Below are 142,555 nucleotides of genomic sequence, written 5' to 3'. Positions count from 1 at the left end.
AGAGCAATTTTTCCAGTGGTATAATTTAGATTCATGAATCTTGAAAATCTTTACATGTTCTATTGACTTTTCAATTTATTTCTTCAGTGTCTTAAATTTTCATTTTAGGGGTTTTACAACCTCTTGATTTGTTTTTAGGTACTTTACTTTTGTTGGTCTTATGTAAGTTTATCTGTTTGTTTTTTTTTTTGCAGGGTGCCTATACTTTGTAAATAGAAGGGTTATTGTTTTGCTTATTAAAAATCCCAGCTCATCAGTCCTCCCTGTCTGTCACTAGGTTCCTTGAGTTCAGCTGTGGGTGTCTGCCTCTTCCTCCATCAGTCAGGGGTCAAGACTGGGCTGGTTCAACCCACAGAAACAGCTGACCTGAACAGAAGGGAGCTCTTGAACCCCAGACTGGTGGCTGGGAATCCAGCATGGGACTGATTCAGACCCCCTGAATGTGGGTGTCAGTGAAGAGGCCTAGGCAATCTATGGGGCCTTGGGTAGTAGATCAGTATTTATCCCTGGCATACAAATGGACTTTGGGTATCCATCCCACAATGAGAGATGCTCTCTCTGCCTGGACTCTTGGGGAAGGGCCTAGGCCCTGCCCTGGATGAAATGACAGACTATGGACACCCCCATGTAGGGACTCACCCTCCCTGGGGAAAGGAGTGGGAGCTGGGGGAGGGGAATGGGGGGTTTGGTGGGAGGGCATGGGAGGAAGGGAGGGATAGGGAGCTGGGATTGACATATGAAGCAACTTTGTTTCTAATTTAATTTAAAAATAAAAAAGACAAAAAGAATCCCAGCAGCTGCAGCAGAATTCTTTTTTTTAAAAAACCAACAAGCACAAATAAGCCAACTTTAATAGATATTATCTTGTATTTATATAGCGCCTTCTACAAGAACCTTAAACACTTTACAGACACTCTCTCTAATTAATCCCCACAACGACCCTGTGAGGTAGTTACTACTCCCATTTAAAAGAGGGAGACTGAAGCACAGAGAGGTTAAGCGACTTGCCCGAGGTCACACAGTTAAGTTCACTGGAGAGTCAGGACTCCAGCACCTTGCCTCTCAGCTCCCAGCCACATCCCTCACGAAGAGAATCTGTAATGAAAAGCATCTTTACAGAAAGTATCAGGACTATGTGTGAAAGACCCCTACCCAGGACCCCCTAGGAAAAGAAAAGCAAGGCCGTTGCCTAATGAAAGAAACCCAGACCAGGTGCCTCGCCCAGCTGGCAGGATGTCAAACAGGATCTGTGGTCACCAGAGCAGTCATGGGACCCAGATAATAATTGCTGAAGCATGCCAGGGTCTTTTATGTGGCAATACCAGGACACCTAGTCCTTGGCAACTACCCCTGCCCCCAGTTGTGTCTATGATCACCATAGTAGTCATGGGACCTGGATAATAATTGCTGAAGCGTGCCGGGGTCTTTCATGAGGTAATACCAGGAAACTTAGTCCGTGGGAACTACCCCTGCCCCCAAGATGAGCCAATGAAATGCCTGTTACTTATGTAACCATTAAAACTCTATATATATTGTACTCCCTGCAAGCCCGGTATGCTCTGCCCCCGAGTTGCAGTAGCATCCACAGGCGCCTGTGTATGTAATAAATCACCTCTTGCATTTGCAGCCAGTGGTCTGGCCCCGGTTCTTGGGCAGAGGGTTTGGTTCAGTGCCCTGCGCTTTGATGCCGAAGTCTTTCATGTGAAAGTGAGGTCTTCCCACAGCCATCGTGGAAAGAAACCCCTACGCTGATGGCTGAGGCCGTAAGGCCACTATAGCTCATTTCCTTGCTCCTCCTAAGCCATGTGGCTCCTGTCTTAAGTAACCTTCTAAAGGTAAAATTCCTGTGACGGAAGCCACACACCTCAGACGTGGGGCTAACTTACAATATTTACTTTTAGTTACGATAATTCATAGCAACTTCTGTTCTAATATACAAAACTCGGGACAGCTGCCCCAGCAAACATGTACATGATTACACAGCAACTAGCCTTGCTCACAACTTGCATCTGCCCTCGTCATGCTCACAGGCAAAGAACAACCCCCTCAAAATGCGTGCTGGGCGGGTCTCCTTTTTCACCTACTACACCAGACATTCCTAGTCCCCAACCCAAACCCTGTGTGTTTTTAAAGTTTATTGAGTTTCTGATAAAATTCAAGATGTTTACTTAGATCCCTCTGCACTAAGAATAAAAAGTAGAGTTAGAGCCAACAGCCAGTAGTCCTTTCCCTGCATACTGTCCAGAGCAGACCTGAGTAGGGCGTGGCTAACTGCCTCGCACCCATACTAGAATTTGAGGCAATCCGGAACTTAACTAGGCTTTTACCTGTGTATGTTTTAAAGTCAGAGAACTGTGTACGAGCAGACAACACAGCGCTGCACGAGGCAGCCTAGAGGGCTCAGCCATACTTTATGAACCTTTTCTTGGAACACAAAGCCACAAAACAACACAGTTCTGACTTCCAACATGGTTTGGTTTAAGCCCTCAAGCGCTCTCGCAGCTCTGACTCCGCCACACTCCTGGTTGTGTTCTCTGTGCGATGCTGGCAGATCACAAACCCTAGTCAGGGGAAGGCTTTAGAAACTAGAAAATGAGTTTGTCAAAAGGTCCCCTTGTTCTCCCAGCACATTTGTCTACGAAGCTCGATTAGCTAAGGGACCCTGTTACAAATCTGCTTATGGGACAAACAGATAGAAGTCATTTCCTGAGCTCAAAGGTTCAGAAAATAAATGTTAATAATAGCAGCACAAAAACGCTTCTTTTTGCTGTTTGCTTCTCAGGCAACAGTTTGAGTAAAGTAACTTTAGAAAAGTAGGGGCTCATCAACAGGCCACGCCAATGCATGAAGAATGCCATGTGACCAACTACCCAGAGCCTGGCTGCTGTGACGCTGACTAGAGTCTTCAGTTTCTTCCTGCAAGTTACATTCAGCCCCTGCCACGCCACTTGATGCTCGGACGTAACCGAAAATTCCCTGCACTGTGTCACAAGCTTCTGAACACCATTCTAAGGGGGCGAGGAAGGCCAGGAGGGGGAGGGGTCTACTTTACCAAAATGTAACCTTCAAACGGCTCCAGCTGCTCCCTGGCTGCTGGGGTTCTGATGATCTAGCAGTCCTTCCCAAGGCTAAAAGGGGACCCAAAATCAACACAGCTGTGGGCAGGTTGGGGGTTCTGGTCAACGCTGTGCTGGCATCACACTGGGGTTCCCTTTATCATTCTAGCAACAGATTTCTACTTTACTGAAATTAAAGCTTACAAAAGCAAGTGACAAACTATGACAAAGAGCAAACGTTCAGTCATGGGTAGTTCCTCCTGACAGGCTCTACCCATCCATTGCCATCATCTCATGATTACCTCAGTGATTTCAGCTAGAATTTTCAGTTCACCTTAAAAACAAACAACAGGACTACTTCGGCTGACAAACTAGTGAGATATGCTCAGATCTGCTGACAGACTCACCGGCACTCCAGTAATGCTCGGATGCCACCAGTTTAATGAAATAAATAAGGGAAATGATCATTACAAAGCCAGGCTTTCCCCTTGGGGAGCCAAGAAGCCACTGCTGACCAACTGCTCCCTCCGTGTACATACACTGTACATTATCACACGCTTCTCCAGAGAAGCAGAGTATCCTTGACTTCCTGACACTGGCCCCATGTATGCTAGCTCTGTGCGTCAGGAAGGCAACTGCGAGTGTTGGGCCCAAAGGTACTTTCTAGTATGTCTGAAAATACCACTCAGCCGCTCCCATCTGCAATGTAAGCATCCCGTGTGCGCACAGTAGTGCGCTCCATCACCCTAGCACATTCTAAGTCTTCCGCTGCCCTCCCGAGGAACTCAAATCACCATTGGTGCGGTTTACAGAAAATGTGTGTCGGCAGCGGGCGGCTGCTTTACAAGAGGAGCTGCTATCTCTGATTTCACTTCCTTGCGTGGAACTGCACAGACAACATGATTCCTGAGCAAAAAGTTCAACTACTGTGATGGGAAGGGCGTGTTAATCCAGTCTTTGCTTTACTGTATGCAAAGTGTGCCACTGCCCTGAGCGTCCTGCATCTCTCTCTTCATGAACATCAGCTTGATCCTTTCCGAAACAACCAGAGAAGCATGCAGACGCTTCTCTCGTCCACCGTGGCTCCCTTCAGTCCCGAGACTGATAGAAAAGGATGTACCCAGACCCCGAGTTCTTGGAGATATCAGACGTCAACCCGTAGAATTCTTCAATAGCTTGTGCATCTATTTTTTTTCTACAACGCCGTCATCAAACAACAACCAAAAACCATGACTCTTAACTATTGCAATATAATGACCTTGATTGGGACCACTTCCGCAGTGAACCACGACAGCCACATGGTCGTACATCCTGTCTGGGCTGGTTGCATCTCCTGAAGTGTTAAATAGACAAAGTTCTAAAGGAAAAACCACCCGGGAGGAAAGCTTTGTGTATCGATGAAGCTAGTCCATATACTTAAGCCTTTTCAGGTGTAGAGCCAGAATCATAGGTAGTTTCTTCACTTTCATCCGTTTGTGTGCTTCCTGTTTGCTTCGGCACTTTTTACAGTAGTATTTATATTCACTGCACAGAGTTTCTGTGTTACTAAAACCTCTTAAGCAGTGAGTAATTGATGTATTTTGTTCCACGTCAACAGAAAGGTCTAAAAAGTCTTCATCTTTGCTGCTTAGAGTTTCACAAGTAAGACACCTTGTTTCATTAGTTAATGTTCCCTGAAAGATCTCATGGACCCATGTCGGGTCTGGTGTGCTGTTTCATCCTCGGTGTCCATATCCCCATTCCGCAAGCGACCGTTTTGCTTTTCCTGCTTTCTTTCTTCTTGTAGAATATCAGCAATTGTATGAAGCCGATAATTTAAGAATTCATGGGCATCTTGTTGCATGTAGTTGTCAAACGGCTCATTTTCTTTTCGCAACCGTGTGATGAATTTCTTGGCAGGATCACGCCAACTTTCTTCTGGGTGGCGATGCTGTGGCAGAGGTCTGCCAGGCACTTGAGAAGGGTCTCCTTTTTCTGGGCTGGCTCTTGTATGCTAGAACTTTTTCCCGAAATGGACGACAGAAATAAAGTGCTTGAAGAACTGAGTTGCAGTAGCAGCAATTCCCAAAATTGACTAATCCAATCTCTTTCTCTGATGCCGAGACATTAGCGCCAATGGTACAGATGGAGGCGAATTTGGAGAGTGTCATTAGGATTTCCATCTGCCTGGCACCATCTCCCAGACAGTCGCGGCGGGCGGGAGATGCAGGGAGCTGGGCCGCCTGCTCTGCAGCTCGCGGCCACACCCGGAGCCGCCATGAACCCACACTACTAGCCTGCTGGGCCATCGGCAGCAGAATTCTTGCTTTCTATATGAGTCACCCTTACCATTTGCTTGATCTTAGAGAAAATGAATTGAAATTTTCTCTGTTTAGTGTAATACTGGATAAATGATAAAATGTTGAGATATATCCCTCTATTCTTCATCTCCCTATGAATTTTATCAGGAAGGGGTATTGGAAATTATCAAAGAACTATTATTTATCTAAAACAAAACAAGTATATGATTGTATAATTGAGAACAATCATCTGATGAATTACATTTATTTAGTATGCAGGATCATCCATGCATCTCCTAAATAGACCTGAGTTTTTCATGATGAGCTATATTTTTATGTGTTCTTGAAGTCTGTTTGCCAGTATTTTATTGGAAGCTCTTTCATCCTTATTTATCAATAAGACAAAGTTTTATAATCAGGGTAACACTACTTTCCTAAAGAAGACTTGCAAACATCACATCTTTTTCTATTTTATGAAATATTTTGAGTGGTCATCTCATTAGTTCTTTTTTTTTTTTAGTTTTTTTTATTTTAAATAGCTTGTTTTACATGTCAATCCCAGTTCCCTCTCCCTCCCCTCCTCCCGCACTCCCCTTCCACCCTCCCTCCCACCCTATTGCCACATACTTCCACATAGGGGATGTCTAGAGTCTATCATTTTACTCTTGGTAGGGTCAAGGCACTCCCCTAAGAGTCCAGGCTGAGAGAGCATCTCTCTTTGTGCTATAGGCACATGAAGACAGATTGTATACCAGGAATAGACACTGATCCACAGCTCAGAGCCCCATAGGTTGTCCAGGCCTTCTCACTGACACTCACATTTGGGGGGTCCAGATCAGTCCCATTCTGGCCTCCCCACTGTCGGTCTGGGGTCCAAGAGCACTCCCCTGTTCAGATCAGCTGTCTCTGCTGGTTTTGCCAGCCCATTCTTTGCCAATTTGCTCATCATTCCTCTCTCTCTGTCACTGGGTTCCTTGGGTTCAGTTCAGTGCTTAGATGTGTGTTTGCCTCTGCTTCCATCAGTCCCAGGATGAAGGCTCCCGGATAGTTATAGACATCAAGTTCATTATCAGGAATGGGCATTCGAGGTGGTCCTTCCACTATTGTTTAGCTTGCCAATTGATGTTATACCTTTAGATCACTCGAGGTCACTCTCGTGCCTGATCTGTCTTCGATCCTATGATTCCCTCTTCCCCCTATTCTACCCCCACCCCCTGAAAATTTCACATGGTTGTGTTTAATTCAGTGACTCACAGCTGGCCAAGACGAAGAGAACAAGAGTCTGTAAAGTGAACGCTTGCGTACTGTGAACCTCCTGTGGCTCAGCGATTGCTGTGGAAAGTGTGGCAGAAAAAATGTAAGAGTCTGATGTAGCCCCTAACTGTGAGAAGCATTTTCTTCAGGATGCAACAAGGCAACTGCACACCCAAGTTCATAGCAGTCCCGACAGCATGTAGAAAACCTGTGTGAGCCCAAGCCATAGCCACTGACAGGAGAATTCTCCACAGAACCCCCAATAACTCATGGAGTTAAAGCCATTTGCTAGCTTCTGGGAGGGGGGGCAGTTTTCTCTAGGCATGTGCTCCCCGTAAGTAGAAGACCACATATCTTGAGTAGAAGATCATACTCTTCCAAGGATATTTGAACAACACCAAACTGGTTTTGAAGACTTTAAAACATATAACACAAATTTGGATGGGTAGGGAAGTGGGAAAGAATTGGAGCAGAATTGGAAAAAAAGGCAAATAAATACATTAAAACATGTTGTATGAGATAATGAAAGAAATGTTATTTTTTCATTTGAGGTTGTTTTAACTTTTTTCATTTTTTACTTTAAAATAATCATTTTACATACCAATCTCAGTTTCCACTGCCTCCTGTTCTCCCCACCTTCCTTGTACAACCCCACCCCTTCCACTCCTCAGAATGGGTAAGGCTTCCCATAAGGAGTCAATGAAGTTTGGCACATCACTTTGAGACAGGGCCAAGGCCCTCCCCCTTATATCTAGGCTGAGCAAAGTATCCCTCCATAGGGAATGGGCTCCCCAAAACCAGTTCATGATCTAGGGATAAACTCTGGTCCCACTGCCAGTGGTCCCATAAACTGCCCAAGTCACACAACTGTCACCCACATTCATAGGGCCTAGTTTGGTCCTATGCAGGTTCCTCCATTGTCAGTCCAGAATCAGTGAGCACCCACTAGCTCAGGTCAGTTTTTCTGTGGGTATCCCCAGAATGTTCTTGACCCCTTTGCTCATATTATCATTCCTCCTTCTCTTTGATTGTACTCTGGGAGCTCAGTCCAGTGCTTAACTGTAGATTTCTGCATCTTGTATCAGTTACTGGATGAAGGTTCTATAATGACAGCTAAGATAGTCACCAATCTGATTGTGTAGGAAGGGCAGTAAAGGTATCCTCTCCACTACTGCTTAGATTCTTAGCTGGTGTCATCTTTGTGGATTCCGGTCAATTTTCCTACGGCCAGGGTTATTGCTGACCCCATAATGGTTCCCCTATCAAGGCATCTCTTTTCTTGCTCTCCCACTCAGTCCTTCCCCCAACCCAACCTTTGAGATCCCTCATATTTCCTTCCCTCTCTACTTCTCTCCTTCCTGCTACTACCCTACCACCCTCCCCTTCCCCATGCTCCTAATATACTCAGTAGATTTTTTTCTCCTTTTCCTTCCCTGGGGGATCCATGTATGTCTCTCTTATGGTTCTCTTTGTTTAGGCTTCTCTGGGATTGTGATCTGTAGTCTGGTTAACGTTTGTTTTATGTCTAATATCCACTTATGAGTGAGTATATGCTGTGTTTGTCTTTCTGTGTCTGAGTTATCTCACTCAGGATGCTTTTTTCTAGTGTTATGCATTTGCATGCAAATTTCAAGATGTTGTTTTTTTTTTTAGCCACTTGAGTAGTGTTCCCTGGTATAAATGTACCACAATTTCTTTATTCATTCTTTGGTTGAGGGGCATCTAGGTTGCTTCCAGGTTCTGGCTATTACAAATAATGCTGCTATGAAAATAGTTGAACAGATGTCCTTGTGGTATGAATGTGAATCCCCTGGGATGTGCCCAAGAGTGGTATTGCTGGGTCTTGAGGTAGATTGATTCCCAATTTTCTGAGAAACCATCATACTGATTTCCAAAGCAACTGTACAAGTTTGCACTCCCACCAGCAACTGAGGAGTGTTCCCCTTTCTACAATCCTTTCCAGCATATGCTGTCATCAGTATTTTTGATCTTAGTCATTCTGATAGGTGTAAGATGGTATCTCAGAGTTGTTTTGATCTCCATTTCCCTGATGGTTAAAGATGTTGTGCAATTCCTTAAGTGCCTTTTACCCATTTGGGATTCTTCTGTTGAGAATTCTGTTTAGATCTGAATATGTTTTTAATTGGATTATTTGGTATTTTGATGTCAGGTTTCTTGAGTTCTTTGTATATTTTGGAGATCAGCCCTCTGTGAGATGTGGTGTTGGTGAACATTTTCCCCATCCTACAGGATACCATTTTGTCTTGTTGATTATATCCCTTGCCTTATAGGAGCTTTTGTAATGAGAAGGAGGAAATGAGGCCACAGCAAAGACAGATTGGATTAAAGCAACGTTGAAACCTCCTCAGGGCAAACAAAAATACTAGCATTTCTTGGTATCTGAGCAGTATGGATAGAATTATCTGTGTTCCATCCCTCCAGCTGTGCTGGCTATGACAAGCGGGTTCTGTCTGATCCAGTCCATTCTGTGCATACACTTTTTCCTGGTGGATTTCCCATGCTCTTGGGATGTCCCACATGCCAGCTTTCCCCTTGTAACCAAAGCTTATTTTCATAACTTTACATGGTGACTTCTCATTGTCCCCTAGAATACACTCTGACCTGTAACATGTTGTCTGTCCTTAAAGGTCTCTGAAACCATGACACAGCCTTCAAACTCCACCTGAAGAATTTTCTGGGAAATTACCAAGGCTTAAATGTAGCCTGGATCCCCTGGAATCCATCTTTAGCAGTCTCTGTGTGACATATGGTCTGAAGCCATGGGAAAAACTGGGAATTTAGATTTGCTGAGGAAAGCCCTTCTAATTAGTCTCTCTCTTTGGAAAAATCTTGCATTTTACAAATGGGTTGGGTTATATACTTGGGTTATATATTGCCCTTGGGAATCTTTGATAATACAGTCACAGGTTCCTTTTCACTGTAGACTGAGACCTTTACCAGTTACAGATGTTTTCCTATCTTGCTTGTCTATGTCTTTATACTGTAAAACTGCTTTACTCCCATCACCATAGGTGTTTATAATTCTCTGCTTCATTTCTTGCTCTGTCTCATTATAAACACAATCCATGACATTATTGATCACAATCCATGATATAGCCTACACTACAGCCTGACCTGAGGCTTCATCCACTAAACAAAGCGACCATTGCCTATGAATTTACTGTCACAGAAATTCTGTGCACAGTACTGAGTGAGGCCAGAGTCATTGACAGAATATAAAATGAATGACCCACAACCTGTTTTGTTAGGAGCCCTTGCTGCCCTCTGAAAACTCATGAGAGTTGTCTATACTGTTTGCATTGCTTTTGGCACTCTCATATGCCAAAGTCTATGCAAATGGACAGTTAATCTCTGCTGATCACATTTCAGGAATTCTGCATCTCGAAGCTCCAAACCCCTCAACATTCCTCGAAGAAACCTGTTCCAAAAGCCCAACAAACCTTTGTCCATGTTTATTACAACCAAATCCTCACTAATCACAGCCAGTGTTCCCTCTGAATTTTTGCTGTGTTTCCTATGCATAAAAACCTGAGAAAATCAAGTTTAAGGAAAAGATTTTGATATTGGATACCCAATTGAAGTATTTTTTTTCCTGAACAAGACTGTTTCTCACACTCTTGTTTTCCTCATTTTCCTTGAGATCTCCTTGACTTTACCTCATCCACTTTTGAATATCTATAGTTGTGCCCTTCATTCTGCTCTAGTTTAGTTGGCCATATTGGTAAGATTTTGATGATCTTTCTCTGACTTTACAAGGATATATTACATTAGAGCAAACTTCCCAATACACTGACACTACCAATCTTTCCACAGCCCCTTCCACAATGTTACCTGAGGCTTATGTGCAGGGATTGTTTTGAAAATATATCTGTTGTGACTGAGCTCTACAGGTTTGTATTTTGATTCATTGTGTTTTACTAAAATGGCAACATATACATAGGCAACATTATATATACCGAAGAGGTTGTATTTAGGAATATATATTTATATACATATAATTCTTGTATGCTACATTAAATAATGAAAATTTTGCTGGGTGTTGGTGGCACACACATTTAATCCCAGCACTCAGCAGGCAGAGGCAGGCGGATCTCTGTGACTTTAAGGCCAGCCTGGTCTACAAAGCAAGTTCCAGGACAGCCTCCAAAGCTACACAGAGAAACCCTGTCTCGAAAAACAAAAAAAAAAAAGAAGAAAATTTTAGGTAAGAATATTAAAAATAACATGGATTTGAAACATGAGATTATAGTATAATCTAAAAAAGACATAATATTGAAAGGAGGCTTATTGGGATCATGATAAAGGGTGCATTACAACACAGTGGGGAAGTGATGTCAGCAAGAATCGGAAGCAACTGGTCATATTGCTTCAAAGCTAGGAAACAGATTCCTGAGTATTGGTCACTAGTTTACCCTTTCTTTATAAATCTTAACATGCTTGGCCATGGAGTGCAGTTTCCAGAATTAAGACAAACTCTCCCCATAATAGTTAATCTTGTCTGCCAATACCATCATAGACCCACCAGAGTTATGATTTCATGCTCCAGTCAAATTTAAAATCTGGAGTAGTTGTCACCAGTGATATAAGTTGCTTCATAAGGCTGGAATAATAACAAGATTTCCTTCAGATCCCCAAAAATATATTTCCTCAAAGATTGTGAGAAAGAGTTTATACTGGAGCTAAATGTGAGTGATCATGGTTTGAGAACACAGATTATCTCAATTACTATTGTATGATTATGATTGTTATGAATAATTAATATGATGCTTTCATGTAGTTTTTATAGTAACAAAAATTAATCCACTATTAGATGTAAAGGAAAGCATAACCAGCTACAATCCTCAGCCCTAGAAAAGCTAGGTAACAAGGAGGACCCTATGAGGAACACATGGATCTTCCTGGAAAGAGGAAATAGATGAGATCTCCTGAGTAAACTTGGGTTAGGGGGTAGAAGGGAGGAAATGGGTGGATGAGAATATGAGGTATCAGGATGCCTAAGTTGGGGATGGAATGGAGGGGGAGTATAATGAAAGAGATCTTGATAGAAGGGGTTATCATTGCCTGAACTATCCTTCCTCTGTAATCAGATTGGTGACTACCCTAATTGTCATCATAGAGTCTTCATCCAGTAACTGATAGAAGCAGATACAGAGATGTACAACCAAGCACTGGGCAGAGACCTGGGAGTCCAGTTCAATGAGGGGAGGGGGGATCATATGAGAAAGTGGGATCAAGATTATGATTGGGAAACCTGCAGAGACAGTTGACCTGAGTTTGAGGGAGATCACAGACTCTGGACTGACAGGTGGGGGGCTGCATAGGACTGACTTAGGCCCTCAGCATAATGGTGGCAGTTGTGTATTTTGGTCTTTTGTGGAGCCCCTTAGCAGTGAGACCAGGACCTGTTCCCCATGCATGAATTGGCTCTTTGGAACCTATTCACGATGGTGTGATGCCTTGCCCAGCATTGATGCAAGGGGGGGACTTGGACTTGCCTCATCTCGATATGCCATGCTTTGTTGACTCCCATGGGAGGCTTTACCCCTTCTGCATGGAGATGGAGGAAGAGCAAATGGGGCAGAAGGGAGGGGGGATTAGGAGGGGAGAAGTAAGGGGAAACTGTGCTTGGTATTTGAAAAAATAAAAAATTAATCCACAAATAAAGACACTTTCAAAATACATTTGTAAATAAATAATTTTGTTAGTTACAGCAGACCTTGGAATTCTATGCTATGAATAGTTTTTGATGTTATCCTATAATATCTTGATCTTCATTTGGTGGAAGCAAAGATCATTTCGTTCATAGCCAAAGTATTTATTTGGAAGCCACATATAGATCTGAGTTATAACTGGCTGATTAGAAGACTAAGACTACCCAAGGTAAAATTGTCTTTGATGTCTATCATCGTAATTCATAAATACAGAGTATCTAACAAGTTAGTGATGTGTAATAATATGCAGCAGTTTAACCTTCTGTTGTCACTGCTGAGCCCAAAAATATAACATGTTATCCTAAAGACTGATTATTTCCAGTGAGCTTTATCTCTTATGACTTTTAATGAGTTCTTATCATGTCTCATGAGAATGATATAGCATTTGGGGATAAAGATACAACCCAAAAGTGCTGTACTAGAGGCCAAGATGGAGAAGACCTCCACAGCCACCATGACCTTCCCCTTAGTGCTGTGGTAGACAGGGAGGAAAGTGACCCAGACACTGCAGAACACCAGCATGCTGAAGGTCAGGAATTTGGCTTCATTGAAGGTGTCTGGAAGGTTCCTTCCCAAAAATGCCATGGTAAAACTTCCCATGGACAGAGTCCCCAGGTATCCCAGGACACAGTAGAAGGCTGTGACAGAGCCCTTATTGCACAAAATGATGATTTGACCATGTTCAGAGTGTGCATCTGTGTCTACAAATGGAGGAGATATTCCCAGCCATATTCCACAGATGATAATTTGTATAATTGTACAGATGGGGATGATGCATTTGGGTGCCCCTGATTTAAGCAACCATCTAATCTTTCTTCCTGGTGTAGTGATTTTGAAGGCCAGGACCACAGTGATGGTTTTGGCTAAGACAGAAGACACAGCCACTGTGAAGACAACTCCAAATGTGATCTGTTGTAGGATGCAGGTGGCTGTGTTGGGCTGACCAACAAAAAGCAAGGAGCAGAGAAAACAGAATGTGAGGGAGATGAGCAGGATGTAGCTGAGAGTCCTGTTATTGGCCTTCACAACAGGAGTATTTTGGTGCTTCACAAACACCACAAGGACAAGTCCTGTGAGTGTACACAAGCACAGGGCCATTCCTGCCAGTGTTATCCCCAAAGGACTTTCATATGCCAGAAATGTCACAACTTTCTGGATGCAGTGAGTTCGCTCCGTGCTGGCATACTGATCATCTGGACACTTCACACAGTGATCCATATCTGGCAAGAAAAGTAATGTGATATCAACACAACTTCAGTGATTTTCACTAATTGTAACCCCACTCGCCTGAAATTAGTGCACTGGAAAAAGCAATCTCATTATTCTTCTGTTCACAGAAGACAACGAATAATAGGCTGCTGCTTTGAAGATTTTGCCCAGTTAATATTACATGTCTTCTTGTACTAGGTAAGTGGATATTCTTTTCACTTGTCATGAGCTGTCTTTTCTTATCTCCATATGCATATAGCATAACAAAAACAAGTCATGAACAACAACAGTATAAAAAAGTAAATAATAAAGCAAGGCATGGTGGCACACCCCTTCAATTCCAGCAATCAGGAAGCAAAGAATTTCTAGGAGAGATTTCCCGCCTACAGACCATGATTGGATTAAAACGACATGGACTAAAAAACTTGAAAAAGATCCTAAAAGGGAAAAACACTTAAATAGTACAAGAGAATTATTGTCTGAAGCTGAAAAGGAATTACCATGGGTAGAAGAGATATAGGAGAGGCACATATTATTTGTCTGGATTCAAAGCTTACCTACATTCTGGTTTTATTAGCCTCTAGGGAATACCCTTCAGGTATTTTGATGTAGAGAGAAAATATTATATTAGAATGGATTTTTCTAGCATGTAATCAGAATAGGACACTAAAGACCTATATAGAAAATATTTCTAATTTGATTTTAAGAGGAAAATTAAGAATTTGTCAACTGTCCGAAATAGACCCAATAGAAATGTTAATAATTTTAATTAATGAGGAAATTTACTCTTTATGGAAAGATAGTGAATATTGGCAAAGGGTTTGCAGTAACTCTTTGGGAAAGATTAGCAACAATTATCCCAAAAGTTACAGAATAAAATTCATAACAAAAACATTTGGATCCTTCCTTGCATTGTGTGAAACATACCAAACTCTTGAGTCCCTACATTCTACACTGATGCAAATAAACAAGGAAAGGCAGGATATATATAAGTAAAATGGTTCAAAGTCCTTATAAATCTGTGCAAAATGCAGAATTATATGCCATTCTCGTGTTACTAGTGTAATTTACAGAATCTTTCAATATAGTTAATGACTGTCAATATGCAGAGATTTGTCTTACACATTGAAACTACTAAATTTATTCTTGGTGATACAGAATTAACTTGTAATTTTATACAATTGCAGAAAATAATTAGGAATAGGAATCATATATCTCTATATCTATATCTATATCTATCTATCTAAATCTCACATCAGATCTCATTGGGTCGGCAAGTTGTCTAGCACAAAGTAATGATGAAATTGATTGATTATTAATAGGAAGTCCTCTGGAAAGGTTTAAAAAAAGATTTTTCTATCACTTGTCAACAAGCAAAGGAAATTGTAAATAAAGGTCCTACTTGTTTCTTCTGTAACCATGTGCTTTTACCTATAGAAAGTAACCATAAAGGTCTGGATAAAAACGAAGTTTGGCAAATGGATGTTTCATTTTAAATAATTTGGAAAATTAAAATATATACACCATACAAGACACATTTTTGGGATTTCAATGGGCAGGTGATTTGAGCTCTGAAAGGACTGATTCTATAGTTACATACCTGTTAGAAATAATGACTATCCAGATACGGGAAGGAGGGCCTGGGCATGCCCCCAAATGATGTGATGGACTTTGATGGTCCCCCATGGAGGGCCTCACTATCCCAGAGGAGTGACTGGGGATGGGTTGGGGGGATCAGTGGGTGGGAAGCATGGGAGGATGGGAGGGCAAGGGAATTGGGGGATAGCTATGCAAATAAGAGTGCTTCTAAAATAAAATTAAAAAAGAAATAATGGACATCCCAGCATGCCTTCCAGTGACTGGGGACAGCAGCCACAGAGCTTCCCACCCAGGTGGGAGCCAAACACACCAGATCCCAGGTCTTCTCTTCCACCAACGAGACCAGGGGACCAGGTAAAACAGGCCCTGCATCTGGACCTGCATTCCAGGGCCTGGGAACTGCCTGGGAACAGCACAGAGCTTCCCATCCCAGCGGGAGCCAAGCACTCCAGATTCGAGGTCTTCTCTTCCAACAACGAGACCAGGAAACCAGTGGATCCAGTAAACAAAGCCCCCACATCCTGGGGATGGCCACTCTTAGGCATATACCCAAAAGATGTACATTCATACAACAAGGATGTCTGTTGCACTATGTTTATATCAGCATTATTTGTAGTAGCCATAACCTGGAAGCAACCTAGATGCCCCTCAACTGATGAGTGGATAGAGAAAATGTGGTACATTTACACAGTGGAGTACTCAGAGGAAACAAAACAATGGAATCTTGAAATTTGCAGGCAAATGGACGGCACTAGAATAAACCATCCTGAGTTAGGTAACCTAAGAGTGGAATTTCTGGGTCTTGTGGTAGACTGATTCTCCTTTTTTTGAGGAATCTCCATACTGATTTCCAAAGTGGCTCCACAAGTCGGCACTTCCACCAGCAATGGAGGAGTGTTCCCCTTTCTCACATCCTCTCCAGCATAAACTGTCATTGATGTTTTTGAGTTTAGCCATTCTGACAGGAGTGAGATGGTATCTCAGAGTTGTTTTGATTTGTATTTCTCTGATTGCTAGGGATGTTGAGCACTTTCTTACGTGTCTCTCAGTCAGTTTAGACTCCTCTATTGAGAATTCTCTAGTTAGTTCTGTAGCCCACTTTTTATTTGGATCCTTTGGTGCATTGGATACTTGCTTTTTGAGCTCTTTGTAGATTTTGGAGATCAGCCCTCAGTCAGATGTGGAGTTTATGAATATCTTTTCCCATTCTGTGTGCTGTATTTTTGTCTTGTTGACTGTGTCCTTTGCTTTGCAGAAACTTCTCAGTTTCAGAAGGTCCCATTTATTCATTCTTGATCTCAGTGTCTGTGCTACTAGTGTTATGTTCAGGAAGTGGTCTCCTGTATCAATTCTTTCAAGGGTGCCTCCCCACTTTCTCTTCTGAGAGTTTCAGTGTGACTGGTTTTATGTTGAGGTCTTTAATCCATTTGGACTTAGATTTTGTGCATGGTGATAGACATGGATCTATCTACAGTTTTCTAATGCCAGCATCCAGTTATGCCAGCACAATTTGTTGAAGATGCCTCCTTTTTTCCATTGTATAATTTTAGCTTCTTTGTCAAAAACGAAGCATTTATATGTGTGTGGGTTAATATCAGTGTTTTCATTTCAGTCCCATTGGTCTACCTGTCTATTTTTGTGCCAATATCAAGGTGTTTTCCAGACTATAGCTCTATAATAGAGCTTGAAGTCAGGGATGGTGATGCCTCCGGACATTGCCTTGTTGAAAAGGGTTGTTTTGGATATACTCAGTATTAAAAGCTATATACAGCAAACCAACAGCCATTGTTATTATGTTTAGGTATTCTCTTGTTATCCCGGATCTCTCCCACACCTTTATCATGAAGGGGTGTTGGATTTATCAAAGGCGTTTCAGCATCTAGTAAGATGATCATGTGATTTTTGTTTCTCAACTTGTTTATATGGTGGATACATTGATTGATTTTGTACTTTGAATTATTCCTGCATCCCTGGGATGAAACCTATTTGATCATGGTGGATGATTCTTTTGCTGTGTTCTTGGATCCGATTTGCCAGTATTTTAGCATCAATATTCATAAGTGATATTAGTCTGACGTTCTTTTTCTTACTTGTGTCTTTGTGTGGCTTGGGTATCAAGGTTATTGAAGCCTCATAAAATGAGTTTGACAAAGACTCTTCTGCTTCTATTGTATGGGATACTTTGAGAAGAATTGGTATAAGCTGTTTTCTGAATTTATGGTAGAATTCTGCACTGAGGCCATCTGGACCTGGGCTTTTTTTGGCTGGGAGACTTTTGATGACTGTTTCTATGTTCTTAGGGTTTATAGGTCTATTTAAATTGCTTATCTGTTCTTGGTTTTATTTTGGCAGATGATGTCTATCCAGAAAATTGTACATTTCCTTTAAAGTTTCAAATTTTGTGGAGTATAGGTTTTCAAAGTATGACCTGATGATTCTCTGGATTTCCTCAGTGCCAATTTTTGTCCCCCTTTTCATTTCTGATTTTGTTAATTTGCATGTTCATATTCAGCCATTTGGTAAGTTTGAATAAAGGTTTGTCTATCTTGTTGATTTTCTCAAAGAAGCAACTCTTCATTACATTGATTCTTTGTATTGTTTTCCTAGTTTCTACTTCATTGATTTCAGTCCTCAATTTGATTATTTCCTGGTGCCTACTCCTCCTGGGGGAGTTTGCTTCTTTGTGTTCTAGAGCTTTCAGCTGTGCTGTTACTTCTCTATTATAACTATTCTCCAGTTTCTTCATGTGGGCACTTAGTGCTATGAACTTCCCCCGTAGCACTGCTTTCAAAGTGTCCCATAGGTTTGGGTATGTTGTGTCTTCATTCTCATTGAATTCTAGGAAGTCTTAATTTCTTTTTTTATTTCTTCTTTGACCCAGGAATGGTGCAGTTGAGCATTATTCAATTTCCATGAGTTTGTAGGTTTTTTGCAATTTGTTTTGTTGTTTAATTCTAACTTTAAAGCATGGTGGTCTGATAGGATACATGGAGTTATTCCATTGTTTTTGTACCTGTTGTGGTTTGCTATGTTGCCAAGTATGTGGTCATGTTTTGAGAAGGTTCCATGTGGCACTGAGAAGAAGTTATATTCTTTTGTGTTTGGATGGAATGTTCTATAGATGTCTATTAAAACCAATTGGGTCAAAACTTCTATTGGTTCCTTTATTTGTTAAGTTTCTGTCTGGTAGTCCTGTCTAGTGGTGAGAGTGGGGTGTTGAAGTCTCCCACTATAAGTATGTGAGGTTTTACGTACGGTTTGAATTTTAGTAATGCTTCTTTTATGAACATGGATACCTTTGTGTTTGGGGCATAGATGTTTAGAATTGAGACTTCATCCTGATGGATTTCTCCTTTAATGAGTATGAAATGACTTCCTTCACCTCTTTTGATTGATTTCAGTTCAAAGTCTAGTTTTCTAGTTTTTTAGATATTACAATTGTGACCCATGCTTGTTTCTTGGGTCCATTTGATTGGAAAATCTGTTCCCAACCCTTAACTATGAGGTAACATCTGTCTTTGAAGCTGAGGTGTGTTTCTTGTATGCATCAGAAAGATGGCTTCCATCTTTGAATCCATTCTGTTCGTCTGTGTCTTTTTATAGGTGAGTTAAGACCATTAATATCAAGGGATATTAATGATCATTGATTCCTCTTTCTTTTTTGTTTTAGAATGGTTGTTGTCGGTGGAATTGTATGTGGATTTCAGGTTTAAGATAGTGGCCTGGAGCGCACCTCTGCCCTCTGCCCTCTGTCCTGAGTGGGGATGCAAATAGACCAGGTTTCTCTGCAGGCTCCTGGTTGCTTGGTTTTCTGGGGGCCAGTTGCTCTTTGCCTGTATCTTTTTATAGGTGAGTTAAGACAATTGATATTGAGGTATATTAATGACCATTGACTGTTGATTCTTGTTTGCTTTGGATTTGTTTTTGTTGGTTGTATTGTGTTTGAGTTTTTCCTCTATTTCTGACTTTTGGTAAAGTGAGGTTGTCTATTCCTTATGTTCTTGTGAGTGTAGTTAATTTTGTTGGGTTGGAATTTTCCTTCCAGAACTTTCTGTATGGCTGGATTTGTGGATATGTGTTGTGAAAATCTGTTTTTTTTTTCGTGGAATATCTTGTTTTCTCCATGTATAGTGATTGAGAGTTTTCCTGGGTATAGTAGTCTGGGATGGCATCTGTGGTCTCTTAGAGTTTGTAGAACATCTATCCAGGACCTTCTGTCTTTCAGAGTTTCCATGGAGAAGTCAGGTGTAATTCTGATAGGTCTGCCTTTACATGTTACTTGAAGTTTTTCCCCTGTGCTTCTCTTAACATTCTTTCTTTATTCTGTATCTTTGGCATTTTGATTATTATTTAGTTAGGGAACTTTATTTTTGTTTCTTGGTCCAGTCTATTTGGTGTTTGGTAAGCGTATTGCACTTTTATAGGCATGTCATTCTTCAGTTTGGGAAAGTTTTCTTCTATGATTTTGTTGAATATATTTTCTATACCTTTGAGTTGGGTTTCTTCTATACTTATTGTTCTTGGGTTTGGTCTTTTCATGGTGTCCCATATTTCCTGGATATTTTGTGGTAGGGATTTGTTGGACTATAGATTTACTTTGGTCAATGAATCTTTTTCTTTTAGTGTATCCTCAATGCCTGAGATTCTCTCTCCTATCTCTTGTATTCTGTTGGTTATGCTTGCATCAGTAATTGCTGATCATTTTCCCAGATTTTTTGTTTCCAACATTCCCTCAGTTTTTGTTTTCTTTTTTGTCTCTATTTCAGTTTTCAGGTCTTGAACTGTTTGGATTGTTTCTTTCATCTGTTTGATTGTTTTTTTTTCTTGACTTTCCTTGAGTTCTTTAAGATATTTGTTTATTTCCAGCATTTTTGGTCTATTTTTCTTCCATTTCTTTAAGGGATTTTCTTGTATTCTCTTTGAGGGCCCCTATCATTTTCTTGAAGTTGTTTTTACGGTCATTCTCTTGTGTTTCATCTGCTTTGGCATGTTCAGGTCTTGCTGGTGAAGAATCCCTAGTTTCTGGTGGTGTCATATAAGTCTTTCTATTGTTAGATGCACTTAAAGTGTCATCTTCCCATCTCTACTTCCAATGGGTACAGGTGGGGTCTCTCCCTCTCCTCACTATTGGAGGGTGGAGGGACAAGACAGGAATGGTGGCTGATGCTGGCTGCTTTGTACCTCCTCCAGGTCCCTCTCGGTGATTTGATGGCAGGAAGGGTATGGCAGCCGCAGATCAGGGGAATGGAATTGGGAAAGGTGCTGGAGGAATCCCTGGCACTCACTTCTCTGCCATGATATGACTCAGAAATTGGTTCTCTATCAAGAAACTGCTACAAATGGGAGGAGGATGTCTTCATCATACTCAGTGGAACCCAATAAATTGAATTTTTCAGAGGAAATTACTTTTCAGACACCAAAATCTAGCCAGATGCCTTCAGTGTCACCATTAGTTAAAATATCATTGTTTTCTTCAAAATTATCCACACCCAGTGTTTCAAATCCTTTTGGGACCACATTTGGTTCCAGTGTAGTCAATTCAATGGCTGGGATTTTTGATGTAAACACCTGCTATGGGTCTAGATTATGGACTCATGCTTCTGATCAGCAAATACCTAATTTTTCTAATCCATGCCCTTGCACCTCCGTCACTGCTAAGGATAAGACAGTGAGACAGCCCAATGCTATTTACTCATGGATACAGAATAAATGAGAACAGATTAAGATTTTCTTGTCAAAATTGGTGCTGATACTGTACTTTTTAGTAAGAATCTAGAGGCCTCCATCAGGTTATTGTTTCAGATGCCCAAATCCATATTTGGGCTTTAGAAGGTCTGCCTCACTTAGTAGTAGCATCATTTACAGAAGAACTGTTTGCCCTGTCCTTTTATCATCTTATGTTCTGGTACAAACATACTTAAACTTCAACAATTTATTCTCAAAATGTATGTAGCATCACTTAATTCAGCCTCTAGGAATTTTTGCATACAATTATTCAATTTTATGACCTGACACTAAATGTACATCTCTATAGAGTTTTATACTTAGGAAACACCACTTTCCCACTGGGATCAATCTATGATACATATTGTTGCATGAGAGACACATGAATTCCTTACTCTTTATGTGTTTGATTTGAGTATTTTGCCTGAATGTAGGTCTGTGCACCAAACATGTGTGTTGTCCATAGTGTCCAGAATATGGTGTCAGATACCCTGGAACTGTAGTTACAGACAGTTAAATGCCATCATTTGGGTGCTGGAAGTCAAACAAATTCCTCTAAAATGGCAGTCAGTGCTCTTAACTATTATGACATCTCTCCAGCCCCTGAGTTTCTTAAGGCAAATATACTATCTATTAGTATCCATACAGCTCCAAACAAATTAAACATAGATGCATGTATGTCAATTCTACACATAAATTTCTCTTTAACAAGTGGATCTGTGATTCCTTTCAAGACATTAAAAGTATTACCTAAATAAAATACGACTCACAATCATATACAGGTACCAAGCATGGGCTATCTCATGGATAAATTTTGATTTTAATTATCAACTATGAATGCAAAATCTTAAGAACATTGTCTGTTCAGTTCTCTTATGCATGATTTCTACATCAGTCCATGGGTTAAAAACAAGTTAGGAATTTCATCATTAATGCACACACTTGCCTGTTCTGTTGGAAAACTCATTTTCTGGGCAGAGGCTACAATCAAAACAGCAGACAGCCTTGCCTTCCTGAAGAATTTTTCTGAATCCAGGAGGACAACTTTCACTGCATACAGATATTGGAGTCTGAGGAAATTTGAGATGTGAATAAATCTAAGAATTAATCTGGTAACTGAATTTTATGAGAATATTGGGCCATTGGTAAATTTAATTTTATGAACCCACATTCAATTAATTAACAAATGTATAAATACACCCTATAGTAGGATATATTCATCATATACATTTAAATATACATTGAAGCACACATACACGTTTAGGGTCATGTATATACGTGGGAAAGAATGTGCAAATACTTGGCAATAATTACGTTATGAAAAATAACTAAGTTAGTATGTAGAAATTGAGTTTGTAAATGGGCTACTATAGTCATATTTAATTTGAGAGGAAGCTTGAGGCTAAGCCATGTTTTTCTTCTCTTCTGTGTTCTGTAAAGCATGATGTGACATTCCACCTACCTCTCTACCACCTGTGCTCCACTCTATTCTGTCCTCTGACAGTGACAATTGTTGGCCAGGTGGAAAATATGGGGAAAATTTTCCTACTTTCACTTTATATGCAAGCCCTTGTGGGAAATTCCAGAAGTTCAGAATGTCATACTCCACACGAAACTGTTCTGAAGGATTCAAATTTACTGGGTCTCCAATGGGATTTGTGAATCGGATGGTCTTCAGCATGCGATTCAGCTAAGAAAGATGCATGATTTATTATGGGCATACCCATTTTAAAAAGAAAAAAACTGAATTATGCCATGTTCACTGTCCTTCAAAATAAAAAATCATTACTGGTTTATAACAGAAAAAAACAAATGATTACAGTGAATGAACAAAACTATCCTAATAGTATGTGAATAGAGTATTCAGATAAATCTCTTTGTTCCTTATGCATTCAACTGGTTTTCAGAAGTGGTCACCAAAGTTTGTGGTAGTTAGTTTTAATTATGCACCTGCCAACATAAAATCCCCTGTGAGTGCTGCTGAAACCCAGAAAGACAGCTGACTGGACAAGGAGGAGCTCTTGAACCCCAGACTGATGGCTGAGAGGCCAACCGGGGACTGATACAGACTCCGTGAATGTAGTGTCAGTGAGGAGGCCTCAGAAATCTCTGGGGCCTTGGGTAGTAGATGAGTGTTTTCCACGACGTATGAGTGAACTTTGGGAGCCCATTCCACATGGAGAGATGCTCTCTCAGCCTGGGCACATAGGGAAGGGCCTAGGTCTTTCCCTGGATGAAATGACAGACTCTGGAGATACCCCTAAGGAGGGCCTTACCCTCCCTGGGGATTGGCAGGGGGGCTGGAGGAGGGCTGGTGGATGGTTAAGGAAGGAGGGGTGGGAGAGGGAGCTGGGACTGACATGTGAAGCATGCATGCATGCATGTTTCTAATACATAATTTATTTTAATAAAAATTTAAAAAAATCCCCTGGGAGTGTAATCTCAGTGAAAAATTGCCTAGATTAACTTGGCCTCTGAGCTCATCTATGAGAGATTGTGTAACTTGGTTTAGCTGAGGTGCAAAGGCCCATGCTAAGCTTGAGTAGGACCATTTTAAGAACTGTGTCTGGACTGAATATATTGGAATGAACCACTTGAGCAACATCATTCATGGAATACCTTATTATTCTCTGTTTTTACTGTTGATATTGATGTGACAGGCTGCTTCGATACTTGCCATCTTGAGTACTTAGAGATGGTGGACTACAAACTATAATTGTGAGTCACATACTTTCTTTTTCACTTAAGTGGCTTTTGTCCACATATTTTATCAGAGCAAAAGGAAATAAGCCTAGGACAAGGTTTTATAGCAGATACTGTTTCATGAAATGCTTTAAGATTATTTTATTTGGCTGTACTATACACTATTTAGGACCCTGAAGTGTCAGTCTCTCCTTGTTCATCTTTAGAAACTTCATGGGAAGTGTTTAGGGATTTATTGTTGAAAAGGGCAGGACACTGATGGCTGCTTTAATATAAATGTTTGTCATTAGTTCTTATTATGATATTGACATCTAAATTATGATTTCTATTCCCCCCCAACCCCGTCTATATTTTTAGTCAGTAAAACTCTAGAAAACTTCCCTTTGGAAAAAGAATCTGAAGATTCTTTTAGAGTACTTTTAGAGCCATTTAACTGAGTTGCTTTGGTGACTTTCTGCATGATACAAATAAAAGAAAATTACCTTCCAGGGGGGAAATTTCATTCTTCCTCCATTTTTCATTGCTTGCATGTCTACTTGTTGTATAAGCATCTTGTGGAGGGTGTGTGCTACAGCATACACAGCATTATATACATGGTAACTTCCAATACTCATGGCCTTGTCAAAGTGGTACCAAGGTAACCATGCCAATGAACCTCTTGATGAACAATTTTCTATTGCTTTACAAGAATCCTTAGACATTGTACAATTAAAATAAATCTTCCACAATCTTGCAAGGAAAATGTCTTCTGGGTATTTGGAAGGGGTGAATGTTTTTACAAAATCTTTAAAAGTAGAAACCTCACCATGGTGTTGTGAAAAAATGAGACTCCCATGAAATGAGTCAAGAATAAAATGTTTCATAGTAGTAAAGACTTCCCATTGTGAAGTAGTGACCCAGATTCTCCATGGGAGTAAGTATTTCCAAATGCTGAAAACCACACCTAAAGCAGAGTCTGTGACACCATAAATGACAATAATTTTTGCTGAGCCCATCATAATATCAGCATAATATTCTCTTGGGCTAACAAGGTTATACTTATGCATGATTGGAATCATATCAATGAAGGCTACACAGAGTCCATTTCTGTCCATCTCTGGTACCAGTTCTGAGACAAACTGAACACCCTTTTCTTCTTCTGAGATAACCAGGCCCACCCAGTTCCATCTGAAATTAATCATCAATAAGACCATACCTAAGGCAAGAGAAGACTCCTTGGTGGCCATCTGATACAGAGAAGGATATTTCCCAGGGTCATTCAAATTTCTTTCAAAAGCTCCAAAAACCAACTAAACAAAAGAGAAGAGGGAGTGAGATGAAAGAGGAGGTTCCAGAAATTGCAGACTCAATGAGTTTGAAGTAGTAGTTTAAAGTTCTAGAAAGTCAGATGTGTATTTAAAGTTAACTCCAACATCTGGACTACAATCCAGAAATTAAGATGAAACATTTGCTCATGTCTGTTTGTATCTCAAGCCCTTCATGAGTATTTCACAAAAGAATTGTGGAAATACCAATATCAGAGTATGTAGCCTTAAAGACTATGTATTTCAAAAGATTGGTTGATTGTATGTGTATGTATGTGTATGTCCATACAAATATATGTGCCCATGTTTGTATAGGTGTGCACATGTATGTATTTATATGAAGGCTAGAGTGGGAAACTGCATATTCTCTCCTTTCTTCCATATTCTTGAGCCAAGTCTCCTGACAATTCCAGTATTCATAACTTTAGGTCTGTGTGGAAGACAGGAAGCCACAGAGATCTTCCTTCCTCTGTTGTGCTATCATGAGGACATGGGTGGTGCTGTTGTCCAACCTCCAGGTCTCATGATTATACAGAATGCATGCTTGACTCCTGAGCCACAATCAATCCCAAGACTATATAATTTGAGTCATAGAGATGTGTTTTCTTAGTAGTCAAATGTTGGCATAAAAGGATTCTTTTATTTCTTCCCATTCATATCATCTCACCTGTGGATATTTATAAAGTCCCAGAAATGTGCCAAGTAGGGAAGAAATTTCCCATGTTGTCCCAGTGATTGCAGCCACAGATTTTTCCTCTCTTTTACAGGTGTAGTTTGGGATGAATCTGTGCTCCCCAGTGAGCCAAAAGAGGAAACTGTATGTCGTCTCTATATAATGTGGCCCAGCAAGGTAGATACCATATCCCAGAGACACATTAGGTAAAATAAAGGGGTTCCTTTGGATCTCCTCAATTGCAAAAATCAAGGTTATTGCAAATTGATAGTTGTTGGAATTGATTCTGTGTAGAGGACATAGGGATCATTACAGAACAATCTTCAATCACCATTGTCTTCAAAATGAGCACAGTAACTGTCGTGCACTAAATGAAAACTTACCATTACAATTTCCATGTTGAAACCACATCTTGTTATTTGATGATATTACAATGTGAGAACATTTGTATGTCATTGGGATTGGTTGTGGTCATATTTAGAGCCATATGGATATCTTTGAAATTAAAAAATAGACCACTTCCTCATCTCTTTCCTGTATGAGGCTAGAGCAAGAATCCTATCTTCTATTAATGAAGCAGGCAGCCACTACATGATCACCACTTGCTTTTATCTTGCAATTTCTAGCCTTCGTGAAAGTGATAAATATATTTTGTGTGATTCTGTCGATGGGGAGTATTATGATGTGGGAGGTCAAATAGAACTAAGTCTTTCTGAGAAACCCTGATGAAAGGAGAGAGGGAAATTTAGTTCTATTTTCTTGTCCAAGTTTGTACTTGACATGGCCCATCTAGTACTGGAACCAGTGCAACAAAGGAGTCAAACTTGAGTTTCCTGGCTCAACTCTTCCCATTGGGTTGTGGTTATTAGTCCTAAGACAGCTGATTCTGAGATATCCTATGTTTTCTCTTACAACATTGCCTTAGCTTTTCTGCCGACCTTGGCCATTTTCCCTCTGTAGATAGTACATAGGATACTTTCTTTCTTTTTTTTTCTTGGAATCAGAGTAACTTCCTTGTTCACGGTGCTTTGTGAAAAGTTGACTCACAACAACACTGTGGAAAATGCCAGTTCCCCCATGTTTATACAGGCAGGCTTCAATCTTAGGCACTTCCCATCTTTAGGTCTTGGATCTGATTTTTTAAAAAATTTTAAATAGCTTGTTTTACATGTCAATCCCAGTTCCCTCTCCCTCCCCTCCTCCCGCACTCCCCTTCCCCCCACCCTCCCACCCTATTGCCAAATCCTTCCACATAGGGGATATCTAGAGTCTGTCATTTTACTCTGGGTAGGGTCCAGGCACTCCCCTAAGAGTCCAGGCTGAGAGAGCATCCCTCTTTGTGCTATGGGCACACAATGACTGTTTGTATTCCAGGGAGAGACACTCATCCACAGCTCAGGGCCCCATAGGTTGCCCAGGCCTTCTCACTGACACTCACATTTGGGGGGTCCAGATCAGTCCCATGCTGGCCTCCCCACTGTCAGTCTGGGGTCCAAGAGCTCTCCCCTGTTCAGATCAGCTGTCTCTGCTGGTTTTGCCAGCCCATTCTTTGCCAATTTGCTCATCACTCCTCTCTCTCTGTCACTGGGTTCCTTGGGTTCAGTTCAGTGATTAATTGTGTGTTTGCCTCTGCTTCCATCAGTCACAGGATGAAGGCTCCCGGATGGTTATAGACATCAAGTTCATTATCAGGAATGGGCATTCGAGGTGGTCTCTCCACTATTGCTTAGCTTGCCAGTTGGTGTTATCCCTTTAGATCACTCGAGGTCGCTCTGGTGCCTGATCTGTATTCGATCCTATGATTCCCTCTTCTCCCTATTCTACCCCCACCCCCTCAACTTCCTGTTCCCCCATGACCAACTCTCTTTATTTCTTTACAAACTTGCTTGGCTTAAGTCATCAGTTTATTCCAGAATTTCTGCATGCAGCAAATGTTTTTTGTCATCTGTTTTCCTCATCTTAATTTCTCCCACTTAACACTTGCTGTTTGTGACCTTTATTCTTTCTACTTCTGTTGTACATGTGAATGTAGTGTATGCAAGTATAGAATGTACAAGTGTGAATATATTTGGTGTGTGCACGCAAGTGTCTGTGTGTGTGTGTGTGTGTGTGTGTGTGTGTGCACATGCACATGTGAGACATGTCCAGGTATGTGCAGAAGCAGAGGCTGGAGGAGGATGCTTGGTGTCTTCTTCTATTAGTACCTTTTTCTCTGAAGATAAGGTGTCCCAGTGAATGAAGCTTTTCTTTTCAGCTACAATTACTGCCCAGCAAGTTCCTGGTTACCTGTGTCTGTCTTCAAACACAGGGTTTACAAGCACATACAGCTATATTATGCTTCAATGTGGGGTTAGAGAATCTAACTTGGGCTCTCATGCTTGTCCAGAGTTTGTTCCCCACTGATCCATCTTCCCAGAGTGAAGACAAAGCTTGTTTTTTTTTAAATGATGAACTAACAAACAATCAAGTCACCTACTGTGGTGATGTCTGTATCACATACCCTTCATATTATACCTAAGAAAAACAACACAAAATTTCTTTGGTTGACATATATTTTTTTTAATTTAACTTTTTATGCATGTCACTTTCAGTTCCCTCTCCCTCCCCTCCTCCCCCAATCCCCAATCCTCCCAAACCCTCACCCCCACTCCATCCCCCCTCAGCTCCCCAGGGAGGGCAAGGGCCTCCATGAGGGATTTTCAGGGTCCAACACAAAATTTCTATCTCTCATTCTTCTGGTCTCTTTCAGCTTTTCTGTTTTCAAGTTAGATAATGCCATAGCACTTAAGATAGAAATGATTAGACTTTTACATTGTTTTTAAAAAGTGGGCCTGAGTTTTGTCTGTACTTTAACTTCCTTGTATACTTTCATCTACATGTGTTTCCTTGGTATCTACAATATACTCTCTGATTCTTCCATGTAATTTAAAATCTCATGTAGTCAGGGTCTGGCATTCTTATGTAATTATACCCTCTTATAGTTAGCCACAGTGTTTATTTGTATTAATAATGATTTTGAATGGCCTTGTTTAAGTTTCATCAATCACATTTTACTTTGAAAGTTTGCATACATGTTGTATGACATATTTAAACCAATTGTTATTATTATATGTGTACACGTGTGGTATAATGCATGCCCACATATATACTAGATGTGCACCTGTGCATGTTCATGAGGAGGCTAGAGAAGCATGTCTGGAGTCCTGATCTCTCACTTTGCATCTCGTTCCTCTGAGACAATGGCTCCAACTGGAACTGTAATTCCCCTGAGAGTCAGAAAACCTCAGCTATCCCGTCTCTGTGCCTCACAGTGGTGGAGTTGTAGATGCATGTGTGTGCACACCAAATTTTTACATGGTTACTGGGGATCTGAACTCAGATCTCATACTTGCTGGAAAAGTGGTACTAGCCACGGCACCAGTTTTCCAATCCACTTGCAACGTAGCTTCACTTGCCTCTGCTACACACATGGGACCACATTGCCAGTCTGAATAAATGGCACCATCTGTTGCGCACCCTGTGGTTGTTTGATTTCTTTTCTCTCCTTGAATGACTAACTTACATTTCTTGTCCCGTATATCATTTATATTTCTCATTCTAGCCTTTCTACATAGTTTTACTTTTGTGAGTTCCTAGTTTTAATGTTCTAGATATATGTTTCCTTGTCTAATAAACTTTAGATACCCTTATTCACTTCTGATAATGTAATAATTTTAATTGTTTCATTTAATTTGAATTACAATATAATTATACCATTTCCCTTTTTCTTTCTTCATGCAAACTTCCCTATAAACCCTTTCTTGCTCTTTCGTTTTTTGTCTCTTATGTCATTCATTGTTTGTATACATTTTATATGATTAAATGCATAAATACAAGCTTTTCTGTCAGTATGTTTCTTGTATGTATGTTTTCAGAACAATGTTAACAATAAACATGGTAACAAGGATGGGGACAAGCCCACTATGCCTTAGCATTAAAAAACCTACTGAGGTAAATGAGAAATGCTGAGATCAGGGGGAATTATTCTTTAGGAAAGAGCACACAATTTGGTTTTCTTTTAACAAATGGTCATCCCTGAAAATCATAATATCTAAAAGGCTGTAGGTTTCTAACTTCTAAAGCCTTGTGTGATGGCATTTTATGGGAACACTCTCTACAAGATTATTCTGTGTTCTGAATATGGTCCATTGCATAGCTGAGGGCTAAGGGGCTTATTTGTATCATTTTATATTTAGTATGTTTTGATTAAGTTTAGTGTACAGTGCTGTGTACACTATGCATCTGATTATCTTTTGTGAGATTTTAGGGGAAACATGAAGACTAGGTTTATGATCTATCCTCTGAAAAACTTTATTGACTTCTAAATCCTATTCCTATGTGGCAATGCCACATTGAATATTTTATTTTCTCTCTTTCTCAGCTAATATGAGAGCCCCCAAATGCAACTGCTTTAGTTCTTGGTAATCATGTGACAAATCACTAATTGTTGCAATTTTGTTAAAACTTTTCACTGATTGTGAACCCATATTTCCATTCAATTTTACTCATTTGAATATAGCTTGCAAACTTGTTTATTCAAATTCACAAGTTAATATAAAATTATAAAATACAAACTTTGTAAAGATTTACTACATGTTAATGTTAACAAGGGAGGGGCATTTTCCTCAGTTTAGTCATGGGCAAAGTACCATTCTCACATAAATAGCTTTTGGGACTGAAGACGTTCAAAGTGTGCTATGTGTGTGTATCAATTGCCATGACGAAACTGTTACTGTGTATAATCAATAAGTGCCAATAAATTTTGGAGAAAAGGCATATTTCAGTATGTTTTCATGTAGCTTCTTTGATTTTGAAAAAACCTTTAATTTTCAAGCACAGTCTATAATCCTACATTTTCTGAAAGAGGTCTGAAGGGAACCTGAAATGAATGAAAAGTGTTTCACAATTGTGAAATGATAAAAGGTAGTGTTCAGTCCCTGTGATGTCACTACTAGCTTCTACAGATTCAGAAAATCTGAGTGTGGGCTTCCCAGGGACTCTATCCATTTCAAAAGGCTGTGGTAATACATGGCAAACTTGAGGACCATTATTTTAGAAAAGTGATGGCATCAATGAAATTAATATTTATGGACATTTCTAGAACAATTATGCATAATTTTACTTAGTGGTTAGCAAAATTTTAAGCTAATAACTACCCAAGAAGAGGATTAAACATCTGAAACAGTATGGAATTAAAAGTTCATTTCTGAGCTGCAGAGATGGTTTAGGATTTAAGAGGAATGCTTACTCTTCTAGCAGACAAAGATCAAATTCCTAGCCCACTAAGAGTGGCTCATGACTGTAACTCTGCTTCCAAATATTCTGAAAACTTTTTTTCTGGCCTCTGTGTGCACTGTGTATGTGGTGGAGAGACATAATTGCAGGTTAATTTTCATAGATATAAAGTAAAATATTATTTAAAAGAAAAAAATGTTCCTATTATACAAAGATAACCTGTGTTTGTAGAGAGTAAACAGCGGAGTTAATGAATGAAGATTCTTGATCTGGCTCCCAGTGAAAATGCAGTCTAATCAGTATAACAACAAAGGAGATGGACAGAGAATCCTCAGGAAAGTCAAATATGACATTTTCCAATACGTGGATCCTACTGTGTGCACTCTGTGTATAATGTCACCTATGTGTGAATATAGAATGGATATAGGACAGAGCAGCACGAGGAGAAAAGCAGAAGATATGTGGTTAGTGTGAGATGGGAGGGCACAAATGGGTGAGGATGTTCTCTTAGTGACCTTTGTATTGTTATGATGAATGCAGTGAACATAAGGAACCTGGGATGGAAAGTTTTCCTTCACCTTGCAATTCTCAGAGCACACTCTGCTTCTGAAGAAGTTACAGAGGGCCTGGGGAACACTGCTCACTTGGCTTTTGTTCCCCATGCCTTGCTCAGCCTGCTTCTTATTGGATATAGACCACTAGCCCAGGGACAGCACTGAAAACAGCATCAGGAACCATCGTGCATCAATCATCAGTCAAGAATGTGCATAGCACTCTTGCTTGCAGGATAATCTACAGGTGACAATTTCTCAAAAGAAATTCCTTCCTTGCAAATGTGTCAAGTGGACATCAAACTAATAAGAAAATTTGGTTAAAGTAAATGACATACTTGATTGTAAATATTTTTTTTTTGGTTTTTCGAGACAGGGTTTCTCTGTATTATTTTTTGGACCATGTCCTGGAACTCACTCGGTAGACCAGGCTGGTCTCGAACTCACAGAGATCCGCCTGCCTCTGCCTCCCGAGTGCTGGGATTAAAGGCGTGCGCCACAAACGCCTGGTGATTGTAAATATTGTAATGAGGCAATGTGGAGAATTAATGAATTACAATTAAGAACAAAGACAAGATCAGATGGTATCATCGTTGACTGCAAAAATATTTCCTTGCAAAATTATGCAAACTAGACACAGATGAAATAGTCATATGAATGCTTGGATATACATATGTCAGGAAAATGCTTTTTTAAAATTGGGAGCAGTATTACCTTCCTTCTCTTATCACACTTCTTACCATATACCACCAATAACTTCAAATAACCCTGTTTAATAACTAAATCCAGGACAACTTTCTGGATAGATATCACCTGCCAAAATTAAATCAAGAACAGACAAGCAATTTAAACCCTATGGAAATAGAAACAGTCATCAAAAATCCCCCAACCAAAAAAAAGCTCAGGTCCAGATGGCCTCAGTGCAGAATTCTACCAGAAATCCAAGGATCAGCTTATACCAATTCTCCTCAAAGTATTCCATGCACTACAAGCAGAAGGGGCTTTGCCAAACTTTTTTTTACTAAACTACAATTGCCTTGGAACCCAAGTTACACAAAGAAAAAATTAAGAAAGAAAACTTCATACGAGTATCCCTCATGAACATTGATGCTAAAGTACTGACAAATAGAATCCAAGAACACATCAGAAAACTCATCCACCAAGTAGGTTTCATCCCAGGGATGCAGGGATGGTTCAACATATAAAATCCATCAATGTAATACACCATATAAACAAGCTGAGAAACAAAAATTATATGATCATCTCACTAGATGCTGAAAAAGCCTTTGACAAAATCCAACACCCCTTCATGATAAAGGTCCTGGAGGGATCAGGGATAACAGGAACATACCTAAATATAATAAAAGCTATATACAGCAAACCAACAGCCAACATCAAACTAAATGGACAGAAACTCAACGCAATTCCTCTAAAATCAGGAACAAGACAAGGCTGCCCACTCTCCACATACGTCTTCAATATTGTACTAGAAGTTCTAGCCAGAGCAATAAGACAACAAAAGGCGATCAAGGGAATACAAACTGGAAAGGAAGAAGTCAAACTTTCACTATTTGCAGATGATATGATAGTTTACATAAGTGACCAAAAAAAACTCTATCAGGAAACTCCTATAGCTGATAAATACCTTCAGCAAAGTGGCAGGATACAAGATCAACTCAAGAAAATCAGTAGCCCTACTATATACAGATGATAAAAGGGCTGAGAAAGAAATCAGAGAAATATCACCCTTTACAATTGCCACAAACAACTTAAAATACCTTGGGGTAACCCTAACCAAACAAGTGAAAGACCTATACTGCAAGAAATTTGAGTCTTTAAAGAAAGAAATTAAAGAAGACAACAGAAAATGTTCTTGGATAGGTAGGATCAACAGAGTAAAGATGGCAATCTTGCCAAAAGCAATCTACAGATTCAATGCTCTCCCCATTGAAATCCCAGCACAGTTCTTCACAGACCTTGAAAGAACAATTCTCAACTTGATATGGAAAAACAAAAAACCCAGGATAGCCAAAACCACCCTGTTCAACAAGGCAATGTCCAGAGGCATCACCATCCCTGACTTCAAGCTCTGAAAACAGTTTGGTATTGGCACAAAAATAGACAGGTAGACCAATGGAATCAAATAGAAAACCCTGATATTAACCCACACACATATGAACACTTGTTTTTTTGACAAAGAATCTAAAATTTTACAATGGAAAAAAGAAAGAATCTTCAATAAATGGTGCTGACAAAACTGGATGCTGGCATGTAGAAGACAGCAGAAAGATCCATGTCTATCACCATGCACAAAACTTAAGCCCAAATGGATTAAAGACCTCAACATATATCCAGTCACACTGAAACTCTTAGAAGAGAAAGTGGGAAGTACCCTTGAACAAATTGGTACAGGAGACAGCTTCCTGAACATAACACCAGTAGCACAGACACTGAGAGAGACAATTAATAAATGGGACCTGCTGAAGCTGAGAAGCTTCTGTAAGACAAAGGACACAGTCAACAAGACAAAAAAGGCAGCCTACAGAATGGGAAAAGATATCTACTAATCCCACATCTGACAGAAGACTGATCTACAAAATCTACAAAGAGCTCAAGAATCAAGTCTCCAAAGCACCAAAGGCTCCAATTAAAAAGTGGGGGACTGAACTAAATAGAGAATTCTCAATACAGGAGACTAAAATGGCTGAGAGATGCTCAACATCTCTAGCAATCAGGGAAATGTAAATCAAAACAACTCTGAAATACCATCTTACTCCTGTCAGAATGGCTAAAATAAAAAACACCAATGACAGTTTATGCTGGAGAGGATGTGGACAAAGGGGAATCCTCCACTGTTGGTGGGAATGCCAACTCGTACACCCACTTTGGAAATCAGTATGGAGATTCCTCAGGAAAATGGGAATCAGTCTACCACGAGACCCAGAAATTCTACTCTTAGGCATATATCCAAAAGATGGAAATTCATACAACAAGGATGTCTGTTCCACTATGTTCATAGCAGCATTATTTGTAATAGCCAGAATCTGGAAGCAAACTAGATGCCCCTCAACTGAAGAGTGGATAGAGAAAATGTGGTACATTTACATAATGGAATACTACTCAGCGGAAAAAATAATGGAATCTTGAAATTTGCAGGCAAATGGATGGCACTATAAGAAACCATCCTGAGTGAGGTAAACCAGTCACAAAAAGACAAACATGGTATGTACTCACTCATGTATGGATTTTAGATATGGATCAGGGGAGTGCCAGTCTACAATCCCCCTGCCAGAGAGGCAGGGAAACAGGAAACTACCTAAGAGAGATATACATGGTACCCCAGAGAAGAGGAATGAGGCAAGATCTCCTGAACAGATGGGGAACATGGAGGGTGGTGGCAGACAGTGGGAGCTGGGAAGAAGAGAGGGGGAGAAGAGGAGGAGAGAGTAAGTCATGGGGGAACAGGAAAGTTGACTGTGGGGGTAAGATATGGGGAAGAGAAAGGTTGAGTTGGAGGTAGAATAGGGGGAGAACAGGATGAGAAATACCATAATAGAGGGTGTCATAGATTTGAAGACAGATCTGGCACCAGTGTGACCTCTAGGGATCTACAAGGATGACACCAACTGGCATGCTAAGCTTTAGTGGAGAGACCACCTTAAAAGCCCATTCCTGATATTGAACTTGAAGACTACCTTATCTGCCATCCCAGAACCTTCATCCAGTGACTGATGCAAGCAGAGGCAAACACCCACAGCTAAACACTGAACTGAAACCCTGGAACTCATGACAGAGAGAAAGGAGTAATGAGCAAATGGGCTAAGAATGGGCTGGGCAAACCAGCAGAGACAGCTGTCCTGAACAAGGGGGACCTATTGGACCCCAGACCAACAGCTGGGAGGCCAGCATGTGAGTAATCCAGACCCCCTGTGTGTGAGAGTCAGTGAAGAGGCCTGGGCAACATATGCGGCCCTGGGCAGTAGATCAGTATTCATCCCTGGCACACAAATTGCCTTCGTGTGTCCATAACACAAAGAGGGATGCTCTCTTAGCCTGGACTCTTGGGGGAGGGTTTGGACACTGCCCTGAGTGAAATGACAGACTCTGGATATCCTCTTTGTGGAAGGAAGTGGGGATAGGGTGGGAGGTTGGGGGGGAGGGAATTGGCATTGACATGTGAAGCAAGCTCTTTCTAAAAAAATGTAATAAAAATAAAACCTAAAAAATACACAATTAGAACCTCAATGGTTCCCTGAGTCACAAACACTGACTGTACAGAGGGGTCCAAGAGGTGAGTGACTAACCTCCCCGTTTCAAAGTCAAGTCTCTAAGGCCTAGACCCTGGGGCAAAACCCTCAGCCTCTCCCCTTACTGTCTCTGTTATACTAGCTGGCCAATAGCAAGCCTTCTGTGGAGAGGCTGCCCCACTTCCCATCAGACCCTGTAATCTGCAAGTTCCACTGTGCCCCCAAACCACCATCCCCCATGACTTCAGTGGATCCCTGAAACACAGACGACAACTGCACTCATCCATCCAAGAGAGGATCACTGAGACACAGTCACCAACTGCAATGATCAAACCAAGAGGCAAAGACACTCTGCACCAGTTGGAGGAAGAGATTGGCAGACACATTGCAAGAATACATTTAACAACCTAAAGAACAATATGGTACCCCCTAAACCTTCTGGCCTCTGCTGAGGTGAGTCTGGGCTCTACTTGGGGGGCCAACTCCCACTGTCGTGCCCCTTGAATCTTCTTGGTCCTGCTCTTCATGTAGCAGACCCGCCCACTCAGGACAGACCACCCAGAGTCTGGCCACTCCTCAGTCTTGCTCCCCCCCAGTATGCAGTCTGCTTCCTGCCCTCCACTTGAGTTTTGTCCCCACTATACCCTCTGCTTGAATGAGGAGAATACTAAGAGAGGCCAGACCATCCAGAGTTGCAGACACTGAAGTCTTGGCCCACCTACACCACCAGGAGACAAGAAGAGAGAGAGAGACCCCACATGCACCCACTCAAGAGGCGATGGGAAAACGACAGTAAAGAACACATACAACAACAGAAAGACCTTTATCATAATCCAAAACCCCTTCATGATAAAGGTCTTGGAGAGATCAGGAATAACAGGAACATACCTAAAATTAATAAAAGCAATATACAGCAAACCAACAGCCAACAGTAAACTAAATGGAGGGAAACTCAATACGATTCCTCTAAAATCAGGAACAAGACAAGGCTGTCCACTCTCTCCATATCTCTGCAATATTGTACTCAAAGTTCTAACTAGAGCAATAAGACAACAAAAGGATTTCAAAGTGGTACAAATTGGAAAGGAAGAAGTCAAACACTCATCATTTGCAGATGATATGATAGTTTACAAGAGTGACCCAAAAAACTCCACAAGGGAACTCCTAGAGCTTATAAACACCTTCAGTAAAGTGGCAGGATACAAGATTAACTCAAAAAATCAGTAGCCCTATTATATACAGATGGTAAGTGGGCTAAGAAAGAAATCAGTGAAACATCAACCTTTACAGTAGCCACCAACAACATAAAATATCTTTGGGTAACCCTAACCAAACAGGTGAAAGACCTGTATAACAAGAACTTTGAGTCTTTAAAGAAAGAAATTAAAGAAGATACCAGAAAATGGAAAGATCTCCCATGCTCTTGGATAGATAGGATCAACATAGTAAAAATGGCAATCTTGCCAAAAGCAATCTACAGATTCCATGCAATCTGCATCAAAATACCGGCACAATTCTTCACAAACCTTGAAAGAATAAAATTCAACTTTATATGGAAAAACAAAAGACTCAGGGTATCGAAAACAACCCTGTACAATAAAGGAACTTCTAGAGGCATCTCCATCCTTGACTTCAAGCTCTATTATAGAGATACAGTCCGGAAAACAGCTTGGTAGTGGCACACAAAAACACAGGTAGACTAATGGAATCAAATTGAAAACCCTGATATTAACCCACACATGTACAAACACCTGATTTTTTACAAAGAAGTTAAAATTATACAATGGAAAAAGGAAAGCATCTTCAACAAATGGTGCTGGCATAACTGGTTGCTTGTGTGTGGAAGACTGCAGACAGATCCATATCTATTACCATGCATAAAACTTAAGTCTAAATTGATCAAAGACCTCAACATAAATCTACCCACTCCGAACTTGTTAGAAGAGAAAGTGGGAGGTACCCTTGAACGAATGCAGGAGACCATTTCCTGAACATAACACCAGTAGCACAGACATTGAGATCGACAATTAGTAAATGGGACCTCCTGAAACTGAGAAGCTTCTGTAAGGCAAAGGACACAGTCAGCAAGACAAAACTGTAGCCCGCAGTATGGAAGAAGATCCTCTCCAACCCCATTCTGACAGAGGGCTGATTTCCAAAATACACAAAGAACTCAAGAAGCTATGAACTCCATAGATATACTCTTATGGGGGAGAGGTTCAAGACAGGGTTTCTCTGCATAGCTTTGTAGACCAGGCTGGCCTCAAACTCACAGAGATCCACCTGCCTTTTCCTTTAGAGTGCTGGGATTCAACACATGCCACTAATGACTGCTGTATTTAGATATCAAACTGATTCAGATCAGAAACTCCCAAAATCATGCTAAAAGTTCTAATGAGCCCATTTATTGAAGGACTGGTGATAAGCAGAAAGTCATGGGAGTCAGAGCATCAAGTAACACAGTGACAACAGCATATACATGTGACTGGCAGAGTTCCAGAAAGTGAAGAGGAGACAAGTGAAAGAGAATGCCACAATACCACTCAACACTTAGGTGTGTGGGGAGATGAGACATCTTCCAAGTAGGAACATTTGCCTTTCCTTCCTGTCGTCTCTCTTCCCGAGTGTTCAGAACAGCCACAGGCAACACCTGTCACAACATCTGGCAGGAGGTGTAAGCTCTTCTCACATTGATGCCTTTTCTCCTCACAGGAGCAGAAAGCTCTGCACAAGCCAGTTTCAGCCCTTTGTCAGTTTTTTTTTGTTTGCAGAGCTGACATTGTTACTAGGCAAAAGGATGTCTCTGTACCTGTATTGCTCAGAGACTGGAGAGAATTGAAACATCACAGCTGTCTGATTATAGTCCCCTGCTAGGCAAATGTAAACAAGGTATAGAGTCACACCTGGCAGGATATGCTGAACTGCAAGAGTGTGAAATAACTAAATACAATATGTCGCCTCCCCAGGAATGTGTCATACACAGTGGCACTCAGTATGTACAGGTAGGTATTAGGAAGTGTACAGAAGAGGCATCACTGGACCCTATTTTGTAGAAGGGACACTGTGTTATCACCACGTGATAATACACTATTTATAACTGAAAGTGGGGCATACGTGTTGCAACATGCTGGAGAATGTGTTTTTGTGCTCAGCATTCATTGATAAAAAATAGAATGCAACAGATTCAAATTAAAAACTATTACTATGCTATTAGGGAGCACTGCTGAGAAGGAAAAAGTAGGAAAGATTAAGGGTACATCCTGGAGAATGAAGCTAGGAATTTCATATAGAAAACACTTACCGGGTGTTAACATCTGTGTTTTCTGGCCCTCTACTATGCTGGAGGTTTTGATAGGTATAAAGTGGTAAGAATGCACTGATGACTATGTCTCCATCCTGGTACACATTGTCTGCGAGAGATACCAGACAGCTCTCAAATTTCAACTCACAAGGCAGCATAGTAAGCTTCAGAGTCAAGAAGAAATAAATCAGAAAGGTCATTGTGAGTGCTTCTTTGAGCATGAATGGAACCTGCAATGATGCAAAGTGCACACCTTCAGCAGGTGAATGTGTGAGCTTGTCTGTGGGTTTATAAGTGTTGCAGACAGAGGTCTCTCAACTACCTATTCATTCCACATTAGCTTATTTCAGCCCCCTGGAGAAATCTTCAGTATTTTCTGTCCTTAGGCTTTACATCTGAGGTCGTCTGTCCAAGGGACAAGCACATGTTGGAAAAATATGTATGAGGATCATCGTTCCAAATTCCTGTAATAATTATCATCCAAGCCTAACACTAGAAAAGCCACAGGGACCAGTCTAGATGAGAAAGTTTGTTTGTAAAACTTGTGTCCAAAGTATACAAGGCATTTGCCATGATGCAATTGGATTGCATCTGAGGATTCAAAGTTAGATAGGTTAAAAAAAAACCCAATATCAAAGAGTTTTTCTATGTACAGAGAAAACAGTGCCCCATATTTTTCAAGACAGTGAGAATCATCTCATTTTTTTCTTTTTCTTTCTTTTTTTGGCCTTTGGATATTTTTTCACACTTTTTTATTATATATTTAAATTAGAAACAAGTTCGCTTCCCATGTCAGTCCCAGCTCCCTCTCTCTCCCTTCCACACCCACTCCCCCACACCAGGTTCCCCAGCCCCCCACCCAATCCCCACTCCATTCCCCAGGGAGGGTAAGGCCCTCCATGGGGCATCTCTAGAGTCTGTCATTTCCTTCGGGGGAGGGCCCAGGCCCTCCCCAAAGTGTCCAGATTGAGAAAGCATCCCTCATTATGGGATGGGTCCTCAAAGTCCATTTGTGTGCCAGGGATATATTGATCTATTACCCCCAAGCCCCATAGATTGCCTGAATCTCCTCACTGACACCCACATTCAGGGGGTCTGGATCAGTCCCATGCTGGCCTCTCAGCCATCAGTCTGGGGTCGAAGATCTCCCCCTTGTTCTGGTCAGCTGTTTCTCTGGGATTCACCAGCCCAGTCTTGACCCCTTTGCTCATCACTCCTCCCTCTCTGTTACTGGGTTCCAGGAGTTCAGTTCAGTGTTTAGCTGTGGGTGTCTGCCTCTGCTTCTGTCTGTCACTGGATGGAGGTTCTACGATGGTATGTAGGACAATCGTCAAAATCATTTTTAGGGAGGGGAATTTAAGGTAGTCTTTCCACTACTGCTTAGTTTGCCAGTTGGTGTCATCCTTGTAGATCACTGGAGATCTCACTAGTGCCAAAACTCCCCTCAAACCTAGAATGACTCCCTCTATTATGGTATCTCTCATCCTGCTCTCCTCTATTCTTCCCCCAACTCAACCTTCCTGCTTCCCCCATGTCCTCCTCTCCCTTCCTCTTGTCTCCTCTTTTTCCTGGCTCCCTTTCCTCTCCCCCACCCTGTGCTCCCAATCGGCTCAGGAGATCTTGCCTCATTCTACCTTCTCTGGGGTACCATGTATATCTCTCTTAGGGTCCTTCCTGTTTCCCTGCCTCTCTGGCAGTGGGATTGTATACTGGCACTCCCCTGATCCATGTCTAAAATCCATATATGAGTGAATACATATCATGCTTGTCTTTTTGTGACTGGGTTACCTCACTCAGGATGGCTTCTTCTAGTGCCATCCATTTGCCTGCACATTTCAAGATTCCATTGTTTTTTTCTGCTGAATAGTACTCCATTGTGTAAATGAACAACATTTTCTGTATCCATTCTTCAGTTGAGGGGCATCTAGGTTGCTTCCAGGTTCTGGCTATTACAAATAGTGCTGATATAAACATAGTGGAACAGATGTCCTTGTTGTATGAATTTCCATCTTTTGGATATATGCCTAAGAGTGGAATTTCTGGGTCTTGTGGTAAACTGATTCCCATTTTCCTAAGGACTCTCCATACTGATTTCCATAGTCGCTGTACGAGTTGGCACTCCCACTGGCAGTGGAGGAGTGTTCCCCTTTCTCCACATCCTCTCCAGCATAAACTGTCATTGGTGGTTTTGATTTTAGCCATTCTGACAGGAGTAAGATGGTATCTCGGAGTTGTTTTGATTTACATTTCCCTGATTGCTAGGGATGCTGAGCACTTTCTTAAGTGTCTCTCAGCCATTTTAGAGTCCTCTATTGAGAATTCTCTATTTAGTTCTGTAGCCCATTTTTTAATTGGGCCCTTTGGTGCTTTGGATACTTGATTCTTGAGCTCATTGTAGATTTTGTAAATCAGTCCTCTGTCAGATGTGGGATTAGTGAATATCTTTTCCCATTCCGTGGGCTGCCTTTTTGTCTTGTTAGCTGTGTCCTTTGCCTTGTAGAAGCTTCTCAGCTTCAGCAGGTCCCATTTATTAATTGTCTATCTCAGTGTCTGTGCTACTGGTGTTATGCTCAGGAAGCAGTCTCCTGTACCAATTTGTTCAAGGGTACCTCCCACTTTCTCTTCTAACAGGTTCAATGTGACTGGATTTATGTTAAGGTCTTTAATCCATTTGGACTTAAGTTTTTGTATTGAAAGATCCCAAAAGGGATACTTTCACGGAAGGGAGACCCGTACCCAAGGAACAGCGAGACCACGAACTTGGATGGAACAGCAAGAGGCTTTTATTGGTAACACGCGGGTACCCGGGCGTCTCAGTCTCGGGGAACTGAGAGCGTGCCGAGCTGGGGACTCAGGGGTTCTTTTATAGCAAAAAGCGCGGGACAGAAGCGAGAAGCTTAGTAACAGGACCCTGATTGGACAATTTAAATGAGGCTATGGTTCGGGGCAATTGAGGTTTTTCTTGGAGCTCTAGTCTTGGCCCTGTCCGAGGAACAATTGGTTTCTGTGTTTGCTCAACCTTGCTGGGCTGGCCATCTGGCCACCCACAGATATCTCTGTGTTTGCTTAACCTTGCTGAGCAGGCCATCCGACCGCCCACAGATATCTTTGTGTTTGCTCAACCTTGCTGAGCGGGCCATCCGACCGCCCATAGATATCTTTGTGTTTGCCACCAGGCAGCCTGTGTCCTTGGGCTGAACTTCCTTTTGATAGGCAATGACTTTGCAGCTGTGGAGGAACGGAATTTTCCATAAGCCTCAGCTTTCAGCTGCCTGTTAGACTGGGCCAGGGTCTTTCATTCCCCCATTGCTCTTGTAACTGAATGGAATCTTTCATTCAAGGGTTTCTGCTATTTCGAGATCCCTCTGTTTTAGTTGTTGGTACTGTTGGGTCAAGACCAGAGATTGTACGACCGACAACCTTTCTTTTATGAATTGGGTCAGTCTGTTTAAGATGCATGGCCCAAACATCAGAATCAAAAGTATAATGATCAGGGGTCCCATAATGGTGGATATGAGGGTCGAATACCAAGGGGACCTGTTATACCAGTTCTGAAACCATCCTTGTTGGGACTCAATTAGTTGTTGGTACTTTTGGCGTCTTTCTTTTATCTTGGCCAGATTGTCTCGTACCACCCCAGTATGGTCAGCATAAAAACAGCATTCTTCTTTAAGGGCAGCACAAATTCCTCCCTGATGTAAAAATAAGAGGTCTAGTCCCCTTCTATTTTGGAGGGCTACTTCTGCCAGGGAGGACAGGGACTTTTCCAGGGCAGCGACTGACTCTTCTAGAGACTGGATGTCGGCGCGCATTACCTGCTGCAGGAGTTGAAACTGCCTAGTCTCTTGCAAGGCAACGGTACCCGTACCTATCCCTGCCGCCAGGCCACCCATGGTCAGTCCACCTAGTAGGATGGCAGTAGTGATGGAGATGGGTTCCCTCTTATTGTGGCCAGTTTCTATTAAATCATAGTCAGGGGGGTGGTAAATTACCTTAGGCCATAGTTCGATCAGAACACAGTAATCACCGGTGGCATTAAGTACCGTGGTGGAGATACAAGGGGTTAATCCGGTGCTACAAGCCCAATACGTCCCATTAGGGGCAATCAGATAGCGGCCGTTCTGAGGTGAAGGCTCGGTGACATTGCATAGTTTTTGATGAGTTGCAGGGACCTTACCTATGCATAGCCCCCTTCCAGATACTTCTGAGATAGTCAGTTTATGCTGCATTGTTGTCCCACAGAGGGCCCCGGCTGAACTCTGATTTGTATAGTTGCCCAAAACTGCTAAGCCTTCATAGTAGGGGGGTCGCGGAGTTAGGCAAAGCCAACACCCCTGAGTTTTATCCAGGCGGGTTAGATTTAGAGTGGCATAGGTTCCTTGTATTAGATCTAATAATCTACTTCCTGTACCCTCTGGGGATTTTATCTCGATAGAGCCAGGCCTAACGGAGTCGAGAGAAGCATTTGGATTTGTGCTGGGTATTGTGGGGGAGGTAGGTTGCGGGCCAGACTGGTCAGATGGGTGTCTCAGTCCAGCCAGTACTAGGTTTGGTCCGATAGGTACCGGATTAGTTTGGACGCTTAAACAGATTTTGAAGTTTAAGCCCTTGTCGTATCCCTCCATGTACCACCTCAGTCCCCACGTTCGCCCCCCCCAGCCATTGGGTGTAATCCAATTTGCCCTTTTGGGTGAAAGTAATGTTCAAGGGGAGGCAGGTGGGTTGGTTGCAGGACCAGGAGCCCCATGTTGGCCCGCTGCCGAGGCAACCATTGTTGCCGGGGGTGGGTGGGGTGGGGGGGGAGGGCGAGAGTAATTGCGGCTCACCGTGATCCAGTCCCAGGAGGAACTAGGTTTCCAATAGGCGTCCCCTGTGGTCTCACAACCCCATGAGGCGCAGAAATGTGCCTCATATCCTCCACACCTTAAGGCTTTAGATTGTCCCTCCCGGGGGCAGACATAGAAATCCATTTGCGCCAGGCGGCATCTGCCTTTTGGGCTCCTGCAACCTACGTGCCAGAGCGGGTCTCCAAGCCCTTGTAGATGTATCTCCACCCCCGTTAAAGGAGTGTTCATGTATTTCTGGAGCTCATTGGCACCGTACGTGGAGATGTCCCAAGTGTCCAGTCCCGCGGCCAGCTGGCAGAAATCAGGAGTGAGATTGGGCCACCAGGTACCAGGCACGTGGTAGCCTGAAAGTGACCAAACGACCTCCCCTTGAGAGAGTACTTGCCAAGTTAATTGATGGGGGGTGTGAGGGCTTTTTCCCCAAATAAGGGGAGGGGAGAGTATCAGGCAAAAGGTGACAGTCAAGCAACCCGGGAGAGTCTTTAGAGGGTTTTGAGTGCGTTGAGCCGTCCATGTCCCTTGTGGCTGAGGATCGTCCGACCGGGCCGGCTTGACGTGGCTCGCGTGGATCCAAGTGGCAATCCCGTCGACCTTCACCGTGGTGGGGGTTGTCAGCAAAACCAGATATGGTCCCTTCCAGCGAGGTTCGAGGTTTTTGGTCTGATGGCGTCGGACCCAGACTGCGTCTCCGACCTGGTATGGATGGGGCACGATCAGATTGTCTCTCTGGTCCCGATATGCTTGGGCCAGAGGCTTCCACACCTCCTTCTGAACCAGTTGGAGGGCCTGTAGGTGGGCTTGTAGAGAGGGGGAATTAGCATGATCAGAAATATCTTGATCGAAAAACTGAACAAAGGGAATGGTAGTCCCATATAAAATTTCAAAAGGGGTAAGTCCGTGGGGGCCCGGTGTATTTCGGGCTCGATAAAGGGCCAGGGGGAGCAAGAGGACCCAGTCTTTAGTGCCAGTTGCAAGTGATAATTTAGTTAAAGTCTCCTTAATGGTTCTATTCATTCGTTCTACCTGTCCTGAGCTTTGGGGTCGGTAAGCACAATGTAATTTCCAATCAATACCCAACAAGGTGGCCACAGACTGACTTACCTGAGAAACAAAGGCAGGCCCGTTGTCTGTCCCCAATAACTGTGGCATTCCGTAACGGGGGAAGATTTCTTCAAGAAGTTTCTTGGTGACCACCTTTGCCGTCTCATGCTTGGTAGGGTAAGCTTCAGTCCATCCCGAAAAGGTGTCAACAAAAACCAGGAGGTACTTGTATCCATATTTTCCTGGTTTGATTTCTGTGAAATCTATTTCCCAATGCACCCCAGGCCAGTGCCCCCGAGCTCGAATCCCCATGGGTAGCTTTAGCCTGGTCGCATTTACGCGGGCGCAGGCGTCACATCGCTCAGTCACTTGTTTTAGTATTTCTTCTGTTCCCAACAGGTGGCGGGTATTTTCTTCCCGGGCTAATAGTTCTCGCATTTTTCTGGAGCTCAAATGAGTTAGTTTGTGTAGGCTGCTAATCAGATATCTAGTCATTAGGCGGGGAAGGACAGTTTTTCCTTGATAGGTCCAGAGACCATCATGTACTCGGGTCGCCCCCAGTCTTTTCATGGCCTTGATGTCCTCTATCTCATAGTCCCATGACGGAGAGGTCTCCTCGGAAGCCTCATTTGTTACAGGGACTACAGCTGCCTGAAGGAGGTGACTGCTGTGTCCCATGGCCAGGGCAGCCTCCCGGGCGGCCAGGTCTGCCCTCCGATTTCCCCGGGCGACTGGGTTGTCGCCTTTCTGGTGCCCTGGGCAGTGTATGATGCTGAGGGCGGTTGGCAGGTGCAGAGCTCCCAAGAGGGCCAGGATTTCCTTTTTGTTTTTGATGTCCCTGCCCTCTGAGGTCAATAGCCCCCTTCGCCTATAAATTTCACCATGGATGTGAGCTGTGGCAAAGGCGTAGCGGCTGTCTGTGTAGACAGTGAGTTTCTTACCTTCTGCCAGTCTCAGGGCCTGTGTTAAGGCGATCAGCTCTGCTCGTTAGGCCGATGTTCCCGGCGGCAGGGCCTTGGCCCAAATTATTTCCGACTCAGTCATCACCGCAGCGCCGGCTTTCCGCTCCCCTTGATGTACAAAGCTGCTTCCGTCCGTGAACCAGACGTGGTCGGGGTTGGGAAGGGGTTGATCCGTGAGGTCAGCTCTCGTCCCATGGACCTCGGCCAGGACCTGTAAGCAGTCATGAGTCTCTGCTTCCCCAGGAAGGGGAAGTAGCGAGGCGGGGTTTAGGGTCACCGGAGCCCCGAAGTGAATTCGGTCCTTGTCCAGCAACAGAGTCTGGTAATGGGTCATTCTGGCATTGGTGAGCCAGCGGCCCGGTGGCTGCCTGATGACCGCCTCTATAGCGTGGGGGGGCATAGATGGTTAAAGGCTGCCCCAGAGTCAGTTTGTGAGAGTCTTTTATAAGGACCGCGGTGGCGGCGATCATGCGGAGACATGGTGGCCACCCCGACGCTACAGGGTCTAATTTCTTGGACAGGTAGGCGACCGGCCGTCTCCAGGGTCCAAGTTTCTGGGCTTTAGCGTAGCCCTCCTGCTCGGCCACGAATAGGTCAAAGGGTTTGGTCAGGTCAGGTAGCCCCAAAGCTGGGGAGCTGAGCAGAGCCTTCTTGATGTTCATGAAGGCTTTCTCCTGGCCCGCCCCACAGTCAAAGGCAACCCCCGCCTTGGTGAGGGGATATAGGGGGGCTGCCATTTCCGCGAATCCGGGGATCCATAGCCTACAAAAACCTGCCATTCCCAAGAATTCCTGCAGTTTTCGGGGGGGTCTTGGGAGGAGGGATGTCAAGGATGGCCTGTTTACGGGCTTCTGTTAGCCAACGTTTTCCATCCTGAATTCTGTACCCCCAAGTAGGTGACCTGGGTCCGGCAGATTTGGGCCTTCTTGGCAGAGGCCCTATACCCCAAGTCTCCTAAAGTTTTTAAGAGAGCTTCTGTCCCCCTAAGGCATTCCTCCTCTGTTTTGGTGGCTATCAGGATGTCATCCACATATTGTAGGAGGATGACCTCAGGGTGGTGGACTCTAAATCCGGCCAGGTCCTGGTGTAAGGCCTCATCAAAGAGGGTAGGGCTATTTTTGAACCCTTGGGGCAACCTAGTCCATGTGAGTTGTCCCGAAATTCCCAGGTCCACATCCTGCCACTCAAAGGCAAACAATGGCTGACTGTCTTTGTGTAATCGCAGGCAGAAGAAGGCATCCTTTAAATCCAGGACTGTGTACCAAACATAGTCAGGTGGCAGTCCACTCAGGAGGTTGTAGGGATTAGGGACCGTGGGGTGTATGTCCTCAACCCGCTTATTGACCTCCCGGAGGTCCTGGACTGGCCTATAGTCATTTGTTCCCGGTTTCTTGACTGGCAACAGGGGAGTATTCCAGGGGGACCGGCAGGGGGTTAGAATGCCCTGCTCCAGTAGCCTCCTAATGTGAGGTTTGATCCCATCGCGGGCCTCCCGGGACATGGGATATTGTTTAACTGAGGCCGGGAGAGCAGATGCCTTTAAAGGGACTATGATGGGAGCCTGTTGGAGGGCTAGTCCCATTCCTCCAGTCTCTGCCCAGGACTGGGGAAAGTCGGTCAGCCAGTGGTCTTTAACCTTAAAAGAGTCATCCTTGGGCTCATGTATTCTATATTCTTCTTCTAAGGCTATGGTCAGCACCGTGAGTGGGGCCCCTTTTGGCCCCGTGACTCTTATGTTGGCTTTCTCGAAGTGTACCTGAGCCTTTAACTTCGTTAGGAGGTCTCGACCCAGGAGGGGGTATGGACAGTCAGGAACATGTAAAAAGGAGTGCATCACCTTACCGGTCGCTAAGTGGAGCTGGCGGTCCGTGGTCCATCAATATTGTTTCCCGCCGGTGGCCCCTTGTACCCAGGCGGTTCGGCGGCTCAGGGGGCCGGGTGACCGGTTTAGAACAGAGTGTTGGGCCCCCGTGTCGACCAGAAGGTGACTGGATGCCCCCCCTACTGGTATGGTTACCTGGGGCTCGGGGGGGGGGGGGGGCTCCTGGCCCTGACCTCCCTAATCTTCGAGGCTCAGGAGGTCGGAGGTCTGAGAACGGGGTTTGGGTCTTTGAAAGGTCCTTCTTTGTTTCTTGGGGCACTCCCGTGCCCAATGTCCTCTTTCCTTGCAGTATGCACATTGGTCTCTTTCTAGGCGAGGCCCCCTTTGTCCCTCTCTCTGCCTATCCTGTCTCTGCTCTGCGACTACTGTGGCCAACAGTTTAGTCATTTCTCTGTTACGCTTCTTGTCCCTCGCTATCTCCCTCTCTTCAGTTTCCTGTCTCTGACGTTCTGCCCTCTCTTGATCCTCTTTCCTCCATCTCTCTTCCCTCTCTTCCTGGGTTTCTCTCTTGTTAAAGATGCGCTCCGCCTCTCTTAATACGTCTGGTAGAGTACAACCCTGTAAATTTTCCAGCCGCTGTAATTTGTTTCTGATGTCGGCGGCCGACTGCCAGATGAAGGACATGGTCAGGCCAGTGGCTTGCCCGGGGTCCTCAGGGTCATATGGGGTATACATTCTGTAAGCTTCCTTAAGTCTTTCTAAGAATGCGGCTGGCGATTCCTCTGCCTTCTGAACTATCTGTTTTACCTGGGCCAAATTTGTAGGGCGCCTACCCGCCCCTCGGAGACCCGCTACAAGCAACTGGCGATAAAGACGTAGATGGGTCCTACCTGCCTCAGTGGTGAAGTCCCAGTCGGGGCGGTCAAGGGGGAAAGCAGCATCAATTTCATTTGGAAGCTGCGTAGGTTGTCCATTTGCCCCAGGAACATTCTTCCAGGCTTCAAGAAGGACCCGCTGTTTTTCCTCCGAAGTTAGGAGGACCTGCAAAAGCTGTTGGCAATCGTCCCAGGTGGGCTGATGGGTAGTGAGAACCGACTCTAATAGATCAGTCAGTCTCACGGGGTCTGCTGAAAAGGAGGGGTTATTATTTTTCCAGTTATAAAGATCGGAGGCAGAAAACGGCCAGTATTGTAATTGGCCATCGTGGCCCGTCCGGAGGGGCAGGGCAGTGGAATCCGGAGCGGGCTGCTCCCTGCGGCCTCGCAGTCTGGAGGCCATAGGTGAGGGCTCCGGGTCGGTAGGAGGCAAAGGTTGGGCCTCGGCTGCTGCCGCTGCCAGTTGACCTGCCGGAGGAGCCTGGTACGGTGGGGGTTCCTCTGTCAGAAGATCCAATAGGAGACCGTCTTCTGGAGGGAGGACCTTGGGGTCTCCTCTTTTCTCTTTCTGCTTAGTTACGGTGGGGTAAAGGCCAGAATGGGAGGACTGAGGATGCGGGGAGGGGGTCAAAGGGGGCGGAAGGGGGGTGCGGATGGGTTGGAATTGGCGGGGGTTAGGGAAGAGGAGGAGGAGGGACCTCCCGGGTGCACAAAGGGGCGCACCCAGGGAGGAGGGTTATAAACTAACGCTTCCCAGGTGACTATGTAGGGTACTTGGTCCGGATGGCTGTGGGGCCCAGGATCCATGACTTTCTCTTTCACCTGGAAGATAATTTGAGGGTTAAAGGTGCCATCTCATGGCCAGCCAACATTTAAAGCTGGCCACTCGGAAGAGCAAAAGGTGATCCATCTCTTCTTGCGCACATCGACAGACTGGTTGTGAGCGTACTCCTGAACCTGTTGCCAATGTGAAAGGGTCAGACTGAGCGGAGTGGTAACTGTCTGGCCCATTTCCTCGAGAGTGATGACAAACGACACTAAGACGGACGAACAGATAAGAAACAAAAACAAACAGATTTTCGCTGCGCGGCTTTGACGTAAAGTCAAAAGCAAAAATTCAGATGGCCTCGGGGACGGGCGCCTCGTGCTCCCGTCCTCGTCCCCTACAAGGATGGAAAATCCCTCGGTCAGCGGGACTTCCCCAAACAGACGGGGCAGATTCCTAGACATCTACCCCTAACCCAGATGAGTCCTTAAGGACTCCAGACGCTACCAGGACGTCTCCTGGAGCTGCGGTCGGGAGTATGAACTCGTCAGTTCCTCCTCGGTGCCGCCAGATACAGATGCATACAGCTGTATACTACAGACGCGGGCGCAGGAAAGTAACAGGCGAAGACAGACAATAGACAACAGAAATTGAGTCCGGACGATTCTTACCTCCCAGAGGTGGGTCGGTGGTCCCTGGGCGGGGGTCTCAATCCGGGACGAGCCCCCAAATGAAAGATCCCAAAAGGGATACTTTCACGGAAGGGAGACCCGTACCCAAGGAACAGCGAGACCATGAACTTGGATGCAACAGCAAGAGGCTTTTATTGGTAACACGCGGGTACCCCGGCGTCTCAGTCTCGGGGAACTGAGAGCGCGCCGAGCTGGGGACTCAGGGGTTCTTTTATAGCAAAAAGCGCGGGACAGAAGCAAGAAGCTTAGTAACAGGACCCTGATTGGACAATTTAAATGAGGCTAGGGTTCAGGGCAATTGAGGTTTTTCTTGGAACTCTAGTCTTGGCCCTGTCCGAGGAACAATCGGTTTCTGTGTTTGCTCAACCTTGCTGGGCTGGCCATCTGGCCGCCCACAGATATCTCTGTGTTTGCTTAACCTTGCTGAGCGGGCCATCCGACCGCCCATAGATATCTTTGTGTTTGCTCAACCTTGATGAGCGGGCCATCCGACCGCCCACAGATATCTTTGTGTTTGCTCAACCTTGATGAGCGGGCCATCTGGCCGCCCATAGATATCTTTGTGTTTGCCACCAGGCAGCCTGTGTCCTTAGGCTGAGCTTCCTTTTGATAGGCAATGACTATGCAGCTGTGGAGGAATGGAATTTTCCATAAGCCTCAGCTTTCAGCTGCCTGTTAGACTGGGCCAGGGTCTTTCAGTATGGCGATAGACATGGATCTATCTGCGTCTTCTTCATGCCAGCATCCAGTTATTCCAGCACCATTTGTTGAAGATGCCTTCTTTTTTCCATTGTATAATGTATGTTTTCCTCCCTTTCTTGCATTTGTTGGATTTTTTGGTTTGTTTTTTCTTCGATTTCTTGCATTTTTTGGTTTGTTTTTTCTTCCATTTCTTTAAGGAATTTTCTCACATCCTTTCTGAGGGCCTCTATCATTTTCATGAAGGTGTTTATGAGGTCATTCCCTTCTGCTTCATCTGCATTGGGGTATTTAGGTCTTACTGGTGTAGAATTTCTAGACTCTGGTGGTGTCATATTTGCTTTTCTGTTGCTGAGTGTGTTCTATTGCCTTTTTCACATCACTTCTTCCAGTGGGTGTAGAAAGAGCCTCTTCTCCTGGTGGGTAGACAACCAAGGTTCCCTTTTGTTGGGTGCAAGCAAATCCAACACTCTCTGGCCTCTGCTCTCTGTCTTCTGTCCTCTGTCCCAAGTGCGGGCAGGAGTGGACCTGCTATTGCTGCAGGGTCCTGGTTGTTTGGTCGTCCATAGGGGGCACATCTACCTGGCTGTGGTCCCTAGGCCAGGAGATCCACGAGGAATTCCGGTCTAAGATGGGGACCCAGAGCTCACCTCTGCCCTCTGCCTCATCTCATTTTTATAGCATCCAGCAGAGCAACTTGGCATTCACCATGATGCCCATTAGTATCAGCACATACCTCATAAATGCAAATTCCCTTTGCCTGAAGATGAAAATAAAAAGAATTGTGATAGTTTTATTACTCTTTTGAGCATAACTAACCACGTTTCTTTTTTGTGGTTTTTCAAGACAGGGTTTCTCTGTGGCTTTGGAGGTTGTCCTGGAACTCACTCTGTAGACTAGGCTGGTCTTGAATTCACAGAGATCTGCCTGCCTCTGCCTCCTCAGTGCTGGGATTAAAGGCATGAGCCACCAACACCTGGCAACTAATCACTTTTTAATTGAATCTGAAGCCCACCCATAGTAAGGAGAATATGACTGGGACTCTGTTACTGGATCAAGTCCTTGGGTCTTGGGACAACATAAGCCTTAGTGTTGGAATCCATTACTGAGTTTTGCTAAATAAATATTGTTTTTTTAAATTAGTTTCTAATTAAATTAAAAGCAATCTTATTATACATACCAATCGCAGTTCCCTCTCTCTCCTGTCCTCTCATTTCCCCATCATCCCATCCCATGTCCCATCTGATACTCAGGGGGGATCATCAAAGACTGTCACATCATTTGGGGCAGGACCTAGGCCCTCATCCATGTATCTAGGCTAAGACAGCAGTGTAATAATACATTCAACAACATAAAGGGCAATGTGGCAGCACCAGAAACAAGTGGTTCAAAACAACGAAGCATGAACATACAATTGCAAATGAAGCAAAAGAAAATGAACTTAAAAGTAACTTTATGAAGATGGCAGAGGTCCTTAAAGAAGAAATGAAAAATTATCTAAAAGAAATGGAGAAAAAGGCCAAAAAATGGAAGAAATCAATAAATTCCTTAAAGAAAGTCAAGAAAACCAATAAAAACAAATAGACAAGTGAAAGAAACAGTCCAAGACTTGAAAACTGAAATAGAGGCAATAACGAAAACAGAAACCAAGGAAATTCTGGAAATGGAACTACATATGCAAGCATAATCAACAGAATTGAAGAGATGGCAGAGAGAATCTCAAATATTGAAGATATAATAGAGAAAACAGAATTTTTTGTCAAAGAAATTTTTAAAGTCAACAAATTCTTAACACAGAACATCCAGGAAATTTGGAACACATGAAAGGACCAAACCTGAGAATAATAGGGATATTAGAAGGAGAAAAGTACCAACTCAAAAGCACATAAAACATATCCGACAAATTCATAGAAGTAAACTTTTCCAACCTAAAGAAGGATATGCCCATGAAAGCACAAGAAGCTTACACAACACCAAATAAACTCAACCCTGACAATGTCCTCTCACTATATAATAGTCAAAACAATAGACATATACAATAAAGAAAAATACTAAGAGTTGCAAAGGAAAAGGGATATAAGAGTTGCAAAGGAAAGGGGACAAGTAACGTATAAAGGCAGACCTATTATAGTTACACCCTACTTCTCAATGGAAACTCTGAAAGTCAGAAGGTCCTGGACAGGTGAGATTAGGCAAGAAATGAAGCAAAGAGTTATAAATGTCTATGGTGTTTGAAGTAAAGTCATTTCACAGTATAAAGACATAGCCAAGAGAGATGTGAAAGCACCTGTAACTGTTAAATATCTCAGTCTAGGGTTTAATGCAACCTCTTACTCTGTACTAGTGTGTTAGCAAAGGTTACAAGGACAGCATCTAATACAATGATGCCAGGGAATTGTAAAATTCAAATGTGTGTCCAAAGACAGAGTCTGATGAGAATGGTCTTCCTCATGAAATCTAAATTCCCAGGTTTTGTTTCCATGAACTAAGACCACAACTCACATAGAGCCACCTAAATATGTGTTCCAAGGGAACCAGGTTACATTTCAAGCTGGTGTAATGGCTCAGGAAAATTCTATAGTTCAGGGTTGAGGCATTGAACACCCAGTTGATGTGCTCTTTCCTGAAGAAGCCTATTTGTCACTTTCTTAGCTTTCCTCAGTTGCCTGTAGTGAGTTGTATACGGTTCAGGACTTGTGGACCTTTCTTTAACCACTTTGGAATGCGTATAGTTGGGCTCATGTTTAGGTGGTCATATGGTTAAAACTTTGATTATCTATCTCTGACTTTACAATGAGACATAACATTAGCTCAAACTTCCCAATACACTCGCACTACCAATCTTTCCTCATCCTCTTCCATCCTGTTCCCTGAGGCTTAGGTGAAGGAATTGTTTTGGAGATGTATCTGTTGGACTGTACTCCAAAAACTGTGTATTTTGACTTGTTGTGGTTTTCTGAAATGGTAACCTACACAAGGCAACATTATACAGACTTAACAGGGAATATTTAGGTATTTTGGAACATATATTTGCAACATATATGTACTTGTATGCTAAATCAAATAATAAAAAAATTGAGGCAGGCCCAGGATTAAAATATAAAAGGGTTTTGAAAATAAGATTATGGTATAATATCAAAAGATAAAACAAATAATTTTAAAAGGATTTATTTTGGATCATGATAAAGGGGAGCAGTACATCACTTTGGGGAAACCATATCAGCAGAACTCTCAAGCATATTTTCTTGTTGAATCAATGTTTGGAAACAGAGATTACTGAATGTTGGTGCTTATGTTACTTTTTCTATGTAAACATCAAGAATCTTGGCCATGGGATGTAGTTGTAAGATTCAGTAGAAATTCTCTGCATTTTTGTTAATGTTGTCAGCCAATACCATCATAGATTCACCAGAGTTATGATTTCATGGTGTTGTTACATTCCAGTCAAATATAAATCTGCTGTAGTCATCATCTGTGATATTAGTTATTTCATAAGACTGGAATGGATAATCAAATTAGTTTTTCCTCAGTTATAAACAAACACCCCTTTCCTCAAACGTGGTGAGAAAGAGTTTATATTGGGGTCAAATATGAGTGAACAAGGACTGAGAACACAGGTTATTTAAAATATAATGTGATGATTTTTTTCATGTAATTTTTACCATAACAGAAAAAATAAATCAACAAATAAAGATAATTTCAAAATACATTTCTAGTATAGTCATGTGGTAAGTTACAGCAATCCTTGGAATTCTGTACTATGAATTAATGTTTGATGTTATCCTTTACTATATTAGTCTTTCTTTGGTAGAAGCTAAGATCAGTTTGTACATTACAAAATTATTTATTTAGAAACCATATACAGGTAGAAGTTACAGCTGGCTAATTAGAAGAATAAGACAGCCCAAGATAATTTAGTGCTGGACATCAAACATTACAATGTTCCAGAAATACAGAATATCCAACTAGTTAGTCAGTCTTGATTGATGTATAAAGTATGTATAAGAGTTTTACAAGAGAATTTCTATTGACACTACTCAAAACCCTAAAAATGTAACATGAGTTATCCTAAAGACTGCTTATTTCCAGTGAACTCTATCTCTCATGACTTTTAATGAGTTCTTATCAGGTCTCATGAGAATGATATAGCACTTGGGGATGAAAATACAGCATAGGAGTCCTGCACTGGAGGCCAAGATAGAGAAGACCTCCACAGCCACCATGATATTTCCTTTAGTACTATGGTAGACAGGGAGGAAGGTGACCCAGACACTGCAGAACACCAGCATGCTGAATGTCAGATATTTGGCTTCATTGAAGGTGTCTGGCAGGTTCCTGGCCAAAAATGCTACAGTGAAACTCCCTATGGACAGAGCCCACAAGTATCCCAGGACACAGTAGAAGGCTGTGACAGAGCCCTTATTGCACAAAATGATGATCTGACCATGTTCAGAGTGTGCATCTGTGTCTACATAGGGAGGAGATGTTCCTAGCCAGATTCCACAGATGATAATTTGTATAATTGTACAGATGGGAATGGTGCATTTGGGTGCCCCTGATTTAAGCAAGCCTGTCATCATTCTTCCTGGTGTAGTGATCTTGAAGGCCAGGACCACAGTTATGGTTTTGGCCAAGACAGTAGACACAGCCACTGTGAAGACAACTCCAAATGTGATCTGTTGTAGGATGCAGGTGGCTGTGTTGGGTTGACCAATGAAGAGCAAGGAGCAGAGAAAACAGAAGGTGAGGGAGATGAGCAGGATGTAACTGAGAGTCCTGTTATTGGCCTTCACAACAGGGGTGTTTTGGTGCTTTACAAACACCACAAGGACAAGTCCTGTGAGTGTACACAAGCACAGGGCCATGATAGCCAGTGTTATCCCCAAAGGATTTTCATATGCCAGAAATGTCACAGATCTTTGGAGGCAGTGTGTTTGTTTTGTGCTGGCATACTGATCATCTGGACACTTCATACACTGATCCATATCTGGCAAGAAAAGTAATGCGACATCAGTACAACTTTAGTGATATTTACACATTGTAATTCCATTCACGTATCAAAGTAGTACATTGGGTAAAGGAATCCAATTGTTCTTCTGATCACTGAAGACAATGAAGCCTACTGCTTTGAAGATTTTCCCCATTTAATATTGTACATCTTCTTTAGAACCAAGCAAGTAAATGAATATTCTTTTCTATTATCATGAAATGTCTTTTCTTATCTCTATATAATTATAGCATATCAAAAGAAAAATAAAACACAAACAGCAAAACAAAACAGAAAAGAGAATAAAAAAACTAGTCAGGCATGGCTGCACACACCTTTAATCCTTGCGATCAGGGGCGATCCCAGATAGGTGAGCTTGGGTCTCCAGGGGGACACTCCCCATCCTCTGCCCAACCCCCATCCCCTCTGTCTTCAGGGGCCTCTCCTGGTATCCAGAAGACCCACCCACACAGGAAAGACATCAGCCCTTCCAGGCCCCAATCTCCCGTGATCCCAGTCAGCTTCGAGAAGGAAGGAGATCAGTAGAGACAGAAAGACCCCACCAGCACCCACTGGAAGAAGAAATGGGAAGAAGACAGAATAAGAGCTCACTCAGCAATCAAAAGACCAACATAACTCCACCAGAATCTAGGGAACCAATGCCAGCAAGACCTGAAAATCACTACATAGATGAAGCAGAGGAGACAGACCTTAAAAATCATTTTATGAAGATGATAGAGACCCTCAAAGAAGAAACAAGGAAATCCCTTAAAGAAATAGAGGAAAAAACAAACAAAAATCCATGATATGGGGGGAAATTTCAAGAAATAAACAAATCTCTCAAAGAATCTAAAGAGTACCAAGAAAAAACAACCAAACAAATGAAGGAAACAATTCAGACAGATTGAAAGCTGAAATAGAAACAATAAAGAAAACACAGAATGAGGGGATGCTGGAAATGGAAAAGCTGAGAAAATGATCAGGAACTACAGATGCAAGTATCACCAATAGAATACAAGAGATAGAAGAGAAAATCTCAGGTGTTGACGACTCATTGGAGGATATAGAGTCATCAACCAAAGAAAATCTCAAAACCAATAAATCCCTAACACAAAATATCCAGGAAATATGGGACACCATGAAGAAGCCAAGCCTGACAATAATACGTATAGAAGGCAAAGAAATACAGCTCAAAGGTACAGAAAACATATTCAACAAAATCATAGAAGAAAACTTCCCTAACCTAAAGAAGGATATGCCTATGAAAATACAAGAATCTGGCAGAACACCAAATAGGCTGGACCAGAAAAAGAAGTCACCTCGCCATATAATAATCAAAACATCAAACCTACAGAATAAAGAGAAAATATTAAGAGCAGCTAAAGAAAAAGGCCAAGTAACATATAAAAGCAGACCTATCCGAATTACACCTGACTTCTCAATGGAAACGATGAAAGCCAGAAGAACCTAGATAGATGTCCTATAAACGCTAAGGGAACAAGGATGCCAGCCCAGACTACTATATCCAGCAAAGCTTGCAATTACCATAGATGGAGAAAACAAAATATTCCATCACAAAGCCAGATTTAAACAATACGTGTCCATGAATCCAGCTCTACAGAAAGTGCTAGAAGGAAAACTTAGATCAAAGGAAGATAACTACTCTCACAAAGACACAGGCAATATATAATCCCACTTCACATAACACCAAAAGAAAAAGGGAGGAGAAACTACACAAAATAACTTCACTACCAATAAATCAAGCACAAACAAGAATCATCAATCAATGGTCATTGATATCCCTCAATGTCAACGGCCTCAACTTGCCTATAAAAAGACACAGACTAGCAGAATGGATATGAAGACAGAACACATCCTTCTGCTGCATACAAGAAACACATCTCGACATCAAAGACGGACGGTATCTCAGAGTAAAGGGTTGGGAAAAGATTTTCCAATCACACGGACCCAAGAAACAAGCGGGTGTAGCAATCCTAATATCTAACAAACTAGACTTCAAATTAAAATCAAATTAAAATCAAATATGAAGAAGGACATTTCATATTCATCAAAGGAAAAGTCCATCAAGATGAAGTCTCAGTTTTAAAGATCTACTCCCCAAATACAAAGGCACCTACATTTGGGAAGGAAACATTACTAAACCTCAAATTGCACATAAAATCGCACACACTAATAGTAGGAGACTTCAACACTCCGCTCTCACCACTAGACAGGACCTCCAGACAGAAACTTAACAAAGAAACAAAAGAACTAATAGAAGTTATGACCCAACTGGGTTTAACAGACATCTATAGAACATTCCACCCAAACACAAAGGGATATACCTTCTTCTCGGCACCACATGGAACCTTCTCTAAAATTGACCACATAATAGGAAACATAGCAAATCTTCACAGATACAAGAAAATTGGAATAACCCCCTGTATCTTCTCAGACCACCATGCATTAAAATTAGAATTCAACAATAACACAAATCGCAGAAACCCTACAAACTCATGGAAATTGAACAATGCTCAATTGTACCATCCCTGAGTAAAGGAAGAAATAAAAAAGAAATTAAAGACTTCCTAGAATTCAATGAGAATGAAGACACTGCATACGCAAACCTATGGGACACTTTGAAAGCAGTGCTGAGAGGAAAGTTTATAGCACTAAGTGCCCACATGAAAAAACTGGAGAACAGCCATACTAGAGAATTAATAGCACAGATGAACGTTCTAGAACAAAAAGAAGCAAACTCACCCAGGAGGAGCAGATGCCAGGAAATAATCAAATTGAGGGTTGAAATCAATCAAGTAGAAACCAGGAGAACATTGAGAAGAATCAATCAAACAAAGAGTTGGTTCTTTGAAAAAATCAACAAAATAGAAAAACCTCTGTCCAAACTAACCAAAAGACAGAGAGAGAGCATGCTAATTAACAACATCAGAAATGAAAAAGGGGAAATAACAACGGACTCTGAGGAAATCCAGAGGATCATCAGGGCATACTTTGAAAATCTGTACTCCACAAAATTTGAAAATTTAAAGGAAATGGATAATTTCCTGGATAGATATCACTTGCCAAAACTAAATCAAGAGCAGATAAACAATCTAAACAGACCTATAACCCTTAATGAAATAGAAGCAATCATCAAAAGTCTCCCAAACAAAAAAAGCCCAGGCCCAGATGGCTTCAGTGCAGAATTCTACCAGAAATTCAAAGAAGAGCTAATTCCAATACTCCTCAAAGTATTCCACACAATAGAAGTGGGAGGCTCACTGCCAAACTCTTTTTATGAGGCTATAATTACCTTGATACCCAAGCTACACAAAGACACAACTAAGAAAGAGAACTATAGACCAATTTCCCTCATGAACATCGATGCAAAAATACTCAATAAAATACTAGCAAATCGGATTCAAGAACACATCAGAAAAATCATCCAACATGATCAAGTAGGCTTCATCCCAGGAATGCAGGGATGGTTCAACATTAGAAAATCTATCAGTATAATCCACCATATAAACAAACTGCGAAAGAAAAACCACATGATCATCTCACTAGATGCTGAAAAAGCCTTTGACAAAATCCAGCACCCCTTGATGATAAAGGTCCTAGAGAGATCAGGGATAACAGGAACTACCTGAATATAATAAAAGCAATATATAGTAAACCAACAGCTAATATCAAACTAAATGGAGAGAAATTCAACGCAATTCCTCTAAAATCAGGAACAAGGCAAGGCTGTCCACTCTCTCCATATCTCTTCAATATTTTACTTGAAGTCCTAGCTACAGCAATAAGACAACAAAAGGAGATAAAGGGGATACAAATAGGAAAAGAAGAAGTCAAGCTTTCACTATTTGCAGATGATATGATAGTATGCATAAGTGACCCGAAAAAGTTCGAAAGGGAACAACTAGAGCTGATAAATACCTTCAGCAAAGTGGCAGGATACAAGGTAAACTCAAAAAAATCAGTGGCCCTATTATATACAGATGATGAAGTGACTGAGAAAGAAATCAGAGAAACATCACCCTTTACAATAGCCATAAACAGCATCAAATATCTGGGGATAATGTTAACCAAGGAAGTGAAAGACCTGTATATCAAGAACTTTGAGTCTTTAAAGAAAGAAATCAAAGAGGATACCAGAAAATGGAAAGATCTCCCATGCTCTTGGATTGGTAGGATCAACATAATAAAAATGGCCAAACAATCTACAGATTCAATGCAATCCCTATCAAAATTCTGGCACAATTCTTCACAGACCTGGAAAGAACATTAATCAACTTTTTATATGGAAAAACAAACGGCCCAAGATAGCCAAACAACCCTATACAATAAAGGAACTTCAGGAGGCATCACAATACCTGACTTCAAGCTCTATTATAAAGTTATAGTCTTGAAATCAGCTTGGTATTGGCACAAAAAATAGGCAGGTAGAGCAATGGAACCGAATTGAAAACCCTGATTTTAACCCACACACCTATGAACACTTGATTTTTGACAAAGTAGCTAAAACTATACAATGGATAAAAGAAAGCATCTTCAACAAATGGTGCTGGCATAACTGGGTACTGGTATGCAGAAGACTGCAGATAGATCCATGTTTATTGCCTTGTACAAAACTTAAGTCCAAATGGATCAAAGATCTCAACATAAATCCAGCCACACTGAAACTTTTAGAAGAGAAATTGGGAGATAATCTTCAACAAGTTGGTACAGGAGACCACTTCCTAAACATAACACCAGTGGCACAGACACTTAGATGGACAATTAACAAATGGGACCTCCTGAAACTAAAAAGCTTCTGTAAGTCAAAGGACACAGTCAACAAGACAGAAAGGCAGTCCACAGAATGGGAAAAGATATTCACTGATCCCACATCTGACAGAGGGCTAATCTCCAAAATTTACAAAGAACTCAAGAAGCAAGTCTCCACAACACCAAAGGATCCAATTAACAGGTGGGGTATAGAACTAAACATAGAATTCTCAATAGAGGAGGCTAAAATGGCCAAGAGACACTTAAGAAAGTGCTCAACATCGTTAGCCATCAGGGAAATGCAAATCAAAACAACTCCGAGATACCATCGTACTAGTGTCAGAATGGCTAAAATCAAAAACACCGAAGACAATTTATGCTGGAGAGGATGTGGAGAGAGGGGAACACTCCTCCACTGCTGGTGGGAGTGCCAACTCATACAGCCACTTTGGAAAGCAGTATGGAGATTCCTCAGGAAAATGGGAATCAATCTACCACAAGACCCAGCAATTCCACTCTTAGGCATATATCTAAAGGAGGCAAATTCATACAACAAGGGCATCTGCTCCACTATGTTCATAGCAGCATTATTTGTAATAGCCAGAGCCTGGAAGCAACATAGATGCCCTTTAACTGAACAGCGGATAGAGAAAATGCGGTACATTTACACAATGGAGTATTACTCAGTAGAAAAAAAAACAATGGAATCTTGAAATTTGCAGGTAAATGGATAACACTGGAAGAAACCATCCTGATTGAGGAAACCCAGTCACAAAAAGACAAACATGGTATGTACTCACTTATATATGGATTTTAGACATGTATCAGGAGAGTGCCAGTCTGCACTTCCACTGACAGATACTTTGGGAAACAGGAAAGAACCTAAAATATATGCATGGTACCCAAGAGAACAGAAATGAGGCAAGATCCTCTGAACAGATGGGGAACATGGCAAGCGGTGAGGAGGAGGGGGTCCTGGGAAATAGAGAGGGGGAGAAGTGGAAGAGAGAGTAGGACGTGGAGGAACAGGAAGGTGTTAGGATAGGGGGAAGAGGGAATCATAGATTAGAAGACACATCAGGCACCATTGTGACCTCTAGTGATCTAAACAGATGACACCAATTTGCAAGCTAAGCAATAGTGTAGAGACCACCTCGAATGCCCATTCTTGATAGTGAACTTGATGTCTATAACCATCCTGGAGCCTTCATCCAGTGACTGATGGAAGCAGAGGCAAACACCCACAGTTAAATACTGAACAGAACCCAAGGAACCCAGCGACAGAGAGAGAGGAGCGATGAGCAAATTGGCAAAGAATGTGCTGGCAAAACCAGCAGAGACAGCTGATCTGAACAGGGGAGAGCTCTTGGAACCCAGACCGACAGCTGGGAGGCCAGCATGGGACCGATCCAGACCCCCTGAATGTGAGAGTCCATGAGGAGACTTGGACTACCTATGGGGTCCTGAGCAGTGGATCAGTGTTTATCCTTCGAATACTAACAGACATCGTGTGTCCATAATACAAAGAGGGTTGCTCTCTCTGCCTGGACTCTTAGGTAAGTGCCTGGACCCTACCCTGAGTGAAATGATAGACTCTAGATATCCCCTGTGCGGAAGGAATTGGCAATAGGGTGGGAGGATGGGGGAATGGTGGTGGGAGTGCGGGAGGAGGGGAGGGAGAGGGAACTGGGATTGACATGTAAAACAAGCTATTTAAAATTAAAAAAAATAAATAAAATAAAATACTGATTTCCAAAGAGGCTGTATGAGTTGACATGTAAAACAAGCTATTTAAAATTAAAAAAAAAGAATGAAAAAAGAAGAGACAAAAAATAAAATAAAATAAAGAAACAATAATGCATCCAAAAAAGTAGATATTATCAAGACACATTGTACACATGTATGGAATTGCCAAAAGAATATAAAATATTTTTTTTGGTTTTTCCAAACAGGGTTTCTCTGTAGCTTTGGAGGCTGTCCTGGAACTCACTTTGTAGCCCAGGCTGGCCTCGAACTCGTGATCCTTCTGCCTCTGCCTCCTTCAGCAAATCCTACCGGCATGCACCACCACCTCCTTAAAGACTAACACTCTGTAATGTTAAAGAAAGTAATTCATGCTGATTTTAACCATCCAGATAGTGTCTGCCTTACCTCCACTCAAGGCAACTCTAAGACCTTGGGTCAGCCAGTACAATGTCAAAGGATAAAAAGGTAAACATTAAATAAAGGTGAATGGTTTAAATTAGATGACCATCCATAGAGTAGGGAAGAGAAGCCTTTATCCTAATATGCAAATAACTGAAGTTACAATAGCCAGCTAAAGAGATAATTGTCAACATCATTTTGTTCACTTCACCTCACAAGGACAGACCTTGCTTCCAACAGCTTCCATAAGTGTAAAAACAGATCACATTCAAGATCCAAATGCACATGAACTTTGCCACTTACAGTTTAAAATAAGGATTCTGGTCATACAAACTGGAAGTAATTACTGTGTAGCGTCTGTGCTAAACAACACGGAAGATAATAGGAATTTTATAATGAATTAGCATTGCATTTTTCAAGTAATTCCAATCTCAACAAAACAGAACTCATGTGAATAAACTGCACTTGTATCCAACAAAGAATACATTGATTTTGTGAGAACAACTTCTGACTTGGTTCAAATCTACTGCAATAACCAAGGCAGCTAACAGAAAAGGAATCTATGAGAACTAATATAAATATTTTATTTCCTATTCTAAAATGAAAAGTACATGAACATTTTCTATTTAATGAAAGGATCTAAATATATAATAGATTTTGAAATATCACATTAAAAACTATAAATTCAGCCAGGCGGTGGTTACACACGCCTTTAATTCCAGCACTTGGGAGGCAGAGGCAGGTGGATCTCTGTGAATTCGACCTGCCTGGTCTACAAGTGGAGGGGTGAGCCCACAATACTTGGAACAGGTGAGGATATAGAAAGAAAGGAAAAGCAAAAACACTCCTCTCTCTTGGAAGCCTGCCAGGCTTCTGATCTTCCTGCTTGTGTGTAAGTTCTTTCTCTGGTAAATAAATATATTAGTTTCCAAAAAAAAATCCTTGCAGTCAGGAAACCAGGATTTTGAATCTCTGAATTCCTGGCTAGCCTTGTTTACAAAGTGAACTGAAGGACATCCAGAGCTACAAAGATAAACCTTGCTTTAAAAGCAAAAAGACCAACCAAACAGACAGCATATCTGTTCTCATTGTATAATTCTTAAGCTATGGTAATTTATTGCGGGATTTCATAAAAGCAAACTCTTATTTTTTTTATTCGTGTAACATTGTATACTCAGGTCTCTAAAACTGGGGAATCTGGTGTCTGCTAGACATTATTACTCTTTCTTCTTATGGCAGACATAAACTATAACCCTCAGTATGCTGACAGCTGTATAGATCCCACTGATGAATATGAATGCGTCATCCTTTAACAAGTATCCAATCTTATGGTTGAAAAAGTCATCTCTTGTGCTTTTTAAACTTAACACAAAGTAAAGTCCTTTCAGAAAAAGAATGCCAAGTGAGAAAAATCTCTCAACCAGAGAAGCCAGTGGGCAGTCTGGTGGAGCATTTTTCAATGATTATTTTAGGATAATTCAGCTTTGGTGGGCAGTACCAATGTGGGAAATTGGCCCTGGTTGTATTAACAAGATAAGGGAAGTGAGCCATAGTAAGTAGCTCCGTGTTCTCTGTTTCAGTTGCTGCATGCATCTTCCTGCCCCGTGTTCCTTCCATTACTTTTCTTCATGGTAGGCTGTAAGCTGTAATGTAAAATAAACTTTTCCCTTCTGAGGGCATTTTGGTCAAGGTGTTTATAAAAAAAATTGAAAGGTAATTAATGTATCACCTTTCATGTAAGGCATAAGCGAATATCAGTTTTGGGAGAATACAAAGCACATTTATATTGCATTAAATCAGATCTCTGGAACCTATATCCTGGTAGTTTTAGTATGTAGTATGCTGTAGAGTATAGTTTTTTTCTTTGCCAGCCGCTTTGGTTTTTCCCTGCTAGCTGCCTGGGCTCTGCCACATTGCAGTCCCCAAATAACACACAAGACACTGTATTAATTATGAAGCTGTTGGCCATTTGCTTGTTTCTTACTAGCTATCTCTGACTTAATTATTTAACCCATAGTTGTTAATCTAAGTATTTCTCTTACTGGAGAAAAGGGTTCGGGCCTCTTACCCCTATGGTGGTTACATCGTGGCTGACTCTGCCTCTCTTTCCCAGAATCCTCCTCAACTCCTAGTCCCACCTATCTTGCTAAATTTTCAAACTACCAAGAAAACAGAGATAATATACAATATCATTTCCAAGAACATGAACTTTCTATGAGTGAGTTTTAATTTCCATCACAGAAAATGCTACATTTTTACTTTAGTTACACAGAAATAGTAAATAGTTACACAGCTACAGTCAGTTACTAACAGTTCTTTGTATAGGGTTGGGAACCTGTAGTCTGTCTCCAGTTCACATTAGTATATCTATTGGTGTCATCCTATTCCTGCTTATATTTGGGTAGTCATATTAATGAGATTTTATTGCAGTTTCTGATATTACTGGAAGACACATGTCAAAGCAAGTTTCTTGATACTCTGCCTCTTATAGTCTTTCTTTTCCCTCTTCCACAATATTCCATGAGACTTAGGTGTGGGATTATTTTATAGATATAGCCATCATTGAGGCTGGGCACCAAAACTTAGCTGTTTGATTTGTTGTGTTTTCTTTAGCAGATTCCATGTGTTACCAATAGAAGTTTACTTGATTAAGATTAACAAAATTAAAAAGAAAGTCTAAATATTGAATGACAATATTATTTGAAATTATAATAAAATTGCAACATTTCTCCAGATATTTTGTTGCCAAATCTCTTCAAGAAATGCCATAAAAATGAATCTATTACATAACTTTACCATGTTCAAAACCTGTGTTTAGTTCTTGTTCAAAATGTAACCCACATGAAGAAACTGGACAATGGCTACAATAGAGAATTAGCAGAACACCTTAAAGCTCTAGAACAGAAAGAAACAAATCACCCAGGAGGAGTAGACACCAAGAAATAATTAAATTGAGAACTGAAATCAATAAAGTAAAAAAGAAGAAAACAATACAAAGAATCAATGAAACAAAGAGTTGGTTCTTTGAGAAAGTCAACAAGATAGACAAACCTTTATCTAACCTAACTAAAGGCAGAGAGAGAACATGCAAACTAACAAAATCAGAAATGAAAAGGGGGACATAACAGCAGACACTGGGGAAATCCAGAAAATCACCAGGCCGTACTTTGAAAACCTGTACTCCACAAGAACGGAAAATTTAAAGGATTGGATGATTTTCTGGATAGATATAACTTACCAAAATTAAATCAGGAACAGATAAGCAATTTAAATAGACCTATAACAAAATAGAAGCAGTCATCAAACATCTTCCAACCTAAAAAAGACTAGGGCCAGATGCTTTCAGTGCAGAATTCTACCAGAAATGAAAAGAAGAGCTAATACCAATACTCTTCAAATTGTTCCACACAATACAAGCAGAACGATCATTGCCAAACTCTTTTTATGAGGCTACAAATACCTTGGTATCCAAACCACACACAGACACAACTAAGATAGAGAACTACAGACCAATCTCCCTCATGAACATTGATGTTAAAATATTGGTAAATTTAATCCAAGAACACATCAGAAAAATCATCTAGCATGATCAAGTAGGCTTTATCCTAGGGATGCAGGGATGGTTCAACATACGAAAATATACCAATGTAATCCCCCATATAAACAATTTGAAGAAGAAAAACCACATGGTCATCTCACTAGATGCTGAAAAAGGCCTTTGACAAAATTCAACACTCCTTCATGATAAAGGTCTTGGAGAGATCCAGGATAATAGGAACATACCTAAACATAATAAAGGCAATATACAGCAAACTAAATGGAGAGAAACTCAAGACTATTCCTCTAAAGCCAGACAACAAAAGGAGATCAAGGGGATACAAATTGGGAAGGAAGAAGTAAAACTTTCACTATTTGCAGATGATATGATAGTCTACATAAGTGACCTGAAGAATTCTACCAGGGAACTCCTACACCTGATAAACACCTTCAGCAATGTTGCAGGATACAAAGTTAACTCAAAAAATCAGTAGCCCTAGAATGTATAGACAATAAATATGCTGAGACAGAAGCCCGAGAAATATCAGCCATTACAATAGCCAACAAACAACATAAAATATCTTGGTGTAAATATAAGCAAACAGGTGAAAGACCTGTGTTACAAGAACTTTGAGTCCCGAAAAAAGAAATTAAAGAAGGTACCAGAAAATGGAAAGATTTTCCATGATCTTGGATAGGTAGGATCAACATAGTAAAAATGGCAATCTTACCAAAAGCAATCTACTGATTCAATGCAATCTCCATCAAAATCCCAGCATAATTCTTCACAGACCTTGAAAGAACAATTCTCAACTTCATATGGAAAAATAAAAGACCCAGGATAGCCAAAACAACCCTATACAATAAAGGAACTCCAGGAGGCATCACCATCCTTGACTTCAAGCTCTACTACAGAGCTGTAGTAATGAAAACAGCTTGGGATTAGCACAAAAATAGACAGGTAGACCAATGGTATCGAATTGAAGACACTGATATTAACCAACACACCTACAAACACCTGATTTTTGAAAAAGAAGCTAAAACTATACAGTGGAAAAATCATCTTCAACAAATGGTGCTGGCATAAATGGATGCTGGCATGTAGAAGACTGCAGATAGATCCATGTCTATCACCATGCACAAAACTTAAGCCCAAATGCATCAAAGACCTCAACATAAATCAAGCCACACTGAACCTCTTAGAAGAGAAAGTGGGATGTACCCTTGAATGAATTTGTACAGGAGACCTCTTCCTGAACCCAACACCAGTAGCACAGACATTGGGATCGACATTTAGTAAATGGGATCTCTTGAAACTGAGAAGCTTCTGTAAGGCAAAGGATACAGTCAACAAGAAAAATGGCAGCCCACAGAATGGGAAAAGATATTCACCAACCCCACATCTGACAAAGGGCTGATCTCCAAAGCTTACAAAGATCCGAAGAAGCTAGTCTCCGAAACACCAAATAACCCAATTAAAAATGGGCTACAGAACTAAATAGAGAATTCTCAATAGAGAAGTCTAAAGTTGCTGATAGACACTTAAGAAAGTGCTCAACATCCTCAGCCATCACTGAAATTCAAATCAAAACATCTCTGAGATACCATCTTATTCCTGTCAGAATTACTAAAATCAAAAACACCAATGACAGTTTATGCTGGAGAGGATGTGGCAAAAGGGGAACACTCCTCCAGTGCTGGTGGAAGTGCTAACTTGTACAGCCATTTTGGAAATCCAGCAATTCCACTCTTAGGCATATACCCCAAAATGCATATTCATGCAACAAGGACATCTGTTCCACTATGCTTATAGAAGCATTATTGTAATAGCCAGAACCTGGAAGCAGCCTAGATGCCCCTCAACTGAAGAGTGGATAGAGAAAATGTGGTACTTTCACAGAGTGGAGTACCACTCATTGGGGAAAAAAACAATGGAATCCTGAAATTTGAGGGCAAATGGATGGCACTAGAAGAAACCATCCTGAGTGAGGTGATTCAGTTACAAAAACACAAAGATGGTATGTATTCAATCATATATGGATTTTAGGTGTGGAGCAGGGGATTGCCAGCCTAAAATCCCACCTCCAGAGAGTTGGGAAATAGGGAGGACCCTAAGAGAGACATGCATGCTACCCTAGAGAAGGGGAATGGGACAGGATCTCGAGTGGATTGGAAGTATGGGGGGAGGGGAGAGGGAGCTGGGAAAAAGAGAGGGGGAGAGTGGAGGGGAGAGGACATTATGGGGAGCAGGAGGTTGAGTCATGGGGAAAATAGAGGAGAGTAGGATGAGAGATACTATAATAGAGGTAGCCATTTAGTTTTGAGGAGAGATCTGGCACTAGTGAGCTTTTCAGAGATCTACAAGGATGACACCAACTGGTAATCTAAGCAATAGATTTCTTAAATGCCCTTCCCTGATAATGAGATTTATGACTACCTTATATACCATCCTAGAGCCTTCATCCAGTGGCTAATGGAAGCAGAGGCAGACACCCACAGCTAAACACTGAACTGAACTCCTAGAACCCAGTTGCAGAAAAGGAGGAGTGATGAGCAAAGGCATCAAGACTGGCCTGGTGAAATCCACAGAAACAGCTGACCTAAACAAGGGGAAGCTCATATACTTCTATTGATGACTGAGAGGCCAGCATGGGACTTATCCAGACTCCCTAAATTTGGGTGTTAGTGAGGAAGCCCCAGCAATCTATGGGGCCTTGGGTAGAAGATCAATATCTATTTATGACATGCGAATGGACTTTGGCAGCCCATTCCACATGGAGGGATGCTTTCTCAGCCTGGACACATCATGGAGGGCCTAGGTCCTGCCCAGAATATATGACAGACTTTAGAGATCCTCACTCTCCCTGGGGAGGGAAAGGGGATGGGGTGGGGGATTGGGTAAATTGGTGGGGAACTAGGGAGGTGGTTAGGGAGAGAGAGCTGTGATTGACATGTGAAACAAGCTTGTTTCTAATTTAAATAAAAAAGAAAAGAAACACCAAAATTCAACATGACAAATAGAAATGGAAATATTGCTCATTATTTGTGTGGTGCACCATAAGTATACCAATTGAGAATGTATTTTTAATTTAATTCAATATTTATACAAGGATATCATCTAAACACATGGTATGCTTTTATTTTAAACATTTATAGGAAGCTTATTTATCTTATGGTTTACACATCAATATCTAAGGAAGCAAAGGGTAGGAATTCAGGGCAGGAACCTGGGAACAGAAACTGAGAGAGAACATGACAGAGTTTTCCTATTGGCTTAAATTCTATGGCTTGTTCAGTTAACTTTCTTACACAGTCTAGTACCACCTGCCAAGAGATGATATTTCCCACAGTGGAATAAGTACCTACATCAATTAGAAATTTGTAAAATGCCTTACATACTAAGCTACAGGGCAAGTGATCGAGGCAATTCCTCAATTAGGGTCATCTCTTGCCATATGTGCAAGTTTGACAAAAAAACATTTAGGCATCACAATGGCCAAAAATCTAAAGCAGATTCAATTGGCCAAGTGACACTAGAGCTCTATATATTTAGCTAGTAAGTATAACCCAGCATCCTAATATAAACAGTTTATTCCAAGTGTCATCCAGGATTATTCTTTTCAATTTTCTTATATTTTAAAAGTTTTTTGTTAAATTTTTGATACTTTCATATTTTTTATCAGGAATCTTCCAATTCCCCAACTTTTCCTAAATGTCCCCATACCTTCCTATACTACCCACCCAATATTCATGATTTCTTCCTCCCCTCTTACCCTGTCTATAACAATTCCAGTTTATGTCAACCACTTGTGGTATGGAGCATTATCTAGAGTGTGGTAGATTCACTAAAAGTCACAGAATTAAAGACTGCTTTTTCCAGTAGCTAGCAAATATCCATATCTTCTCAGATAATGGTAGACTATGTACCCAACTCCCACCTCACACCCATGTCAGGATTTGAGTGTCTTGAGTTTATGTTAATTTGTGTATTTGTCCTGTTACATCAAGAAAAAATTTTTTCTTGAAATCATCCACCATCTTATAATCTTCCCACGTCTTATTCCATGAAGAATCCTGAACCTTCAGGGGTGGGTGTGACACAGACCTCTTATTTAACATGGGACATCCTCCAAGTCTTTCACTTCTCTGCTCAATGTCAGGTTTAGATCTTACTTAATTTCCCTGAACTACAAGAAGAGGGCTCTCTAATGACAGGTGAGAAATTATCTTATCAATATTAAAGCAATGACACTAAGACTTATTTCAATGCTAAATTTATTTAAGAGAATAATTGTAGTAAGTTTTTCTCATAGTACTTACAACCAGTCTGTCTGCAGGATCTTGGTTTAAATAACATTGCCAAATATGGGCACTATATTATTTAGATGACCTTAAACCCAGTCAGAAAGAGCCTATTGACACGTGTATCATTTATGGCACTACTGCACGATGGGCCATGTTCTGGCAGGCAAGACATTATAGCAGTAGGCAGCATTTCCCACTAAGTGAGATCAATGATTACACTTTGTCTCTAGTAGCATGGCTACTAACCTCTAGCTCTGTGAATACTAACCAATTGGGGTAAAATTTCTCAGTCAGTATCTACCTTAATTCTTCATGTTTATGGTTCAAGTGTGTGGAGTCAAGCAACAGGGTCTTAACATTAGATTCTGAAGTATTCTCAAGATAATTGATAATATCCCATAACATCCTGTGTCTATGGGATCATATTGGGCAATATCTCAAGAAGATAACTCATTCCTAGTATTAGGAGTTCATTTGTTCACATAATGTGTCTGTTTGAGATATTGCTACATCATTACAAGGTAACTCCATTTAAGTACTCTTTATATGTGTGTATATGTGGGAAGTTCTACTGTATTAAGTTTAAGCATGAGGTTTCTGAAGACTTTTTATATTATTTGTCCTTTCTTGTATTTTGCTTCTAACCATTGTTCCCATTCTCTACTTAATTCCTTCTTATTCCATTTCCCACTTTCCCTGTTTGAAAAACAATACTCTATTCCCCCTTGCTTGAATGATCATCTCCTCACCCATAATTTCTCCTTAATAGTTTCCTAACTTCAGAGTAGTTCAAATGAAACACATCTAAAGCTAAAAAGCTATTTTTCACACATTGAAAGGAGCATGTGATGTATGTTTTTCTGGGTTTGTGTTAACTTACTTAAACTGTTTCCAGTTGTATACATTCACTTGTGAATATCATAATTTCATGTTTCTTAAGATCTGAATAATTTTCCATTGTATTAGCGTATCACATTTTCATTGTCCACTCATCAGTTGATGTACATCTAGGCTATTTCCATTTTTTTATCCATTGTGAATAGAGTAGCAATTAACCTAGATGAGCAAGTGTGTCTGAAGAAATGTGTCACCTGCTTTGATATATACCTTAAATAGGTACTGCTAGAAAATGAGGTAGGCTTATTTGTAACTTCTTGAGGAACATCTATTCTGATATGTTTGTAGCAGTATAAATTCCCAGCAGCTATCAATAATTGCTCCACATTCCACACATCTTCACCAGAATTTGATGCCATTTGAACTTGTTCCTTGTTTTGTTTTATCTTGCCCATTATCACTTTGTGAGATTAATCCTGAAAGTAGTTTTAGTTTGCATCCCTCTGATGTCTATAGCAATTTGAACATATTTTTAAATTTTCTACTTCCATCAGAGTCATCTTTTGAGAACTCTGTATTACTTCCTTGCTCCAATTTTAGTTGGGTTGTTTATTTTTTGTTGTTGATTAGTTTTTTTCAGTTATTTCTATGTTCTAGATACTAACATTTGTAAGATGTAACAATCATAAAGGTTTTCTTCCCATTCTGCATGCATGTCTTCAAAAAACTGATGGGATTTTTTTGCTGTGAATAAATTAATACTGACTTCTATAGGGCTGCACTCATGTGTTCCCTGTCAGAAGTAAATAAAGATTCACTTTTTTGTAAAGTCCCACCATGATTTGTTTCCCAAATGACTGGCATTTTAAATGGTATAGGATGGAACCTGAATGAAGCTGTGATACATGTATATCTGACACTTAGTGAGGTTGAATACATTTCATCATTTATCAGTCATTTCTATTTCATTTTAGATATATGACTGATTCTTCAACCATCCTCTTTCAGAACTTCAGATAAAATTTATTGAAAACACTTCAGGATATTATCTGAGTTAGAGTCACCTTGACACAAGAAAGAGTCATTTAGGGAACAGGCATTTTGTTGCATCACTGGAAAAGTGAATAGGATACGAGTAAATGACACCCTTCATTATAAACCCACCCAATCAGAGGTGACATCTCAGAAAATTTGGAAACTCTGAGCTCTTAGTACAACTTATAAGCAGCCTTACAGGTTGCATAGTATCTCAGGTTGCTTCATAGTGTGCTCTTTTCTTAAGGAGCTTCTCTTGTTTTAAAGTTTTTCTCTATAATTCTTCCTGCTTATCTTGACTTTGAGGGAGATGGTTTTAGCATCTCTGATCAGTTCCATGGACTCCATGAAGCCTTTGTGTACTTTATATTCTGAGGTTAAGAGACTTTCTTGAGGCATGGGATATTTTACTGCCTTTAGAAAATCCTGTGGCTTAATCAGCTTCATTCCATGCTGGAGTTTTTATCTTGAGTTAAACGGCTACACAACAGTAACACTGTGGTTAAATATTTTTCCTAATATTGTTAATATAAAATGTCCAACACTTTGTAAGCTAGTCTGTAGGGAGAAAGTATCCAGGTCAGTTCTTGCCTGCTTTCTTCATTTATTATTACTCATGTATATTATGTCTCCAACAATAGGATATCACCACCAAGTTCTGGACAGTGGTGAAGAACAATGGAAATCACTTGTAGTCTTTGCAGGTGTCCATGAGACCCAATTGACCACCCTCTTTATACAAGTAAGTACATACATGAAACTTGGTATTTTATTTGATACTGTATGGTGAATCAGTGAGGAGTTGTCTCTCCATACAGGATTTCTGCATTGAAACTCTCCTTAGGTCTGCAAACTACAATTTATGAAGTTCCTACAAAAATTAGTTTCCTGATATCATTGTCAAAAATAAAAAATAGCTTTAGTTTTCCTTCTACATACTACCCCCTCTATTCTGCTCATAAATTTCTGACCCCATGCAATCCTTCTTGCTCCATTATTTCTTTCCTAACTTTGAGACATCTATATTTTATCCCCCATTTCTTTAAACTTTTCTCATCATGGGTCCCATCTAGTTTCCTGACTTCTATAGTTACTCCAATTTGAAAATACATCTAACCTTTGTGTGGCATTTTGTTTCTGGATCTGCATTACCTCACTCAGAAATATTTTCATTTCCATCCATTCACCTGGGAATTTCATAATTTCCTTTTCACATCTGAATAGTTCTCTGATGTGCATACATATAAAATTTCATCTGTTGATGGACAAGCAGGCTATTTTCTTTGCCTGACTATTGTTAATAATACAGCAATTAATGTGGATGACTAAGCATACTTAGATTAATATACATATTCTTTGGGTTGGGTTGTTTTTTGTGGGATAGCTGTACTGATTGATATTTTTTCAACTTGACACTTACCCAGAAATATTGGAAAAAAAGAAATCTTAATTTAAAAATGCCTCCATAATATTGCCTTGTGGACAAGCCCATGGAGCACATTCTTTTATTAGTGATTGATGAGGCATGGGCTAGCTCTCTGTGGGTGGTGCCACCCCTGGGGCAGTTGATACTAGGATGTATAAGAAAGCATGCTGGGAAAGCTATTCTGTAAGGAGCATTCTTCCATGGCTTCATCATGAGTTCTTGACTCCAGTTTTCTCCTTTAAATTCCTTCTGACTTCCCTTGGTGAGGGAGTTTAACCTCAGACCTGTAATCTGAAATTAACCATTTTCCAACTTAGTTGCTATTGTAATGTTTTTTCCTCCCACAGAGATACAAACTTCAAAATAAGTAGTACAAAGGCTATTTTCACAATGAGTGAGTTCTTTCCATCTCCTGGTGTGTTTTAAACTTCTTTCTTCAGTGTCTAAAAGCTTTTACTTTACTACTTTTCTTTTCTCCTTGGTTTGATTCATTATAAGACGTTTTTGTCTCTGTTTTTTTATGAGACAGGGTTTTCTTGTGATGGGGGCTGTCCTGTCTATATTCTGTGAGTATATGTTTCTCTTATTGGTTTAAAAAAACACTGACTGGCCAGTAGCCAGGCAGGAAGTATAGGTGGAGCTACCAGATAAGGAGAATTCTGGGGAGAGGAAGGCAGAGAGTGAGGTTCCAGAGAGACACCATGTAGTTGCCAAAGTAGTAGCAGTTCTGGGCATTCTCCAGTAAGATAAGACCATGTAGAAACACATATATTAATAGTTATTGGTTAATAATTAAGAGAAATCTAGCCAGTAAGAAGCCTAAGCCATTGGGCAATCAGTTTTTTAATTAATATAAGCCTCTGAGTGTCCATTTGGGGCTCTGCAGTCCACAGGGCTGCAGAACCTGTTGGAACAGAAACTCCATCTACATCCCTGTGTAGTTTGGAGCCTGTCCTAGAACTAGCTCTTGTAGACCAGGCTGGTCTCACACTCACAGAGATCTGCCTGCTTCTGCTTCCCAAGTGCTAGAATTAAAGACATGCACTGCCATCACCTGACTCATTATAAATTTTAAAATTAACTGTAATAGTATTGCTCCCCTGATTTCTTTTTTGGCATGTGGCCATTGGTATATAAGAAAACTTTTTTCTGTGTTAATTTTGTTTCCTGCTACCTAACTGAATTTGTTTATCACCTTTAGGAGATTTTTGGTGCTGTCTTTAAGGCATGAAATCATGTTATATATAAGTGAAGATACTTTGACTTCCTCCTTCTAAACCCATACCGCCCCTCTTATCTACTTCAGTATTATTTTTCTCTAGCTAAGACTTCAAGCACTATGGAATAAAAATGTAGAGAGTGAATAATCTTCTCTTGTTCCTGAGGTAGGGTAATACTTTTGTCTGTTTTTGAGTATGATGTTGCATGTTGCCTTTATCCTGTTGAGATATGTCCCCTATAGGACTAAATTCTCCAGAAATATTGTCATGAATAAATTTTGGGTTTGTTTCAAGACATTCTCAGTACCTAATAATATGATCATGTAGTTTCTTTCCTTGAATATACTTATGTGGTGGATTACAAATATCAATTTATATATGTTGAAGAATTCCAACATCTAAAGGATGAAGCCAATATTATCATGCTGGATAATGTTTCTTTTTCAGTTGTTACTTAATTTGTTTTGCAAGTGTTTCACTGAGAATTATTGCACCTATGTTAGTTAGATAGATTGACATTTTATATTTTTGGTGGTGGAATTATGTGGTTTTAGTCAAGTAATTTGTGATATACTAGATATGACATGATCTGGCCAACAATTTTCCTATTGTTGGCCACTCTAAACTGTACTGACAACCATTTGCCCCATCCTTTGGTCATCTTATGCTCTGGAACAAAACAACTTAAAGTTTGATGATACACTGTCAATATATATGTAGCATCACTTCTTCATCCTGCAGGGCTTTGAGCACACAGTTATGACATAACCCTAAACACCCTTCTCCACAGACTTCCCCCCTACTCATGTTTGAATTACAGAGAGCAGGAAACGTGACTTTCCCATTAGAATCGATATATGCCACTTATTGTTATATATGAGACATACAGATTTCTTACTCTTCATTTGAGTATTTTGCCTGACGGTAGGTCTGTGCAACACTTGTGTTCATTGCCCTCGATGGCCAGACTATGGTTTCAGATCCTCTAGGACTGTAGTTACACACAGTTGCAAGCCATCCTTTTAGTTCTGGGAGTCAAACCCAAGTCCTCTAAAATGGCTGCCAATTCTCCTAACTATGAAGCCATCTCCAGCCCTTGATTAAGACACATATACTATCTCTTAATATCTGATCTATTTTAAGAACAGCTATTGGTACTGGGAGAGTGATTGTATGCCAGTTTAATTGTTTCCATGTCAGGTTAATACAGCTCCAAAAAGATTGGGCATAGATACATGTATGTAGATTCCGCATATAAATTTCCCTGGAAGAAATGAATATTATACTCCTTTTAAGACATCAAAAAGTATTAAGTAAATTATGACGTGTAATCATGTAAAGCCACAAAGTGTTGCTGGTAATTAATTATAAATATAAAATATTAAAATATACTGTTGTAATTCTCTTGTGCATGACTTCTACTTCAATCTGTTAATGAAAAACAAAGGTGGGTACCTCATCTATAATGTGCACACTTGCCTGTTCCATTGGAAATTTCATTAGTAGGGCAGAGGCTGCAATCAAAACAGCAGACAGCCTTGCCTTCCTGAAGAGATTTTCTAAATCCAGGACCACAACTTTCACTGCATACAGAGATTGGAATCTGAGCAAAGGAAATAAGAAATGTGCGGATATATAAGAATTAATCCAGTGATTGAATTTTATGATAATATTGGACCATTGATAAATTTAATTTTATGAACCCATATTTAATTAATTAATGAAAACATAAATATACCACATTACAGTATATATGTGTAGTACACATATAAATATACATGTAAACACACACAAACACATATATGTTTAGAATCATGTATATATATGAAGAAGAATGTGTTAGTACTTGGGGATAATTAACTTATGAAGAAAGCATTGAAATGTAGAAATTAAGTTTGTATCTTTTAATTTATGAGGAGATTTGAAGCTCACTAAGAGTGCTTTTGTTTGTTTGTTTTTTAGTTTTTTGTGTTCTGTTAAAGCATGATGTAACATTCTACCCACCTCTCTGTATCCTGTGCTCCACTCTATCCTGTCTTCCAACAATGACAATTGTTGACCAGGTGGCAAATATGAGGAATACGTTCCTATTTTCACTTTATATCCAAGACCTTGTGGAAAATTCCAGAAGTTCAGGATGTCATAATCTGCATTCAATTTTTCTGAGGGATTCAAGGTTACTGGATCCCCACCAGAATTCGTGAATTTAATGTTCTTCAGAATGGGGTTCATCTAAGAAAAATTCATGATTCATTATGGCATGTTCATTGTTAAAAGAAAAAACTGAATTATGCCATGTTCACATTTATATTAATGTGCATTTCAACATGAAACATAGGTATATAACAGAAAAACTGAATGATTACAATGAACTAAAACCACAACTATCCTAATACTATGTTAACAGAATATTCAGATAACTCTCTGGTTCATTTTTCATCCTAATGTTTTTCAGCACTGATCACCAAATTTCAGGATGGTTAAATTAAACATGAACATGGCACAATCTAAAATTATCTGGAAATAAACTTCCAGTAAAGAAATGTCTAGATAAACTTGGTCTCAGAGTACTTGTATGAGAGATTTTGAAACTTGGGTTAACTGAGGCATAAGGACATGCTCTGATTTTAAGCAGATAATTTCATGGACTGAATATATTGGAGGGAGCCAGTTTAACAATAGTATTTATGCGATAACTCATTGCTCTCTGCTCTTTACTATTGATCATGATATGAAAAACTGCTTTAATTCTAGCCATCTTAAGATTTTTTAGTATGATGGTCTATAAACAGGAATTGTGAGTCATATAATTCCTTTCTTAAGTGACTTTTGTCCATGTGGGGTATTTTTTGGTGCAACTGTTTTATTTTTTTGTTTTTAAAACAATCCTATTTTACATATCAATCCCAGTTTCCTCTCACTCCTGCCCTCCCATTCCCCCAAACCTTCTCCCTACCCAACCACATTTCCACTCCTTAGAGAGAGTAAGGCTGTCACATCATTTGAGTAAGGATCAAGGCCCTCTGCTTCCCCCACGCCATATCTAGAATGAGCAAGTTATCCCTCCATAGGGAATGAGCTCCAAAAACCCAGTTCATGAACTAGGAATAAATATATTAGTTCCACTATTAGTGGCCCCATAACTGCCAAAGCCCCCTTTCCAATTGTCACCCACATTCAGAGGACCTAGTTTGGCCTTATGCAGTTTCCTTAGCTGTCAGTGTGGAGTCAGTGAGCTTCCAGTTGTTCAGGTCAGCTGTTTTTGTGGGTTTCCCTACCATGGTCTTGACCAGTTTGCTCATATTATCACTACTCCCTTTCTACAACTGGACTCCAGTGCTTAAATGTGGCTCTCTGCGTCTGTTTCCATAATTTACTGGATAAAGGCTCTGTGATGGCAATTAAGGTAGTCATCAATCTGATTATAGGTGAAGGGCTGTTAAGATATCTTTTTCACTATTGCTTAGATTCTTAACTGGGGTCATCCTTGTGGATTACTGAGAATTTCCCTAGTGCCAGATTTCCCTATAACCCCAAGATGACTCCCTCTATCAAGGTATCTCTTTCCTTGCTCTCCCTCTCTGTTCTTCCCCCAACTCGACATACCAATCCCTCATGCTCTCCTTCCCTCTTCCATTCTTTCTCTATTCTCCCAACACTCCCAATTTACTCAGGAGATCTTGTCTATTTCCCCTTTCTGAGGTGGGGGGAGAAGAGTCCATGTATGTCTTCTTTCTTAGGGTCCTCCTTGTTTCCTGACTTCTCTGGATTTGTGGACTGTAGGCTGGTTATCCTTGGCTTTACATCTAATATCCACTTATGCATGAGCACATACTGTGTTTATCTTTCTATGCCTGGATTTGTTTTATCACATCTAAAGGAAATAAAGTCAAGACAGTGTTTACAGAAGATATAGTTTTGTGAGATATTTTAAGATTACTTTGTTTAGTGGATCTTATGCCATTTAGGATCCTGAAATGTCAGTCATTCCTCGTTTATATTTAAGAACTTCATGGGAAGATGTTAGATTTTCTTGTTGAGAAGCTTAGAATGGCAGGATACTGATGGGCTCTTTGCCATAAGTTTTTGCTCTTATTTCTTAAGTATTTTTTCTATGAAAATGACATTTTGTTTATGATATCTATTCAGGTCTACATTTTTCTTTTTGTGCATGTATCTTTTGAAGAAGAAACCCAAGATACTTCTTTAGAGCACCTGCGTGGCCCCTACGTTCCCATGGTGACATTATGCAACATCCATATGAAAAGACAATACCTTCCAGGGGGGAAATTCCATTCTTCCTTCATTTTTCTTTGCTTGCATGTTTACTTGTTTCATAAGCATTTTGTGGAGGGTGTGGGCCACAGCATACACAGCATTATATACATGGTAACTTCCATCACTCATGGCAGTATCATAGTGGTACCAAGGTAACCATTCCAATGATCCACTAGATGAGCAGTTTTCTTCTACTTTACAGGAAATGTCAGAGAGTGCACAATTAAAATAAATCTTCCACAGTCTTGCAAGGAAAATGTCTTCTGGGTATTTGGAAGGGGTGACTGTTTTTACAAAATCTTTAAAAGTAGAAATCTCACCATGGTGTTGTGAAAAGATAAGAGTCCCATGGAATGAGTCAAGAATGAAAAGTCTCATAGCAGTAACGGCTTCCCATTGTGAAGTGGAGACCCAGATTCTCCATGGAAATACATATTCCCATCTACTGAAGAGGACGCATAAAGATGAGTCCGTGTCACCATATATGATAATAATTTTTGCTGAGTTCATCACAATCTGCCTATAGTAGACACCAGAGTCTCTCATGAGGACCAAATAGTTTATTGGGACCATTGCCTTGAAGGCTACACAGACTCTGTTTCTTTCCATCTCTGGTATCAATTCTGAGAGAAACTGAACAACTTTATCTTCTTCTGAGATGACCAGCCCCACCCAGTTCCATCTGAAATGAACCATTAATGAGACCACACCTAAGGTCAGAGAAGAGTCCTTGATACCCATCTGATACAAAGAGGGAAACTTCACAGGGTCATTCAGCTTTGGTTCAAATGGTCCAAAGGTTAGCTAAAGAAAAGAGAAGAGGGAGTAACATGAAGTTAGTTTCCAGAAATCATGAACTCAATGAATATGGATAGGAACTGAAAGTTTTAGAAAGTCAGATTTATATTTAAAGTCAACTCCAACACCTGGAGAACATTCCGGAAAATGAGATGAATATTAATTTTTTTCATAAACAACTTCATGTATCTCCTGTCCTTAATGTATATTTCATTATGTGGATATAACAACAGATATTAGAATATAGAGTGTCAAAGACTACATGTTTTAAAATGGTTGTTGGTTGTGTCTTTGTGTGCATGTGTGTGTATGCCCACACATGTGTGTATGTCCATGTTTGTAAAGATGCATACACATATGTGTGTATATAAATGATGAAGAGGACAGTGGGTGTTCTCTATTTTCCTCAACATATTCTTGAGGTAGAATCTCTCTACAACCTGAAGTTCATGACTTTTGGCTTGGCAAGAAGAAAGGAATTCTTGATCCCACAGAAATCATACTGTCTCTGCTGTGCTATCATGAGGGCATGGGTGGTTCTAGCATCCAAACTCCTATCCTCATGATTGCACAGAAAGCATTTAGAATCCAGGGCCATCAATTAGCCAAAGACTATATACTTTGAGTGATACACAAGTGAAGTCTTCTTCTTTATGCTTTTCCTTGTTACTCAAATGTTGGTATTAAAGGAGAATTCTTTCATTTACCCCAACTCATATAATCTCACCAATGGATATTTATAAAGTCCCAGAAATGTGCCAAATAGGGAAGAAATGTCCCATGTTGTTCCTGTGATTGCAGCCATAGATTTTTCCTCTGTTCTGCAGGTGTAGTTTGGGATGAGTTTGTCCTCCCCTGTGAGCCACAAGATGATATTAAAAGATGTCGCTTGATCATGTGGCCAGGCAGTGTAGATACCATATCCCAGAGACACATTAGGTAAAAGAAGGGGGTTCCTGTTGATCTCCTCAATGGCAAAATTCAAGGCTATTGCAAATTGGTACTTGTGAGGACTGATCCTGTGTAGAGGACATAAGGGTCATACAGGACAATCTTCAAACACCATTGTCTTAAAAATGAATACTGTAACTGTTATACACTAAATGAAAGTTTCCCTTCACAGCTTCTGTATCTAAATTATTGTTTGTTATTTGATGGTTTTGCAACATGAGATTTTTTTTTGGAGATCAGTAGGACTGGTTGTGTTCATGCCTAATAACTCACAGAGACTAATGCCTTGTATAATATTGTACCATTTTCTTCATCTATTTCCAGAATGAGGATAGTGCAATGAGACTATCTTCCATTGATTAAGCTGGTTTCATTACATGATCTTTACATGCCTTTGGCTTGACATGCCTATCCTTCAAATAAGTGATAGATACAATTGTGTGATTCTGGGGATGAGAAGCATTTATTTGTGGGAGCCAGACTGAACCAAGACTTTCTAAAAGGCCCCTATAAAAGGACAAAGGGAAATTTAGTTCTATGTCCTTGTCTAATTTTGTACTTGGCACATCCTTTGTAGGGATGCAGCCAATGTAACAAAGGAGTCAAACTTGTTTTATTACCCAGCTCTCCCCCTTTGGTTATGGTTATCAGTACCAAAGCAGCTGTTTCTGAGATATCTCTTTGTTCCCTTTGAACAACATTGTCTGCCTAAGTTCTCTACTGACCTTGGGTATTTTTGCACTACAGATAGTTTATAGGGTTTTGTACTTCTTCCAAAGCTTGCTTGGCATTAGTTATCAGTTTATTCAAGACATTCTGGGCCCAGTTAGTGCTCTCATCATGTATGTTCCTCATTTTCATTCCTCCGACCTTACACCTTTCCATTTGGGACAATTTTTCTCTCAGGTTCAGGTCAATATGTGGTGTTTGTTTGTGTGTACTTGTGTTTGTGTATATTGTGTGTGTACATGGTATATGTGTGTATATATGGTATGTACATGCATATGTCATGTATGTATAGTGCATGTGGATATATGCAGCTGGTTTGTGTGTGCATGCATGCTTGTGTGAGCCATCTCCCCAGTTTGAGGATAGTCTTCTTTTTAAGGATGAACTAACAATGACATCAACTTTTGGTGATGTCTGAATCACAAATCCTTTATTTTTTTATACAAAGGGAATACAATGCCAATTTTGCTTCTCATTCTTCTTATCTTCTTCAACTTTTCTGTTTTTAAGTTATGTACTGACATAGCATTTAAGATAGAAATGGTTAGATTTTTGCATTGTTTATAACAATAAGAACATTTGGTTCTTAATTATGAATTTTAACTGTATTCTAAATTCCTTTCATGCTTTCTCTTACATGTGTTTCATTAGTATCTATAATATATTCTCTGATTCTTCCATATAATTTGACATTGCATGTGGTCAGTATTTACTCAGATTTGGCATTCTCATGTAGTTCTACAGTCTTTAGGTAATAAAGGGGTTACTTGCACTAATTGTTTTTTACTGTATTTGTTTACCTTTCATCAATCATGTTTTGCTTTGAGAGTTTCACATTGTTTTGTATTATTTATTTAGATTATTATTTTATTATCTGTATACATGTCTGGTATAATGTATGTCCACAAATATACTAGATATGCCCTTTGCATGTTAATGAGGAGGTTAAAGGAGGATGTCCAGTTGCCCTGCTCTCTAAGTCTGAATATTTTCCCATGACACATGGTCTCTCTCTGCGACTGGCACTCCTCTGACACCCAGGAAGCCTCAGAGACCCTGTATCCAGGCCTGCCAGTGCTGGAATTCCAAGTGCATTTTCAGCCATAGGAGCTTTTACATGGTTGCTACGGATCCGAACTCAGGTTGTCATGCTTGCTGGAGAAGTGTTACAAGCCATAGGCCCAGCTCCCCAAGCCCTTTGAAGTGTATCTTCACTTGCTCTCTACTATGCACATGAGACCACATTGCCAGTCTGGATAAATGACACCACCTGTGCTCACTCCGTGCTTGTTGCATGTTTTTCTACTCAAATGACTTAGTTAGCTTTCTTGTTCCATATATCATTTGCTATTTCTCATTCTGTCCTTTTAATATAATTTCTCTTTAGTGTGTTCACAGTCTTAATGTTCTAGATCTCTTTTTCCTTTTCTATTAAACTTTAGGTATCCATATTCACTGGAAGGACCTGGAGGCAAAACAATGCAGCCAGAATCATCAGCTGCCATTCTTGTCTTGCCCCTGCACCCTCTAGTAGAGAAGTAGAGAGAGAGAGAGAGAGAGAGAGAGAGAGAGAGAGAGAGAGAGAGAGAGAGCGCCACCAGGAGAGACCCAATCTATACCTCTATACCAACTGGAAGAAGACATGGGAAAACAACAGTATAAGAACACATTAAACAACAGAAAGACTTATATGACACCAGAGTCTAGGGACTCTACATCAGCAAGTATTGCACCCTTCTCCCATGGGGGTCTGCTGACCAGCTTGTGATGAGGAGCTTCTAGCAAAATACCTCTTGTCCCCTGTTCCCAGTATAGCATGAATGCAAGTTCCTGTTTTTCATCCATCCTTATTGTCTAAATTCAGGTTCCTGTTGTCTGCACCTCCTTTGCTGGAGGGCCCTTGGAACATGAGCTCCTGATCTTGGTAGTTTTCCACCATGCCTGCTATTGGTATATAATGCTCCACTCTTGCTAAAATAAATACCATTCTCCTTGCAAGAATGAACCCCTGTCTTTGTCTTTGTTTACATCCTTAGCCCTTCACCAAGATCATTGAGAAGTGTTGTAGCCCCATAACCAAACCATCTCACTACAAGCAAGACCTGAACATGGCAACACAGATGAAACAGAAGAGAAAGATCTTAAAAACAACCTCATGAAAATGATAGAGACCTTCAAAGAGGAAGTGAAAAAACCCTTATAGAAATGGAAGAAAAAGGAAACAAAAACAAAATGCAAGAAAGCAACAAATCTCTTAAAGAAAGCAAGGAAAGCCAAGAAAAAACAATCAAACAGAAAAAGGAAACCATTCAAACAGTTCAAGACTTGAAAACTGAAATAGAGACAATAGGCAAAACAGAAACTGAGGGGATGCTGGAAATAGAAAAGCTGAGTAAACGATCAGGAACTACAGATGCAAGCATAGCCAATAGAATACAAGACAGAGTCTCAGGTGCTGAGGATAAACTAGAAGAAATAGATTCATCAACCAAAGAAAATATTAAATCCAAAAACTCCTTAACACAAAATATCCAGGAAATATGAAACACTGTGAAAAGAATAATAGGTATACAAGAAGGTGAAGAAGTCCAGCTCAAGGTACAGAAAACAAATGCAACAAAATCATAGATGAAAACTTTCCCAACCTGAAGAAGGACATGTATATGAAAGTACAAGAAGCTTACTAAACACCAAATAGACTGGACCAAAAAAATTACCCTTGCCACATAATAGTCAAAACACCAAACACACAGAATAATAAAAGAATATTAAGAGCAGCAAAGTAAAAAGGTCAAGTAACATATAAAGGCAAACCTATCAGAATTACACCTGACTTCTTCATGGAAAATCTGAAAGCCAGAAGGTCCTGGATAGATGTTCTACAAACCCCAAGAGACCACAGATTCCAGCCCAGAAGACAAAAACAGATTTACACAATACATATCCACAAATCAACACTTCAACTTCAAAGACAGACGTTATCTCAGAGTTAAGGGTTGGAAAAGATTTTCCAATCAAAGGGATTTAAGAAGCAAGTGGGTGTAGCTATATTAGTATCTAACAAGTTAGACTTCAAACTAAAATTAGTCAAAAGAGATGGAGAAGGACATTTCATATTCATCACAGGAAAAATCCCATCAGGATGAAGTCTCAATTCTGAACATCTATGCCCCAAATACAAAGGCATTCAAGTTTGTAAAAGAAACATTACTAAAACTCAAAACACACATTAATCTGCACACGCTTATAGTGGAAGACTTCAACATCCCATTCTCACCACTGAACAGGACCACCAGACAGAAACTTCATGAAGAAATAAAGAAGCTAACTGAAGTTATGACCCATCTATAAAACATTCCATCCAAACACCTTCTTCTCAGCACCAAATGGATCCCTTCTCTAAAATCGACCACATACTTGGCAATAAAGCAAACCTCAACAGATAAAAAAAATTTGAATTAACCTCTGTATCTTATCAGACCACCATGGCTTAAAATTAGAATTCAACAACAACATAAATTGCAGAAACCCCACAAGCACACTGAACAATGCTCAATTTCATCAATCCTGGATAAAGGAAGAAATAAAGAAACAAATCAAAGACTTCCTAGAATTGAATGAAAATCAAGGCACAACATACCCAAACCTATGGGACACTCTGAAACCAGTTCTAAAAGGAAAGTTCATAGCACTAAGTGCCCACATAAAGAAACTGGAGAATAGTCACACTAGAGAAGTAACAGAACACTTGAAAACTCTAGAACAAAAAGAAGCAAATCACCCAGGAGAAGTAGAAGCCAAGAAATAATCAAATTGAGAGCTGAAATCAATAAAGTAGGAACAAAAAAATAAAAAGAATCAATGAAACAAAGAGCTGGCTCTTTGGAAAATTTAAGGAAATGGACATTTTTCTGGATATATATCACTTACTAAAATTAAATCAAGAACACATAAACTATTTAAATAGACCTATAACCTCTAAATAGAAGCAGTCATCAAAAGTCTTCCAACCAAAAAATCCAGGACCAGAAGGTTTCAGTGCAGAATTCTACCAGAAATTCAAAGAAGAGCTAATACCAATACTCTTCAAATTGTTCCACACAATAGAAGCAGAAGGATCACTGCCAAACTCTTTTTACAAGGCTACAATTACCTTAGAATACAAACCACACAAAGACACAAATAAGATACATAACTACAGACCAATCTCCCTCATGAACATTGATGGAAAAATCCTCAATAAAATACTGGCAAATCAAATCCAAGAACACATCAGAAAAACCATTCACAATGATCAAGTAGGCTTCCTCCCAGGGATGAAGGGATGGCTCAACATATTAAGATCCATCAATATAATCCACCATATAAATAATCTGGAAAAGAAAAAAAACACATGATCATCTCACTAGATGCTGAAAAAGCCTTTGACAAAATCCAACACCCCTTCACGATAAAGGTCTTGGAGAGATCATGGATAACCTGAACATACCTAAACAAAATAAAGGCAAGATAGAGCAAACCAGCAATCAATATCAAACTAAATGAAGAGAAACTCAAGGTAATTGCTTTAAAGTCAGAAACAAGACAAGGTTGTCCACTCTTTCCATATCTCTTCAATATTGTACTTGAAGTTCTTACTAGAGCAGTAAGACAACAAAAGGAGATCAAGGGGACACAAACTGGAAAGGAAGAAGTCAAACTTTCACTATTTGCAGATGATAAATAAATGCACTGAGACAATAAATGTACAGAGACAATAAATGTACTGAGAAAGAAATAAAAGAAATGTCATCTTTTACAATAGCCACAAACAACATAAAATATCTTAGGGTAACTCTAAGCAAACAGGTGAAAGACATGTATGGCAAGAACTTTGAGTCTTTAAAGAAAGAAATTAAAGAAGTTACCAGAAAATGGAAAGAATTCCCATGCTCTTGGATAAGTAGGATCAACATAGTAAAAATGGCAATTTTACCAAAAGCAATCTATAGATTCATTGCAATACCTATCAAAATCCCAGCACAATTCTTCACAGACCTCGAAAGGACATTCTCAATTTTATATGGAAAAACAAAAAACCCAGGATATCTAAAACAACCCTGTACAATAAAGGAACTTCAGGAGGCATCACCATCCTTGACTTCAAGCTCTATAGAGCTACAATAATAAAATCAACTTGGTATTGGCACAAAAGTAGACAGGTAGACTAATGGAATCAAATTGCAGACCTAGATATAAACCCACAAACTTATGAACACCTGATCTTTGACAAAAAAGCTAAAAGTATGCAATGAAAAAAGAAAGCATCTTCAATAAATGGTGCTGGTATAACTGGATGCTGGTATGTAGTGGACTTCAGATAGATCCATATCTATCACCATGCACAAATCTTAAGCCCAAATGTATCAAAGACCTCAACATAAATCCAGCCACACTGAAACTCTTAGAAGAGAAAGTGGGAAGTTCTCTTGAACGAATTGGTACAGGAGATTGCTTCTTGAATATAACACCAGTAGCACAGACATTGAGATCAACAGTTAATGAATGGGACCTCCTGAAACTGAGAAGCTTCTGTAAGGCAAAGGACATAGTCAACAAGACAAAAAGGCAGCCCACAGAATGGGAAAAGATACTCACCAACCCCACATCTCACAGAGGGCTGATCTCCAAAATTTACATGAACTCAAGAAGCTAGTCTCCAAAACACTAAATAATTCAATTAAAAAATGGGGTACAGAACTAAATAGAGAATACTCAATAGAGGAGTCTAAGATGGCTGATAGGCACCTAAGAAAGTGCTCAACATCCTTAGCCATCAGGGAAATGCAAATCAAAACAACTCTGAGATACCATCTTACTCCTGTCTGAATGGCTAAAATAAAAAAAAACAATAATGACAGTTTGTGCTGGAGAGGATGTGGAGAAAGTGGAACACTCCTTCATTGCTGGTAAGAGTGCCAACACATTCAGCCACTTTGGAAATCAGTATGAAGATTCCCTCAGGAAAACGGGAACCAGTCTACCACAAGATCCTGCAATTGTACTCTTTGGCATATACCCAAATGATGTACCTTCATACAGTAAGGACATCTGTTCTGCTATGTTCCTAGCAGCATTATATGTAATATCCAGAACCTGGAAGCAACCTAGATGCCCCTCAACTGAAGAATGGATAGAGAAAATGTGGTACATCTACACAATGGTGTACTATTCAGTGGAAAAAATGAATGGAATCTTGAAGTTTGCAGGCAAATGGACGACACTAGAAGAAACCATGCTGAATGAGGTTACCTGTCACAAAAAGATAAACATGGTGGACCAGCTGTTCTGGCAGGACCAGGTACAACAGGCCCTGCATCCGGGCCTGCTTTCCAGCGCATGGGGATTGCCTGGGAACTACACAGAGCTTCCAATCCTAGCGGGAGCCAGGTGTCCCAGATTCAGGTCTTCTCTCCCACCAGCAAAACTGGGAAACCAGCAGATCCAGCAAAAGGACCAGGGGACCAGGGGTAGGCAAAGCACCCCAACTTCCTGGTCTTCTTCTCCACCCATGGGACCAGAACAAGGATGATGAATAGAAGAACTACCAGAGTATTGGACTTGCTAGCACCCACCAGAAGGGAACTCTGGTCCCCTAACCACCAGACCAGTAAGGGGCTCTTTCTGTATCTACCAGAAGAGGAGATGGGAGAGAGACAATACAAAAACACACTCAGCAACAGAAAAACAAATATGACACCACCAGATTCTAGAGACTCCACATCAGGAAGACTCCAACATTACAATGTAAATGAAGCAGAAGAGAATGACCTTAAAATCACCTTCATGAAAATGATAGAGGCCCTAAAAGAGGATATAGGAAAATCCCTCAAAGAAATGGATGAAAAAACAAACCAAAAAAATGCAAGAAATGGAAGAAAAAAACAAACCAAAAAGAGAGGGAAATGGAAGAAGAAACAAAACAAAAAATGCAAGAAATGGAAGAAAAAGCAAACCAAAAAATGCAAGAAATGGAAGACGAAACAAAGCAAAAAGGCAGGAAATGGAAGAAAAAACAAACCAAAAAAATATAAGAACTAGAAGAAAAAGCAAACTAAAAAATGCAAGAAATGGAAGAAAAAGCAAACCAAAAAATGCAAGAAATGGAAGAAAAAGCAAACCAGAAAATTCATAAAATGCAACAAATGGATGAAAAGATTAACCGAAAATTGCAAGAAACAATGCAAACAGTGCAAGGGTTCAAAACTGAAATAGAGACAATAAAAAAACACAATCTGAATAGAAAAGCTGGGCAAACAGTCAGGTACTACCAATACAAGCATTACCAACAGAATACAAGAGATGGAAGAGAGAATCTCAGGTGTTGAAGATACACTAGGAGAAATGGATTCATCAACCAAAGAAAATATTAAGTCCAACAAATCCTTAACACAAAACATCCAGGAAATATGGGACACCATGAAAAGACCAAACCTAAGAATAATAGGTATAGAAGAAAGAGAAGAAAACCACCTCAAAGGGGCAGAAGACATATTCAACAAAATCATAGAAGAAAACTTTCCCAACCTTAAGAAAGACATGCCAATGAAGGTACAAGAAGCTTACAGAACACCAAAATAGAGTGGATTACAAAAAAAGTCCCCTCGCCACATAAAAATCAAGACCCCAAATATACAGAATAAAGAAAGAATATTAAGAGCAGCTAAGGAAAAAGGCCAAGTAACATTTAAAGGCAGACTTATCAGAATTACACCTGACTTCTCCATGGAAACTCTGAAAGCCAGAAGGTCCTAGATAGATATTCTACCAACACTAAGAGACCATGGACACCAGCCCAGACTAATATAACCACCACAGCTCTCAATCACTATTGATGGAGAAACCAAGATATTCTATGAAAAAAATAGATTCAAGGAATACGTATCCACTAACCCAGACCTACAGAAAGTTTTGGAAGGAAAGTTCCAACCCAAGGAAGTTAACTACAACCAGAAAAACATAGGCATTAGAGAATACCTCTCTACCAAAAGCCAAAAGAACAAAGGGGTGAAATTCCACACATAACTCCACCACCAACAACCATTCCAAATCAAAAAAAATGAGCAATCAATGGTCATTAATATCCCTCCACATTAATGGCCTTAATTCACCCATAAAAAGACACAGGCTAGCAGAGTGGATTCGAAGACAGAACCCATCCTTCTGCTGCATACAAGAAATACACCTCACCCTCAAAGACAGACATTACCTGAGAGTTAAAGGTAGGGAAAATTTTTTCAATCAAATGGACCCAAGAAACAAGCAGGGGTAGCAATCCTAATATCTAACAAATTAGATTTTAAAATAAAATCAATCAAAAGAGATGAAGGAGGTCATTACATACTCATCACAGGTGAAATCCACCAAGATGAAGTGTCTATTCTGAACATCTATGCCCCAAATACAAAGGCATCCACATTCGTAAAAGAAACATTAATAAAACTTAAATCACATATAAAGCCCCGCACACCACACTCACCACTAGACAGGAGTACCAGACAGAAACTCAACAAAGAAGCAAAGGGTCTAATAGAAGTAATGACCCAACTGGGATTAACAGACATCTATAGAACATTTCATCCACATTAAAAAGAATATACCTTCTTCTCACCACCACATGCAACCTCCTCAAAAATCGACCACATACTTGGCAACATATGAAATCTCTGCAGCTAAAAAAATTGGAATAGCTCCATGTATCTTATTACACCACCCTGATTTAAAATTAGAATTCAACAACAACACAAATTGCAGAAAACCTACAAACTCATGGACATTGAATAATGCACAACTGCACCATTCCTGTGTCAAAGAAGAAATAAAAAAAGAAATTAAAGACGTCCTAGAATTCAATGAGAATGAAGACACAACATATCCAAAACTATGGGACACTTTCAAGCACTGCTATGGGGGGAAGTTCATAGCACTAAGTGCCCACATGAAGAAACTGGAGAACAGTTATACCAGAGAATTAATAGCACAGCTGACAGCTCTAGAACACAAAGAAGCAAACTCCACCAGGAGGAATAGAAACCAAGAAATAATCAAACTGAGGGCTGAAATCAATAAAGTAGAAATGAGGAAAACAATCCAAAGAGTCAATGCAACGAAGAGTTGGTTCTTTGAGAAAATCAACAAGATAGACAAACCTTTGTCTAAACTTACCAAACAGCAGAGTATGAACATGCAAATTAACAAAATCAGAAATGAAAAGGGGGACATAACAACAGACTCTGAGGAAATTCAGAGAATCATCAGGTCATACTTTGAAAACCTGTACTCCACAAAATGTGAAAATTTAAAGGAAATGGACGACTTCCTGGATAGCTATCACTTGCCAAAATTAAATCAAGAACAGAGAAGCAATTTAAATAGACCTGTAGCCCCTATTGAAATAGAAGCAGTCATTAAAAGTCTCCCAACCAAAAACAGCACAGGTCCAGATGGCCTCAGTGCAGAATTCTACCAGACATTCAAATAACAGCTCATGCCAATTCTTCTCAAAGTATTCTTCCCAATAGAAGCAGAAGGGTCTTTGCCAAACTCTTTCTACCGGGCTTCAATAACCTTGATCCCCAAGCCACACAAAGATACAACTAAGAAAGAGAACTTCCGTCCAATATCCCTCATGAACATTGATGCAAAAATACTCAATCAAATACTGGCAAATCGGATCCAAGAACACATCAAAACAGTCATTCACCACGATCAAGTAGGTTTCATCCCAGGGATGCAGGGATGTTTCAACATATGAAAATCCATCAATGTAATCCACCATATAAACAAGCTGAAAAACAAAAATCACATGATCATCTCACTAGATGCTGAAGAAGCCTTTGACAAAATCCAATACCCCTTTATGATAAAGGTCTTGGAGAAATCTGTGATAACAGGAACATACTTAAACATAATAAAAGGTATATACAGCAAACCAACAGCCAACATCAAAATAAATGGACAGAAACTCAATGCAATTCCTCTAAAATCAGGAACAAGACAAGGCTGTCCACTGTCTCCATGCCTTTTCAACACTGTACTTGAATTTCTAACCAGAGCCATATGACAACAAAAGGGGATCAAGGGGATACAAATTAGGAAGGAAGAGGTTAAACTTTCACTATTTGCAGATGATATGATAGTTTACATAAATGACCCAAAGAACTCTACCAGGGAACTCTTACAGCTGATTAACACCTTAGCAAAGTGTTAGGCTACAAGGTCAACTCAAGAAAATCAGTAGCCCTACTATATACAGATGGTAAAAGGCCTTAGAAAGAAATCAGAGAAACATCACCCTTTGCAATTGCCACAAAACATAAAATACCTTGGGGTAACGTTTACCAAACAAGTGAAAGACCTGTATCACAAGAACTTTGAATCTTTAAAGAAAGAAATTAAAGAAGCCCTCAGAGAATGGAAAGGTCTCCCATGCTCTTGGATAGGTAGGATCAATGTAGTAAAAATGGCAATCCTGCCAAAAGCAATCTACAGATTCAATGCAATCCCCATTAAAATCCCAGCACACTTCTTCACAGACCTTGAAAGAACAATAATCAATTTTGTATGGAAAAACAAAAGACCCAGGATAGCCAAAATAACCCTGTTCAACAAGGCAACGTCCAGAGGCATCACCATCCCTGACTTCAAGCTCTATTATAGAGCTGTAGTCCTGAAAACAGCTTGGTATTGGCACAGAAATAGACAGGTAGACCAATGGAATCTAATTGAAAACCCTGATATTTACCCACACACATATGAACATCTGATCTTTGAAGCTAAAAATATACAATGGAAAAACGACAGCATCTTCAATTAATGGTGCTGGCATAACTGGAGGCTGGCATGTAGAAGAATGTGGATCGATCCATGTTTATAGCCATGCACAAAACTTAAGTCCAAATGGATCGAAGACCTCAACATAAATCCAGCCACACTGAACCTCTTAGAAGAGTAAGTGGGTGGTACCCTTCAATGAATTGGTACAGGAGACAGCTTTCTGAACGTAACACCAGTAGCACAGACAGTGAGATCAACAATTAATAAATGGGACCTCCTGAAACTGAGCAGCTTCTGTAAGGCAAAGGACACAGTCAGCAAGACAAAAAGGCAGCCCACAGAATGGGAAAAATATTCAGTAACCCCACATCTGACAGAGGGTTGATCTCCAAAATTTACATAGAACTCAATAAGCAAGTCTCCAAAACACCAAAGGATCCAATTAAAAAGTGGGCTTCAGAACGAAATAGAGAATTCTCAGTAGAGTAGTCTGAAATGGCTGAGAGGCACTTGAGAAAGTGCTCAACATCCTTAGTCATCCAGGAAATGCAAATCAAAACAACTCTGAGATACCATCTCACTCCTGTCAGAATGGCTAAAATCAAAAACACCAACGACAATTTTTGCTGGAGAGGATGTGGTGAAAGGGGAACACTCCTCCACTTCTGGTGGGAGTGCCAACTTGTACAGCCACTTTGGAAATCAGTATGTAGATTCCTCAGAAAAATGGGAATAAACCTACCACAAGACCCAGCAACTCCACTCTTAGGCATATATCCAAAAGATGCCCATTCACACAAGAATGTCTGTTCCACTATGTTCATAGCAGCATTGTTTGTAATAGCCAGAACTTGGAAGTAACCTAGATGCCCCTCAACCGAAGAGTGGATAGAGAAAATGTGTTACATTTACACAATGGAATACTTACTATTCAGCAGAAAAAAAAACAATGGAATCCTGAGATTTGCAGGCAAATGGATGACACTAGAACAAACCATCCTGAGTGAGGTAACGCAGTCACAAAAAGAGAAACATGGCATGTACTCTCTCATATATGGAATTTAGACATAGATCTGGGGAGTGCCAGTCTACAATCCCATGGCCAGAGAGTCTGGGAAACAGAATCTTCATTCAGTGGCTGATGGAGGCAGAGGCAAACTCTCATGGCTAAGCACTGAGCAGAACTCAAGAAAGCCAGTAACACAGAGGGAGGACTGATGACCAAAGGGATTAAGACTGGGCTGGTTTAACCCCCAGAAACAGCTGACCAGACAAAGGTTAACTCTTGAATCCCCGGCTGATACCTGGGAATCCAGTATGGGACTGATCAATATCCCCTGAATGTGGGTGTCAATGAGGAGACCTAGGTATTCTATTGAGCCTTGGGCAGTAGATCAGTACTCATCCAGGTATACACATGGACTTTGGACTCCCATCCAACAATGTGAGATGCACTCTCATCCTGAACTCTTGGGGGAGGGTCTAGGCCCTGTCCTCAGTATAATGATAGACTATGGACACCCCCAAGGAGGGCCTCACCTTCCCTGGGGAAATGAGGGATATTGGGGGGATTAGGGGGAGGGCACGGGAGGAGGGGAGGGAAACAGAGGGACCCAGAACTGACTTGTGAAGCAACCTTTTTTCTAATTTAAATTTAAAAATAAAGAATAAAAAAAGACAAACATGGTATATACTCACTCATATATGGATTTTGGACATGAAACATAGGATTGCCAGCCTACAATCCCACTGCCAAAGAGTCTGAGTATTAGTCAGGACCCTAAGAGAGATATGCATGGTACCCCTGAGAAAGGGAAAAGGACAGGATCTTCTGTGGGGATTGGGAGCATGAGGGTAGGGGTGAGGAGGGAGTTGGCAGAAAGAGAGGGGAAGAAGAGTGGGAAGAGGAAGACATGGAGGAGAAGGAAGTTTGAGTCTGGGGGTGGGTAGGATGGAGGGGTGAATAGAGGATTGCAGGATGAGAGATACCATAACAGAGGGAGCCGTTCTAGGTCCCCTAGGATCTCTCTAGGAGAGATCTGGCACTAGTGAGATTTCCGGAGATCTAAAAGGACAACACCAACTGGCAATCTAAGCAATAGTGGAGAGACTACCTTAAATGCCCTTCCCTGATAATTAGATTGATGACTATGTTTTATGCTATCCTAGCGTCTTTATCCAGTGGCTGATGGAAGCAGAGGCAGACACCCATAACTAAACACTGAACTGAACTCCTGGAACCCAGTTACAGAGAAGGAGGAGTTATGAGCAAAGGAGTCAAAAATGGACTGATGAAACCCACGGAAACAGCTGTCTTGACCAAGCGGGTATGGGGCTCATGGACCAAAGACTGTTGACTGAAAGGCCAGCATGGGACTGATCCCGACCCCCAAACATGGGTGTCAGTAAGGAGGCCTTGGCAATCTATGGGCCCTCAAGTAGTAGATCAGTATTTATTCCTGGCGTACAAGTGGACTTTTGATCCCATTCCACATAGAGGGATGTTCTCTCAGCCTGTACACATGGGGAGGGCCTAGACTCTGCCCAGGATATGACAGACTTTGGACAACCCCCATACAGGGCCTTATCCTCCCTCGGGAGCTGAGAAGTGATGGGTTGGGGGTTTAGGGGGATTTGTGGGGCTTTAGTTGGGTTGGTAAGGGGTGGGGAGCAGGGGAGGAGAGGAGAGAGAGGTTACTGGGTTTGATATGTGAAGGAAGCTTGTTTCTAATTTAAATAAAAAGTAGGAAAGAAAAAAATTAAATTTTGAAATAAAATAATTACACCATTTCCCTTCCCTTTCCTTTTCGTTCTTTTCCCAAATTCTCCTGTATACTTCTCATTTAATCAAGTGTTTTAACATATATATATATATTGCTGGGAGCCACAATTGACATATAAACAGGAGGTAATAAATGATATTCAAGAAATAATATCTAATGGAGGAAAACTCATTTTGCAAAATTTTCAAATTATACAAACTCAAGAATGTTTTGCTTCTGCCTGCAATTTTAAATGTGCTAATTGCATTCTTTGCCTAGGGGCTGAGGGGGAATTACTTACTGCCTATAATTAGTGTGTGTTTCTAATGAGTACAACTCCAGATCCAGTGAACTTTTTTCTCTGTGGTTTTTCAAGAAGGTGGCTCTTCCTTAGCTGTGTTGTTAGCCTATACTGAGTTTTGATGAAGAAAACAAATACAGATAGATGCTGCCTAAGTCAGGGGTTATTAGTTCCCTCTAAGAATTGCCTTGGAGCACAGCTTAAGAGCTCTTGGACCCCAGACCGACAGCTGGGAGGCCAGCATGGGACTAATCCAGACCCCCTGAATGTGAGAGTCAATGAGAAGGCCTGGGCTACCTATGGGGTCCTGAGCAGTGCATCAGTGTTTATCCCTTGAATACTAACAGGAATCGTGTGTCCATAACACAAAGAGGGTTGCTGTCTCTGCCTGGACTCTTAGGGAAGTGCCTGGGCCCTACCCTGAATGAAATGATAGACTCTAGATATCCCCTACGAGGAAGGAATTGGCAATAGGGTGGGAGGATGGGGGGGATAGTGGGGGTGCGGGAGGAAGGGAGGGAGAGGGAACTGGGATTGACATGTAAAACAAGCTATTTAAAACAAAAAAATGTTTAAAAAAAGAAAACAACTGTAATCTCTGCCCATATAGCTGTACACTATCAACTAACATAAATCTTTAAAGTAGCTTTAGACTAGATCAGGTGTCCTGCTAATAGATTTTAAGATACACTTCTGCCAGAAAATTATAATCTTATTTACAAGGGCATGTAGCTAGCTGTCTGACTTGTTGAGTCAAGGTAATTTAATCATGTGCCAGGGACAGTAATTAACTCTTCGTACATATTCCTAACCTCAGTTTTATCAGTCTTTACTCAAGTTTCACCATGGTAGAAAGATTCTGTATCAGGTCAGGGTTATAAAAAATAAACTATCTTCATAGCCCGAAGAAAGAATTACAACAGCATGCACATGTGACTGACAGAGTTTCAGAAAGTGGAAAGGAGACAGTGAAAGAGAATGCAATAATATCAGCCAAACCATAGGTTTGTGAGGAGATGAGACATCTTCTAAGTAGGAACGTTTGCCTTTCCTTCCTGCCATCTCTTTTCCCCAGTGTGCAGAACAGCCACAGGCAACACCTGTCACAACATCTGGTGGGAGGTGTAAGCTCTGCTCGCATTGATGCCTGTTCTCCTCACAGGAGCGGAAAGCTCTGCGCAAGTCTCAGCCCTTTATCCGACATTTCTTTGATTGCACTGGTGATATGGCTAATAGGCAAAAGGATGTATTTGCATATGCATCACTCAAAAACTGGAGGGAATGTAAGCATCACTCCATGTGATTATAGTCCCTTGTGTGGCTTATATCAAGGAGCAGTGGAACACCTTGCAGAAACACTGGTCTGCAAAGAGTTTGAAATAACTAAATGAGCAGGTTGTTGTCTCTCCATGAATGTGGCAAACACATTGTCACCCAGTCTGTATAGGCATTAGGAAGTACACAGAGGAAGCCTCACTGGACCCTATTTTGTGGAATGGCTATTGTCTTATCACCTTTTAATAGTGAATTGTGCACATGCCTCAAGCTATGCTTTGAAGTTACACCATGTGGCCACAGCACAGCAGCTTAAAAAGGGGCAGATATGTTGTAACTGGCTGCAAAATGGTTTTGTGCTCAGCCTTCACCCATAAAAATAGAAGTCAATACATGAAAATGAGACCTCTTATTGCATTATAAGGGGAGCATTGTCAGGAAGGAAAAGATGGAATGAATTAAGGGTTCGTACTGGAGAATAGGGCTAGGAGGAGCAGCCAGGAAACACTCACCGTGGAGAAATGTCCGTTCTCTCTGGCCCTTTAGAGTGTAGAGAGGTGCGGTAGGTATAAAGTGGTAAGAAGGCACTGATCACCATATCTCCATCCTGGTATACACTGTCTGTGTAAGAGCTCAAACACCTTGGGGTACTGAAATTGCTCAGGAACATAGGAAACATCAGAGTCAAGAAGAAAGAAATCAAAGTGAGCATTGTCAATGTTTCTCTGATCATAAATGGAACTTGCAGCGATGACGATTGCACACTTTCAGCAGGTAAATGTGTGGTCCTGTCTGTGGTTTAATAAGTGTTGCAGACAGAGGCGGCAATTCAATTGCTTATACATTCCACATCAGACGTATACAGTCCCCTGGAGAAATCTCCAAAATTTTCTACCCTCAGGCTTTACATCTGAGGTTTTCTGTTCGAGTGACAAACACATGTTGGAAATATATGTCTGAGGGTCATCCTCTCATAATATTTGCATCATTATTCTGTACAAATCTAAGAAGCACAAAGCCACAGTATCCTACTAAAAAAGATTGGATGTACAACTTGTATGCATAAGTTTATGGCACAAACACCATTTGACATGAGGCTGTTAAGAGAAGCTTTTTCTTTGAGAGAAGCCTTCCCACCAGCGTGGTTTCAGAGCCACATCAGTCCCAAATAAACATACAGGAGGCTATATTAATTATGAAGCTGTTGGCCTTTGCTTGTTTCTTACTGGCTTGCTCTGACTTAAGTAATTACCCCATAATTGTTAATCTAAGTATTTCTCTTACCGGAGAATAGTTCCAGGCTTCCTACCCCATGGCATTACATGTTGAACTCTCCTGTGTTTCTCCTTCCCAGAATCCTCCTGGACTCCTAGTCCCACCTATCTAGATTCCTATTGGCCAACAGTGCTTTATTAACAAATGTACAGGACTTCCCCAATCATGAGGCAATTGGATTGTGTCTGAGAGGTGGGCCACACATAGTTCTAGGATGTCTCAATGGAAAAAAAAGTAAAGCCAGTTAGGTCTTTTCTCCATAACTTGAGTTTTTGCTCATTATGTTTCATTACAGACAATAGAAACCCTTAGACAAGCTTGTGCCCAGAGTGGAGACTTGCTGAGACAGATCTGACAATGTTGTTTTAAGAGGATTTTTGAAAGATTTTCAAAATCAATTGAGTGTTGAGAGCTTAGTGAAATGCTCTGTAGAATCTTGGGAGATAAAAAAATGTTGAAAGGAGTATAGACAATGGAGACATGACTTGTGAAGTTTCAGAAGTGTGTATGGAAGTTTCTGCCCTGCTTAGTCCTGCAGATGTTTACACCCAAATAATCACACAGAGGCTATATAAATTATAAACCATTTGGCCTTTGGCTTAAGCTTCTTATTGGCTATCTCTCTTAATTATTTACCCATTTCTTTATTTCTACTTTTTATTTAAATTAGAAACAAGGTTTTTTAACATGTCAATCCCAGTTCCCTCTCCCTCTACTGTCCCCCACATACCCCCTATTCTGAACTCTTTCTGCTCCACAGGGAGGGGAAGGCCTTCCATGGGGGATCTTCAAAGTCTGTCACATCATTTGGGGCAGGGCCTAGGCCCTTCCCCATGTGTCTGGGCTGAGAGAATATCCCTCTATGTAGAATGGGCTCCCAAATTTCATTCGTGTGCTAGGGGTAAATACTAATCTACTACCAGATGCCCTATAGATTGCTGAGGCCTCCTCATTGGCACCCATGTTCAGAGGGTATGGATCAGTCCTATGCTGGTTTCCCAGCTACCAATCTGGGGTTCTTGAGCTCCCCTTGTTCAGGTCAGCTGTTTCTGTGGGTTTCACCAGTCAGTCTTGACCCCTTTGCTCACCATTCCTCCCTCTCTGCAACTAGGTTCCAGGAGTTCAATTCCATGCTTAACTGTAGGTGTCTGCCTCTGTTTCCATCAGCCACTGGATGAAGGCTGTAGGATGGCATATATGGTAGTCATCAATCTCAATACTGGGGAAGGGCATTAACGTAGCCTCTCCACTATTGCTAAGATTGTTAGTTGGTGTCATTCTTATAGATCTCTGTACATTTCCCTAGTGCCAGATTTCCCTTCAAACCTATAATGGCTCCTGTACAACGATATTTCTTATCTTGCTCTCCTCTATTCTTCCTCCGACTCAACCTTCCAGGACCCTCATGTCCTCCTCTCCCCTCCTGTTTTCCCATTCTCTTTCTCCTAGCTCCCTCTTCCCTCCACTCCCCACATGATCCCAATTTGCTCAGGAGATCTTGTCCCTTTTCCTTTCTCTGGGGTACGATGTATGTCTCTCGTAGGGTCCTTCTTGTTTCCTAGCTTCTCTGGTGGTGTGGACTGTAGGCTGGTAATCCTTTGCTCTATGTCTAAAATCTGTATATGAGTGAGTACATTCCAAGTTTGTCTTTGTGACTGGGTTACCTCACTCAAGATGGTTTCTTCTAGTGCCATCTATTTGCCTGTAAATTTCAAGATTTCATTGTTTTTTTTTCTGCTGAGTAGTACTCCATTGTATAAATGTACCACATTTTCTCTATCCATTCTTCAGTTAGGGGCACCTAAGTTGCTTCCAGGTTCTGGCTATTACAAATAATTCTGCAATGAGCATAGTGGAACAGATGTCCTTGTTGTAGGAATGTGCGTCTTGGGCTATATGCCTTAGAGTGGAATTGCTGGATCTTGTGGTAGACTAATTCCCATTTTCATCAGGAACTGCCATACTGATTTCCAAAGTGGCTGAATGAGTTGGCACTCCCACCAGCAGTGGAGGAATGTTCCCCTTTCTCCACATCCTCTCCAGCATAAACAGTCACTGGTGTTTTTGCTTTTAGCCATTCTGACAGAGAAGTAAGATGGTATCTCAGAGATGTTTAGATTTGCATTTCCCTGATGGCTAAGGAGCTTGCACTTTCTTAAGTGTCTAACAGCCATTTTAGACTCCTCTATTGAGAATTTAGTTCTGTATCCCACTTTATTTTCAGAGGATGAAAGGCAATTTTATTAGTTTAACAGGAAAAAACAAAGCATACAAGTTTTAAATATCAGCAGCTGCATAAAGGAAGGACAGAAAGTTGGGAAAACCCATGTCATTTGGGTTAGAGTGGCTTGGATGTACACTGACTTTTTATTTGGTTTATTTGGTGTTTTGGAGACTAGCTTCTTGAGTTCTTTGTAAATTTTGGAGATCAGCCCTCTGTCAGATGTGGGACTGGTGAAGATCTTTTACCATTCTATAAGGCTGTGTCCTTTGCCTTAGAGAAGCTTCTCAGTTTCAGGAGGTCCCATTTATTAATTGTCCATCTCAGTGTCTGTGTACTGGTGTTATGTTCAGGAAGAGGTCTCCTGTACCATTTCTTTCAAGGGAACTTCTCACTTTCTCTTCTAAGTGGTTCAGTGTGGCTGGATTCATGTTGAGGTCTTTGATCCATTTGGACTTAAGTTTTGTGCACTGTGAAAGACATGGGTCTATTTGCAATTTTCTCCATGCCAGCATTCAGTTATGTTGATCCTGCCTATCCAAGAGCATGTGAGTCTTTCCATTTTCTGGTATCCTCTTTAATTTCTTTTTTAGTGACCCAAAGTCCTTGGAATACAGGTCTTTAACTTGTTTGGTTAGTGTTACCCCAGGATATTTTATGTTGTTTGTGGCTATTGTAAAGGGTGATGTTTCTCTGATTTCTTTCTCAACCCATTTATCCTCTGTATATAGTAGGGCTACTGATTTTTTAGTTAAATCTTGTATCCTGCCACTTTGCTGAAAGTACTTATCAGCTGTGGGAATTCTCTGGTAGTGTTTTTTTAGTCACTTAAGTAAACTATCATATCATCTGCAAGTAGTAAAAGATTGACTTCTTCCTTTCCAATTTGCATTTCCTTCATCTCCTTTTGTTATATTATTGCTCTAGCTAGACCTTCAAGTATAATATTGACGAGATATGGAGAGAATGGACAGCCTTGTCTTGTTCCTCATTTTAGAATCCTTTGAAGATATTTTTAAAAAGTATTACCTAGACACCTGTGCCCCAGCATCTGGTGAGCTTGGGTCCTCATGGGGACCCCTTCCCCTCCCATCACTGGCTCCCTCCATCTTCCAGAAGCTCCTGGGATTTAGAGGACCTGCCCACACAGGAAAGACTTAAGTCCTTCCAGACCCCACCCCACGGCTCTCCCCACACCTGCACACCTGGCTTTAGTGAGACCAATGGAGACAGAGAGACCCCACCTGTATCCACTCAAAGAAGGGATGGGAAGATGACAGTATAAGAACACACTTAGCAATAGAGAGACCAATATGACTCTACCAGAATCTAGAGACTCTACACAAGCAAGACCTCAAAATCACAACATAGATGAAGCAGAGGAGACAGACCTTAAATATTATTTTAAGATGATAGAGACCCTCAAAGAGGCAACAAGGAAATCCCTTAAAGAAATACAAGAAAAACAAACAAAAATACATGAAATGGAGGAAAAGAAGAACTAAAACATTCAAGAAATAAACAAATCTCTTAAAGAATCTAAAGAGAGTCAAGCAAAAATAAACAAGTGAAGGAAACAACCCAAGCAGTTCAAGCCTTGAAAACTGAAATAGAATCAATAAAGAAAACACAGAATGAGGGGATGCTGGAAATAGAAAAGCTAGGTAAATGATCAGAAGCTACAGTTGTAAGTAACATCAATAGCATACAAGAGATGGACGAGATAATCTTAGATGTTGAAGACTCATTAGAGGATATAGTCATCAACCAAAGAAAATCTCAAGTCCAACAAATCTTCAACACAAAATATCCAGGAAATATGGGACACTGTGAAGAGGCCAAACCTGAGAATAATAGGCATAGAAGAAGGTGAATAAATACAGCTTAAAGGTACAGAAAATATATTCAACAAAATCATAGAAGGAAACTTCCCTAACCTAAAGAAGGATATGCCTATGAAAATACAAGAATCTTATAGAACACCAAATAGACTGCACCAGAAAAAGAAGTTCCCTCACCACATAATAATCAAAACATCAAACCTACAGAATAAAGAGAAAATATTAAAAGCAGCTAAAGAAAAAGGCCAAAAAATTTGAAGCCCAACAAATCCCTAACACAAAATATCAAGGAAATATGGGACACCATGAAAAGACCAAACTTAAGAATAATAGGTATAGAAGAAGGTGAAGAAATCCACCTCAAAGGGGCAGAAAACATATTCAACAAAATCATAAAAGAAAACTTTCCAAACTTAAAGAAAGACATACCAATGAAAGTACAAGAAGCCTACAGGACACCAAATAGAGTAGACCACAAAAGGAAATCACCTTGCCACATAATAGGAAAAATTCTAAACATAGAGAATAAAGAAATAATATTAAGAGCAGCTAAGGAAAAAGGCCAAGTAACATATAAAGGCAAACCTATCAGGAGCACACGTGACTTCTCCATGGAAACTCTGAAAGCCAGAAGTGGATAGATATTCTATCAACACTAAGAGACCATGGATGCCAGCCCAGACTACTATAGCCAGCAAAGCTTTCAATCACAGTAGATGGAGAAAACAAGATATTCCATGACAAAACCAGATTTAAACAATATGTATCCACTAACCCAGCCCTACAGAAGGTTCTGGAAGGAAAACTCCAGTCCAAAGAAGTTAACTACAAGCAGAATAACATAGGATATAGATAATCCCACTTTACCAATACCCAAAAGAGAAAAGGGGTGGAAATCCACATACAATTCAACCAAGAACAACCATTTCAAAACAAATGAGAACGAGCAATCAAAGGTCATTAATATCCCTCAATATTAAAGGTCTTAATTCGCCCATAAAAATGCACAGGCTGACAGAATGGATTCAAAGACAGACCCCATCCTTCTGATGCATACAAGAAACACTTCAGCCTCAAAGACAGACATTACCTTAGAGTTAAGGGTTGGAAAAGATTTTCCAAACAAATGGCCCCAAGAAACAAGCAGGGGTAGCAATCCTAATATTTAGCAAACTAGACTTTAAACTGAAATCAATCAAAAGAGATGAAGAAGGTCATTACATATTCATCATAGGAAAAATCCACCAAGATGAAGTCTTGATTCTCAACATCTAAGCCCCAAAACAAAGGCATCCACATTCGTAAGAGACACATTACTAAAATTCAAACCACACATAAAACCTTACACACTAATAGTGGGAGGCTTCAACACCCTACTGTCACTACTAGACAGGGCTACAAGACAGAAACTTAATAAAGAAACAAAGATACTAATAGAGGTTACGGCACAATTGGGTTTGACAGACATCTGTAGAACATTCCATCCAAACACAAAAGAATATACCTTCTTCTCAGAGCCACATGGAACCTTCTCAAAAATTGACCACATACTTGGCAACATAGAAAACCTCAGCAGGTACAAAAAAGTTGTAATAACTCCATGTACTTTGTCAGACCACCATGCTTGGAAGTTAGAGTTCAACAACAAGACAAACTGAAGGAACCCTACAAACTCATGGAAGTTGAATAATGTGCTATTGCACCACACCTGGGTCAAAGAAGAAATAAAAAAAGAAATTAAAGATTTCCTAGAATTCAGTGAGAATGAAGACACAACATATCTAAACTTATGGGACACTTTGAAAGCAGTGCTAAGAGGAAAGTTCATAGCACTAAGTGCCCACATGAAGAAACTGGAAAATAGTTATACTAGAGAACTAACAGCACAGCTGAAAGTTCTAGAATACAAAGAAGTAAACTCACCCAGGAGGAATAGATGCCAGGAAAAATCAAATTGAGGGCTGAAATCAATAAAGCAGAAACTAGGAAAAATACAAAGAGTCAATGTAACGAAGAGTTGGTTCTTTGAGAAAATCAACAAGAAAGAAAAACCTTTATCCAAACTCACCAAATGGCAGAATGTGAAAATGCAAACTAACAAAATCAGAAATGAAAAGGGGGATATAACAATAGACACTGAGAAAATCCAGAAAACCATCAGTTCGTACTTTGAAAACTTGTACTCCACAAAATGTGAAAATTTAAAGGAAATGGACGACTTTCTGGATAGATATCACCTGCCAAAATTAAATCAAGAACAGATGAGCAGAGGGAAGCGGCGGTTCTTCCAGCAGCATCAGGTAAACAGGCCGGCTTCCCGGCCAGTGCTCCAGTGCCTGCAGATCGCCTGGGACCTGCACAGAGCTCCCAATCCCGGCGGGAGCCAAGCACCCAGACCCCAGGTCTTCTCTCCCACCAACGAGACCAGGAAACCAGAGGACCCAGGGAGACCAGGGGAGTAGCTGTTCTGGATCAAGTACAACAGGACCCAGCATAGGGTCCAGGGGACCAGGTAAGAGGATAAGCGCCCCAGATTCCTGTTCTTCTTCTCCACCCACGGGACCAGCATTCGGACAAGGAATAGAAGAACCACCAGATTATTGGACTTGCTAGCACCCACCAAAAGGGAACTCTGGTCCCCAGACCAGTAAGGAGCTCTTTCTGCACCCACTAGAAGAAGAGATGGGAAAGAGACAATACAAGAACACAGTCAGCAACAGAAAAACAAATATGACACCGCCAGATTCTAGAGACTCCACACCAGCAAGACCCCAACATTCCAATGCGGACGAAGCAGAAGAGAACGACCTTAAAAGCACTTTCATGAAAATGATAGAGGCCCTAAAAGAGGATATTGGAAAATCCCTCAAAGAAATGGAAGAAAAAACAAACCAAAAAATGCAAGAATTGGAAGAAAAAACAAACCAAAAAAGGCAGAAAATGGAAGAAGAGATGAAGCAAAAAATGCAAGAAATGGAAGAAACAACAAAGCAAAAAATGCAAGAATTGGAAGAAGAATCATACCAAAAAAGGCAGGAAATGGAAGAAGAAACAAAGCAAAAAATGCAAGAAATGGTAGAAAAAACAAAGCAAAAAATGAAAAAAATGGAAGAAGAAACAAACCCAAAGAGGCAGGAAATGGAAGAAGAAACAAAGCACAAAATGCGAGAAATGGAACAAAAAACAAACCAAAAAAATTCAAGAAATGGAAGAAAGAACAAACCAAAAAATTCATAAAAGGCAACAAACGGACGAACAGATAAACAGAAAATTGCAAGAAGCAATGCAAACACTGCAAGGGTTGAAAACTGAAATAGAGTCATTAAAAAAACACAATCTGAAGAAAGGCAGAAAATAGAAAAGCTGGACAAACAGACAGGCACTACCAATACAAGCATTACCAACAGAATAGAAGAGATGGAAGAGAGAATCTCAAGTGTTGAAGATACGCTAGGAGAAATGGATTTATCAACCAAAGAAAACCTTAAATTCAACAAATCCTTAACACAAAACATCCAGGAAATATGGGACACCATGAAAAGACCAAACCTAAGAATAATAGGTATAGAAGAAGGAGAAGAAATCCAGCTCAAAGGGGCAGAAGGCATATTCAACAAAATCATAGAAGAAAACTTTCCCAACCTTAAGAAAGACATGCCAATGAAGGTACAAGAAGCCTACAGAACACCAAATAGAGTGGACCACAAAAAAAATCCCCTCGCCACATAATAATCAAGACCCCAAACATACAGAATAAAGAAAGAATATTAAGAGCAGCTAAGGAAAAAGGTCAAGTAACATATAAAGGCAGACCTATCAGAATTACACCTGATTTCTCCATGGAAACGCTGAAAGCCAGAAGGTCCTGGATAGATATTCTACCTACACTAAGAGACTACGGATGCCAGCCCAGACTACTATACCCAGCAAAGCTCTCAATCACTATAGACGGAGAAAACAAGATATTCCAAGACAAAACTAGATTCAAGCAATATGTGTCCACTAACCCAGCCCTACAGAAAATTTTGGAAGGAAAACTCCAACCCAAGGAAGCTAACTACAACCAGAAAAACATAAGCATTAGAGAATCTCTCTCTACCAACAGCCAAAAGAACAAAGGGGTGAAACTCCACACATAATTCCACCACCAACAACCATCGCAAATCGAAGAAGGATGAGCAATAATTGGTCATTAATATCCCTCAATATTAATGGCCTTAACTCACCCATAAAAAGACACAGACTAGCAGATTGGATTCGAAGACAGAACCCTTCCTTCTGCTGCATACAGGAAACACACCTCACCCTTAAAGACAGACATTACCTGAGAATTAAAGGTTGGGAAAAAATTTTTCAATCGAATGGACCCAAGAAACAAGCCGGGGTAGCAATCCTAATATCTAACAAACTAGACTTTAAAATAAAATCAATCAAAAGAGATGAAGGAGGTCATTACATACTCATCACAGGTGAAACCCACCAAGATGAAGTGTCTATACTGAACATCTATGCCCCAAATACAAAGGCATCCACATTCGTTAAAGAAACATTATTAGAACTTAAATCTCATCTAAAGCCCCACACAGTTATAGTGGGAGATTTCAACACACCACTCTCACCACTAGACAGGAATACCAAACAGAAACTCAACAAAGAAGCAAAAGGTCTAATAGAAGTAATGACCCAACTGGGATTAACAGATATCTATAGAACATTTCATCCACATAAAAAAGAATATACCTTCTTCTCACCACCACATGGAACCTTCTCAAAAATCGACCACATACTTGGCAACATATCAAACCTCAGCAGCTACAAAAAAATTGGAATAACTCCATGCATCTTATCAGACCACCATGCTTTAAAATTAGAATTCAACAACAACACAAATTGCAGAAAACCTACAAACTCATGGAAATTGAATAATGCTCAACTGCACCATCCCTGGGTCAAAGAGGAAATAAAAAAAAGAAATTAAAGACTTCCTCGAATTCAATGAGAATGAAGACACAACATACCCAAACCTATGGGACACTTTGAAAGCAGTGCTACGAGGGAAGTTCATAGCGCTAAATGCTCACATGAAGAAACAGGAGAACAGTTATACCAGAGAATCACAGCTGAAAGCTCTAGAACACAAAGAAGCACACTCCCCCAGGAGGAGTAGACGCCAGGAAATAATCAAATTGAGGGCTGAAGTCAATAAAGTAGAAACCAGGAAAACAATACAAAGAATCAACGCAACGAAGAGTTGGTTCTTTGAGAAAATCAACAAGATAGACAAACCTTTGTCCAAACTTACCAAACAGCAGAGAGTGAACACGCAAATTAACAAAATTAGAAATGAAAAGGGGGACATAACAACAGACTCTGAGGAAATACAGAGAATCATTAGGTCATACTTTGAAAACCTGTACTCCACAAAATTCGAAAATTTAAAGGAAATGGATGACTTCCTGGACAGCCAAAACTAAATCAAGAACAGATAAGCAATTTAAATAGACCTATAATCCCTATGGAAATAGAAGCTGTCATCAAAAGTCTCCCAACCAAAAAAAGTCCAGGTCCAGATGGCCTCAGTGCAGAATTCTACCACAAATTCAAAGAACAGTTTATACCAATTCTTCTCAAAGTGTTCCACACAATAGAAGCAGAAGGGTCTTTGCCAAACTCTTTCTATGAGGCTTCAATAACCTTGATCCCCAAGCCACACAAAGATACAACTAAGAAAGAGAACTTCAGACCAATATCCCTCATGAACATTGATGCAAAAATACTCAATAAAATACTGGCAAATCGGATCCAAGAACACATCAAAACAATCATTCACCACGATCAAGTAGGTTTCATCCCAGGAATGCAGGGATGGTTCAACATACGAAAATCCATCAATGTAATCCACCATATAAACAAGCTGAAAACCAAAAATCACATGATCATCTCACTAGATGCTGAAAAAGCCTTTGACAAAATCCAACACCCCTTCATGATAAAGGTCTTGGAGAGATCTGGGATAACAGGGACATACTTAAACATAATAAAAGCTATATACAGTAAACCAACAGCCAACATCAAACTAAATGGACAGAAACTCAACGCAATTCCTCTAAAATCAGGAACAAAACAAGGCTGTCCACTCTCTCCATACCTTTTCAACATGGTACTTGAAGTTCTAGCTATTGCCATACGACAACAAAGGGGGATCAAGGGGATACAAATTGGGAAGGAAGAGGTCAAACTTTCACTGTTTGCAGACGATATGATAGTTTACATCAATGACCCAAAGAACTCTACCAGGGAACTCTTACAGCTGATTAACACCTTCAGCAAAGTGGCAGGCTACAAGATCAACTCAAGAAAATCAGTAGCCCTATTACATACAGATGATAAAAGGGCTGAAAGAGAAATCAGAGAAACATCACCCTTTACAATTGCCACAAACAACATAAAATACCTTGGGGTAACGCTAACCAAACAAGTGAAAGACCTGTATTGTAAGAACTTTGTATCTTTAAAGAAAGAAATTAAAGAAGCCCTCAGAAAATGGAAAGACCTCCCATGCTCTTGGATAGGTAGGATCAATGTAGTAAAAATGACAATCCTGCCAAAAGCAATCTACAGATTCAATGCAATCCCCATTAAAATCCCAGCACAGTTCTTCACAGACCTTGAAAGAACAATAATCAATTTTGTATGGAAAAACAAAAGACCCAGGATAGCCAAAACAACCCTGTTCAACAAGGCAATGTCCGGAGGCATCACCATCCCTGACCTCAAGCTCTATTATAGAGCTATAGTCCTGAAAACAGCTTGGTATTGGCACAAAAATAGACAGGTAGACCAATGGAATCGAATTGAAAATCCGGGTATTAACCCACACACGTACAAACATCTGATCTTTGACAAAGAAGCTAAAAATATACAATGGAATAAAGAAAGCATCTTCAACAAATGGTGCTGGCATAATTGGAGACTGGCATGTAGAAGAATGCAGATCGACCCATGTCTATCGCCATGCACAAAACTTAAGTCCAAATGGATCAAAGACCTCAACATAAATCCAGCCACACTGAACCTCTTAGAAGAGAAAGTGGGTGGTACCCTTGAACGAATTGGTACAGGAGACAGCTTCCTGAACATAACACCAATAGCACAGGCAGTAAGATCAACAATTAATAAATGGGACCTACTGAAACTGAGAAGCTTCTGTAAGGCAAAGGACACAGTCAGCAAGACAAAAAGGCAGCCCACAGAATGGGAAAAATATTCACTAATTCCACATCTGACAGAGGGTTGATCTCCAAAATTTACAAAGAACTCAAGAAGCAAGTCTCCAAAACACCAAAGGACCCTATTAAAAAGTGGGCTGCAGAACTAAATAGAGAGTTTTCAATAGAGGAGTCTAAAATGGCTGAGAGGCACTTGAGAAAGTGCTCAACATCCTTAGCCATCCGGGAAATGCAAATCAAAACAACTCTCAGATACCATCTCACCCCTGTCAGAATGGCTAAAATCAAAAACACCAATGACAATTTATGCTGGAGAGGATGTGGTGAAAGGGGGACACTCCTCCAATGCTGGTGGGAGTGCCAACTGGTTCAGCCACTTTGGAAATCAGTGTGGAGATTCCTCAGAAAAATGGGAATAAACCTACCACAAGACCCAGCAACTCCACTCTTAGGCATATATCCAAAAGATGCCCATTCATACAACAAAGATGTCTGTTCCACTATGTTCATAGCAGCTTTATTTGTAATTGCCAGAACGTGGAAGCAACCTAGATGTCCCTCACCTGAAGAGTGGATAGAGAAAATGTGGTACATCTACACAATGGAGTACTATTCAACAGAAAAAAATAATGGAATCATGAGATTCGCAGGCAAATGGATGACACTAGAAGAAACCATCCTGAGTGAGGTAACCCAGTCACAAAAAGAGAAACATGGCATGTACTCTCTCATATATGGATTTTAGACATAGATCTGGGGAGTGCCAGCCTACAATCCTATGGCCAGAGAGTCTGGGAAACAGAAACTTTATTTAGTGGCTGATCGAAGAAGAGGCAGACTCCCTTGGTTAAGTACTGAGATGAACTCAAGAAAGCCAATAACAGAGAGGGAGGACTGATGATCAAAGGGATTAAGACTGGGCTGGTTTAACCCCCAGAAACAGCTGACCAGACAAAGGTTAACTCTTGAATCCCAGGCATTAGCCTGGGAAGCCAGCATGGGACTGATCAAGACCCCCTGAATCTGGGTGTCAGTGAAGAGGCCTAGGGAATCTATTGAGCATTGGGCAGCAGATCAGTACCCATCCCAAGTATACACACGGACTTTGGACTCCCATAGAACAATGTGAGGTGCACTCTCACCCTGAACTCTTGGGGAAGGGTCTAGGCCCTGCCCTATTTGAAATGACACACTATGCACACCCCCATGGAGGGCCTCACCCTCCCTGGAGAAATGAGGGGATAACGGGGGGGAGGGCACGGGAGGAAGGGAGGGAATGGGAGAGGGACCTGGAACTGACTTGTGAAGCAACCTTGTTTCTTATCTAAATTTAAACTGGAAAATAAAATTAAAAAAAAAGAACTATATGTAATCATTATCTGATAATAGATGACAGATGAATCAGTCTTCACTATTTACAAGCTTCTGGCAAGTTGCCCAATCCCAAGCCATTAACTGTGTGTGTGTGTGTGTGTGTGTGTGTGTGTGTGTGTGTGTGTGTGTGTGTGTAAAAAAAAAGAACAGATGAGCAATTTAAATAGACCTAAAACATCTAAGGAAATAGAAGCAATCATCAAAAGTCTCCCAACCAAAAAAAAAAGCTCAGGGTCAGATGGCTTCAGTGCAGAATTCTACCAGAAATTCAAAGAAGAGGTTATACCAATTCTTTTCTAAGTATTCCATGCAAAGAAGCAGAAGTGTCTTTGCCAAACACTTTTTTCGAGGCTTCAATATCTTTGATATGCAAGCCACACAAAGATACAACTAAGAAAGAGAACTTCAGACCAATATCCCTCATGAACATTGATGCAAAAATACTCAATAAAATACTGGCAAATCGGATCCAAGAACACATCAAAACAATCATTCACCACGATCAAGTAGGTTTCATCCCAGGGATGCAGGGATGGTTCAACATACGAAAATCCATCAACGTAATCCACCATACAAACAAGCTGAAAACCAAAAATCACATGATCATCTCACTAGATGCTGAAAAAGCCTTTGACAAAATCCAACACCCCTACATGATAAAGGTTTGGAGAGATCTGGGAAATTAAGAACATACCTAAACATGATACAGCAAACCAACAGCCAACATCAAACTAAATGGACAGAAACCCAAGGCGATTCCACTAAAATCAGGAACAAGACAAGGCTGTCCCCTCTCCCCATACCTCTCCATATTGTACTCGAAGTTCTAGCTAGAGCAATAATACAACAAAAGGAGATCAAGGGGATACAAATTGGAAAGGAAGAGGTCAAGCTTTCACTATTAGCAGATGATATGATAGTTTACATAAGTGACCCAAAGAACTCTACCCGGGAACTCCTACAGTTGATAAATACTTTCAGCAAAGTGGCAGGCTACAAGATCAACTCAAGAAAATCAGTAGCCCTACTATATACAGAAGATAAGAGGGCTGAGAAAGAACTCAGAGAGACATCACCCTTTACAATTGCCACACACAAGATAAAATGCCTTGGGGTAACGCTAGCCAAACAAGTGAAAGACCTGTATCGCAAGAACTTTGAGTCTTTAAAGAAATAAATTAAAGAAGACACCAGAAAATGGAAAGATTTCCCATGCTCTTGGATAGGTAGGATCAATATAGTAAAAATGGCAACCCTGCCAAAAGCAATCTACAAACTCAATGCAATCCCCATCAAAATCCCAGCACAATTTTTCACAGACCTTTATATGGCAAAACAAAAGACCCAGGATAGCCAAGACAAACCTGATCAACAAAGCAACATCTGGAGGCATCACCATTTCTTACTTCAAATTCTATTATGTAGCTGTATTCCTCAAAACAGCTTGGTATTGGCACAAAAATAGACAGGTAGCCCCGTGGAATAGAACTGAACACTCTGAGATTAATCCACAAACCTATGAACAGCTGATTTTCGACAAAGAAGCTAAAAGTATACAGTGGAAAATAGATAGCATCTTCAACAAATGGTGCTGACATAACTGGATGTTGGCATGTAGAAGATAGATCCATGTCTATCGCCATGCACAAAACTTAAGTCCAAATGGATCACCATCAATCCAGCCACACTGAACCTGTTAGAAGAGAAAGTGGTACAGGAGAAATTGGTACAGGAGACAGCTTCCTGAACATAACTCCAGTAGCACAAACACTGAAATTGACAATTAATAAATGGGACCTCCTGAAACTGAGTAGCTTCTGTAAGGCAAAGGACACAGTCAGCAAGACAAAAAGGTACCCCACAGAATGGGAAAAGATATTCACTAACCCCACATTCAAACAGAGCGCTGATCTCCAAAATTTACAAAGAACTCAATAAGCAAGTCTCCAAAACACCAAAGATTCCAATTAAAAAGTGGGGGACTGAACTAAATAGATATTTCTCAATAGAGGAGACTAAAATGGTTGAGAGACACTTAAGAAAGTGTTCAACATCCCTAGCCATCCAGGAAATGCAATTCAAAACAACTCTGGGATACCATCTCACTCCTGTCACAATGGCTAAAATCTAAAATACCAATGACAGGTTATGCTGGAGAGGCAGTGGAGAAAGGGGAACACTCATCCATTGCTGGTGGAAGTGCAACCTTGTCCAGCCACTTTGGAAATCAGTATGGAGAATCCTCAGGAAAATGGGAATCAGTCTACCACATGACCCAGCAATTCCACCCTTCGGCATATACCCACCCAAAAGATGCCTATTCATACAACAAGTATGTGTGTTCCACTATGTTCATAGCAGCATTATTTGTAATAGCTAGATCCTGGAAACAACCTAGATGCCCCTCAACTGAAGAGTGGATAGAGAAAATGTGGTACATTTACACAATGGAGTACTACTCCGTGGGAAAAAAAACAATGGAATCTTGAAATTTGCAGGCAAATGGATGGTACTAGAAGAAACAATCCTGAGTGAGGTAACCCAGTCACAAAAGGAGAAACATTGTAGGTACTCACTCGTATATGGAATTTAGACATGAATCAGGGGAGTGTAAGCCTACAATCCCGTTACCAGTGAGTCTGGGGACAGGCAGGTTCCCAAGAGATATGCATTATTCCCTGAGAAGTGGAAAGAGACAAGATCTCTTGAGCAGATTGGGAACATGGGGGGAGAGGAGAGGGAACCAGGAAAAGAGAGGGGGTTAAGAGGAGGACAGAAGATGACATGGAGGAGCAGGAAGCCTAAGTCTGGGTAAGAGTAGAGAAGACCAGGGTGAGAGATACCATAATATTTGGAGTTATCATAGCTTTTAGGAGAGAGCTTACACTAGTGAGATTCCCAGATACATGGGAACACCAACTGGAAAACTAAGTAATAGCAGAGAGACTACATTAATAGCCCCTACCTGATGATAAGGTTGGTGACTATCTTATGTGACATCCTAGAACTTTCATCCTGTGACTGATGGAAGCAGAGACAATACTCACAACTAAACACTGACCTGACCCCCCTGAAATCCAGTAACAGAGATGGAGGAATGATGAGCAAGGCAGTCAAGACTGTGCTGGTGAAACCCAACCTACAAAGACAGCTGACTGGACAAGGGGGAGCTCTTGAACCCCATACTGATGACTAAGAGGCCAACAAGGGACTGATCCAGACCCCATGAATGTAGTTCCAGTGAGGAGGCCTCAGAAATCTCTGGGGCTTTGGGTAGTAGACTAGTGTTCACCATACAAATGAACTTTGGGAGCCCATTCCACATGGAGGGATGCTGTCTCAGCCTGGACACATGGTGAAGGGCCTAGGTCCTGCCCTGGATGAAATGACAGACTCTGGATATCCCACCAAGGAGGGCCTTACCTTCCCTGGGAAATGATGTGGGGATTGGGCTGGGGGTGGTGTTTGGGGGTGGGGCTGGTAGAGGGGAGCAGGGATTGACATTTGAAGCATGCATGTTTCTAATTCGAATAAAAACATACATAAAATAAAAAATAGAGAAAAATGAAACCGGTAATTAGCAGGAAAGCATGAAGCACTTTTAAAGACAAATAATAAATCAAGCTCTTTAGAAATAGCATTAAAATATGTACCACTCAGAGGAAAATAATGAAGAAATTTATTTTGCCAAAGCAGTCTTTTATGTTGCTAGGTTAAGCAAATTGAATACTGTTAAACACATTGAGTACTGTCCAGAGGAAAATTTAAAGCAGAACTGAATGGAAAACAACAACACCAGCACATTATGCTGGGATTCTGCAACCAAGAATTTCTACAGCACATGTGAGTTGGATACAGGAGAACCTGATTAGCCCATTAGCCTGGCATACACTGCAGTAAGCAAGAATCCATGTCTGGAAGAATGTGGATATCAGCAAAATATCTGAGGTTGTCCTCATGTGTGACACATGCATGTGTCCACACTGAAAATCACAGGTACATACAGGCACACAGAGAGACACACACATGGACACACACATAATAAAAAAATCAGGAAAGGCCGGGTGCTGGTGGCTCACGCCTTTAATCCCAGCACTCGGGAGGCAGAGGCAGGCGGATCTCTGTGAGTTCGAGACCAGCCTGGACTACCAAGCGAGTTCCAGGACAGCCTCCAAAGCCACAGAGAAACCCTGTCTCGAAAAACCAAAAAAAAATCAGGAAAGAGATAAAATGTGACTCACTTAAGGATAAAAATAAACAAAAGCCCAGTACATAATCTCATATTTGATGCAAAATAATTGCAACCAATTCTATGTAGTTTATGAGGAAATATTGGAATGGATATACAACCATTTGTAAAATGGTAGATGGATTTGGATGCATAAAGCATAGATAGAGATGTAACTGGACTTAATGCCTGCTAACCAAGTGGTTAACCAGAGCAGGAATGGAAACCAAGCCAACTAAAAAGCAAGGGTCTTAGAGGAGAATATACAACTACCACTTACTAAACCAGCAAATTGCTAAGCTACATATGTTCTTTACTACTTCAATACACCATACTCAAAAGTATTTAGACAAAACAGCAAGCACAAAGTCATTGAGAGAGACAAAACATTTTGTGAAAACTAAATTGCACAACAGCATATTAAGCTTCAGGATCAAGAAGAAATGAATCAAAGTGGGCATCATGGGTGCTTCTTTGAGCACAAATGGAACCTGCTGTGATGCTAAGTGTACACCTTTAGCAGGTGAATGTGTGAGGTTTTCTGTGGGTTTGTAAGTGCTGAAGAGAGAAGAGGCCTCCAAGTAAACATGCATTCCACATTAGCTTTCTCCAGTCCCCTGGGGAAATCCCCAATGTTTTCTACCCTCAGGCATTATATCTGAGGTCTTCTATCCAAGGGATAAGTACATGTTGAAAAAATAAGTCCGAGGATTATCCTCTCACATTCCTGCTATAATTATTCCATCCAAATCTAAGAATAGAAAAGCTACAGGGACCAGCCTGAATGGGGAAGTTTGTTTTTAGAACTTGTGTCCGTGTTTATGGTAGAAAGGCCTTTAAACATGGTGCAATTGGATTGTATCTGGAGATTCAAAGTTAGGTTGGTGGAGAACGTTCTCACTTTGTAAAGGTTTCTCTACATACACAGAAAACAGTGCCACACCAGGCACTGGTGGCACAAGTCTTTAATCCCAACACTTGGGAGGCAGAGGCAGGTGGATCTCTGTGAGTTCGAGGCCAGCCTGGTCTACAGAGCGGGTTCCAGGACAGTATCCAAAGCAATACAAAGAAACCCTGTCTCGAAAAACCAAAAAAAGGAAAGAAAAGAAAAGAAAACAGTGCCACATGGTATCAAAGACAGTGAGGGTCATCACATTTTTACAGCATCTAGTAGAACCAATTGGCATTCAACATGATACACATTAATATTGTCATGTTACTCATATGTGCAGATACCCTTTGACTGAGGACTAAAATAAAAATAAAATGTAATAGTGTCATGACTCCTTTGAGCATATCTAACCACTTTTCAACTGAATCTGAAGCCCACCCCATTGTAAGAAGGATTTGTCTCAGACTGTGTTAACAGGTTAAGGGCCTGTGTCTTGGGACATCATAGGTCTTAGTAGTGGAATCCATTACTGAGTTTTTCTAAATAGATATTGTGCTGAAAAATTTAATGTCAACTGAACACAAGGTAATATCATCTAAGAGGAGTAAACCTCAATTAAAGAAATGCCTCCATAAGATTTGGTTGTAGGCAAGCCTATAAGGCATTTTCCTAATCAGTGACTGATGGGGGAGTGCTCAGCCCATTGTGGATAGGGCTACTGGTTGGTTATCTTGGGTTCCATATGAAAGCAGATTGATAAATCCATGAGTTCAAAGCCAATGAGCAGACCCCTTCATGGCTTATGTACCACCTCTGGTCTCCATGCTCCTACCTTGTTGGATTTTCTGTCATGACTTACTTTGATGATGGAGAGTGATATAGCACTGTTAGCCAAATAAACACTTTCCTACAAAACATGCTGTTTGGTCATGGTGTTTCATTAGAGCAATAGACATCATAACTAAAACAGTTATGCCTTTAAATTTTAAATATTTATAATTGTACATATGGAGTAGCATAGTTTCTGCCATAGTTTCAGAAACCACTTTCAGGTATGGGAACCACTCAAAATAGAGACACATGTTGTGGTGATATATTGTTTATGATTTATTAAAGCCACTGGAGATCAAAATAGCAAAGCAGTCATACTAGTTAGCCATAGAGGCCAGGCAGTGGTGGTACATACCTTTAATCCAAGAGTTTAGGAGACAAACGCAGATGGATCTCTCTGTTAATTCAAGACCACACTAACTACATGAAATTGATCCAGTCCTAAAAGAAACAGCTCACACATAGGTGATCTCAGACTCTGGGATCAAACACCTTTAATTCCTAAGACTAGGGAGGTGGAGAAAGGAATATAAGGAGGAGGAGATAGGATCTTAGAGCTTTTAGTCTTTGAGGAATCATGGTGACAGGATTGCCATTTCAGCTGGATAGAGTATTTCTAAACAGTCATCAGCTGCCATGAAAACTCAGGAGGCTTTTGGGCTTTTTCTACAGCTTTATCCTCAAGCTGACACTCTTAGCTCATGGCCACAAGCTAGTTTTCTGATTCAGATGTGCTATGCCTCACATTACACTGTCTGAAGATTTGTTAAATCAATTGGAAATTATTATTATTAGTATTATTTTTGGTTTTTACGAGACAGGGTTTCTCTGTATTGTTTTGGAGGCTGTCGGTCCACCTTGGCCTCGAACTCACAGAGATCCACCTGTCTCTGCCTCCCGAGTGCTAGGATTAAAGGTGTGTGCCACCACTGCCCGGCTGAATTGGAAATTCTTAAAGAAAGGGATTAGTGTAAAAAGAGATTTTCCCACACTGAAAAATAGAAAACACTATTGAAATGGAGAGAATTAGGTCTCTGTATGATTACATAATGGATTGTTTAAAAATGGAACAAGTAAATGAAGGGATAATCAATTTAATCGGGATTGACATACAGTTAATTGTTATTTTGATAATCACCATTATTGTTTTCATAATTATTTGTTTATCTTTTAAAAAGTTGGTTGATATGAGTACTAATATTCAGGCTTTAGAAAAATTATTAAAGCAGATTGTAGAGAAATTCAAACTAAAGAAAAACAAGTTCAGCATTGCATTTTCACGTTAAAAAGGAACACTCTAAGGTCTTAAGAAAACCACCTTAATATACCAGTAACTTACAGGTAGTGCCAAATGAAAGAGGTTCTATAAGAGCTACTTGAAAGACTGTGACAATGTTACATTTAGGGAAATTCAAGGAATCTGTACTCTCATATGACATACAATCACCATTTGTGAAGCAGATACTAAACATGTGATCTGTTTGTAATAGGGTTATCCATATAGATTAGACATGTTTAATTAAAGCTATCCTAGAGCTTGAACCACAATTACAATAGGTTTCCTGGTTCAGAGAAGAGACTAAGTGTATTGAACTAAAGGCTAAAGCAAGAGATGTGGAGATACCCCAAGATCAAATTGTTGGAGAAGAAGATTATGCTACTTCAGAAAGGCAATATCTATATGATGATCACCTCTTGACTTTATGGTGTACAGCAGGTTGAATTCTTGGGACAGAATCGGAGAAGCAGGAAAGAAAATCAAATCATTTACAGAAGCATTACAAGGCCTAAAGGAAGCATTCATGTATTTTTACATAGATTGGCAATATTAGTAAATAGAATAGTACCAGATTAAGAAGCTAGAAAAATAAAAATTGAAACTCTGGGTTTTTAAAATGCTAATTCTCAATGCAAAAGGATAATTAGGCTTTTAAAAACAAGGTCAGTACCTTTGAAGGATTACATCTGAGATACAATCATTAATGAAATTCATGACCATGATGATGATACATGGATAGAAGAGGTAATTTCAAAAGTATAAAAGAAAAATCAAAATGTCAAATGTTTTAATTGTGGCAGAAAAAGTCACCTGGTAAGGGACTGTAAATGACATTCTCATAAACAAATCATTTTAAGGTCCTAGAGAGATCAGGGATAACAGGAACATACCTGAAAATAATAAAAGCAATATACAGTAAACCAACAGCTAACATCAAACTAAATGGAGAGAAACTCAAAGCAATTCCTCTAAAATCAGGAACAAGACAAGGCTGTCCACTCTCTCCATATCTCTTCAATATTGTACTTGAAGTCCTAGCTACAGCAATAAGACAACAAAAGGAGATAAAGTGGATACAAATAGGAAAAGAAGTCAAACTTTCACTATTCACAGATGATATGATAGTTTACATAAGTGACCCAAAAAACTCTGCAAGGGAACTCCTAGAGCTGATAAACACCTTCAGCAATGTGGCAGGATACAAGGTAAACTCAAAAAAATCAGTGGCCCTATTATATACAGATGATGAAGTGACTGGGAAAGAAATCAGAGAAACATCACCCTTTACAATAGCCATAAACAGCATCAAATATCTGGGGATAATGTTAACCAAGGAAGTGAAAGACTTGTATATCAAGAATTTGAGTCTTTAAAGAAAGAAATCAAGGAGAATACCAGAAAATGGAAAGATCTCCCATGCTCTTGGATTGGTAGGATCAACATAATAAAAATGGCAATCTTGCCAAAAGCAGTCTACAGATTCAATGCAATCCCTATCAAAATTCCATCACAATTCTTCAAGGACTTGGAAAGAACATTAATCAACATTATATGGAAAAACAAAAGGCCCAGGATAGCCAAAACTACCCTATACAATAAAGGAACTTCAGGAGGCATCACCATACCTGACTTCAAGCTCTATTATAGAGCTATAGTCCTGAAAACAGCTTGGTATTGGCACAAAAATAGGCAGGTAGACCAATGGAACCGAATTGAAAACACTGATTTTAACCCACACACCTATGAACACTTGTTTTTGACAAAGAAGCTAAAACTATACAATGGATAAAAAGAAAGCAGCTTCAACAAATGGTGCTGGCATAACTGGGTACTGGTATGCAGAAGACTGCAGATAGATTCATGTTTATTGCCTTGTACAAAACTTAAGTCCAAATGGATCAAAGATCTCAACATAAATCCAGCCACACTGAAACTTTTAGAAGAGAAAGTGGGAGATACTCTTCAATGAGTTGGTACAGGAGACCACTTCCTGAACATAACACCAGTGGCACAAACACTGAGATCAACAATTAACAAATGGGACCTCATGAAACTAAAAAGCTTCTGTAAGGCAAAGGACACAGTCAACAAGACGAAATGGCAGTCCACAGAATGGGAAAAGATATTCACTGACCCCACATCCTACAGAGGGCTAAATTCCAAAATTTACAAAAAACTCAAGAAGCAAGTCTCCAAAACACCAAAGGAGCCAATTAAAAGGTAGGGTACAGAACTAAATAGAGAATTCTCAATAGAGGAGGCTAAAATGGCCAAGAGACACTTAAGAAAGTGCTCAACATCGTTAGCCATCAGGGAAATGCAAATCAAAACAACTCTGAGATACCATCTTATTCCTGTCAGAATGGCTAAAATCAAAAACACCAAAGACAATTTATGCTGGAGAGGATGTGGAGAGAGGGGAACACTCCTCCACTGCTGGTGGGAGTGCCAACTGGTACAACCTCTTTGGAAATCAGTATGGAGATTCCTCAGGAAAATGGGAATTAATCTACCACAAGACCCAGCAATTCCACTCCTAGGCATATATCCTAATGAGGCAAATTCATACAACAAGGGCATCCGCTCCACTATGTTCATACCAGCATTATTTGTAATAGCCAGAACCTGGAAGCAACCTAGATGCCCCTCAACTGAAGAGTGGATAGAGAAAATGTGGTACATTTACACAATGGAGTATTACTTAGCAGAAAAAAACAATGGAATCTTGAAATTCGCAGGTAAATGGATAGCACTGGAAGAAACCATCCTGAGTGAGGTAACCCAGACAAACATGGTATGTACTCACTCATATATGTATTTTTGAGATGGATCAGGATAGTGCCAGTCTGCTCTTCCACTGATAGAGAGTCTGGGAAACAGGAAAGAACCTAAAAGATATGCATATATGCATAGTACCCAAGAAAAGAGGATTGAGACAAGATCCTCTGAATGCATGGGGAACATGGCAAGGGGTGGGAGGGGAGTGGGAACTGGGAAGAAGAGAGGGGGGGAGAAGAGGAAGAGAGAGTAGGTCATGGGGGAACAGGAAGTCTGAGTGGGTGGGGGGGTAGAATAGGGGAAGAGGGAATCATAGGTTAGAAGACAGATTAGGCACCAGAGTGACCTCTAGTGATCTAAAGGGATAACACCAATTGGCAAGATAAGCAATAGTGGAGAGACCACCTCAAATGCCCATTCCTGATAATGAACTTGATGTCTATAACCATCCAGGAGCCTTCACCCAGTGACTGATGGAAGCAGAGGCAAACACACAATTAAGCACTGAACTGAACCCAAGAAACCCAGTGACAGAGAGAGAGGAGTGATGAGCAAATTGGCAAAGAATGGGCTGTCAAAACCAGCAGAGACAGCTGATCTGAACAGGGGAGAGCTCTTGGACCCCAGACCAACAGCGGGGAGGCCAGCATGGAACTGATCTGGACCCCCGAATGTGAGTGTCAGTGAGAAGGCCTGGGCAACCTTTGGGGCCCTGAGCAGTGGATCAGTGTCTATCACTGGAATACAACAGTCATCGTGTGCCCATAGCACAAAGAGGGATGCTCTCTCAGCCTGGACTCTTAGGGGAGTGCCTGGACCCTACCCTGAAGTAAATGTTAGACTCTAGATATCCCCTATGTGGAAGGAATTGGCAATAGGGTGGGAGGCTGGGGGGTTGGGGAGTGCGGGAGGAGGGGAGGGAGAGGGAACTGGGATTGACATGTAAAACAAGCTATTTAAAATTAAAATAAAAAGTGATAAAAAACAAATCATTTTATAAATATAATTCAAATAGAACTTCTCACCCATTCTGGATTATGCAGAAGATGTGACAAAGGCAGGCATTGGACAGGTCAACAAGAGATTATCAAGGTAATACTTTTGTTTTCAGAAATGCCTTGAGGGGCCTCTCACAGGCCACTATGCAAAACCATATGCCAAGTTCAATTCAATCCTTTATGGCACCATGGAAACCATGTCCCAGAGCAACTAAAGAACATTAAAAGTTGCAAAGGAAAAGGGACAAGTACCATATAAAGATCATGGACTTATGAATGGAGACTCTGAAAGAAAGAAGATCCTGGACAGATGTTATACAGACAATAAGAGACCATGGATACCAACATAGACTCCTATGCTCAGCAAAAATTTCAATCACCATAAATGGAGGAAAAAAAGATATTCCATGACAAAACCAAATTTAAACAATACCTATCCACAAATCCAGCCCTACAGAATGAGCTAGCAGAATCTCCAATCTAAGCATGTTAGCAGTACCCATGAAAGCACAGGCAATAGATAATTCCACACCAGTAAATCCTAGAAGGGGGAAACACACACACCACCATCACCACCAAAAATAACAGGAATAAACAACCACTGGTTATTAGTATTCTTTAATATCAATGAACTCACCTCACCTATAAAAGACACAAGCTAACAGAATAGATGTGAAAACAGGATCTGTTCTTCTGCTGTATACAAGAAACCCACCTCAACTTCAAAGACAGACATAACCTCAGTCTGAAGGGTTAGGAAAAAACTTTCCAAATGGGCTTAAGAAGCAAGTTGGTGTAGCTATCCTAATATTTACCAATATTGACTTCAAACTAAAATTAATAAAAAAGAGATGATGAACATTTCATATTCATCACAGGAAAAATTCACCAAGTTGAAGTCTCAATCCTGAACATATATGCCACTAATTAAAGGGTACCCACATTTGCAAAAGGACCATTGCTAAAGCTTAAATCACATATCAAACCCCAGACACTAATAGTGGGAGACTTCAGCATTCCACTATCACCTAGGCATTAACTGAAGTCTTTAATAAATTTCTCATGTTAGTAATGTGTCTCTTGTATGGATGCACAGTGACCTCTTAGAAGAGCACTTTGGATAAAGCATATGTCACATTATTTACTATGCAAACCTTTCTCAACAGTATGAATTTTCTCAAGTATTCTTAGAAGTGAGAGGCAGACAGATACTTTTCCACATTCACTAAATTAACAATTTACTCTTGTATGTACTTTCTGATGTTTCCTAAGACTTGAAGCCTGTGTGAAGGATTTCTCACATTCACTGCATTGGCAAGGTTTCTTTCCTGCATGAATTCTCTGATGTACTCTAAGATTAGATTCAGATATGAAGGGTTTCTCACATTCATTGCACTTGTAAAGTTTCTCTCCTGCATGAATTTTCTCATGAAGTCTAAGATGATAGGAACATTTAAAGGATTTCTCACGTGCACTGCATTGGTAAGTTTTTTCTCTAATACAGTTTCTCCGATGGGCCCCAAGTTGGCCTTTTTGGATAAAGCATTTTCATATTCACTGCACTTGTAAGATTTCTCTTGAATATGGGTTTCATAATGGTTTTTAACCTGATACAACATGTAAAAGCACTTGCCACATTCTTTACATTTGTAGGACTTCTTTCTGTAATGAGATCTACAATGTTTGCTGAGACTCAAATGCAACTGAAAGCATTTTCCACATTTCCTGCAATGGTGTCCTTTGTCTACACCAGAGATTGTTTCAGTAGGAGTGTATGTTTAGCATCAAGAGATTTATCATAGTCTGTCATTTTGTGTAGTTCTTTTCTAGCATGAATTCTGTGACTAATGGTGAATCATAAATTTAACCATTTCCCACAGTCATTATATTTGCAAGATTCTTCTCCACTGTTCCCACTTTCATGATTCTTTAGGACTGTTGAATTAATAGAAGCATCCTTGTAGTTACCATATCCATACTTGCTGTTGTTCTTTGTAAGACTACTTGCGTTGAAAAAATACACTGGGGGGATTTGTGGACCATTTTGCCAGTCTTACTATATTTATAAGCCTTCTCTTCAATGTTCGCGGGGTGATAGACAATGTGCTGTGATCCTTGATCCAAGATGTTCACATATTCACCAGATAGATGCTGCTTCTCTAGAAAATGACCACAGATAGGCAAGATTCATAGGGATTGAGAAATGTTTATAGATTCAAGAACTGATGCATCCTTAAGTTCTGTAAGACAACTAATCTAGGAATTCTTAGAAACAGCACTTTCAGCAGAGGTCTGTTACATTTCACTATGATTACATGAATGCTCATGGGAACCAATTTAATCTCTGTCAACTGGGAGCAATGATAGTTGCCTTCTCATTCTTAGATAAACTGCAACCCATGTAGAATCTGGAACAAAAAGTGAGGGACAAGCTGTTTAACCCAGGCCAGCTAGAAACTCAACCCATTCTTTTGCCTCTACCCCAATATTGCTAGAAATATAAACATATAGTGCTATGCTAACTGGAATAAATAAATATAAAGCTGACAAGTCAAAATTAAATACAGAAATAAATGAAATAAATACAAACAACAAAATCCTCACCAGAAAAAATTTCCCTATTTAGAAGTTTTTAGTTTTCTAAAATTCATAAATGAGTGGAATGTAATCAGATATGAATACATTCCAATCAGTAAGCACAATACAGAGTATTTCCTTGCTTGGAATATCCAACTTCCTTTCTTTTTTTTCAAGACAGGGTTTCTCTGTATTGCTTTGGAGGTTGTCCTGGAACTCGCTCTGCAGACCAGGCTGACCTCAAACTTACAGAGATCTGCCTCTGCCTCCTGAGTGCTGGGATTAAAGGCTTGAGCCACCAATGCCCGGCTCCAACTTTCTTTGAACTCCATTTAATTAAATACTAGACAAGAGAGCTGGAGACATTGCATAGTATGTAGTATTGTTTGCTCTTTTACAGAGCAAAGGAAATAGTAAATAAAAAACAATTAAAAACATATGTTTATTATCAGAACTTCCCTAATTTTTGGTCATCTCTATACTGTTCTGTGAATTTACATACATACAAATTAGTTAAATAGTAAGGATAAGTCCCATACTCCTCAAGAAGAGCATTTTTACCTACAAAAACCAGATTTCTGTAATTCTCCAACATCACACCAATGCACAAGGCCCTCTAAGAGGGCTCCAGACATTCCCACTCCTCCTGGGAGAAGTCCACAGCCACATCCCTGAATGTCAACAGATCCTGTAGTAGAAAATTATCCATTTACCATGAGCTGCTAGAGAAAAGGTTTTCCTAAAAAGAGAAACCTAAAGAAATAGATGTTTTTGTTATATAAGTTACCCAAGCCAAGTTACTCCAAGACAAAATTTTCTATAGGTGGTTTAAAAAATGGTTCAACAGATAAGAGCACCGGTTGTTCTCCTAGAGAACACCTATCCCTGTTCCAGCACACACATGACATCATACAACTGATTCTGATTGTAGTTACATGGGATTTGGGTGGTTTGAAAGAAAATGACCCCCATAGGGAATAGCTCTATCAGGATGTCTGGCTATTTTGCCATTTCTGTGGCTTATTAAGATGACTGTGTCACTGTGTTGGTGGACTTTGGGGTTTCCTATGCTCTTCTGATGCTCTGAGTGACACAGGTCACTTCCTGTTGCCTGTGGATTAAGACGTAGAACTCTCAGCTCCTTTTCTAGCTCCATGCCACCTGTATGCCACCACGTTTCCCACCATGATGACAATGGATCAGAACTCTGAAACTGAAAGCTAGTCTCAATGCTTTCCTTTGTAAACTACTGTGGTTATGGTGTCTCTTCAAAGCAACTGAAACACTAACTAAGCCAGGATCCAAATGCTCTTCTTATCTCTACATGAAGGAGACCCAACACTTACCTGCATACATTCAGTCAAATACACACACACAGTGTTTGTTTATACAGTGACAATGGTATGCTTGAACAGTTTGACAACCAGTTTTCACTTCCTAAGTTTGTACACGTGATTACAATAATCACCAATTTGTTCCCTGCCTTGCTCCCCTTTCTTCTTCCAACTCTCCCATAGGTAGTCAATAGGTTTTTTTGATGTATCTCTCTGCTGTCAGAAGCATAAGTAGTTTTGCAAGCCACAAAGGAGCTTTTATAACTAGGCCCACCTACAGGTAGAACAGTGAGCCCAATCTTCAGCAAGTGTGGTTACAGTGCCATGCAGGGTGAGAGATAGTTTTGACACATGTGATTAATGTTTACATCTGTTAGTATCTAGTTTGTCACAATCAAGTCAGTGGCCCAAACTAAATAACCTGTTGTACATTTTATATTGCTCTATCCTGTCTGGGGGCATACACATGTTTTCCATTTATCCTATAGGCAATATAACCTGAAAACTTACTCTTACTAGTTGGCACTGTTTGTCCCTGGTCCTTGTGTCTAGCTCCCATAACTTGGGGTGTGGGGGGGGACTGGATGTTGGCATGGCAATTAGAAATGAGGCAATAGTGGGTTTCTTTTTTTATTTTTAACATTTTTTTTATTTTAAATAGCTTGTTTTACATGTCAATCCCAGTTCCCTCTCCCTCCCCTCCTCCCACACCCCCCACCATCCCCCCCATCCTCCCATCCTATTGCCAATTCCTTCCGCATAGGGGATATCTAGAGTCTATCATTTCATTCAGGGTAGGGTCCAGGCACTTCCCTAAGAGTCCAGGCAGAGAGAGCAACCCTCTTTGTGTTATGGACACATGATGTCTATTAGTATTCAAGGGATAAACACTGATCCACTGCTCATGGAAGTAGAGGCAAACACCCACAGTTAAATACTGAACAGAACCCAAGGAACCCAGCGACAGAGAGAGAGGAGCGAAGAGCAAATTGGCAAAGAATGGGCTGGCAAAACCAGCAGAGACAGCTGATCTGAACAGGGGAGAGCTCTTGGACCCCAGACTGACAGCTGGGAGGCCAGCATGGGACCAATTCAGGCCCCCTGAATGTGAGAGTCAATAGTGGGTTTCTATGATTAGGCATCATTCCTTGTAGCTTGACTATTCCCATCAACTCCTGATATATATATATATATATATATATATATATATAATAGCATTTCTTTAAAGTTCTTATGGTTTAAATAATTCTTCCCAGAAGAGTTATGCAAATATGCATCATTAAATTTCATTATCTGCCGTGACACACTCAGTGCAGCAGTATGGTTAGCATAGAGAAAGCAGAGAGAGTATTAGTACACACGCTTCTGGGGTCATGCCCAGAATTCTACAGCAAACAGTCCACATGTCATTGCCGAATGGGTTGGGGTCTCCAGAAGCCTTGCCAGGAGAGCCGCTCATGCTATTCTCAGGCATCGTTCCCCAATGAATTCACAAGTGTCCTGCCAACTTTCTAGAATATCCTTTTCTGTATTTTCTATCTTTGTGGAAACAGAATGGCATGATAGTCTCACCAAGCTTAACATTTTATGGAATATAAGATACACATTTGAGGTCTAGATCCAGGTATACAATTTTATAAAGGCTGTGTCAAATAGGAACACAGAGTCTCACATCAAATGGGCAAGTTACAATGACCAAAACTGTTCTTCCAAACACTACAACTGTCCTCCTTGCTCAAATATGGACACTGGATAAATCCTGTCTGCAGCTGGGCATCACCTAACTCTATTCTAACATGCTCTTTTGTTGTTGTTGTTTTTGGTTTTGTTTTTTTTTTTTTGAGACAGGGTTCCTCTGTATTGTTGTGGGGGCTATCCTGGAACTCGCTCTGTAGACCAGGCTGGCCTCAAACTCACAGAGATCTGCCTGCCTCTGCCTCCCCAGTGCTGGGATTAAAGGCGTGAGCCACCAATGCCTGGCTTGTTCTAACATGCCTATGTGGGATGTTGAGTTGCAGGTTCAATGTTCTACACTTTATAGAACACAGAGCTTGGATGTGGAAAGAAGAACTATAGATAAGTTAAAAGTCAGAGTTTTGGGTTTTTAACTGTAAGGACTATAATAACACTCCTTACATCCAATAAAATAAACAATACATAGAATCAAATATTCCTTAAGGTCATTTTATTAGAATTATGATATAAATAGGAAAATCAGCCTAGATGATGTTAGTATTATCTAAATTTCTCTAAAAGTCGACATATGCAGTTAAATAACAATCCCATAAAATCAATATACAGGTTCATTGTTTAATAACTATACATATATAGTTATATAAATGACCTATGTTACAATGCATTCAGATGAAGTAAAAAGATGAATGTTATTACGTTTTGTGAGACTAATACTAACACTTCACTGATTTTGAATTTTGGTCATGAAATTTGCTTAATTAAAAATTTGAACCCTGACTGAGGCTTCCATCCTGGCAGAGATGGCAGGAGCCAAGGTACCACCATAGTTTCCTACTCCACCCACGGAACTAGGACTAGACCGGCTGCCTGTGCTTAGGGTCTACTACTGCGACTTCCATCCCAGCGGCAGGAACCAACACACCATAGTCTCCTGCTCCACCCACGGGACAAGGTAAACCAGGGCCCATTTTCGGGTTGCCTGCCCATGCTTGGGGCTGCCATTGCAGCTTCTATCCCAGAGGCAGGAGCAAGGCACCCTAGCAGCCTAATCTCTGCCTCTACCCACGGGACTAGTCCGGGTGCCTGTGCTTCGAGTCTACCACTGTGGCTTCCATCCCAGTGTTGGGAACCAATGCACCATAGTCTCCTGCTCCACCCACGGGACCAGGTAAACCAAGTCCCATTTCCGGACCGCCTGCCTGAATCTGGGTTCTGCCACTGAGGCTTCCATCCTGGCAGAGGCGTCAGGAGCCAAGGTACCACCATAGTTTCCTGCTCCACCCATGAAACTAGGACTAGACTGGCTGCCTGTGCTTGGGGCCTATCTCTGCATCTTCCATCCCAGCGGCAGGAGCAAATGAACCCCAGCATCCTAGTCTCCTGCTCCACCCATGTAACTAAGACTATCAGGGCCTGTCTGCAGGCCACACTTCTGTGCCTGGGGTATACCACTGGGGCTCCCATATATCCCAGTGGGACCCAAAAACACCCCAGCATCCTAGTCCATTTCTCCACCTGCCCCCAGACCAGGAAGTAGCTAGCTACCAGAACAGTGAACTTGCCTACACCCACCAGAAGGGAACCCCGGACCCATACCCAGCAGGAGAGGAAGAGGCACCCTCTGGAACCCACTGCAAGGATTGATGGGAAGGAGACAACATAAAAACATAAGGAGAAATGGAAAAACCAATATGATACCGCCATAGTCCAGAGACAATACACCAACAAGACTGGAACACCCCAAAACAAATGAACCAGAAGAGAATGACATAAAAAACAGCTTCATGGAAATGATAGAGGCCCTCAAAGAGGATATGAGAAAATCCCTTAAAGAGATGGAAGAAAAAACAATCCAAAAATGCAGGAAATGGAGCAAAAGACAAAGCAAAAATTGCAAGAAACAATTCAAATAGTGCAAGGACTGAAATCTGAAATAGAAACAGTAAAAAAACACAGTCTGAAGGAATGCTAAACATTGAAAACCTGGGAAAATGGTCAGGAACTACAGATGCAAGCATAACCAACAGAATACAAGAGATGGAAGAGAGAATCTCAGGTGTTGAAGATACACTAGGAGAATTAGATTTATCGACCAAAGAAAACTTTAAGTCCAACAAATACCTAACACAAAATATCCAGGAAATTTGGGACACCGTGAAAAGACCAAACCAAAGAATAAAAGGTTTAGAAAAAGTTGAAGAAACCCACGCCAAAGGGCCGGAAAACATATTGAATAAAATCATAGAAGGAAACTTTCCCAACCTAAAGAAAGACATGCCAATGAAGGTACAAGAAGCTTACAGAATACCAAATAGAATGGATCCCCCAAAAATCTCCTTGACACATAATAATCAAGACCCCAAACTTTCCCAACCTAAAGAAAGACATGCCAATGAAGGTACAAGAAGCTTACAGAATACCAAATAGAACGGATCCCCCAAAAATCTCCTTGACACATAATAATCAAGACCCCAAACATACAAAATAAAGAAAGAATATTAAGAGCCGCTAGGGAAAAAGGCCAAGTTACATATAAAGGCAAAACTATCAGAATTACATCTAACTTCTCCATGAAAACTATGAAATCCAGAAGGTCTTGGACAGATATTGTACTAAAATTAAGAGACCACGGATGTCAGCCAAGACTGCTATACCCAGCAAGCTATTTCATGACAAAACCAAATTTAAACAATACATATCCACTAACCCAGCCCTACAGAAAATCTGGAAGGAAAACTCCAACACAAGGTAGTTAACTACAACCAGAAAAATATAGGCAATAGATAATCCCACTTTACCAACAGGCAAAAGAAAAAGTGGTGGAAATCTACATACAATTCTGCCACCAACAACCATTCCAAAACAAACAAGAATGAGCTATAAATGGTTATTAATTTCCCTCAATATTAATGGTCTTAACTCGCCCGTAAAAAGACACAGGTTAACAGAATGGATTCGAGGACAGAATCCATCCTTCTGCTACATACAGGAAACATATCTCAGCTTCAAAGATGTTATTTCAGAGTTAAGGGTTGGGAAAAGATTTTACAATCAAATGGACCCAAGAAACAAGCAAGGGTAGCAATCCTAATATCTAACAGGTTAGACTTTAAACTAAAATCAATCAAAAGGGATGAAGGAGGCCACTTCATTCTCATCACAGGAGAAATCAACCAAGATGAAGTCTCAATTCTGAACATCTATGCCCCAAATACAAAGCCATCAACGTTGGTAAAAGAAACATTACTGACACTCAAAGCACATATTAAACCTCACACAATTTTAGTGGGAGATTTCAACACCCCACTGTCACCACTAGACAGGACCACAAGACAGAAACTTAACAAGGATACAAAGGATCTAATAGAAGTTATGACCCAATTGGGTTTAACAGACATCTATAGAACACTCCATCCAAACACAAAAGAATATACCTTATTCCCAGCGCCACACAGAACCTTCTGAAAAATCGACCACATACTTGGCAACATAGCAAACCTCAACAGGTACAAAACTTGGAATAATTCCATGTATCTTATCAGACCATCATGCCTTAAAGTTAGAATTCAACAACAACACAAATTGCAGAAAACCTACAAACTCATGGAAATTGAATAATGCACAATTGCACCACTCTTGAGCCAAAGAAGAAATAAAAAAAGAAATTAAAGACTTCCTAGAATTCAATGAGAATGAAGACACAACATATCCAACTTAGGGGACACTTTGAAAGCAGTGCTACAAGGCAAGTTCATAGCACTAAGTGCCCACATGAAGAAACTGGAGAATAGTCACAGTAGAGAATTAACAACACAACTGAAAGGTCTAGAACAAAAAGAAGCAAACTCACCCCAGAGGAGCAGACACCAAGAAATAATTAAATTGAGGGCTGAAATCAATAAAGTAGAAACTAGGAAAATGATACAAAGAATCAATGTAACAAAGAGTTGGTTCTTTGAGAAAATCAACAAGATAGACAAACCTTTGTCCATACTTACCAAATGGCAGAGTATGAACATGCAAATTAACAAAATCAGAAAGGAAAAGGGAGGCATAACAACAGACAGTGTGGAAATACAGAGAATCATCAGGTCATATTTTGAAAAGCTGTACACCACAAAATTGAAAATTTAAAGGAAATGGACAATTTTCTGGATAAATATCATTTACTAAAATTAAATCAAGAACAGATAAGCAATTTAAATAGTCCTATAACACCTAAGGAAATAGAAACAGTCATCAAAAGCCTTCCAACCAAAAAAAAGCCTAGGCCCAGATGCTTCAGTGCAGAAATTTACCAGAAATTCAAAGAAAAACTTATACCAATTCTCCTCAAAGTATTCCATGCAACAGAAGCAGAAGGGTCTTTGCCAAACTCTTTCTATGAGGCTTCAATAACCTTGATTCCCAAGCCACACAAAGACACAACTAAGAAAGAGAACTTCAGACCAATATCCCTCATGAACATTGATGCAAAAATACTCAATAAAATACTGGCAAATTGGATCCAAGAACACATCAGAAAACTCATCCACCATGATCAAGTAGGCTTCATTCCAGGGATGCAGGGATGTTTCAACATATGAAAATCCATCAATGTAATCCACCATATAAACAAACTGAGAAACAAAAATCATGTGATCATCTCACTAGATGCTGAAAGAAACCTTTGATAAAATCCAGCACCCCTTCATGATATAGGTCTTGGAGAGATTCAGGATAACAGGAACATACCTAAACAGCATAAAAGCTATGTACAGCAAACTAACAGCCAACATCAAACTAAATGGACAGAAACTCAACGCAATTCCTCTAAGATCAGGAACAAGGCAAGGCTGTCGCCCCTCCCCATACCTCTTCAATATTGTACTGGAAGTTATAGCTAGAGCAATAAGACAACAAAAGGAGATCAAGGGGATACAAATTGGAAAGGAAGAGGTCAAACTTTCACTATTTGCAGATGATATGACAGTTTACCTAAGTGACCCAAAGAACTCTACCAGGGAACACTTACAGCTGATAAACACCTTCAGCAAAGTGCCAGGATACAAGATCAACTCAAGAAAATTAGTAGCCCTACTATATACAGATGATAAAAGGGCTGAGAAAGAAATCAGAGAAACATCACCCTTTACAATTGCCCCCCTTGTCCCTTGTCCCTCCACTAGCACCCCCAGCCCTCCACCCAATCCCCACATCATTCCCCAGGGAGGAGGGGTGGGAGAAGGAGCTGGGATTGACATATTTAACATGACTACAATCAACAAACTTAAAAAAATTGAACCCTATAATTTCACTGTATTCTTTTATTTACTATCTGAACTCAGTCATGTAAGAGGATTTTAGGCTGCATAGACAAGTATCATTTATAATAATTTTATTTTAGAAATTAGAAGATTCAAAGTTGCATAAGTGTACAACTTCCACATAATTCACCATAAATGTAACCCTGGGGGCTGGTGATATGGTTCAAGGGTAAACTACACATATTTTTCATGCAGAAAAAACAAGTTTTATTCTCTCTAAATACATGCCATGTGACAAATGTGCCTGACTCCAGTATTGAGGGTTTGGTGCCACCCTAATAGGGAGTCGGTAGCAATGATTACACAATGATATCCTATTGGCAAAAATGAATAAAATACACAGAAAAATACATGTCTATTGAGAACTTACCACTGATCACTGCATTGAAAAGTATACTAGTAGGCACTCCACTCCAAGAGTCATAAAAGAAAAAGAAAACCATGAAGGCACATCATTATTTTGAGATATTAAATGCCGAAGACAGAAACAAATATACTGCAATATGCATCTCCTCACACAAGCATCATTGTCTTTGCAAGAGCAAACCACATGCTTCTTGCATTATATGAGCTAAAATAGTTGTAAGTATTTAGGATTCAAGAGAGTAGGTCTTTTCTAATCCAAATTTTACATATATGTATTAGTGATACCAGCAAAATTTGCATGAATTTCCATGGTCACTTCCCAAAGGCTGTTTCTGGAAACATGAGCATCCCTGAATTTCAATACACATAGGAAATAAGACCTTCACTCTTTAGTAATATACAAAGAGACAAGTTCATGCTCTTTACCATCTGGGCACCAATATATTTTATGGATCATCATTTACAATGGAATATCTCCAAGAATTACAGGTTTTAAGTCTACAAAATATATCTTGTTTATTAGGGAAGAAAAAGAAGAGAAGAAATAAATAATTTACATGACATTATCTGAGGCAGAGAATTAAATGCTTGCATGGCTTCAATACAAAAAAGAAATTTCAAAGTAATATGGACTGACCTGGGGTATATTTACTGGAGATGCAGGCATGCTCTCTGGAAACTCTTCTCTGGGATAATGTTGAATGATTAAAGATAATAATTCTTGTTGATATTTCACATCAAGGTATAAAAACACAAACCTAAAATTTATATGAGTATGTTATGAAAAATGCCAAACCACATAAAAAGACCCAAGCACTAAAATGTTTTAACATATCTCCAGAAAAAATAAGCAAGGGATATATGTACATATATTGTTGAAAATAACATTAAACTTTATCATTGCTCCCAGAAGCATTAAATTTTAAAATTCATGGAGAAGGAAGTACACTTGAAGAGTCATTCATTCAAGCAGCACCACAGAACATGAGCAGATGCAAAATATACATAGAAATATCAGAGAGAAATTATCCATAAGAATACGGGAAATAGGACACTTTACACAAGAAATAGTTGAATAGACAGGAGCTAGATCCCAGTGAACCATGTCCACCATACCAAATTAAAAATTCATTATTTCCAATAAGGGGGGAAAAAGTACTGCTAGCAATGTACCCAAACATATTCTTACAGAAACAAACTACAAACATACAAACATATCATATAGAGCCCAGTAATGATGAAAATTTCATAGAAATGGAATTGTCATAAGACACAGTTCAGTAACTAAATGATCAAGGCAGAAAGGGAAGACAGTCTAACAGAGTATAGAGTCCCTGTGTTACAGCTAGTCCAACAGTCCGGAACAGAGACAAAAACCATTAGAAGGACCACAGTGAATAGAGAAAGATGCATACACTTTCAGGTCTTATTTCATCAACAATAATTGGAGTGACCTAGAGAAATGTGAATATAGGAAAGGATGCAAAGGAGATAATTTATTTAATTAACATTTAAGCTTTCAAATGCTTTATATGCTACATTTTCTTGATACTGTTGTGTCTGTCTTCAGTTTGCATATCAGAGGATTACTGACTCATTCATCATATATTCATTTGCCAGAAAACACATTGAGATGCCAAAGTGCAGCTGAGATGAAACACATAATGTTCCTGCACTCTTAGAGCTTATATTATAGAGGAAATGAATAATGAAAGCCTTACAAATAAGCAAACAATGTGTTCTTCACTGTAAAACAAAGCCAGGAGAAAAATCTGCCTGAAATGGAATGCTGGAGAGAGAATTTATTATTCAACACTGAGAGTCAAGTAAGGACTTTATTTCAGCTAAACACTGAAGGATGAACAGAAGGAAGCAATGTCAAAAGGCAAGAAAGGCCATTCTTTTTAGAGAGAACAAGTAACTAGCTCTCCTCAAAGGCACAGGAGTGATGAAGGCAATTTATTCAAGAAAAAAATCAGTACATACACTACAGAGTAAAGGAATGCCATTAATTATTTGTTATGCAAACAATTTTTATAGAAACCTGTATTATTTGAAAATCTATATTTAATTCTCCATGTGCAGTACAGTAAAATATACTTCCTTTGGTTTGCATATCTTAAGCATCTGAAAACATACTTCTTATTTGCATGTTGTTGTTTCCATTTATATTTATTGACATTGTTTCATTAATGTATTTAGATAGCATTGGTAATATATTTATGTGTTTGAAGAATAATATAAACAACTTAGTAATATATTCAGGTGAACATGGGATCCCTGTTTCTTTATCACTAGATGTGCTTGCAAACACAGCACTAAAACTACAGTTTTATTTCTGACCTCTCTCCATCTCCACAATCACATCTGTATATAAATGTAAAAACAAAAATAAAAACCTAACATGTTACCCAAGGATTTTACTTTATGGACATAACTTACTACTCAATGACTGCATTGTCTCAGCATGGCAATTGTACTTTATGTTGCAGTTCATATTTAAATGTGGGAAAGCAAAACAAATGAAAGGAAACACTTGAATTCACATTCCACAACCAGGGCAATGTGTACCTGTACATTACTTTGCCATCTTCAATTTATTCAGTTCCCATTGAACTTGGCAGCTATAATGCTATGTCATTAAAGAATTGAAAGAAAGCAAAATCTTTGCTTTCATTTCCACAAGACAGAATTTTGAAACTATTATAAATTGAGTATAGAATAATTAGCCAAATAATTAGCCTCTCACATTGTTGGATGGGAGTCCAAAGTCCATGTGTATACTTGGAATGAGTACTGATCTACTGCCCAAGGCTCAACAGATTACCTAGGCCTCCTCACTGACACCCATATTCAGGGGGTCTTGATCAGTCCCATGCTGGATTCCCAGGCTGATGCCTGGAATTCAAGAGTTAACCTTTGTCTGGTCAGCTGTTTCTGGGGGTTAAACCAGCCTAGTCTTAATCCCTTTGGTCATCAGTCCTCCCTCTCTGTTACTGGCTTTCTTGAGTTCAGCTCAGTACTTAACTGTGGGAGTCTGCCTCTTCTTCTATTAGCCACTGAATGAAGGTTCTGTTTCCCAGACTCTCTGGCCATGGGACTGTAGGCTGGCACTCCCCAGATCTATGTCTAAAATCCATATATGAGAGAGTACATGCCATGTTTCGTTTTTTTGTGACTGGGTTACCTCACTCAGGATGGTTTCTTCTAGTGTCATCCATTTGCCTGCAAATTTCAAGATTCCATTGTTTTTTCCACTGAATAGTACTTCATTGTGTAAATGTACCATATTTTCTCTATCTACTCTTCAGTTGAGGGGCATCTAGGTTGCTTCCAGGTTCTGTCTATTACAAATAATGCTGCTATGAACATAGTGGAACAGACATCCTTGTATGAATGTGCATCTTTTGGGTATATTGCTAAGAGTGGAATTGCTGGGCCTTGTGGTAGACTGAGTCCCATTTTCCTGAGGAATCTCCATACTGATTTCCAAAATGGCTAACAAGTCAGCACTCCCACCAGCAGTGGAGGAGTGTTCCCCTTTCTCCACATCCTCTCCAGCATGAACTGTCATTGGAGTTTTTGATTTTAGCCATTCTGACAGGAGTGAGATGGTATCTCAGAGCTGTTTTGATTTGCATTTCCCGGATGGCTAAGGATGTTGAGCACTTTCTCAAGTGCTTCTCAGCCATCAGCCATTTTAGACTCCTCTATTGAAAATTGTCTATTTAGTTCTGCAGCCCACTTTTTAATAGGGTCCTTTGGTGTTTTGGAGACTTGCTTATTGAGTTCTATGTAAATTTTGGAGATCAACCCTGTGTCAGATGTGGGGTTAGTGAATATTTTTCCCATTCTGTGGGCTGCTTTTTTGTCTTGCTGACTGTGTCCTTTGCCTTACAGAAGCTTCTCAGTTTCAGTAGGTCCCATTTATTAATTGTTGATCTCACTGTCTGTGCTGCTGGTGTTATGTTCAGGAAGCTGTCTCCTGTACCAATTCATTCTTCTAAGAGGTTCAGTGTGGCTGGATTTATGTTGAAGTCTTTGATCCATTTGGACTTAAGTTTTGTGCATGGCAATAAACATGGATGATTCTGCATTCTTCTACATGCCAGCCTCCAGTTATGCCAGCACCATTTGTTGAAGATGCTTTCTTTATTCCATTGTATATTTTTAGCTTCTTTGTCAAAGATCAGATGTTCATACATGTGTGGGTTAATATCCGGGTTTTCAATTCGATTCCATTGGTTTACCTATCTATTTCTGTGCCAATACAAGCTGTTTTCAGGACTATAGCTCTATAATAGAGCTTGAGGTCAGGGATGGTGATGCCTCCGGACGTTGCCTTGTTGAACAGGGTTGTTTTGGCTATCCTGGGTCTTTTATTTTTTCCATACAAAATTGATTATTATTCTTTCAAGGTCTGTGAAGAATTGTACTGGGATTTTAATGGGGATTGCATTGAATCTGTAGATTGCTTTTGGCAGGATTGCCATTTTTACTACATTGATCCTACCTATCCAGGAGCATGGGAGATCTTTCCATTTTCTGAGGGCTTCTTTAATTTCCTTTAAAGATTCAAAGTTCTTGCGATATAGATCTTTCACTTGTTTGGTTAGTGTTACCCCAAGGTATTTTATGTTGTTTGTGGCAATTGTAAAGGATGTTGTTTCTCTGATTTCTTTTTCTGCCCTTTTATCATCTGTATATAGTAGGGCTACTGATTTTCTTGAGTTGATCTTGTAGCTTAACACTTTGCTGAAGGTGTTAGTCAGCTGTAAGTGTTCCCTGGTAGAGTTTTTTGGGTCATTTATGTAAACTATCATATCATCTGCAAACAGTGAAAGTTTGACCTCTTCCTTCCCAATTCGTATCCCCTTGATCCCCTTTTGTTGTCGTATGGCAATGGCTAGAACTTCAAGTACCATGTTGAAAAGGTATGGAGAGAGTGGACAGCCTTGTTTTCTTCCTGATTTTAGAGGAATTGCATTGAGTTTCTGTCCATTTAGTTTGATGTTGGCTGTTTGTTTACTGTATATAGCTTTTATTATGTTTAAGTATGTCCCTGTTATCCCAGATCTCTCCAAGACCTTTATCATGAAGGGGTGTTGGATTTTGCCAAAGGCTTTTTCAGCATGTAGTGAGATGATCATGTGATTTTTGTTTTTCAGCTTGTTTATATGTTGGATTACATTGATGGATTTTCATATGTTGAAACATCCCTGCATCCCTGGGATGAAACCTACTTCATCGTGGTGAAAGACTGTTTTGATGTGTTCTTGGATCTGATTTGCCAGTATTTTATTGAGTATTTTTGCATCAATGTTCATGAGGGATATTGGTCTGAAGTTCTCTTTCTTAGTTGTGTCTTTGTGTGGCTTGGGGATCAAGGTTATTGAAGCCTCATAGAAAGAGTTTGGCAAAGACCCTTCTGCTTCTATTGTGTAGAACACTTTAAGAAGAATTGGTGTAAGCTGTTCTTTGAATTTGTGGTAGAATTCTGCACTGAGGCCATCTGGACCTGGACTTTTTTTGGCTGGGAGACTTTTGATGACTGATTCTATTTCCATAGGGGTTATAGGTCTATTTAAATTTCTTATCTATTCTTGATTTAGTTTTGGCAAGTGATAGTTGTCCAGGAAGTCATCCATTTCCTTTAAATTTTCAAATTTTGTGGAGTACAGGTTTTCAAAGTATAACCTGAGGATTCTCTGAATTTCCTCAGAGTCTGTTGCTATGCTTCCCTTTTCATTTCTGATTTTGTTAATTTGCATGTTCACTCTCTGCTGTTTGGTAAGTTTAGACAAAGGTTTGTCTATCTTGTTGATTTTCTCAAAGAACCAACTCTTCGTTGCATTGATTCTTTGTATTGTTTTCCTAGTTTCCACTTCATTGATTTCAGCCCTCAATTTGATTATTTCCTGGTGTCTACTCCTCCTGGGGGAGTTTGCTTCTTTGTGTTCTAGAGCTTTCAGCTGTGCTGTTAATTCTCTAGTATAACTATTCTCCAGTTTCTTCATGTGGGCACTTAATGCTATGAACGTCCCCCGTATCACTGCTTTAAAAGTGTCCCATAGGTTTGGGTATGTTGTGTCTTCATTTTCATTGAATTCAAGGAAGTCTTTAATTTCTTTTTTTATTTCTTCTTTGACCTAGGAATGGTGCAGTTGTGCATTATTCAATTTCCATGAGTTTGTAGGTTTTCTGCAATTTGTGTTGTTGTTGAATTCTAATTTTAAGGCATGGTGGTCTGATAAGATGCATGGAGTTATTCCAATTTTTTGTAGCTGCTGAGATTTGATATGTTGCCAAGTATGTGGTCGATTTTTGAGAAGGTTCCATGTGGTGGTGAGAAGAAGGTATATTCTTTTTTATGTGGATGAAATGTTCTATAGATATCTGTTATTCCCAGTTGGGTCATTACTTCTATTAGACCCTTTGCTTCTTTGTTGAGTTTCTGTCTGGAATTCCTGTCTAGTGGTGAGAGTGGAGTCTTGAAATCTCCCACTATAACTGTGTGGGGACTTATATGTAATTTAAGTTTTAATAATGTTTCTTTTACTAATGTGGATGCCTTTGTATTTGGGGCATAGATGTTCAGGATAGACACTTCATCTTGGTGGGTTTCACATGTGATGAGTATGTAATGACTTCCTTCATCGCTTTTGATTGATTTTATTTTAAAGTCTAGTTTGTTAGATATTAGGATTGCTACCCCTGCTTGTTTCTTGGGTCCATTTGATTGAAAAATTTTTTCCCAACCTTTAACTCTCAGGTAATGTCTGTGATTGAGGGTGAGGTATGTTTCTTGTATGCAGCAGAAGGAAGGGTTCTGTCTTCGAATCCATTCTGCTAGCCTGTGTCTTTTTATGGGTGAGTTAAGGCCATTAATGTTGAGGGATATTAATGACCATTGATTGCTCATCCTTCTTCTATTTGCAATGGTTGTTGTTGGTGGAATTACGTGTGGAATATCGCCCCGTTTTTCTTTTTGCTGTTGATAGAGACGGATTCTTTAGTGCCTATGTTTCTCTGGTTGTAGTTTTCCTTCCAAAACTTTCTGTAGGGCTGGGTTAGTGGATACGTATTGCTTGAATCTAGTTTTGTCATGGAATATCTTGTTTTCTCCATCTATAGTGATTGAGAGCTTTGCCAGGTCTAGTAGTCTGGGCTGGCATCCATGGTCTTTTAGTGTTGGTAGAATATCTATCCAGGACCTTCTGGCTTTCAGAGTTTCCATGGAGAAGTCAGGTGTAATTGTGATAGGTTTGCCTTTATATGTTACTTGGCCTTTTTCCTTAGCTGCGCTTTGTCGCATCTGCTGCGCGGCCTGTGTCCGAGAACGTGCGGAGGGTGTCCGGGATTGACAACACAGAGACTCGTTCAACAATATAAAGAAAACTTTAAGCAGGCTCAAAAAGGCTCAAGAAAATTTCCTAAGAAAGGCTCCCACCAGAGAAGCTTCTGCTCTCTCCTCTCCCCTGGCTGGTTCTGCTCTGACCCCAAAAACTGATCTGGGCGTGCCAGAAGAGGCGGTTAGTCTTTGGACAAGGTCGAGGTCAGGGAGGTTTCTGTGGGCAGGCCTTTTCCAGGAACTTATTGCCCCAGGCATTGTATTATTTTTAGTAAACATTGTCTTACAGCTGCCAACTCACAGGCCGAAGGGGAAGTGGGTCTCTGCTCAAGGTCTGGTGTTCCCACAATTCGCCCCTTTTTATTTTCAAATGAGGCACTCCTGGCTTAGGGCAAGTAGGGTCACCCTCCCTTGCCTGTCTTCGGGGGACCTTGAACCCCTGTCTTAGGTGGGAGGGGTCTTCCCCACAGGTTGGCCGTCAACAGAATGACCTCATCCTTAAATCATCTGTAACCAACCTTCATGGCTATCGGGATTGCCATGGGCTAAGCTAAGCAATACTTGTTTACGGATCTCTTTCCTCTGGAACAAGGCACGTTTGAGCTCGGCATAAAGCCAGAATGCCTACCACCACTGCCACCATTTCCAGGACCCCCATTGACATAGCGCCTCTCCATCACCATACCCATCACCAGATCTGGGCCATAACATTCTACCAGCCTTCGTCTGTTACAAGGGTAACCTGCACGTGATTTATATTCTGTTACAAGGGTAACCCACATGTGATTTACATTTACAATTTGATAAAGTTTACAATGGTTCCAAGATCTGCTCAGGAAAGCATTTAGAAAGTGCACTTGCACAGATACATTAGGTACAATCATTGATGTTACACATGTAGCATTATGAAAAATATGAACAATAGGCTTGTTGCACTACCCACAGAGCACCAATTTGTTCCTGTGGTGATGCAGTTTGTTGATTTTATGTCAGCTGATTATGCGACTTGAGTCAAAGTCTCCTTTTTGTTGCATTAGGACAAGTTGTATTTCTCCAGAAAAATACACTGGCCTAGGCGCGATTCCAGAAACAGGAGCCACCAAGTCTGATATTTCAAGTGACCGTGTCCTGTTCAAATACTGAAAAGAGGCTTTTGCCACTCATCATAGTCCATACCAATGTCCAAATGTTTTAAATGGGTCCTTTTTTCTCTGTTGGCTTCACGATGACAACTCATGGGTCTGGAAGGTTGATGCAGCAGGGCTGTTGAGAAACTGGAAATCTCAAACCAACTGTTTTCTTTCTTTCTTGGGCTCTAGTCTTGAAAAGGTTCGGAGGGTACTTAAAGGACTTTGGACAGATGATCCCCTCCTTCCTTGGAAGGCAATGCTTTCCAAGCCCCTTGGGCCGCTGCTGCCACTTGGGCATAGACTGCGATGTCATATTGCATTTGTTGCTGAATGGTGGCGTATTGACCACTCCCGGTAAGCATCTCCACATTTCTCTGGGGCTGTCCAGCCTGTGCATTTCTTTGGGCTGTCTGGCTGCATCTTTCCTGAAACTCACCTCTCCAAATCAAATAATCTCCCCCTGATAAAGTCGCTTGGCAAAGCTGCTGCCAATCACTAGGTGTCAAGTTAAGAGATGCAAAAGATTCCATTAAGGAAAGTGTAAAGGGAGCCTGTGCTCCATAATTTAAAGTTGCCTCTTTAAGTTGTTTTATATCCTTAAAATTTAAAGGGTTATGACGCCAAATGACCTGTCCAGAATTGTTCGGATCTGGAACTTCCATTACTGGGGCCACCACCGGGCAGCATTGGACCCCTCCTCTGGGTCTTCCCTCCAGGTCTGAGAAGGACTGGGTTATCTCATAGGAGGAGTGCCTTTTTTCAGAGTATGGGGAAGGGTTTCTCTCCCTGTCCTGTCTTTCCTTAATTCGAATCTTTTTTAGTTCTTTTTTAAGGGCCGCGATCTCAGCAAGTAACCATTCCTCTTCAGACTGTGATGAGTCTGAGTCTGAGCTACTTCCATTTTCTAGGTCTGATAGAGAAGGATATAACCGATTCTGACCAGAGTCCTTCTTTTTGGGTCGTGCCCGGAGATCTCTACCCATTTTTTTGTTGTTACTAAGAGACTCCTCCTCATCCTCACTAACAATGGAGCTTCTAGTTTCAGCCAGGGTCTCTTCATCCTCACTCT

The 142,555-nt window shown here is 40.5% G+C and overlaps 3 protein-coding genes and 1 pseudogene across 3 annotated transcripts; all 4 read right to left on the bottom strand.

The window, feature by feature from the left end:
- Positions 1-4,050: 4,050 nt before the first annotated feature.
- Positions 4,051-5,206, bottom strand: LOC101842100 (annotated as a pseudogene).
- A 7,427-nt stretch (positions 5,207-12,633) lies between these two features.
- Positions 12,634-39,106, bottom strand: LOC110342968 (vomeronasal type-2 receptor 116-like). The gene is made up of 6 exons (XM_040739157.1): positions 38,907-39,106; positions 25,528-25,819; positions 24,039-24,845; positions 22,316-22,543; positions 21,794-21,923; positions 12,634-13,541 (listed from the first exon to the last, which is right to left on the bottom strand). The coding sequence occupies exons 1-6, from the start codon at positions 39,104-39,106 to the stop codon at positions 12,634-12,636; spliced, it is 2,565 nt and encodes an 854-aa protein (XP_040595091.1).
- A 3,058-nt stretch (positions 39,107-42,164) lies between these two features.
- On the bottom strand, positions 42,165-53,942 carry LOC121132752. The gene is given in 8 exon segments (XM_040737048.1): positions 42,165-43,582; positions 43,584-43,641; positions 43,707-44,599; positions 46,125-46,331; positions 47,486-49,021; positions 50,383-50,539; positions 53,449-53,579; positions 53,910-53,942. Coding segments are annotated over 8 exon segments (4,359 nt in total). The 3' UTR covers positions 42,165-42,238.
- Positions 53,943-54,689: 747 nt separating this feature from the next.
- Positions 54,690-97,397, bottom strand: LOC101841568 (vomeronasal type-2 receptor 116-like). The gene is made up of 6 exons (XM_040738804.1): positions 97,294-97,397; positions 80,676-80,967; positions 79,148-79,954; positions 76,877-77,104; positions 76,352-76,475; positions 54,690-55,597 (listed from the first exon to the last, which is right to left on the bottom strand). Exons 1-6 carry the CDS (start codon positions 97,377-97,379, stop codon positions 54,690-54,692), a joined length of 2,445 nt encoding a protein of 814 aa, XP_040594738.1. The 5' UTR covers positions 97,380-97,397.
- Between the last annotated feature and the right edge of the window lie 45,158 nt (positions 97,398-142,555).

Source organism: Mesocricetus auratus, unplaced genomic scaffold (genome assembly GCF_017639785.1).
Source record: "Mesocricetus auratus isolate SY011 unplaced genomic scaffold, BCM_Maur_2.0 Super-Scaffold_100676, whole genome shotgun sequence".
Taxonomy (NCBI): Eukaryota; Metazoa; Chordata; class Mammalia; order Rodentia; family Cricetidae; genus Mesocricetus; species Mesocricetus auratus.
The sequence above is the reverse complement of the archived record's forward strand: the minus strand, read 5'-3'. Positions and strand labels throughout refer to the sequence as shown.

What these genes read in the sequence shown, in the direction of transcription:
- LOC110342968 (XM_040739157.1), bottom strand. Translation starts at nt 39,106, where the DNA reads ATGACCTTTCTGATTTATTTCTTCTTGACTCTGAAGCTTACTATGCTG. An exon ending in GACTTTATAAATATCCACAG is followed by an intron (nt 24,846 to 25,527) that starts GTGAGATGATAT and finishes TCTTTTGTTTAG; the next exon opens with TTGGTTTTTGGAGCTTTTGA. An exon ending in TGAAATTTCCCCCCTGGAAG is followed by an intron (nt 22,544 to 24,038) that starts GTAATTTTCTTT and finishes CATCTTTCTTAG; the next exon opens with CTGAATCGCATGCTGAAGAC.
- LOC101841568 (XM_040738804.1), bottom strand. Translation starts at nt 97,379, where the DNA reads ATGGTGATCAGTGCCTTCTTACCACTTTATACCTACCGCACCTCTCTA. An exon ending in GACTTTATAAATATCCATTG is followed by an intron (nt 79,955 to 80,675) that starts GTGAGATTATAT and finishes TCTTTTCTTTAG; the next exon opens with CTAACCTTTGGACCATTTGA. An exon ending in TGGAATTTCCCCCCTGGAAG is followed by an intron (nt 77,105 to 79,147) that starts GTATTGTCTTTT and finishes AATTTTTCTTAG; the next exon opens with ATGAACCCCATTCTGAAGAA.